The sequence below is a fragment of the Rana temporaria genome, chromosome 1, assembly GCF_905171775.1.
Source record: "Rana temporaria chromosome 1, aRanTem1.1, whole genome shotgun sequence".
In the NCBI taxonomy this organism is placed as follows: domain Eukaryota; kingdom Metazoa; phylum Chordata; class Amphibia; order Anura; family Ranidae; genus Rana; species Rana temporaria.
Genome location: NC_053489.1, coordinates 324,901,962 through 325,046,140, shown reverse-complemented (window position 1 = coordinate 325,046,140; position 144,179 = coordinate 324,901,962). Strand labels below are relative to the sequence as shown.

Genomic DNA, 144,179 nt, shown 5'->3' with positions numbered 1-144,179 from the left:
CCTGTATCTGTTTTCATTGACAATGCACTTGCACACACATCAACATCCTTGTCTTTTATGAGGAGAAGCAGACTACAGTAATGACAATGACATGTCATCAAAATCATGCCGTGGTAGCCCATGCTAATGCTGTTAATGTTTTTTGTGGTAGCATGCTCATCAAATCTGAGGTGTCAAATGTATTGCTTGAAAAAAAAATCATCCATAAATAATGACATATTGATGACTTATTTGATCTCTCTAACCTTTATAGTAAAAAGCATTTATTGCAATATGTACTCCGGAGAAGCCCAATCCATCCTCTTAAACCCCTGGAGGAGCACTCCAGAGTCACATATAAGCAATTAAGGTACATTGTACATGATGTCCACCTGTCCAGATAACTTAACTACATCCATTGCTGCTGTCAATTTTGGAATAAGGTACATTATCTAGAGCCCATCAAAAGAAATGAGAGTGGGGGAACAGCTACAAGCAGAATGCAAAGGGAGAAAAGTGGGTTTAGCTTAGGCCTTGTACACACGGTAGGATAGCCAGAGGACAACGGTCTGAAGGACCGTTGTCTTAGGTTAACCTATTAAGCTGATTGATGGTCCGTCGTGCGTACACACCATCAGTTAAAAAAACGATCGTGTCAGAACGCGGTGACGTAAAACACGACGACGTGCTGAAAAAAACAAAGTTCAATGCTTCCAAGCATGCGTCGACTTGATTCTGAGCATGCGTGGGTTTTTAACCGATGCTTTCGCATACAAACGATCGGTTTTGACCTATCGGTTACCAGTCCATAGGTTAAATTTTAGAGCAAGTTGTCATTTTTGTAACCTAAGGTTAAATAACCTATGGGGCCCACACACGATCGGTTTGGACTGAGGAAAACGGTCCTTCAGACCGTTGTCCTCTGGCTATCCTATCGTGTGTACAAGGCCTAACTGTGAGCAAGTGAGTGAAATAAGGGGGAGGGAGAATGAAATGAGCTGATGGGGGAAAAGTAAAGGGGTAGATGTAATATAAGTATAGATGCATAAAAGGGGGTCTAATGTTTCTCTTGCAATTAGACAAGAAACCTGAGTGGTCTTGGCAATAGTGGCTTGGATAATCTTGAAGAATGCAGATTATTGGAGAAAGATATAGAAGAGTAGTGTAGTGTGGATGAGAATTGAAGTGGAAAAAAGACAAAGCTCACATAAGGGAGTATTAATAAGCCAAACACTCCAGGGCTCAGGTTAAGTCGGGTGCCGAATCCGAACCCTTGTTGAAGTCAATGGTAGCCAAGTGATAACAAATAGTACCGGGGGTATACCAATGCAAAAAACATTTTAAAAACTCCTGTTTTTCTTCGGAGCAGCAATTGTAGTTATACTAAACACTACAGAAACTGTCAATTACAGAGAAAAAATCGTGTTCAAATTGCCATAAAAATTACAGAGGAACCCCACACAGAGGGTACCCCAATCAAAATAAGGAACATAAAAAAAAAAAACATAAAAAGGCCACATCCCCTGAAAAATCACCATGTCGCCATGATGATGAGAACATGGGCCTCTTCCCAAAACCCTCGTCCAGTGGCTGTGAAGGTCTGCCGGCTGGGTGGGAGCTTATGGGAAGCACCCTTTAACAATACAGGGGCCCCACTGATACTGCCCTCTCTTGTGAATGAATAAGGGTACATAGTAAAAAAAAAAATTGTAAACAAATATAAAAAAAAAAAAAAGTTTTTGACATTGCCCTTATTAAGTAAAAAACATTGTCAATCACATCATCCAGCTATGTATATCTATATCAATCATGATGCTTATCATATTTAGTCAAGGATGTTACTGTCATTCACAGCTGTCAGAATTGACGAACCAGTCAAGATCGTGTTGGCTAGCTTTTCTTCTTTCAGTGGGTGTCAGTCATTGTGATTGATGTGAATCTACATCACTGGATGACGTGATTGAGAGATAGATGTACAGTATATTGATGGACATTTTTTTATTTTTTTATTTTGCTTTTTTAATATTTATTAATAAAAGGAGTTACATTTTCTTTGTTACTGTTTACATTTTAGTAAAAGTACCTCTTATCCAATTACATGAGGAGAAAGTGGTATCAAGGAGGCCCCTTATTGTCAAAGGCTTCTAGATTCTGATAAGCCCCCTGCATGCAGACCCCCACAACCACCAGGTAAAAGTTGTGGGGAACAGGCCCTCATCCTCATCAACATAGGAACAAGGTGCTTTGCCAGGGCATGATACCCCCTATGTTGAGGGAATGTGGTCTGGTATGGTTTTCCACCAGCCAGAATGCACGCTCGGATAAGGGTGTGGTATGAATTCTATGTGGGGACCTCATGCTTGTTTTTTTTTGTTTTTTTTGTGGGGCCCCCATTAAAATTCATACCAGACCTGAAGAACCTGGTATAAATTATGGGAGAATCCCCATGGCATTTTTTTAACATCTATAACACACTTTTCTAGGGAGTAAGCACAGGAGGTGAACCTGGAAGGTGAATGGGTGTAGGGCCAGGAGATGGATTGCACTGTTCCTGGCTTGGTGATATGTCCATCTGTGCAAAAAAGTAGGCAAACAGTGAAGTTTGCTTATAGTGGCAGCAGCCAGGCAGGAGGAGAGGCACTACTGTTTGTCTGGGGCTGCATTGCCAACCAATTACCTCATAAAAATGGAAGCTTTACTGGTCAAAGCTGTAACATTTCTTCCTTGCTGATCATCACAGAATGACTTTATCATTGAGATCAATAGCACAATTATTAATCCCTCCACACACACCATGGTGTTATGTGTAATCCTAGACTCTGACCTCTCCTCTGAGCTCCACATGTAATCACTGGATAAATCCTGACGCCTTAACCTCCACATTTCCAGAAATAGCCCCTTCTTAACTAATGACACCACAAAATAACTTATTCACTCCCTGGTTATCTCCTACCCTACTACTGCAATGCCCACCTCACACCTCATTAACCAATCCATGGCAGCTGTCCCTCTATTCCAATTCTTTTACTGGTTTCCACTAGCCCAACATATAAAATTCTAAATATAAACCACAACATACAAAGCCATCCCACAACACTGCCCCCAGCTACATTACCAACCTCATCTGCAGATATTGCCCAACCCATCCTCTCTGCATTACCCAAGACATCTTATGCTCTATCTCCCTTGTTAGCTTCCAGGACCTCTCCCTTCCTCTGGATCTCCCTACCCAAGTATGTCTAGTTAGCTCCCACCCTGTCCGCCTTTTTAGCAATCCTTAAATTAATTTATTCAGGGAAGCCTATGCCACTTCCACCTAAAAACTGTACTTCGGTCATCTCGATCAGATTATCCCCCACAGCTATTACTTTTTGTGGCACCTAGTCCTTCCTTTAGATTGTAAACTTCATGAGCAGGGCCTCCCTATTCCTTCTGTATCGTAATTGTACTATCTCCCTTTATATTGTAAATTGCTGTGGAAACTCTATAGAACTTCTGTACAGTAATGTTTTTATACTGTATATACTGTGCGTGTGTATATATATATATAATATATATATATATATATATATATATATATATAATATATATATATATATATATATATATATATAGATAGATATGTCTATATATTTTATATATATTTATATATATATATATATATATATATATATATATATATATATATATATATATATATAGATATATATATAGATATATATATATATATATATAGATATATATAGATATATTGTGGAAAAAAACTGACCTTTGTAAGTGCTGTTCTTGGATGCCTAATCTTAAAACAGTATTTCCTATCTTCAGATCATTCCACAGCTCGGAATCCTACAGGAAGTACACTCCAAGCTGCCAGCGCCTCTAATGGCAGTTGTATCACTACACTGAGCTCCTGCACGGGGGCTGTCAGATGTACTTCGGTCATCTCGATCAGATTATCCCCCACAGCTATTACTTTTTGTGGCACCTAGTCCTTCCTTTAGATTGTAAACTTCATGAGCAGGGCCTCCCTATTCCTTCTGTATCGTAATTGTACTATCTCCCTTTATATTGTAAAATGCTGTGGAAACTCTATAGAACTTCTGTACAGTAATGTTTTTATACTGTATATACTGTGCGTGTGTATATATATATATATATATATATATATATATATATATATATAGATAGATATGTCTATATATATATATATATATATTTATATATATATATATATATATATATATATATATATATATATATATATATATATATATATATATATATATATATATATATATATATAGAGACATATATATATATATATATATATATATATAGATATATTGTGGAAAAAAACTGACCTTTGTAAGTGCTGTTCTTGGGATGCTAATCTTAAAACAGTATTTCCTATCTTCAGATCATTCCACAGCTCGGAATCCTACAGGAAGTACACTCCAAGCTGCCAGCGCCTCTAATGGCAGTTGTATCACTACACTGAGCTCCTGCACGGGGGCTGTCAGCACTTCCAGACATCAATTCTTCACCAAGACTGGCAGATAGTATGTCCTTATCAATCTTTTTTTTTTTTTTCTCTCCGGTTCTCTACAGAAATTCAACTGAAATGCCTTTCCTTCTTGCTCAGTTATTTGTCTTGTTAAATCTGATATACCTTTGTTTCCATACAGAATTATCCTGACGTTATTTGAATAAGTAATTTAAATGTAAATAATTGCATACAGCAAGGAAAAAAAATGGTTTGGCACATAGCAAGATAAAATTCACTGGATCAAATATGAATTTGGACTAGATGTATATAATTTAAAATGAGCTCAAATTTTACTTTGTTCTATTTCTTATTGCAGTATATATTAGTATCAATGCTACGCTTGTAATAATGAGTATGGCTTTTGTATTGCTCATTAGGTGTGTTTTAAGTAACCAGCATTTCGTTATCATTTATCTCCCCTAGCTCTGTTCAATACCCTAACTGACCTAGCTCTGTCCACTAAAATGATTATTTTAGGTCCTATATAATATACGTGATTTTAGCGCTGTTAGTGTTTATTTTTATCAGTGTAAGACATCATTGAGATTATAGACATATTTGATTAATTTGCTACTTTTTATATAATAGCTGCTTCACTGCTTATTACTTTTGATGCCTAGCGATTCATGCAGGTTTTATATCTTATAGTCAATTTCCATCCGTGCGCTGGGTTCAGTGTTAGTCACCTGACCTTAATTAGGTGCTTTGGTACTGATTCCCTTTCCAATATACGTGTATTATCATATGCTAGATTAAATGATCATGAACAAAACAAGTCTGAAGACCATGGCCCAGATTCACAGAGAGCGGCGCACATTACCCCGCCGTAGCGCAAATAAAATACGCCACGCCGACGTAGCGCAGAGAGGCAAGCAGGGAATTCACAAAGCCACTGCTCCCAAAAACTACGCTGGGTTTCGAAGGCGTAAGTTGGCGTAGGTGGAAGTGGGCCGCGAGCCACTGCAAATGAGGCGTGACCCCATGCAAATGACTGGGCCGAGCACCAGACAGATACGTATCACCAACTGCGCATGCATCGTGCCGTGGACGCATCCCCCTGCGCATGCTCACAACCACATCGGAACAACTGCCTAAGATACGCCGGATCACTGTTTACGCCATGAACATATCCTACGCCCAGCCAGACTCACGTCCAACGTAAACTACGATAAAATACGCGGCTTTGTATTCTTTGGTGCAGACCTTTGCATGTCTGCTGCTGGGTTACACCTCCTTAATGGGGCTTAACTTTACGCCAGACGTAGAACTTACGCGCACCAGTCGTAGCCTGCATCGGGCGCACTTACGTTCGTGAATCGCCGTATTTTCCTAATTTGCATATTTGAATGGCTGATCAATGGGAGCGCCACCATGCGTCCAGCCTAAATGTGCCCCCACGCTACGCCGGCGTAGGCAAATTACGTCAGCGGGATGAAGCCTATTTTTAGGCGTATATGTGAAAAGGGGAAAATACTGCGCTAATCTAGAAATATAAAGTGAGCAGCTACACAAGCAATATGACAAAAATTGGAATAGAAACAGTGAAAAAATATGCAGCGCTAGAAATTCTTTTACAAAATGCAAATTATGAGAACACAGTGACCTGTGAGTGAGTGTCCATTTGAAACAACAAACACAAAGGAAAACACAGAGACAAAAAGTCCATCAATAGGGGGTGTATGACCACATCCTCATCATTGGAAAAACTTTCTGCACGATAAAATCAGGAGTAGATGGAATACTCTTACCAGATGCCGTGGATCTGCTTGTCAGCGACAACAGATCATAAACGCATGGAACGACTCCACTCGACTCTGCTCGGCTGGACGATGGCACAATGGTAGACTCACCACGGGGTATCCTGATGGATGGCTGTGAGCCTGGACTGGAACCTCACCGTAGGTGTACTTGCTCCAACTCCAATTCGTGAACAGGGACAGAGGGTCAGCTTGTTGAAACGCCAACTGGTGATGTGAACAGTGGTGTCCACTGATGCAAGGTGCACACAGACATGGAGTTTGAAAAAACTTTGTATCCAAGCAAGTCATGCAGGGAAAAGAAAGAAAACAATGCCTCCGAATGGTGCAGGTAAAAGAGGATAGGTTTTATTGTAATAAAACCAAAAACATAAACAGTGATCACTTCAGTAAAAAAGAGAGTAAAAGCAATATTGGGGGTGCAGATATAGCAAGCCCAAGCTTGCTATACCTGCACCCTCTGTCCCTGTTCACGAATTGGAGTTGGAGCAAGTACACCTACGGCAGTGTTTCTCAATTCCAGTCCTCAGGCCCCCCCCAACAGGTCAGGTTTTCAGGATTTCCCTCAGATGAAAAGGCTGTGGTGATTACTAAGGCAGTGAAACTGATCAAATCACCTGTGCAAAATAATGGAAATCCTGAAAACCTGACCTGTTGGGGGGGCCTGAGGACTGGAATTGAGAAACACTGACCTACGGTGAGGTTCCAGTCCAGGCTCACAGCCATCCATCAGGATACCCCGTGGTGAGTCTACCATTGTGCCATCGTCCAGAGCCGAGCAGAGTCGAGTGGAGTCGTTCCATGCGTTTATGATTCTGTTGTCGCTGACAAGCAGATCCACGGCATCTGTAAGATTATTCCATCTACTCCTGATTTTATCGTCAGAAAGTTTTTCCAATGATGAGGATGTGGTCATACACCCCCTATTGATGGACTTTTGTCTCTGTGTTTTCCTTTGTGTTTGTTGTTTCAAATGGACACTCACTCACAGGTCACTGTGTTCTCATCACATTGACGCATAATTTGCATTTTGTAAAAGAATTTCTAGCGCTGCATATTTTTTCACTATTTTTTAGGCGTATCTTAGTTTGTGGGTCCGGCGCAGAGATACGATGGCGCATATTTGCACTTACGCGGCATATCTTGAGATACGTCGGCGCGAGTGCTTTGTGAATCCGGGCCTTATCTACATACCTTTTCTTCGCATCACTGACTGAAGGTATTGAAAGCAAGGAGGTCAGCGATATAGCCAGGAAGAACAAGCATCTGTTCTGTTTAGCTACAGATAGCAAACATTTTATAAGCTAAGGATGCTTTACAAAAGGTTAGGTATTAGTAAATGCACTGTATAGCGCCTTATACAAAACAACTTTTACCTTGCATCTGAAAAAAAGGTAATAAATTGAAATGTAGATCATTCACCATAACGATCATTTTGGGAGTATTATCCAAACTGCCATTTACTGTATATACCTATATGGAGATTCTTGTTTGCATTTCTAGTAGCAAATCTAATGTAGGATAGGAATGTATGCAGCTGAAAACTGAAGACGTGGTATTACTGAAGTATACGGTAGAGTGCAAGTACAGAAAGTCTGCAGAATTGATTTACTGCATGCCTCATACAATACATCACCACCTTCCACAGCTGACATGTTGTTCTACTGTTCACATGCCCTCTAAGCCATTCTTTATGTCAGTAGAATTATATAATAATATGATATCTCTGCACCTACTAACATCACCACCTCTCACTTCCGTTTATACCAAGTCATCATTCATTATTAAAAATCTGGCACAAGTACCATTGTTTAGCATGTAGGACTTGGTTCCAGCACACAAACCCATACAAAATACATATCTCTGAAATAACTGCTCATTGTTTTCATCCTTAACATTTTGTTTCACCTTCTTTTATCCTATACTGCCATGCCGAATACACAATAAAACGGGATTTAAATCAGCACAGAGAGAGTTGTCCAATTCCTTACAGACAATTATCTAGACGCAGGGGTCTCAAACTGGCAGCCCTCTAGCTGTTGCGAAAACTACAAGTCCCATAAGGCATTGCAAGGCTGACAGTTACAAGCTTAATTCCCACAGGCAAAGGCATAATGTGACTTGTAGTTCTGCAGCAGCTGGAGGGCCACCAGTTAGAGACCCCTAATTAGAGTGGCCGTGCTATAACTAACCCAGGTTATTGTGGTTCTGTCTTTCTTAGTCACTATATGGCATTTATTAAATAGAAACCTTTTACTAGTAGTCCCTAGTGTATGTTAGTTTATCTTAATTACTTAACCTGGAGTACATCTTGTCACTGGAACATGACATAAGGGTCCAATAGAGACACAAACTGTAATAAATCACGTTTTTAGTAGAGTGAGATGAGCGATCCTTTGTAAAGTTTTTACTAGTGTACATTTCTCTGTGTAGGGTAGATCGCCCCTACCTTATACCCTATGTGTATCTGGGGTAATTGGGCATTACAAGGACAGAAAGTCAAGGGAAATCTCCAACAGATACACAAACAGTTTCTAACCCTTTACTACTTCCTCCACCACTAAGAAGTTCAGGCTAGGTCTTTATAGTAGAGGTTATAAAGGCTGAAGTTTTTTTTACCTTTACGTATGAAAAAACCTCTAGTCTGCATCTCCCCCCGCAGCCCCTCTAATACCTACCTTCCCCCCCAAAATGTGCTTTTGTCAGCGGGGCAAACAAATGCAGTTTGCCCAGCTGACAAAATTAGGCAAGTCATCTGCTACGCATTATAGAATTTTTGGTGTGACTCTATTTTTAAATGGCTGTACCACCGTGTAGCGGCCTGCGAGTTAGTTAACTCATACTGTATGATTTTTCACAAAATTTGGACCTCTGTTCCAGCCATGGCTGTACTGTGAGTGACCACTATTGTTGTCTGGGGTGCCGTTACCACCCCAGGCCAAGGGTGGCAGCAGTCAGGTCAAGGTGTTTTGGGTGTTCCCCTTCGGCAGCCAATCAGTGAGTGTTGATCGTCCCGCTGTGCATGCTGGGGAGGAGTACTTAAGGGACAGACGCCATTGGTTCGGGGTCATCGATCCTGGGTCTGTCATTCCACCACCCCCCGTGGGTGGCCCTCCTGGCCGGGGGTGCTTGTTCAAGTGTTCCTGGCTCCGGGACCACGTTGGTCCGGACTTGTGATCTACTAAGTAGGCTCGGTAGCCAGACTGGGTCTACGTTTGCAGAGTGGTCCTGTGCTGTCCGTCCTGGAGGGAGGAAGCCACTCGATGAAGAACCTATCTTGGAGAGCACCGAGCACGAGGCTGGTATCTCAGGAGAGGCCTTGAACTTTGTCGAAGGACGCACCATTACTGAAAGGCTGAATGATGATGGCCTGTCAGTTCTAAGTTCACAAGAAGTTGATCGGGAGAGATCCATGTCTTCATTTTGAGAAGGTCTGTGGCAGAGACTTTACCAACATTTTCGTGCGCCATCACGACTACTAGGCTAGTTAGAGAGGCCTATCCGGGTGCGCAATACCCGCTCTGGCTAGAGTGGCGACGAAAGCTGTGTTGCTGGAAAGAGGGGTGTTTCCAGACAGAAGTTGTACACCTGAACCTAATATCTATTACCCTTCGACCTCTTCAGCTACTTCTTTTATTCTTTTACCAAGTTTAGCAAATAAATCAAAGAAAAGGAAGTATAAGTGTGGACATCTGATACCCAAAACAATTCAGCAGCTCCTCCGGGGGTAGTGCTACATTATTATAGAAGAAGTTGTTCTCTTTTACATGTACAGCATATCTAAAATTCATCACACGTACATTCATTTTAGGATCACTATTGTTTTATTACTGCTCACTTTCCATTCAATATCAGGTTAATGCAAGCTATTCTGAGATTGTTTGAAAAAGTGAAGTTTAATATAAAAATTACAGTATTAAAGGAACAATCTACTAGTATGAAGACAATGGGGCAGATCCACATACATACGCTGCGCCCGGCGCAGATGTCAGATACGCTACGCCGCTGTAACTTACTTTGACTTGGTTTGAATCATCAACGAATTTGCGCCGTAAGTTACGGCGGCATAGTGTATCTCTCGCGGCGTAAGGGCGCGGAATTCAAATTGGGCGGGTAGGGGGCGTGTTTCATTTAAATGAAGCGCGTCCCCGCGCCAAACGAACTGCGCATGCCCCGTTCGTCAAAACTCCCAGGTTGCATTGCTCCAAATGACGTCGCAAGGACGTCATTGTTTTCGACGTGAACATAAATGGCGTCAAGCCCCATTCACAGACGACTTATGCAAACGACGTAACATTTTCAAAATTATACGCGGGAACGACGGCCATACTTAACATTGAGTACGCCACCAGATAGCAGCTTTAACTATACGCCGGAAAAAGCCGAACGGAAACGACGTAAAAAAATGCGACGGCCGCTCGTACGTTCGTGGATCGTCGGAAATAGCTAATTTGCATACTCGACACGAATTACGACGGGAACGCCACCTAGCGGACGTCGAAAAATTGCATCTAAGATCCGAAAACGTACGAAGACGTACGCCTGTCGGATCTAACCCAGATGCCGTTGTATCTTGTTTTGAGGATTAATAGATACGCCGGCGTACTTTCTTTGTGGATCTACCCCAATAGATGTAAGTCTCTCAAAGCAATAACGCCTAAAGATGTATAAAGTACAACACCACTTTTGTTGAGAAAAAATAACCCCCCCTGCATAATGTATGTACAAGATTCTAAACAAATTTTGTAGAAGAGCCTTACCTTTTTCTGTTTTGAACAAAAAGCTATATGTTCTACTGTGTTCTTTTCAGACTATTGCACTTTCAGTGTACTAATGAGGGATGATAGCAGTGTCTGGTGCGTTTTGCAGAAATACATTACAGTCCATTTAATATGGTTTCCTATGGATGTAGTTCACATCTGGGCTTTTTGTGGCACTGCATTTATTGAAAATTATCAGGCACTTTTTTTCCCGCAGCAGATTCCGTTTTGCGTGTAATAGACTTCAATGAAGTCGCACCAAAAACGTAAGTGTTGCATTTTTTATGCGGATTTTGATAGTTTCTTTAACAACCGATGAGTCATGAGCTGTCAGAGGGGTTCCCTGGTGACAGCTGAATGTAAAAAAAAAAATGAATTCCAGACAGATCAGGAAAAGGGAGGGGACCAGGCTACATGATGTAAAAAAGAAAAAAATCCTAAAAGTTTTATTGTGTCTTAGTTCAGACATTTAACAATTAAAAAAAAATTTCAGCAGCTTCAGATTGAAGTGGAAAGGTAATTTATAATAACATTAGGCTTTACACGTGTGGTTGTACAGGGGCTGTACAGTGTGTCGAGCCTCCATCAGGACCACCACCAGGTTCCACTGCTACATGATGCCCTAAAATACAAAATTACTTGTGTAGAAATGTTATATTCATTATTATTTATTTGTTTTTAAACAAATGTTGGATTTCCCTTTAAATGATTTTTTTTTGTACAAAAATAGTTGCCTTTACAAGCTAGATAGGAGAGATGTAACATGAGAAGACTCATGGTAGTTTCACATTTTTAAAGGTATAAGCCTGTTAAAAAATAAATCATAATTCTCATTCTAAACTGTCCTACTTGCCATGCTACAGCAAAATGCTGATCAGTTGTAGTGATCATGCTATCAATTTCCAAAATTGCTGCATCAACCATGTTAGAATTTCTCAATTCCCCAGATTCTGTAAGTCCTTTAAGACAGTGGTCATCAATCCTGTCATCAGGGCCCACTAACAGGCCAGGTTTGCAAGATAACTGAAATAATTCACAGGTGATATGATTTGCTTCTCAGTGATTGCAGTATTCTAGTCTGCATCTCCCCAAGGTAATACAAAAAACCTGGCCTGTTAGTAGGCCCTGAGGACAGGGTTGATGACCACTGCTTTAGTACTCTTTCGCACTGGCGGCTGGAGGGTTTTAAAGACAAGCAGCTTAACCATAGTTTTACCTCCCCCTGGCCACCAACCTGAATTCTGCGATCCAACCAGGTCAGGGCCTCCTTGGCAGATTCAAAGAACTGGGCCTGGCCCCGCACCACTAATCGGAGCTTTGCAGGGTAAAACATTGCGTAGGGAAGTTGCATAAGACGCAAACGACCTTTCACATCAATAAATTTAGCCCTGCGGCTCTGGACCTCCGCCGAAAAATCTGGATAAAACGACACCCTAATGCAGTAGCACCACCTCTCTATCCCGGTAATGAAGTAGCCGTGCAAGGATGGATCTGGGAGGGCCCCCCTGCGGAGGCGGGTGGGAAGGCACTCTGTGCGCTCGTTCCACCGCAAAAAAATAGTGAGAATGCATTCTTGCAAAAGACTTTGACCTGCCAATTCTCCACAAATGTAGTAGGATCTCTACCCTCCACCCGCTCCGGTAGACCCACTATGCGTACGTTGTTTCATCTGAGACGGTTCTCCATATCCTCAGCATGATCGTATGCGTCTCTAGCCATCTGCAAAGCAGCTCTAGTGTCCTGGGCCATGGGCTTCATCTGATCCACCACCTTACTGACTCTGCTTTCCACGGCCGTGGTGCGTTCGCGGATCTTTTGCATATCTTGCCGCAGTAGACCAAACTGTTCTTTTAATGTATCCACAGAGGCCGTGCACTTGTTCACAGCCTTAAGGATGTCTGCTTGTGCTGCAGCTGCAGCCTGCGTGCCTGTGTCCTGGTTACCCTCCAACATGGGGTCCGCCTGGTCTCCCTCCTCCTCCTCCCCCCAGTGATCCGGGACAGTGTCTGCCTGCATGTCAGGCTGCTTGGGTTTTGGGTCCCCCGATTGGGATGGCAGCTCAGTCCCCACAGCCCCAGATAGCTTTTGGGCATAGTACATCATGTCTCTAGGGGGATCTTTGCCAGGGGGTTTAGGCAGCTTACTTTGTTTAGGCTTGTCCGGCCCACGAGGCGTCCCCTTCACAGCAAGCGTGGCGGCGCCATCTTGGAGCTCCGGCCCCGCGATCTCCGCCTGTCTTTTGTGGGTCATCCCTCTTGTGCAGAGAGCTGGTGGTGGTACCGCAGTGGTCCCTGGAGTGCTGGCTTTCAGCATATGGCGGTTCCGAATCGGAATAACGGCTGGGGGAGGATCGGTACCGGATTACTGCTGAGAGGTGTGGGAGATGCGTCCTCTCACATGCCTGTCTTGGCCACACCCCCACCAACCTGAATTCTAACGTTACTGCCTGACAGGGCTGTACAAATGGCATGGCAACTTTACCTCATGCTGCAGAGTTTGACAGGCTGCAGGACCCGTCAAACTTGCCCATTGAGGTCAGCGGTTTGGCACTGTAACCACAAGCCAAATTATTGGTTCACAGTTGCGGCATGGTCCTGAAACATAACATTTCCATTCAGGAATTTAAAAAAAAGGGAAAAAAAAACAAGTGTTTGGAGGCAGCAGTAGCACCTCCTGAACACCTGGCACCCTGGGTCGCATTTTAGAGGTTGGTAAGCATTACAGCCTGTCTGAAAGAGTCTTTAAGCTTTTCTTCAGCAACTACCCTAAATGTGTACACACTGGCCCAGATTCAAGTAGAATCGCGCAATATTTGCGTGGGCAAAGAGCAATTTTTTTTCTCTGCGCCCACGCAAATATTGCGCTTTGCCCGCGATTCACGGAGCAGTTGCTCCGTAAATTGCGCGGGCAATATGCTAAGCAGCCGGGCGCAAGGCTGCCTAATGTAAATGATCCCGCCGGGGGCGGGAATCATTTAAATTAGGCGCGCTCCCGCGCCGAGCGAACAGCGCATGCTCCGTCGGGAAACTTTCCCGACGTGCATTGCGGCAAATGACGTCGCAAGGACGTCATTTGCTTGTAAGTGAACGTGAATGGCGTCCAGCGCCATTCACGGTTCACTTACGTAAACGACGTTAAATTTGAACGTCGCGAGCGGGAGGCGCAGCTATACTTTAGCATTGGCTGCGCCTGCTATTAGCAGGAGCAACCTTATGCTAAAGGCGCCGTACGGAAACTCCGTACCTTGCGTAGGCAGGGCCCGCGCAACTTTTGTGAATCAGTGGTAGTATGCAATTTGCATACTACACGCCGATCACAAAGGCCGCGCCCCCTAGCGGCCAACGCAAGAATGCAGCCTGGGATGTGAAGGCATAAGGAGGCTTATGTTTATCACATCCTAGGCTGCATTCGGTGTAACGAGGTTCCTGAATCAGGAGCACTCGTTACACCGGAGCAAGTAAGCACTTGCGCCGCGCAACTATGGTTGCGCGGGCGCAAGTGCTTCTTGAATCTGGGCCACTAACTCAAATTAGGAGAAAAATCACATTAAACAAGAGAAAAGTAAGACATGGAGCGAAAGTGATGGGATATTATAAAGTGTATCATAGACACTCTTTGGAATTCCCTCACACCTCCACATCCTAATTGTTTGTTACAAATTTGTGTACCTGTCAGGTACAGACACATGAATCTTAGGAGGTGGCACTGGACATTCAGTCCCCAATGCAGCTCAGCATTACAGGGCACCATCCCTGGCCACTGCATCCGTCACACAGACCATAATGGCCAGGGAGTTTTATACTAGGGGTGGGTGGAGTCTGATGGGGAACTGATAGACTAGTTCCCCATCAGGTCCAAAGCTATGGAGCCCATTCCCATGCATTGTCAATCATAAGTAAGGCAAACCTGATGGGGAAGTTATCTTTCAGTTCCCCATTGGTGTCCGCCCACCCAATAGGTTCTGCAGCTGTATGGGGACTATTTCCATATCAGACCTCCCTCCCGTGTGACTCATCAATTCCCAAATATTGGCATTGCAATGTTTAGGTAATCACTAGTTTCCCTGGCCTCTTTGATTATATTTAGCTTTCGATCAGGGAATATCCTGGTTGACAGCTGAATGGGGCTGGAGATAGAGCCCTGTGCAGAAAGCTGCCACATTTATGACCGCTTTCCAACACAAACATGCTCCACTATGATTACTAGCCTCTCTCTGTATGCCAGTTTAGAGCTGGTCTTAGTTACTGCCATTTTCCTAAACTGCAAACTGGTGGTAAATCTGTAGCAGCCATAGTGACAGATTCTTAAAGTGGCAGTGGTAAGAAATAACAGAATTCTTTAGCATGTATTAGTATTATTACAGACACTGGTGCAAATGCCTGCTTGAAATAGGCGCAGGTAGATTTAAAGTGGTTGTAAACCCTTACATAAATTCAGTGAAGAGACTAGCCTCAGGTGATACACAGACATAAAACAAATCCTCCTAGATAAGTTGTACCTGTTTATCTGCAGTCTTAGCTTCTCTACATACATACAAATTTCAGAATTGTTAAGGCTGTCTAAGAGTTCAGGAACAAGGGGGTACAGAGCTGAAATTACACTCTGCAGAGTTCAGAAAGCAGAGCTATGCGAACTTGTTGTAGGGAAAGCACACAACCCCCTTCACACAGCACACAGGAACAGAGCTGAGGCTGTCAATCAGCTGGAGGTCCCTCTCCTGTCACCTTTTTTCTCTTGGTGTCAGAAAAACTTGTCTAAAGTGATTCATGCTGATTGCAGAGGAACAAAGCAGCAGACAGAAATGACACTTAGTGCTCTAATATTGAGACAAGCACACACTATAAAAGGATGTGTTCCTATTTCATGTCTGAGGTTTTCAGCCACTTTAATGGGGCCTACTGCCCAAAAAATTGTCATAAATACTTTATTAAATTTCTCAGCTGAAGTTGACAAAAAACACAGGGGAAGAACCTGGGTGCTGGTAATTAGAATGAAAATAAAGTAAGGGCTCTTTCACACTGAGCGGACCGTTTCCGGGTCCGCTCCGTGTGTCTCCGTCGGCTCAGCGGGGATCCCCGCTCAGCTGTCGGCGGATAGGGCGGTCCCCGCACACAGTGCAGGGACCGCCCTGTCTCTGCTCCGCTGTCCCCTATGGGGAACCTGATGCAGACGGACCGTCTGTCCGTCTGCATCAGTTCCGCTCCGCCGAACGGAAGAAAAATAGGGTTTCTTCCGTTCGGAAAAGCGGATCCCGACTGACGCGGACGCTAGCGGATGCTCCATCCGCTAACGGACACGTTCCCATAGGGATTCATTACAAGTCCGTTAACGGACTTGTAATGAGCGGACGAACGGTCCGCTAGTGTGAAAGGACCCTAAAGGCTGAACTGATTTACAGAATGGACAGGTGGAAAAATCAGAGAGAATAAACGGGACAACAATAAATAGAACCTGTGTTTTAGTGAATACTGTCACATATCTATGCTAAAGTATTACACATTTTCTAGGCTTTTATGTCTGAAAAATATACCTTTTTAACAAGTGAAAAAAAAAAAGTCTAAGCTTTTGAACAGGTCTTTCCCATTGGATGTCTGATAGTTAAAAGATAAGCACAAATCATCCTAACTTTATAAAGATAAAAGTAACATTTCTCTAGGTAATCTGATGGTAGACTGCGGTGAGATTGTTTGGCAGGTGCTACAAGAAATGTACTGCTGAGTGCTTGTATAACTGAAAAACTCAGTGAGAGGAAACAAAACAATGAAAAACACTATTCTCCTTTCTCTAGCGATGGCAGGATAGTGGCTATTAAGAAAATCCCAAAGAAGACATTTACCCTTTCCAAAACTATACGGAGGGAAGTAAAGCAAATTCGGTAAATGTATGCCGTGTTCCAGTGCTAGAATAGAAATAGTTTAGCTGTGTAATGTAATTATGTGTTTTGTGCGTGCAGATATTTTTTTCCTTATGGAACTTTAACATAATACTGAATGTAGCACCCTCCTGGGTAGGTGCTAGAAGAGAGTATCGTTTTTGGGCCTTTCTGCTTATCAGGAAGATTGGCAGGTAAATTTAGATGCTCTCTGCCTACCAGGGAGCAGGGATCCATTGATAGGGTCTACTCATGGTGTTCAGGTTCTGCTCGTGTTGTCTGAATGTTTCACACTGGTCCAATAGGGGGCATTTTGGACAGTAGGAGGAAACCTGACAAATGAGAGCACAGGCATAGTTACAACAATGGCAGAGGAAAGTGCATGCTGGGTAACTGTATATATATGCCAAGGGCACATGTGCTCAGTTTCTTCGGCTGGAGAGCGGGGTCCCGGAGGAAGGAGGCAGCTCTGTAGAAGCTATCATGTGGCCTTAGTTGGTAACCTAAGGGCCGGAATCTGAGAATAGTTGCAACCTAGATGTCCTGCAGAGCTGACTGGAAGGGAGAAATGCCAGGAAGGCTCCATTTCGGCTTACAGTGAGTACAGATCTGTGTCATGGGGCCTGTCCTGTGAGGGCCACCCCTTCAGCTAGTAGAGTCACTGGATGGGTGTTAGTCAAAGGGGATGCTACTGAGTTTCCTGAAGATAAACAGTTTCATCAAGTCTGCTGCCAGAGCAAGCAAGGGTCTTATTCTTCCCATACAAGTGTTGTAAGGTATAAAAGCAAGTCTTTTACCACATGTAACCTGTGAGGGTTGTCCTCTGTTGTAATTAGTTCCAGTGGGAGTATCCCACTATTCGCTTCTCCTATCCAAGTTCCAACAATATATAATAATAAAAAAAAAAACTTGATTATTGGAAACAAGCAGATGAGGTGAGAGGGGTGGTTGTGTGAAAATTCTTAGTAACTGTCTGCAAAATAAGAAGGGGAAAAGCCCAGGGAAGTCAACACACAGCAATCCCTATGGGGGAAGCGCTACACTGAAGATTGCCATTAAGTTAATAGAAGACCTTTTTATCGGGCTGGAGGAAACAGTCATTACAGTGGGTTTTCGTGCACTAAAAACATGTAAAAGTGAATATTGTCTGTGCTGCTTACAGTGGCCAATCACAGCTGGGATCTGGCAGAAAGCTATAAACAAAAAAGATCTTCAATACAAAAAGTCTAATATATAATATATATTCATATATCTAACATAACTCTGGCTTTTTTTTAATAGTTTATATTTCATCACCTCTCATCTTCTGTAGGGATCTTGATCATCCTAATCTTTGCAAGTTTATTGGTGGATGTGCTGAAGTTCCAAATGTGGCTATTATCACAGAATATTGCCCTAAAGGAAGTTTGCATGATGTACTTGAGAGTGAAGATGTTCCACTGAACTGGGGTTTCAGGTAATAACTTATAAGTAATGTGTGTCTATGCTGCCCCCCGCCACCCTTGCGTTAAATGACAGATTGTAAGCAAAAATTTCATTTTTAATGCCTCATGCACACTGGATGTCAAAAACTTTTGAAAGCGCGTTTGACTTTTTTTTCTCTAAATGCCTCTGTGTGTGCCCTCCTGATGATATACATTTGAGAGACGAAACCTGTACAAGTAGGGGTGAGCGGTTCTCGGTCTATACATAAACAGCATCAGCTTTTGCCTTCAGAGTGGCGACCAGCGGCAGTTATAATTACAGGCAGATGACCCCTGGGTGTCGGGAAAACACTTATCAATGTGCGTAGATTTTTATTATGTGTTGATGTGTAAAGATGTTTTTGCGTGATGATATCCTGTTGAGCTCCAACTGGTCTGTGTAAAAAGAAGCGCAGAGCTGTAGAAAGCCTTCTTTTGATCCCTTTTGGCCTGAGCCATAATAGGTCAACTACATTTGGTGAGTCTGGACCCATTGGGATTGGGGCACAGCACACATGGAGTGAATTTAACTGGAATTGCACTGCACTGTCACTTTATGAGCACTGGCATCGATTATTAGAGGATATGATTGATCTATACATCAATAAAAATTTGCCATGAAAATGTTGCACTTGTTTATCACAATGGAGAGAAGGGAAGGATCCCTGATGCCGCACATCCACTCAAGTAGTACTATAGTAGGAAAGACAACATCAGCCTGGGTTCCCGCCAGACCATGCCGCTAATGCATTTTGCTTCGACCCCCCTGGAGCTTAGTCATGGGGGCACTCCCACAGTAGCGGATGCATTTACTATCTACATTGCTCCCTGAACCAGCACACGAGCCTGAGCGGCACACTTATCACAATGGACTTTCTTGTTTGAATGTTTAATGAATATTATTTTTATGGAGTCACGGATTGAACTTTAATTCAGGCACTGGCACTTTTAGGCACATTATACTTGAATGATATTTGTATCAAACATTTTATTTATTTAATACATTCATTACTTATTTAGGTTCTTTTGTTTTTGGATATATCCAGCACGTAAAGATGAAAAAAAGAGTAGCACACTTAATACTATTGTTAGCTTGGGTGTCCATGAACTGATAGGAGTTTACAGGCATTTAAGGAACACTAATGTTGTTTAAATGTTACAAAGAATATAACAGGATATGCAAAAAGGAAATCAAGGATGCAAAAATTCAAAACGAACGACAGATTGCAAAAGATAGTAGGACAAACCCCAAAAAATTCTTTAAATATATTAATAGTAAAAAGGTGAAGTCTGAGCATGTAGGCCCCTTACAAAATAATCTAGAGTGGGTGACTGGGGACAAAGAGAAGGCAAATTTATTAAATGTTTTCTTCAGCTCTGTGTATACAATGGAGCATGGGGGAGCTCATGTCCAAAATGGGGGTGGGAGTGACACAGCCCCAAATCCACAATGGCTCAAAAGTGATATGGTCCAGAAATATTTAGACAGAATAAAGGTGGATAAAGCACCTGGACCTGATGGCATCCATCCACGGATCCTAGGTGAGTTGAGCTCTGTCATTTCAAAGCCACTGTATCTAATATTTAGGGACTCATTAAAGACAGGAATAGTACCACTGGATTGGCGCAGGGCCAATGTGGTGCCCATATTTAAAAAAGGGAACAAAGTCTTTACCAAGTAACTATAGACCTGTTAGTTTAACTTCTATAGTTGGGAAGATACTGGAACGTTTAATAAAAGACCACATGGATGAGTTCTTGCTGGAAAAAAACTATTTAAGCAGCAGACAACATGGATTCATGAAAGACAGAAGTTGTCAGACAAACCTGATTTCCTTTTATGAAGAGGTAAGTAAAACCCTGGACAGAGGCGTGGCTGTGGACGTGATATATTTGGATTTTGCAAAAGCGTTCCATACAGTTCCGCACACATGGCTCATGTGTAAGGTAAGGTCTACAGGATTGGATATATCAGTTTGTAAATGGATAGAAAACTGGCTGAAAGACAGAATTCAGAGAGTCGTGGTTAATGATTCTTACTCTGAATGGTCCAATGTTATGAGTGGTGTACCCCAAGGTTCAGTGCTGGGACCCTTACTTTTCAATATATTTATAAATGATATTGGGTCTGAGATCAAAAGTAACATTTCTGTCTTTGCAGATGACACCAAGCTATGCAGTGGAATAACGTCCTTGCAGGATGTCCCCAATTTACAAGCCGACCTCAATGCTCTGTCTGATTGGGCGACTGAGTGGCAGATGAGGTTTAATGTAGATAAATGTAAAGTTATGCACTTGGGGGCTAAGAATATGCATGCATCATACATACTAGGGGGAGTACAACTGGGGGGGTCTGTAGTGGAGAAGGATCTGGGGGTTTTAGTTGATCATAAGCTCAATAATGGCATGCAATGCCAAGCTGCGGTTTCCAAAGCGAGCAAAGTCCTTTCTTGTATTAAGAGAGGTATGGACTCCAGAGACAGAGATATAATTTTGCCCCTGTACAAATCATTAGTAAGACCTCATCTGGAATATGCATTTCAGTTTTGGGCACCAGTTCTCAAAAAGGATATAGGAGAACTGGAGAAAGTGCAGAGAAGAGCAACCAAACTGATAAGAGGCATGGAGGAGCTCAGCTATGAGGAAAGATTAGAGGAACTAAATTTATTCACTCTTGAGAAGAGGAGAATAAGGGGGGATATGATCAACATGTACAAATATATAAGAGGTCCATACAGTGAACTTGGTGTTGAGTTTTTCACTTTACGGTCATCACTGAGGACAAGGGGGCACTCTTTACGTCTAGAGGAAAAGAGATTTCACCTCCAAATACGGAAAGGTTTCTTCACAGTAAGAGCTGTGAAAATGTGGAACAGACTCCCTCCAGAGGTGGTTCTGGCCAGCTCAGTAGATTGCTTTAAGAAAGGTCTGGATTCTTTCCTAAATGTACAGAATATAACTGAGTACTAAGATTTGTAGGTATAGTTGATCCAGGGTAAATCCGATTGCCTCTCGGGGGATCAGGAAGGAATTTTTTCCCCTGCTGTAGCAAATTGGATCATGCTCCGCTGGGGTTTTTTGCCTTCCTCTGGATCAACTGTGGGTATGGAGTTGGGTGTATAGGATTTTACTGTGTTTTTTTATTTTGTTTTTTGTGGTTGAATTGGATGGACTTGTGTCTTTTTTCAACCTGACTAACTATGTAACTATGTAACTATGTAACTATGTAACTATGCATTTAGAGTCAGAAAAACATAAATCAGAAGAGGAGCGTTTTGCCGGAAAAAAAAACATGGACCTACATACGTAGCTTGCTTAAGCACTAGGAGCATTTAGTACTTGAGCGTTCATTCATTTCAGTGGTCAGAGTGAGTTAGTATTCTGGGCAATTAAATGAATGAACATCGTAACCTTTAACACACATAAACACATCTAAACACTTTGAAAACGTGTCTTTTTCCTGCCATTATAAAGGCATTTAGAAGAGTTGCAGTGTGAACGAGGCCTAAAGAAGTACATCTCTGAAACTTTCTATTCAGGTTTAAGACATTCCAAACTATGATATGTAACGAGTTAAAAACACTGGACGTCTAGTATGTCCTGTTCTTCCTTGCCTCTGTCGCTCCACCCTAAGCCGTATCCATCCCACTGGATATGAAACCATGTGATTAAAAAAACAATCAGTTTTATGAGATAAATACTGCATTCAGGTAGTCATCTTCTGTAAACGCATTCAAATCAAATCTAAAACTTTTTTTCTTTAGACAAGCTTTCACATAATTGTCCCTCTTTTCCTCTGTTTTACCCTGTGTATTTCTTGTGTTTCTGTTTCTCTTGTATTTGTAAAGCACTTTGAGAAACTTTCTTTAAAGGCCCTATATAAAAAAAAGCATATTTTTATTTTTCAGTACTACCACTTCCCGACCGAACCATAGACAAATGACGTCCTCGGTCAGAAGTGAAATACCAGGGTTATGGCTGCAGCAATATGCCATAACCCCCATATTGTTTTTTTCATCCGACAATTCTCTAATTGATAAAAGTGGTGCGAGTGGCAGATTCACTGGTGGATCACTTTAAAAACTGTGGGAGGGGTTGCCCCCCTGCAACTTTCTGATGGTTCTCGAGCTTACTTGGATGATAGGTAGAATCAATCCAGCGGTTGCAGTGGCTGGTAACAGAAATAAGTGCAGGAAAGATGACTTCTGCTCATCTCTATGGTCTAGGAGGACCGGAGTGACGTCACTTCGGGTTCCAGCCCAATGTAAACAAGGCAATTTTTTTTTTTAAAGCATTCAATCACTTTTTTTTATCTAATGCTTTACATTGTAGAGGAGAGATTTGGAGTCTTATTGACCCCAGATCTATCCATAAATAGGGCATGTCGCTGCTTATGTCTATCACAAGGGATGTTTACATTCATTATGGTAGGAATAAAAGTGATAAAAAAAAACTGTAATAAAATAATACTAAAATAAATGAAAGCGCTAAAGCACTAGATCTCTTCTGTAACTCTAGACTGGTAACCTGTAGACATTTTTAAAGTGTCGTCTTTGGAGATTTTTAAGTACTGTAGTTTAGCACCATACTACAAGCATGCGCAATTTTAAACCATGACATGTTGGGTATCTATTTACTCGGTGTAACATATCTTTTCATATTTTCCCAAAAAATTGGGTTATACATTGTTTTATTCTTATTAAAGTGTATTTTGTCCAAAAAAACTGCATTTGAAAAATACCGTGCGACATAAAAAATTGCAATGGCAGCTATTTTATTCTCTAGGGCCGCTGCTAAAAAAATATATATATACAATGTTTGGGGGTTCTATGTAATTTTCTAGCAAAAAAACACAGATTTTTACATATATGAGAGAAGTAGGGATGAGCCGAACACCCCCCCGTTCGGTTCACACCAGAACCTGCGAACAGACCAAAAGTTTGTGTGAACTTTAGAACCCCATTAAAGTCTATGAGACTCGAACGTTTGAAATCTAAAGTGCTAATTTTAAAGGCTAATATGCAAGTTATTGTCCTAAAAAGTGTTTGGGGACCCGGGTCAATGCAAAAAAAAGTTTTAAAAACTGATTTTTTTTCGGGAGCAGTGAATTTAATAATGCTTAAAGTGAAACAATAAAATATTCCTTTAAATTTTGTTCCGGGGGGGGGGTGTCTATAGTATGCCTGTGAAGTAGCGCTTGTCTCCCGTGCTTAGAGCTGTCCATGCATAAAGTGTAATTTCTGAAGGAAAAAAAGTAATTTAAAATCACTCACGGCTATAATGAATTGTCGGCTCCTGTCAATACAGAGAAAAGTCAATGATAAAAAAAATGTGTGGGGGTCCCCCCAAATTCAATTACCAGGCCCTTCAGGTCTGGTATGAATATTAAGGGGAACCCTGTGTCAAATTTTAAAAAAATTACGTGGGGTTCCCCCCAACTATCCATACCAGACCCCCTCAACATTGGGAGGATGCTTTGGGGGTCTGTGACCCCTCAAATCACCATGTCCCCATGTTGATGGGGACAAGGGCCTCATCCCCACAACCCTTACCCGGTGGTTGTGTGGGTCTGCGGGCGGGGGGCTTATCGCAATCTGGAAGACCCCTTTAACAAAGGGGACCCCCAGATCCCGCCCCCCATGTGAATTGTACCCCTACTATTTCACAAAGAAAGTGTAACAAATTGTAAAAAAAAACACAGACACCATTGGGAAAGTCCTTTATTAAAAAAATAAATAAAATAAAAATAAAAAATAAATCTAGCGGTGGTAATCCACTCTCTGTCTCCGCTCCAACGCTTTCGGTATCCTGCGATGGGTGATCTCCTCTCCGGGGTCCAGCGATGAGAAGATCTCCACTTCATCCACGTCCAGGATCCAGCAATGAGATGTCTGCAGCGCATCACCTGTCTCCACCGGAGACACCCTGGGAATGACGCGGCTTCAGCCAGTGACAGCTCTTATGTAGGTGAGGGCGGGGCCATCAACATGGCCATCACCAGGCAAGGGTGGAGGGGATGAGGCCCTTGTCCCCATCAACAAGGGGACATGGTGATTTGAGGGGACACAGACCCCCAAATCATCCTCCCAATGTTGAGGGCATGTGGCCTGGTAAGGTTCAGGGAGGGGCGCTCTCACGTCCCCCCCTCTTTTCCTGCAGCCTGCCAGGTTGTGTGCTGGTATGGATTTTTGAGGGGAACTCCATGCAATTTGTTTTTAAATTTGGGGTGGAGTTCCCCTTAAAATCCATACCAGACCTGAAGGGCCTGGTAATTGAATTTGGGGGAACCCCCACGCATTTTTATTTTTTTTCTCAAAAACTTCCAATGCCTTTTGTCTGTATTGCCGGGAGCCGACAAGTCGTTTTTAAATGACTTTTTTCCTTCAGAAATGACACTTTGTGCAGGGACAGTTCTAAGCACGGGAAACAAGTGCTACTTCACAGGCATACTATACACCCCCCATGGTACAAAATTTAAAGTAATATTTCACTTTTATTGTTTTACTTTTTTTTAATTTCAATGATTTTTTTATTGTTTGCGTATAAAAAAATACAAAAAAAGTGTTACATCATCATACATTTTATAAACAATACACAACCATACGTTTTTCCCTGTTTTCCCCTTATCCTTTCCTACCCTCGTTCTTTGTGACATTGTGAATAAATGAAGAAACACTTGTTTCTGAACTGTCATACCTCGCCTCGCCTCCCCTCCCCCACCCCGCAAACCCTCACCCACCCTCCCACCCTCCCATCACACCTTGAGCAGGTTTTTGAAGTTAATGTACTTCGTTAAGTACGTCTTCCCCATAAAGGAATGCCCGATAGCGGGTTAAGATATTTATTAAATTTGAATGGCGATTTCTATATAGAACATCCTGTTTCGTCTAGCCAGGGTTTCCACATCCTCACAAACTTACTATAATTCCCCTGTCGAGTAAGTGTCACTCTCTCACTCCAAATCATTGTGTTAATAGTTTCAACCCAAGATTTGACAGTGGGTGGCATCTGGGCTTGCCACCTTAACGCAATTAACTTCCTTGCCTGGAAGAGGCATCTCAGTACCACTTCAAGGGAACTGGCTGGCACTCTATTCTCCTCTATGCTGCCTAACAAGCATGTCTTAGACTCAGCTTCTAACTTAATTTTAAAAGTTTTATTTATTATGGTAACCACCTCCTCCCAGTATCTGAATAACTTTGGGCATTTCCACATCATGTGGATAAGATTGCCTGTCGCTCTGCACCTTGGGCATTCGTCAGTACTTCTCCACCCAAGATTGAACATTCTCCTGGGGGCAGGGTTGGACTGGCCATCGGGACTACCGGGAGTTTCCCGGTGGGCCGATGGCTCAGTGGGCCAGTTGTCACTCAGGGGCGTCGGTAGGGGATGGCTAGAGCCCTAAATGGGTCTCCAAAAAGCCTAGAGTCTCGCCCTGAGTGTAAACATCCAGTGATTGGTGGGCAAGCGGGGGTGTGCGGCCGCAGTGAGAGTGGAGCTGTCAAAACGAAGCACTGATGTCGGGGATGGGCGGGGCCAATATGCGGGCAGAGGCGGCTCTCTAATTAGGCAAATAAGGCGATCGCCTAATTGAAGAGCCGCCTCTGCTGACAACAATGTCGCGCGGCGTTAAGCTCCGGCCAGCAGCGGGTTAGCATGCCTGTAAACTCCACGGCCAGGCAGTGGAGAGAGGGGTCGGAGCGTGGCTGAGTGTTAAGGAGGAGGCGGGGCCAGCGCTGTGTAGTCCGGGGGAGAAGAAGGGGAGGAGATTCCAGCACAGAGCACAATTCCCGCTGCTCCGGAGATCGCGCCCCCCCCCCAGCCTTCACCCCCACCGCTGGAGTGCTCAGCGAATCGGTCCCCGCACACCAGGAGGAGGCATCTGGCATGCCGTGGCGAGGAGGGGGTAGAGAAAGGTACCGCGGAGGAGGCCCCATGAATGCTGTATGGAGCCGATGGTAGGAGAGAAGAAGTGTCCGCAGCCCGGGAGGTGAGATGAAAGAGCAGAGGTGAGTGCTGCTGCAAAAGACCTGCGAGCCCGAGGAGCCAGTGAAGCCTCATGCAAAACTGCAAGTAAGTTTTTAGAGGCTACAGACCTTTCACTGTCACAGTGACTTTGATTAACTCTTTGGGGGGGGGGGGGTTAATTTACAATGGTAATTTTAGTATGCAGCATGGAGGGGGTTAATGTACTGCCACTGGTGACTGAATGCTTTTCGAATTAGCCGCGAACACCCCAAATGGTTCGCTGTTCAGCAAACAGGCAATGTTCGAGTCGAACATGAGTTTGACTCGAACTCAAAGCTCATCCCTAGAAAGAAGTATTAGAATTGGGCCAGTAAGCAAGTGGTTAAAGCAGTATTAAACTGAAAAGTACACATTTATTATATTACAGCTTACCAATTCTTAGATGTGGAGGCTGCATTTGTTTTCTTTTTTTTCTTTATTTATTTTTACATGGTCTTGCTAGTAAGTCTGTTGTTTTTCAAAAGAACTAGCTGTTCTGCAGATGTAGTAGTTAAGAGTGTTGAGGCAAACCATTTAACTTTGAAAGGGGTGCTTACAATTATCAGCTTTTATTTATTTATGTGATAACTTTAACCCAAAAGAAAAAAAAACTGTTGTAACGGCTTATAAGTGGTATCTGGAGTTTGACTTCAATTTGTTTAGTGCATCTAAATCTGCTAGAATATCTTACAGACTGACAATGCTGCTGTCCAAAGGTGTCTCTATTGCTTCTATATCCAAGATTTATAAAATCCAGATGTTCTGTCATATTTGCTAAATGTTTTGACAAGCTTATTGTAGATATACTTGCCTACAGATTACATAATACAAAATTCCTTGGGTCAAAATGAACAAAGTGCATCACCTACTGATTTCTAAAATGTTTGGGGAATCCAATAATGAGATCATTACATGTCAGTTCTCAGATCCTTGTGAAGGGGGTACTGGGTTCTCCATTAATTTTTACATTGTGGAGAATGCAACAAAGTAGAGCGAGACTCTGTGGTAGAAAAAGAGGCAAATCCTGGAACTCAATGTATAATGAAAAGTTTAGATTTGGGTGGATTGCCCCTTTAAGACAAAAAAGTTCATATTTAGTGTGAGTCTTCAAATGGCAAATTTGTTTCAAGCTGGTTTCCATGCCCATAGGTGTGTACTATATATTATATAGCAGGGGTCTCTAAACTTTTCAAACAAAGGACCAGTTTTCTGTCCTTCAGGTTTTAAGGGGGCCGGATTGTGGCCATTGGGGGTAGAAAATGTCCTTGGCCCAACATCACTAAGGGTAAACATGGCCTTGATGTCAGTGTTCAATAGAAGGAGGAGTAGTGCCCCATCACTAGTATCAGTAAAATAAATTGTGCCCCATTGTTGGTGTCAGTGGAATAAATAATGCCCCATTGTTGGTGTCAGTGGGAAGAATAGTACCTCATATCATATGGCAGAATAGTGCCCCAAGGGCCGGATAAAGGCTAGCAAAGGGCCGCATCCGGCCCTTGGGCCGCAGTTTGGAGACCCCTGGTATATAGTAATACAATAGTTATCCGAGGTAATAATTTTCATTAACATTACTTTTTATGTTACCTATACCTAACACAAACTTTTGCAGGTCTCATCAAAATTTCTAAGTTATGAGCTGTATCAAATGAAATCAAGCAAAATGGCAGCCCCCCTGTGGCCTCCCTTCAGCAGGCTTGCTAATTGTAGCATAAAATTGCAACGGTGCAAAATAAGAAAACAATATCAAGTGATGGCAGGAAGCAAAAACTGTTTAAATACAATGTGGCATTTTAGTGTTCATAGTATCACTTTTATTGTAATGTAGGTTTAGCAAAATACTGTAATAAATAAGTTGCATGTGAATATCTGCCTGGTAAAATAAAAAATAAGTAGAAAATACTAAAGCAAGGTGAGCAAAATAAGTAATACATCAAGACATACTTGTCCTTGCACTTTGTGTTGACACATCACCCCACTGTCTCTACAGAGAGCCCGCAGTTGCTTACTTAGGGATCCATTAATGACCTGTGCTTCAAAGGGAGCCATACAGTAATGCTTTGCATAGCAAAAGGTGTGCAAATATTTACAGCTATATATTGTTAACTTTTTTTGCTTGTATATTTGTGTGGGTGAGCTTATACATGAATATATATAATAATGTATATGTGTGTGTATATATATATATATATATATATATATATATATATATATATATATATATATATATATATATATATAATATACATATATATATATATATATATATATATATATATACATATATTTTATATATACACACACATGCATACATACACTTTCTTTGTATTTAATGCCTCAAGATGACCACTTCTGTTTTATTGGTTATGCTGATTATTATGCCTATTCTTACATGTTGAACTACATAACATGGAAAGTATTTTTTGCTGTGTTCAGGTTTTCTTTCGCTAATGACATAGCAAATGGAATGGCATATCTACATCAGCATAAAATGTTTCATTCTCGGCTTAAATCTACAAACTGTGTCATTGATGATCGATGGGTTTGTAAAATTACAGGTGAGTAAAGCGTTTTGCTTTTTTTTTTTTTTTTTAGAAAGAATAAAATAAGGAAGCAATCACTTGTATTGAATGAAGATTTTTTTTTTTTAAATTGGTAAATGTTGGGTAGTTTTTGGACTCATTGCCTATATTTAGATATTTTCGAGCAGACTATGGAAATTGGCAGACAGTAGGTGTCATTAGCATTTAGCATGGGGCCCTCTAAGGCTAAAGGTACCTACAGACATAAGATAAACGTCACCCAATTATGATGACTGCTATTTCTAGCACTAATGCTGCATAAACACCATCACTTTATGTGATGAAAAAAAACGAAGTTTTTAAAAACGTCACTTTAAATGACCGTGTGTGGGGGAAAACGTCGTTTTATGTCTTGTGAAAAACGACAAAAAAAAATTGAAGCATGCTTCAATTTTATGTGTCGTTTTTCAAAACGTTTTTTACTTCACAGAAATTGACCGTGTGTAGCAAAAAACGACGGTTAAAACAACGTTTTTACACCCGCGCATGCCCAGAAGCTAGTTATGAAGCGAGCTTCAATGGAAAAACGTGGTGAACGTAACCTCGCTTTGCTAGAGCATTGTGAAAAAACGATGGTGTGTAGGCAACTTCGTCTTTGAAAATTGAAGTTTCAAAAACGTCGTTTTTTACTTCACAGAAAATTTCGTTTTTTTTCATCACATAAAGTGATGGTGTGTATGCGGCATAATACTCATTGAATGCTCAAATAGATCATCGAAAAAACTGAGTTGTCATCAGAACAGGAATAGAGTTGTCCTGGTAGAAACTGTCTAAGAGAAGATTACTCTCATTTTAGAGAGATTTCCTCTCACTTCCAGTTATGTCTACAGTATAGGAATGGAAGTGAAATCTTTCAAAAGTGACCCGGATGGCAAACTCTCTTACCATATTAAATATAAATAGGAATTTGGGACTAGATATTCTTTAACAAGTTGGTATGCCTAATGAAGTGGTCACAGAGTATATATTAGTCCTCAAGTATAATGGTAGTTTAAAAAGTTCTGTGGCTGACTGAAAAACTCTGAAGAGCTTGGAATTTTTATGCTTTCATTTAGGCTATTATATGACAGTCTAAGCAAGTACAAAATTAAGTAATTTTGTGATATACAAGACTCAATAATTAAAGCTTTTTTCATTTATGACTTGCATGCTTCCTTCCTAAAGCCTAGTACACACAAACCGAATGTTGGGCAAAATCGGCCAACATTCAGCCCGTGTGTACTGCAGCCGGTCTGACAAAAGCCGGCCGTTCGGCTGGCTTCTGTCAATGGGGCATGACTGAAAAAAGGTCTGCCGATTGGATTCTGATCAGTGCTCCCAGACAATGGCTGAGAGCACCTACTAGAGTGTTCTGGCAGAGGGCCGTCTCCCTGTCAGAACACAATAGCACAGCAGGGGAGATCGCTGTACTAATATTGGGTAGTTAGAATAGCGGCTCCTCCTGAGCTGTCAGTTTTTTTTTTCATTCAGCCATGCTGGGTTGAATAAAAAAAAACTACTTGTGTTTACTAGGCTTTAACAGATGTGCAGTCTATTGTGGGGGAGTTTCAGCAAAACTGGCAGTGTTGGCAATCTAGAAAGCAGTGGGCAGGAAGTATGAACATGTGTTGATTAATAACCTGCAGTCTTGTGGATCAGCAGTGACACATCCACTACAACATTTTTTCAGCCCACTGTAGTGCAAAGAGGCACAGCCTGCTTGAGAGTGACAGCTCTGCTCTGAATACTGGAGCAGTGCAGCATTGTTGCCCCATTATCACAGGATGTTGGTTTGGGTGGACTTAAAGTGCTACTAAACCCAGGAGCCTGCGTTCACTATATCTAGTCTCCTAAAGTGCACAGAACATGGAAATGTAATCATTTAAAGAGGGGTTTCACCCTATAAAAAACATTTTTTCTAGCATTAAATTAAGCATAGTAGCGCGAGCTACAGTATGCCTGTATTTATTTTTTTTGCCCCGTACTCACTGTGCAATCCTATAGTGAAGATTCCGACTCCCCACGGGGAATGGGCGTTCCTATCCAGAGGGAAGATGATTAACGGCCGGCTCTGGCGCGTCACGCTTCTCCGGAAATAGCCGAAAAATAGGACTTGGCTCTTCACGGCGCCTGCGCATAGTCTGTGCGCAGGTGCCGTATAGCGCCATGAAGAGCCGAGACCTACTCCGGCTATCTTCGGTGAGTGTGACGTGCCATAGCCGGCCGTCAATCATCTTCCCTCTGGATAGGAACGCCCATTCCCCGTGGGGAGTCGGAATCTTCACTATAGGATTGCACAGTGAGTACGGGGCAAAAAAAATAAATACAAGAATGCTGTAGCTCGTGCTACTATGCTTAATTTAATGCTAAAATGTTGTTATTGTGGGTGAACCACCGCTTTAAGTAACTATAAACCGCTAAATACCTTTTCTCATCAGCAGTATATAGCAGTCTTGTGACTTCTATTAGTGCCTGGTTAGAGTTTGTAGAAGGATTTTTCATAGTGCACTGGCTCTCCTATCAGGAAGTAGGACCCCTGACCCCCCTGTCTGGATAGTGCTAATTGGCTCTGTGCTGATCACATGCACTCTCCCAAGAAAAAAAACTCTTTAGCAATACACACCAAACTGATCATGTGCAGCCTGACTCCAGTAACTCTGTCTTAGGGATGAGCTTTATGTTTGAGTTGAACATGAGTTTGACTCAAACATTGGCTGTTCGCCCATGCGGCGAACAGCGAACAATTTGGGTGTTTGCGGCAAATTCGAAAAGCAACGGAACACCCTTTAAAAGTCTATGGGAGTAATCAAAAGTGTTAATTTTAAAGGCTAATATGCAAGTTATTGTCATAAAAAGTGTTTGGGGGCCTGGGTCCTGCCCCAGGGGAAATGTATCAATGCAACAAAAAGTTTTAAAAACTGCAGTTTTTTTGGGAGCAGTGATTTTAATAATGCTTAAAGTGAAACTATAAATGTGATTAAGATATTCCTTTGAATTTCGTACCTGGGGGGTGTTTAAAGTATACATGTAAAGTAGTGCTTGTTTCCCGTGTTTAGAACTGTCCCTTCACAAAATGTAATTTCTGAAGGAAAAAAAGTAATTTAAAACTACTTGCGGCTATTCATGAATTGTCGGTCCCGGTCAATGACAAAGGTCATTGAAAAAAATGACAGGGGCAATTTTTTTAATGACTTTTATCTGTATTGCCGGGACCCGACAATTCATTAATAGCGTGAGAAGTTTTAAATTACTTTTTTTCCTTCAAAAATGACATTTTGTGCAGGGAACCAAAATGAAAAAAGAAATGGCGTGGGGTTCCCCCAAAAATCCATACTAGACCCTTTATCCGATCACGCAACCTTGCAGTCCGCAGGAAAAGAGGGGGGGTGAGAGAGTGCCCCCCTCCTGAACCATACCAGGTCACATGCCCTCAACATGGGAAGGATGCTTTGAGGGTCTGTGACCCCCGAAAGCACCTTGTCCCCATGTTGATGGGGACAAGGGCCTCATCCCCACAACCCTTGCCAGGTGGTTGTGGGGGTCTGATCGTAATTTGGAAGCCCCCTTTAACAAAGAGGACTCCCAGATTCTAGCCCCCCCACCATGTGAATTGGTAACGGGGTACATTGTACCTCTACCATTTCACGAAAAAAGTGTCAAAAAGGTTAAAAAACACAGACAGCTTGGGAAAAGTCCTTAATTAAAAAAATAAATTCCAGCGATGTACAGTACGTCCTTCCATGTCCCGGACCTGCGCTACCCACCGCTAGGAACAATACAGCCTCCTCCATAGAAGGCTCCCGGGAAAATGACATGTGAGCCATGTGAAATTTCTTTTAAAACCAAGGGCGGGGCCACCCATGATGTGAATGAGTGACCCCGCCCCGTTCTGATGTAACAGGGGTTTCCGGCGGCTTCCCCGTGGTGTCACGGGTGACCCCGCCCCCTCTGGCACATCACTGGGTTTCCCATGACACGCAAGAGGGTCGGGGTCACCCGTGACACCACAGCGAAGCGGTCGGAAACCCCTGTTACGTCAGAACGGGCCGGGGTCACCAGTCCACGTCTCGGATGGCCCCGCCCTCAGTTTTAAAAGAAATGTCACACGGCTTACGCGTCATTCGCCCTGGAGCCTTCTATGGAGGAGGCTGTATCATTTGTAGTGATGGGTAGCGCGGGTCCGGGTCGTGGAAGGATGTACATCGCTGGAATATATTTTTTATTAAAGGACTTTTCCCAAGCTGTCTGTGTTTTTTTTACCTTTTTTGTCACCTTTTTTTGTGAAATGGTAGAGGTACAATGTACCCCATTACCAATTCACATAGGGGGCCTGAATCTGGAGGTCCCCTTTGCTAAAAGGGGCTTCCAGATTACGATAAGCCCCCCGCCCGCAGACCCCCACAACCACCGGGCAAGGGTTGTGGGGATGAGGCCCTTGTCCCCATTAACGTGGGGACAAGGTGCTTTGAAGGAAAAAAAAGTCATTTAAAACTACTTGCGCTATTAATGAATTGTCGGGTCCCGGTAATACAGATAAAAGTAATTAAAAAAAATGGCAGGGGTTCCCCTTAATATTCATACCAGAACCAAAGGGCCTGGTAATGGACTGGGGGGGGGGAGGACCGAAAACGACTTTTCTCTGTATTGCCGGGACAGACAATTCATGAATAGCCGCGAGTTTTAAATGACCTTTTTCCTTTAGAATTGACATTTTGTGCAGGGACAATTCTAAACACGGGAAACATGCGCTACTTTACATGCATACCTTAGACACCCCCCAGGTATGAAATTTAAAGGAATATTTCACTTTTATTGTTTCACTTTAAGCATTATTAAAATCACTGCTCCCGAAAAAACTTTTTTAAAACTTTTTTTTGCATTAATACATGTCCCCTGGGGCAGGACCCGGGTCCCCAAACACTTTTTACGACAATAACTTGCATATTAGCCTTTAAAATTTGCACTCTTTATTTCTCACGTTCGAGTCCCATAGACTTTAATGGCTTTCGAATGTTCGTGTGAACTTTTGGTCTGTTTGCATGTTCTGGATGTGAACCGAACCGGGGGGGTATTCGGCTCATCCCTACTCTGTCTTATCAGGATATGTTTTGGAGACAATCAAGAAGGGGAGTATCTGTACATACAGGATCAAACAGCCTTTTTATACAATGCAGGAATAACCCCTTAGGTTCCACAGTGAGTATAACAAGAATGCTTTACTACATATACAGACTGATTTTACTGTTGTGGGTTTAGTAAAATTCCAAGTAGGTACATTTATAATTAGGTGCTGCAGCACATTTAAATAAAAAAATAATACTGGCTAGTTATCAAAACTCTTGCATCACAAATTCTGAATTCACTCAGTTAATATGTTCTTATCCTTCTTTGCATTCTTTTAGATTATGGTTTGGACACTTTCCGCAAAGCAGTTTCTCCAGGTGAATTTGATACATTCCAAAACACTCCAGGTCAAGCATACATACCACTGGAAGTTCAGTCCATGTCCAGCCAGGGGAAATCTGCAGAAGCTGATATAAATAGGTACTAAATATATGCTTTTAATGTGCAAGCATTCGGTACATCTTTGTCTAGAGAACAAGTTTTCATGACACCAATGAAGGGGCACAGTTCCTCCCAATGACAGGGCACAATTCTTCCCAGTGACACAAACAATGGGGCATTATTCTTCCCACCCAATGACACCGATGATAGGGCACAAAACCTTTAACTGACACCAAAAACTAAGCATTGTTTACTCTCACTGATGGCAGGACTCTACTTCCAAAGGCCACAGCCTGGCCCCCATGAAGTCTGAAGGACAGTAAACTGGCCCTTTGCTTAGAAGGTTTGAAGATCCCTGGGCTAGAAGACAAAAAATCTCTTCAATATCAATACTGATGACTGATCTACCATTCTATGGCTGATCTATGGGCAAGGTGTTGCACCCAGGCACTGCTTGTCAGCCTTACTGAGTTAAATATTTAATTTTATATACTATTGTGTAGGTTTGCCATCCTTGTTTATGCAATGTAGACAACACATATAGGATTTACAACATGTCAGTTGAACATTCTTCAACATTTAACCTGATCTCGGGCTGCACACATACACACATTTAGTAGTATGATATGGCAAGAATAATAGTTTTGTGGTTAATAAAAAATAAAATGATTTATTATTTTAATTATAAATATATACAGTAATAAATTAAAATATATGTAATTCAATTAAAAATTAAATATAATACAAGATTTACATATAGTAATAATATTAATAATATATGTAATTCAATAAATATAATTAATAATTTTGAGGTTTGCTTTTAAAAAAACAGTAAAAAATTGTTGTTACATTAGTGCTAAGGAAGAATGCACAGTTTACAGTTTATTTTGTAAATAACTGTCCTGGACAATAAATTGTGCTTTTCAGCTACGCAGTTATTTTACTGGAGATAGCGATCAGAAATGACCCCGCTTCGGTAAGTTATTTATTTCTTTTATCTTCATAGATTCAAAGTTGTTTTTGCGTTTATGTTTAGTCAAACACAAGAAACATTTTCTTAATTGCATAGTACAGGACAAGGGAATTTAACCATGGGTTATATGCAGCTGTGATTGGGTAATTGGACACTGCCAAAAAAAGATGCAAGAACATTATTTTGTATTGAGCCTTGGGGGACTGTACCCAAATGATGCCTGGAATAAGATGCGGGGCCAACCTGTAACATCACTTCGGACACTGGATCTTGTGTGGGCACTCACCTTGGCATGCAGCTGATCGTGTTGAGTTAGCCATGGTTCATCAGCCAGTGGAGCCCTGTCCCTGAAGATACCTTCATGGGTATGCCCATCAAAGGCGAGTGAAGCCAGGATGGGGCTTGTCCTAACAGGATTCTCCAATCAACTAAGACATCTGCCGTGGAAGATTTGGGCTGAGTGCCTTTACCTGGTCCCAAGGCTGCCATTGCTGATTTGATTGGTGGTTTCACAGAATACAGCAAAAGCACCAGTTTTTTAAATCTGGCACCCTTTTTTCAGGCTTCTGTGTTGCAGGACTGTTGTATGGGTCTGCCATTGTGCTTGTGCAAGCTCAGTCTTGCATACACTATTTTTCTATCTCTTGGCATGATCTGTCCAGCTGGCAATGCTGCTTCTTTCTCACACAGTACAGCACAGCAATCCTTAAACATTTTCTGGTCCCCAACTGCCTTCAGTGCCTAAAGCAAAGGGCTTCACCCTTCCCTCCCCATATTAGTGATGGTTTTGAGTACCTCTTTGGAGACATCTAGCATTGCAAATCATAGACACAAAGTCAGGGAGTCAAGGGTCTTGTCAGCTCAGACTCAGATAACTTCTTGGGGGAGGCTGAGAGTTTGTCTCCCAAGCACTCATGTCTCCTCACTTCTGAACACTGCCCTCATTGCTCCCTCGGGAACACACACCTCCTTCTACAAGAGGAACTCTCATGCCACGTACACACGATCGGTTCATCCTATGAAAACAGACCGATGGATTTTTTCATCAGATATCCGATGAAGCTGACTTTCATCAGTCTTGCCTACACACCATCAGTTAAAAATCCATTTGTGTCAGAACGCGGTGACGTAAAACACTACGACGTGCTGAGAAAAATGAAGTTCAATGTTTCCGAGCATGCGTCGACTTGATTCTGAGCATGCCTGGATTTTTAACCGATGGACTTGCCCACAGACAATTATTTTTTTCTACCGTTTTTTTAACCATCAGATAATTTTAAAACAGGTTCTAAGTTTTTTCACCGATGGGAAAAAAAAACGATGGGGACCACACACGATCGGTTTGTCCGATGAAAACGTCGGATCGTTTTCATCAGACGAACCGATCGTGTGTACAGGGCATGAGTCTCCATGTCTGACTTAGGGGTAGAATCTCAACTTTATTGCAGGTCGTAGATTGCAGGAGCAGAAAAGAGCAATTCAGCCTCTCCTCCAAGGTGGCTGTCACAGATACAGCTCTACCTGATGATGAGGTTGATAAGGAAGATCCGCCCTCTGCTTCTGAGGAATAGGATCAGGATTGGATGCTTGCTGCTGAGATATAGATGAAGATATCATTGCTACTCCTATTTATGTGTGCACTCAAGCCAGGCGTTACAGCATCCTGAGTCTGCCTACCCTAAAGCTCCTGCCTAAAATCTGCAAAGATCTTCCCAGTTTACTTGCTCTTATAACCCGTCTTGTATGGTGACTGGCCTCATCCTGAAAGGCTTTTTTTTATGTTTTGCTCAAAAATGCCCCATCAAGGAGGGTTTCATTAAGAAATAAATAGAAATAGACTCTGTGCTTGACCCAGCCATTTATTGCCTTGATAAAACCTTGAGGCTCTTGTGGAAGATGTTATTTACATTTGCTGTATACATTTTGCCTGTAACATTTACTACATACAATTAACCAGATATCCAAGATTAGCCTTCTTTGGCTCAAATGCTGGTTGATAGACCTCCCAAACATAAGAAGTGTGTCAGGTACGTACTCACCGAGACCGAGATGCTGAGGGCGGCTCACCTTTGCGACCTGGCGCACTCCGCCCCCTGGAGTTGAGACAGGGGGGAAAGCCGTAAGGAGGCACCAGTACCAGCGAGGAAGCTGAACTTGATAGCAGGTGCTGGACGGAAGACTTATCCGGTGGAACTTTACTAGAGGCAGGCTGTAGGTCAGGCAGCAGGACAGCTTCAGGTACACGTTTCAAGCGGCAAAGGCTGAAAGCGGGTCCGGGGTGCAAGCCGAGGGCAGGAGAAGGTAGCAAGTCCAGAGATACAGGCCAGAGGTCAGAGGTTGGAGACAACAGCAAATCCAGGGACGTAAGCCAGAGGTCAGGCTCAGGAGAGAGAGCAGAGTCGTGCGGAAGTCCGGGTCAAAACAAGGCAGGTACAGCAACAGAAAGTTCAAGCAGGAGCTGATGACAAACCAGCAACCTGTCATGAGGGGACGCAGGACAGCCCAAACGTTCCAAAACGTAGAAGGTAGAGGGATTTTTAATTTGAGTTCCAGAACATTGACAGACTCTGAGAGGGTGATATTGGATAAAGGTCTTAAGTTTGCACCCCCCCAGAGTCTCAACAAATTTGGAACATACATGGATATCCACAAATTTGTCAGAAAGATCAACATTAAGAGATACATGGTGGGTATCCATTCTAGCAACCAAACTTCTGGAAATGGCTACGTTCATTCGGGCCTTTCCAACGCCTCGTTGTTCAACCCCCCGGGAGGACTGGCACCTTCCCTGAAAGTTTTCAGGGATGTTCTACTGAGGGATTTTTAGGCGATGGATATTAAGAAAGCCAAACTTAATAAAACCCTACAGGAAGGATTGGATTCTTTGTGCACTAACAAAGATTTAATCATAAGACCTGCAGATAAGGGGGGGGCATAGTTGTGTTAGACAAGGTGGATTATTTGAAGGTAATGCACAATATTGTAGATGACACCAGCACGTACTCCATCTTACCTGGTGACCCCAGAAGTAAATACAAAAGGGATTTGGAGATTTTGGTGGAAAGGGGTGTGTTTGAGGGGATACTTACATTAAAAGAAAAACTTTTCCTCATACCCAAAGCCCCCCGTACTCCGACGATATATTACCTTCCTAAACTTCATAAGGACCCTGTCTGCCCCCCGGGATGTCCTATAGTGAGTGGTATAGATTCCATCACGTCCCGGGTGGGCAGATATATTGATTTTTATTTACAGCCTCTGGTTAAAAAAATCCCTTCCTATGTTAGGGATTCGAAACATATTATGAATGTTTTATCTGGTATTCCACCTACTGCAGATATGTGGATGGTTACCATTGACGTCAAGTCCCTTTATACCATTATTCCCCACACATTGGGACTGGAAGCAGTCCAGCATTTCCTCGTAAGAGATTCAGGGTTACCGATCAGACAGGTGGACTATATTATGGCACTATTAAAATTTGCTGCCGATTCCAACTATTTTTGGTTTGAAAACAAATTCTACAAACAGGTTACCGGTGTAGCCATGGGGGCCAAATACGCCCCCAGCTTGGCCAATTTATTCATGGCCAAGTGGGAGGAGGATGTCATCCATGTGCGGGATTTTTCCCAGATTGCCCTTTGGGCGAGATACATCGATGACATCCTCCTCCTATGGACTGGTGCGTATGAGGACCTTACTGGCTTTATTTCTATACTCAATTCCAATCAGAGAGGAATAGAGCTAAAATACGAGGCAAGCCAGACCAGTGTCCACTATTTGGATTTAAATATTGGAATCAAGGAAGGCAGTTTTGTTACGTCCACTTTTTTCAAGGATACAGATCGTAACGCCTTCATTCCAACTGACAGTTGTCATCATGCCCCCTGGATTAAAGGTGTTCCTAAAAGCCAGTACTTGAGGTTGAGACGGAATTGTACTGATCCACAGGACTTTTCCGTTCAAGCAAGAGTACTGACTGACCACTTCCTGGAGAAGGGTTATACTCATGAAGAACTAGAGGGAACCCTGGATCAAGTCCTTGCTATAGATAGAAAAGACTTGTTGGTAGACAAGAAAAAAGATGAGGGTGCCGATTTTTTGAATTGTGCACCCTTCATTACAAATTACTCTGTCCAACACCGGTCTGTTTCCCATTTGATTTGGAAACATTGGCATATTGCAACTAACGATCCTATACTGAAAGGTATTTTGCCAGATAGGCCTAAAGTAATTTTTAGGGGAGTTCAGTCCCTGAGGAATAAAATTTCACTTAATGTGGTAGACCCCCCGACTGGGAGCAGAGGTTTTTTTGACCAACTTAAGGGGTATTACAAATGTAAAAGATGTAGAGTCTGCTCTCTGACTACCAACACTAGGAGGTGTGTTACAATGTTCACTTCTACGGTTACTAACAAAGAATTCAAAATTGTTCCATGCATAACTTGTGTATCTACGGGGGTGGTTTACTTGGTCCAATGTCCGTGTGGCCTACAATATGTAGGCCGGACAAAGAGGTCCTTTCAAGCAAGAGTAAACGAGCATATCACCAACATATTGGGAGGTTTCAAGGACCATTCAGTATCTAACCATTATAGACTCAAACACAACCGAGACCCTTCTAACACCTTATTCCTAGGGATCGATAAATTTAAACCAACCCCACCGGAGGGGGAGTAACCTAGTGAGGGATATATCCCAGATGGAGATGGGCTGGATACACCGATTAAAATCATACACTCCGTTTGGTTTAAACATTGATACGGATGTTAATGCTTTTATCAACAATGCATAACTATGTATTCTTTATGAAAGGCACTCTTGGAAGTGGAAAAATTTTTTTTCTATAAAATAAGAATTTTTGAATTTTTCTCACATTTTTTTCACAATTTTTTCCATAATTTTTATGCGCATTTTTGCTCTTTATTATATAAGAGAAAAATTAGACATAAAATAGATGTTTAGGCAGGGGAAGGGTTAAATACATTTAAATTAAGATTTTTTGCTATTTACTTATGTTAAAATGACTTTTATGGTCATAAATAGAATTTTTTTCACTATTAATGTTTTTTTTACACTAATATCATTATTAATTATGTTTATTGGGGTTTGGATTACCCAAAGTTCCATTTGCATATCATACTCTAATAAATCACATTTAGTTATTAATTAATTTTTTGTATTTTAGTTTTGGAGTTAGTTTTGGAGTTCCAGCGAGGGTCACACTGGTTCTCTATGCACAGTACTCCAGTTTAGGGAGACACTAATTGACATAACCTTTTATGAGGTTATATTTGGTTAAAATCACAGATCAAATCAATTTCTATTTTGGGATGCCTTATTTTATTATAACATCCATCACCTCTATGTGGTTTGGAGCGTTCTTGAAACTCTATTAGTTATATAGGCTTATTACCTCTCATTAACATTTATATTACTTAAACCCCGTTTTGATTTCCTGTAGGATGGTTGCACTTCCAATGGAAGTTTTTTAGATGACTCTTATTTACCTTGGTGAATTAGAGTATAGAAGGCCTAGGGGAGGGAGGAGTCCAGTGCCAGGGAGATCTCCGCCCCACGTTCGAGTTTTTATCCGAGGATACATTTTATTTTGTTTGTTACATTTTTAATGAGCCCGTTACATTGGGCAGGAGAAAATGAGTGTAATAAATTTGTTTTCATAAATTTATGACTGTAGTAGTTACATCGTCCTGGTTGCGTGGCGCCGCGCTCCTCAATATGGGCATGTAACCTCACTTAAGATGGCGCTGTCTACATCCACTGGGCTGCCTTTCATAACGAGTGGGTATGTGACCTTACTTAAGATGGCGCGGTCTACATCAACTGGGCTGCCTCTCATAACGAGCGGTGGCTATTTAATGGTGCCTCACTGTCGAGAGCCCCACCCCCATTGATTACGTCAGCTTGTGACGAAACGCGTCTGGGAGGCTGCATCAGTGACGTCACCACGCTCGGGAGGAAGGGCTCCTGTTTGCCGGCCGGCTTTTTCAACTTTTAAACTTATTGGCTGTTTTTATCTACTGCTGCTGTAAGTAGACTACCTTTTAATAAATTTGGTACTGTACTGTATTACGCTATATGCGTCCTCTTTTTTATATACACTCCCTCCATTGGAGCGACTGTGGTCTATCGTGGTCTATCGATTGTGACGCTGCGGACTCCTGATTTGAGATCCCTGGGGGCACTAAAGGCCGAGGCTGGGTTATAGCCATCCGCTTTGATTCCTTACCTTCTGATAAGAGGCTTTGATTTCCAGGTGGAGGAATTTCACATACTGCATGCATGTCACCGGGTGTTGGAGGAATTTTCATCCATCGGTACATCATAGTGCCACATTATATGGAACTTGTGTCCTTGTACTACTATAGTGCATCCTTGGCCTCTGCAAAAGAGCTCATAGACTTTTTCCATTGCTATTACTTCTACCTTCAGTAGGGGACTTGTTTAACCATTTCTTGGCGCAGCTTTTTGTTTTTTATGTCATGAGACGGGCTGGTTTAAATAGGCCGATCAGGCCTCTGATTGGTTCTGGAGGGGGTGCGCGACCGTGCGCGCCCGTGCACGCGCTGTGCCACCTGGACCGCGCGTGCGCCGTTCACGTACGGGCATGCGCTGGAGCGCTGTTCCACCGCGCATGTGCGCCATTCAGTGGCTGGCAAAGCTGGTTCCCTGACAAAGAGTCTCAAAAAATACCTTTCAATGCCTATTTTACAAAACAGAAATTCGCCCTGGGACTTTGGGTGAGGTGAGCACAGTTTGACCAATGAGCATGACAGCAGTAAAAATAGTACATGCATGGATATCATCAACAAATGGCAATCCATAAAAGATACATATATACAATGACAATCATATAAAAATCATGCATCTAGTATACCCAACACGTTTCGTGAGACATAGCTTGCTTCTTCAGGGATGGATGTGTGTAAAACGTACCTAGGATGCCTATTTTGAACCCTTAGGACACATATAGTACATCAAGGAATTTTCTAGTGGTAAGAGTTTTCTCTTGCCAAAGAAAAGAAGGCTATTGCTTCAGCTGGATCTTCAATCCCAGGAAGTCATCAATTCATGCTTGCATGAGGGTTCTTGATCTGACGGTATTGTACATCCAATTTCACTCCAGACCATTGCAACTCAACATTCTGGCAGTGTGAGACAACCATAATTTGTTTGTAGACCACCCCATGCATCTGACCTGCAAGGCCACATTTTCCCTAATGTGGTGGATTTTCAAACTGGCACCATGGACTCTATAAAACTCTTTCTCCCCAAAGACATGAAAAGTTCTCACAATGGATGCAAGCCTGTAAGGCTCGGGAGGAGTCCTGGGTGGTCTCTCAGTACAGGGGACTTGGTCATTGAAGGAAACTCAACTTCCCATCAATATTCTAGAATCCAGGACATTTCAGTTGTCCCTTTAATGCTGCACCTCTCAGCTAAGAGGATACCTAACCAAAATCCAGTTGGACAGTGCCCTGACAGTTGTCTACATCAACCATCAGGAGGCACCAGTAATCAGGGCAAGAAGTGGACCTGATTATGACTTGGGTGAAACTGCTTGTTCTGGCATTGTCTGCCATTCATATTGCAGGCAAGAACAATTGGCAAGTTTATTTTATCAGTGTCTGGATCCTGGGGACTGGTCTCTCCACCCAGGGATGTTCCAAGTACTTTGTCAAAACTGGGGGATGCTAGAAGTGGAACTTCTGACACCCAAGTCCAGCAACAAATTGAACAGATTTTTAATCAGGCCCAGAGACTCTCAGGCCTCTGCAGTAGATTCTCTGGTGACTCAGTTCTACACGATCCTCTGATTCTGATCGAGATAGAGGGCATTCTGGTGATCCTTATTGCACTGAAATGGACAAGGAGGATATGGTATTTGGACATACTCAAACTCCTGGCAGATTCTCTGTGGTCCCTTTTGGATTGTTCGGACCCTCTGTTCTACCATCATGCTTTTTTCCAAGTTCTAAGGGACATGGGCCTATCAGATTCAATCATCCCTACACTTCAAAAAGCTAGGAAGTTGACTTCTTGCAAAGTCTACCACTACAGCGGCTTTTTAGTAGCAGACATTTGTTTCTTAGATTTGCCACCTGGTTTCTGTTTGAAAAGTTTTACAAGATGAATGTTCAGGATTCATCTGATGCAAGTTTTAGGTGCAAGATTCTTCAAGTTGCTCTTAGGGTTTTATTAAGCTCTTCCTTTTCTGTGGACCTGTTGGCATTTTCTTTTGTGTTAGACTGCCCTAGTTAAGACTAAAGTATCTGTGTCCTGTTCGGTACAGTTAAGGAAATAGGAATTAGATTTCTAAAATTTAAATGCATACCAGTTAAAATATATATTTTCCTAACTTGTTTATATACTTTGACTACATAGAAAAATTGTTAGCCAGGCAAAAGAAAGACATGTCTTTTACATCAATAAGTTCATAAAGTATAGAGAAATTTTCCACATTTTGTAATTTTTCAACCAAAAACATAAATATTATATTGGGATTTTATGTGATAGACCACCACAAAGTGCCACATAATTGTGAAGTGGAAGGAAAATGATAAATGGATTTCAATTTTTTTTACAAATACATTTGTGAAAAATGTGGCGTGCATTTGTATTTAGCCCCCCTGAGTAAATTCTTTGTAGAACCACTTTTCGCTGCAATTACAGCTGCAAGTTTTTTCCAGGATGTCTCTACCAGCTTTGCACATCTAGAGAGTGACAATTTTTGCCCATTCTTCTGTGCAAAATAGCTCTGTCAGATTGGATAGAGAGCATCTGTGAACAGCAACTTTCAAGTCTTGCCACAGATTCTAAATCGGCTTTAGTTCTGGACTTTGACTGGACCAGAATATTTTGATCTAAATCATTCCATTGTAGCTCTGACAGTATGTTCAGGGTTGTTGTCCTGCTGGAAGGTGAACCTCCGCCCCAGTCTCAAGTCTTTTGCAGTCTCTAACAGGTTTTCTTCTAAGATTGACATTTATTTGTCTCTATCCATCTTCCCATCAACTCTAAGCAGCTTCTCTGTAACTGCTGAAGTGTGATGGTGTGTTCAGGGTGATGTGCAGTGTTAGTTTTCTTCCACACAAAGCATTTTGCTTTTGGGCCAAAAAGTTAAATTTTGGTTCTTATCTGACCAAAGCACCTTCTTCCACATGTTTGCAGTGTCCCCAATATAGCTTCTCTCAAACTGCAAACTGAACTTTTTTTGGCTTTCTTTCAACAATAGCTTTCTTCTTCACACTCTTTCATAAAGGTCAGATTTGGGGAGTGCAGAACTAATAGTCGTCCTGTGGACCGATTCTCCCACCTGAACTGTGGATCTCTGCAGCTTCTCCAGAGTTACCATGGGCCTCTTTGCTGCTTCTCTGATTGCTTTCCTAGGCTGGGTTCATGCCCGTGCGAATTGGATGCGGTTTGTGACCAGCTCTCTATGGAACCGTTTCCCACATCTCCGCATCGGCACTGGTAAGAATTGTACCGGAGTCCTGTGCGTCTTTTGGTCCATTTCAGGTCCGAATTCGACCAAATATTCAGTCTGAAATCAGACCTGAACCGGTGAATGGGGACACACCGGACTCCTGCCGTGAGCCGGAGCGCGCTGCGGTGTGAACCCAGCCTTAAACATCTCCACAACTTTATCCCTGACCTGTCTGGTGTGTTCCTTTGCCAACATGATGCTGTTTGTTCACTAAGGTTCTCTAACAAACCTACAGTATGAGGGCTTCACAGGACAGCTGTATTTATACTGAGATTAAATTACAAGTAGGTGAACTCTATTTACTAATTGGGTGACTTCTGAAGGCAATTGGTTCCACTAGATTTTAGTTAGGGGTATCAGAGTAAAGGCGGCTAAATACAAATGCACGCCACACTTTTCACATATTTATTTGTCAAAAATATGAAAACCATTTATTATTTACTTCCACTTCACAATTATGTGCCACTTTATGTTGGTCTATCAAATAAAATCCCAATAAAATACATTTACATTTTTGGTTGTAACATGACAAAATTTGGAAAATTTCAAGGGGTATGAATATTTTTTCAAGCACTGTAACTGGTTGTGTTGGCAGGGGGTAACATTTCTCTATTAAAACTTTTATGCCCTCCTTGCATTGCATTGTTTGCATTGTTTGTCCTAAAAAAATACAGATGTACTTTAACTAAACGGGAGGGCATTAAAACAATTTCCAGTGTAGGGCCTCATGCACACTATACATTTTTAACATGGCTCTTAGGGGCATCTGGCATTTTTTTTTGTGCACCTAAATGTCCCTGCATTTTAGCCCATGTGTGTATGCACACATAGGCATTTAGAGTTTAGGAGTTTAGAAGCAGAAAAAAAACACTGCCAGGAGCAGCGGCATTTTGGCAGAAAAAATACTTGACGCGTGTCAACACATCTAAATGTGCGCTAACACTAGGTGCGATTAGCCCTTGAGCCTTAATTAATTTCGGTGGTCATAATACGTTATTATTCTGGCCACTGAAATTAATTAATGCCCAAGCGTTTGACATCCCGAAACCCATTAACTGCATTTACAAATATCAAAAGTTTTATTCTAGCTAAGACACCTCTGCAAGGAGGAAAAGACAAAAATATTCAGTGTGCATTATGCCTAAAGGATGAAAAGGGTGCACACAACTTGAGCCAGGGAATAATCTACTATGTGTTAGAGATGAAAGAGAATGACTATCTGCATGGAAGGTTGCATAATAAAGATCAGATAGTTGAGACTGGATGAGGACACTCAACAGAACAAGGGAAATACAAAGATAAACAGAGCTTGCAACACAAATATGAATAATTTTAATTATTTGTCCTGACATATGGTCTCCAGGAAGCATTTGAAGCGGCAGGATTAAGAGGATTTAATGAGATGCTTAGGTAACATTCAGGATGCAAAGATGAAACCGCATATACATAATGCGTAATCATGATCACTCAGCGTTCAGAAGAGGATAAACTATTGACAAGCTTTCAGGGAAAATAAAGCATACCACAGTGGACCACACAGAAGGCGTATAGTATTTTACAGTATTTTCCCTGGGGATTCCGGTCTTTGGAATTGAATTGGAATTTGTTCACTTTTGTTTATTGGCTCATAAATAATATGTTGGATTTTTTTTTAAGTTGTTCACTTCTGTCTTTATTGCTTAGAAAGGAGACACAAATTCAGCAGAGTACTGCTGCCTTCCATTACCAGAGTTAATAAAGGTCAAATCTGATAATGCCTGTCCATGCCCAGCAGAATATGTGGAGGTGAGTCACTGCAACACTAAGCAAAATAAGTAATCTTTGCAGGGTCATGTATGCATTTTTATTTGTGGTTGCTATTTAAAGTGTAAGTAAACCCCCCTATCATTTTCAGCCAAGGAAGCTGCCATTTTTGCCTCTATTTAATCTACAACTGCCATGATGCTGCACATGTGATCAGTTATGACACCAGCCATTGGATGGTTTGACAGTTTGGTTGAGAGCACAACCAATTGGGAATGTTACATTTCCGGCATGTGCCGTAAATAAAACTGGTTTTATGGATAGGTTAACTTCCGCTTTAACGAAGATATAAAAGCCACCATTAAAGATTAAGTAAAGTTAATCTATGCATTCTTCATTTCTACATTCTGTATTTCATAAGCATTTTGGAGAAATACATCTTCAAACTTTGCAACAGGTGCACACAAATCTAGTCATCAGCTTGTTAAGAATAAGTTATTGTTGAAAGTCCGGGTACAGGTACAATTTAAGATTTAAAAAAGTGTTATACAGAGCAAGCATAAGTACTGGAAACTGTCTCCTGAAATCACCTAGTGAGCTGCTGTATAAAAAAAATCTGTATACCTAAACCGGCCATAGAGGGTGCAAATCTCCGCTGGTTCAGCAGGGACCATTCGAGATTCGAACCATGTATCTGCAGAATGATTGTTTCCAAGTCGATTAATCTATCAACTTGGGTACAACCAGCATGTATAGATTTTTCATGTGATTATTGCCAGCAGCTATAGCCACTAGCAATAATTACTGTGTGTTTCCTGGAAGGTATGGCTCCCTGTGGCTGTAGAACACATTAGCTCCACGGTAGGCATTCCCCCATCAACACTGACTATGCTGATAAAGAGAATCAAGCCTGGACTGTATATGGCCTTGGCCATATTTAGGTATTGCTGTAACCAACTCTAGCCCATTAATTGCGCAGCTTGAGATTCCCAACCATGTAAGCAAATGGACCGGGTACTGGTTGTTAAGCATCCGCTGTTTCCATAGCAACGCTTGGCAGCTGAGCAATGAGCTCATCGTTACAGTACCACTTGTGTTCTGCATTCATTTGCTGAACTATACCAAATTCCTCATAACTGTAATGGAAGAAAACAATATCCTCTTTTCAAGAACATAACATTAAAGGGGTTGTAAAGGAAAACATTTTTTTCCTTAAATAGCTTCCTTTACCTCAGTGCAGTCCTCCTTCACTCACCTCATCCTTCGATTTTGCTTTTAAATGCTTTTGCTTTTAAATGTCCTTATTTCTTCTGAGAAATCCTCACTTCCTGTTCTTCTGTCTGTAACTCCACACAGTAATGCAAGCATTTCTCCTGACACTCCTGCTCGCCCCTCCCCCCTTAAGAGGCTTTCTCTGCACCAGGGAGAAAGCCTCGCATTACTGTGTGTAGTTACAGACAGAAGAACAGGAAGTGAGGATTTCTCAGAAGAAATAAGGACATTTAAAAGCAAAATCGAAGGATGAGGTAAGTGAAGGAGGATTGCACTAAGGTAAAGGAAGCTATTTAGGGAAAAACATTTTTTTCCTTTACAACCCCTTTAAGGCCTCATTCCACCTGTAAGTATTTTGTAGCTCAAAGCTTAAAGCTTCAAAACGTTCAACATCTCAAAGTTTTCAGTTGTGCCTGTTCACACCTAATGCTGCGTACACACAATCGGTTAAACTGATGAGAACCGATCGTGTGTGGGCGCCATCGGTTATTTAACCATCGGTTAAAAAAAGCCAACTTGTTTTAAATTTAACCGATGGATTCCTAACCTGTAGGACAAAACCGATCGTTAGTAGGCACGACCATCGGTTAAAAATCCACGCATGCTCAGAATCAAGTCGACGCATGCTTGGAAGCATTGAACTTCGTTTTTTTCAGCACGTCGTTGTGTTTTACGTCACCGCGTTCTGACACGATCGGGTTTCTTAACCGATGGTGTGTAGGCGTGACGGACCATCAGTCAGCTTCATCGGTTAACCGATGAAAACGGTCCATCGGTCCGTTCTCATCGGATGGACTGATCTTGTGTATGCCGCATAAGTGTAGTGTCTCTTGAAGCTTCTATATCAAGAAAGTACTTCTTTTGAGCTACAAGCTTCAAGTGTCAAAAAATGTTGCCCCAAAAGACTGCAATGTAAATGTCCAAAAATTCTTGCAAAAACATGTGCATCATGCATTTTTCCCCCTTTATAACTACCTTTCCATTGGTAGAAATAATTAAAATAAGAAGTGCTTAAACAAAAACATCTGCAAAAAAAGTGCTAAAAAAATCCCGAAAGATCGACCAAAGACGCTGTGCCGTTTTAAAAACAAGAACAGTTGATTCAAATCAGTTTTACAAAAATGTGAAATTACATGCCTCGATAAAGCAAGCAAAAGACTGCTGTTATCCATTGAGAAGCACTTGTGCTGTGTCTAATACCTAGATCACTTTATGCCAGTGTATTAAGTTAATCCAAGGTGACCTGTCTCAGTGATATCGCAGCAGAGGCTTTTCACTACACATGAAGACTGCAATGTATCTACCGTATGTGCTACTGCGACTGATCCAGGTCTGACATGAAAAATACCCTGGATTTCCTCTTTCTCTAATTTCTACTGCAGCTGATCAGGAGGTGTAGAAGCCAAAACCTTGCACAGAGGCCTACATTTGAGCAAATAAAGAAACTGCTCTATAAGATGAATCCGAACAAAGTCAGTCCCGTGGATATGATGATGACACTGGTAAGTATATATTTCAATATCATATTTTATCATATATCATATACATTGTTACAGAGCTAAAAAAATAAAATAAAATTCTATACAGAGCTAAGACATATTTCTATTCTGTAGCTTTAGAAAACATATATTTAACAGATTATGTTTATCAAATTCCTGTAATAACTGCTGTGCATTGTTTAGTACAGTAGAAATGTTCCTATTGTGCATTATCCAGTGCTTTAAATCAAAGCTTTACAGTAACTTTACAATGGCATGTGTATGCATCCTAAGTTATGTGTACAGTATGTAACACATACAGATATTTATAACCTATTGCAGTACTTCCCCTACCATTCCCTTCATCGGATTGTATCTCTAGAAAGAGTTTAAGGGCCACCCTCTACTTCCTGGACTGGCATGCTGGCTCAGACCCACTCCTGTAATCCTGGTGCCTAAGCAGCTCTTGGCTGTGTTCACAAATTTCAGACACAGACCTGTTAATCTAATGAGTTTAAAAGTTGAAGTCTTGTCATTGCGGGAGACTGTGGAAATGCTTTCTCCTGCCTGCAGCATGTCAATGTCATCATCACTGACTGGTGTCATCATCATTGCTTTTTAATGATAAATGGTATAGCTTTTTAAAATAATGTTAGGAATTTAATCATGCAGACTTGTAAAGTTAGTTAAAGGTCCACATTAAGCAGAACAAAATAAGCCTTAAAGGATCACTAAAGGAATTTTTCGCTAAATAGCTTCCTTTACCTTACTGCAGTACTGGTTTCATGTCCTCATTGTTCGTTTTTGCTTTGAAGTTGCTGTAATTCTGCTGTGATCTCCACACTTCCTGCTTGTCTGGCTCCTTATGAAAAATCTCATGGCAGATTTTCACTGTGGTCCAAGCTGTGTGTCTAAAACTCCTCAGAACCAATCAGATTCATTTTAAAAACAAAACACTGCCCTGGATTTGTTTGTTTTTTTTCTGTGGGTCTCTTTACTTCACATAAACATGAAACCAGTTTAAGAAAATAAAGTGAAACTACAGGCACATTATATGATTGAATTTAATCTATTTTTTCCTTTAGTGATCCTTTAAGCTACATGGGCACTTTTTAGCTCAGTTGCGATACCAACACTGCTAGTAATGAATTGCTATGATGAGTGGTCCCCTAGCCTTTGGTAATTTATAAATAGCTGTCATCAGCAGCTGACAAGATGTCATTCATAAAACAAAAAGTGTGATTGCTCCTTGTCCGTCTCCTGCACTACTGTTCTTCCCTAGCCCCTGTGTGTCCTCTTCCTTTAGTGCTGATGCCCCCCCCCCCCCACCACCTAATCCTCAAAGGTGATGAGATCAAGGTCCTGGCTCATGTTCAGGATAATAAGTGGGGAAGTCAGTAAACATGCCACTCATTTTTGAGGATCTCTTCATTTTGTGAATGAACATGGCAGAGCTCAATATGGAGCAAATCCATATTCAGTGTTAATGAGTGCCGAACAGCAGAGGAGAAGATTGAGAAGGCAAGAAACAAGAGAAAGGAAGAAGTGTCCCATATGACAACCAATGATGTGAGATATGTGCTATTCTGAGAAGACGCTCCCCCAAATGAGAGGGTATTTGCCGTAACCAAAACTACTAGTCAAAATACAAAAAGAATCTGGGTGAAAGCCCTAGAAAACTAGGCTAACCCCAGAAAAGAGGTTACTATAGGCAAATGAAGGACTATACTCAGTTGATACAAATGTATAAATGATTTATTAGTATCTACAAAACATCAATAAAAATTAAAAATTAGTCTGCGGTGTATGCTAAACCGCGTGGCAGAACAAGTACTTTGAATGGTATGCTGCCGCGTGAGCGGTATAGCTAATATGACTCACAAACATAAAGACAACTAACAAACATATAACATAAACCCAGGCAATCCGGATGCTGTGGTGTGACTTCTGTGGTAGTTCACTAGGGGCAGGAACCCCGATCTATGCGATCTGTAAACATGTGTTAGTAGTAGACCTGATATTAGTGAAAAAACCACAGGAGTGACACTGCGGGGAGGGGGAAGCAGGTTGTGCTGAAAAGGCCCTGAACCTGGAGTTCACAACTTATATGTGTATGAATTCCTATTTTGTCTGATCGACATAATTAAAGTCCAGCAATCTGGTGGATTCTATCCTGTATGGGGAAATGTCAGTCCACCAAAAAGAAAAGTTCAGGGTTTCGAGGAAAGAGAGGCAGTAACTTCTGCTATTTTTTCAACAAAGTGTTTGCATCAGACTGATAATGTCCATGATAATGTCCATTGGAGATCCTGCTCTCATAATTAGTCAGACAAAATAGGAATTCATACACATATAAGTTGTGAACTCCAGGTTCAGGGCCTTTTCAGCACAACCTGCTTCCCCCTCCCCGCAGTGTCACTCCTGTGGTTTTTTCACTAATATCAGGTCTACTACTAACACATGTTTACAGATCGCATAGATCGGGGTTCCTGCCCCTAGTGAACTACCACAGAAGTCACACCACAGCATCCGGATTGCCTGGGTTTATGTTATATGTTTGTTAGTTGTCTTTATGTTTGTGAGAAGATTGAGAACACTGTGTCATAAAAAAAATTCTGTCACAAAGGAGAAACATCAGGGGTTTGACCCCTGATATTTCTCTCAAAAAGTATCTGTCACAATTGTTATATACTGTCCACAAGGCCCTTATCATTCCCTGGTGACAGCACTAAAGTAAAAAAGTAAGCAAATGAAATAAAAACAATAACCTGTTGCCGCCCTTGTAACACATAAGGAACTTTAACGCTCACACATGGAAAACATGTGCGTCGGAGCTGCGGTGGCTCAACGCGATTGGCACTGCGCTGACAAGCCATTCACCTCTGCAGCTAGAGGTTCGGATCCCGGTCTCGGCTTCATGTGAATTGAGTTTGGTGGTCTCAGCCCGGCTCCCGGTGGGTGTGCTATGCAAGGTAAGCCTGTGCTTAGTACGCCCACCCCCCTCCCACAAAAACCACCACACCTACACACGCACTCTAAATTGGGTTAACACACGCACATTGACCATGCGGTCTCTAAAGAGAGGCGAAGGACTAATGGGGCTGGTTGAGCGGGCTAATCCTCTCACTCCCTTATAGGGAGTCCCTCTGCCCCGTTGGGCTTCAAAGCGGAGCAGGTAGGGCGGGCTGTGTGGGAGGACCCCCTCACACACCCGCCATTGCCACCCGGGGCATGGAGAAAGGTGGCAGATTGCCTCTGGGGGAGGCCTGCCTACTCCTAACTCCTGCAGTCCAGCTCCTCTCTCGAGCACACGCACAAAATACACTTTAAAAAAAAAAAAAAAAAAAAAGAAAAAAAAAAAAAAAAAAAAAGAAAACATGTGCGTCACTGGGCGGCTGATGTTCCTTTGCTAAGAACGCGCTCACTTCATGCTCCCAGCACAGAGACTGAGCTATTAAAGACAGTTCTCCAATTTTACTAATGATCTGTAGCCAGTGGGACCAGCACCTGATCATGTGACCACTGTGACAGTCAATCACAGTGGTCACCATCACTGAATTCAACCTACCCTATAACCAGGAGTAATGTACAAGGTTGTGGAGCAACCTCTTTTACTTGAATGGGTATAATTCTTGCCATAGCATGCGTACAACCCCATCTGACTGCCTTTGCAGCTTAAGGAGGGTGGTCAGGGGGCAGCAAACCCATAAAACTGTGGCTAAAGTACCTATTTTTACCATATCTCTCCTCTCTGCTTGTGTATAAAAGCCCTATGCTAAGTAAACATACATTTTGCAAAATTAAAATGTTTTGTCCCATAAGAAAATCAACCTCAAAAAAGTTCTCATTCTTTAAGGGCCCATTCAAACGTGTGCATTATGGCAATGCATGCTAAATAATGCATGTTGACATGCATTACCTCATGCATTACCATAACGTACTGTATGACAGCCCAACCCTAAACATAGTACCAAACCCTATCGGATGGACTCTATGGAAGGCAAATTTTGTAAAAAAAAATTCTAGCCTTTTTAAGGCAATATTGCAAGCACAATTGTTAAAGAAATGCATGTTTAGGGCACTGCACTAGGGCCCCTTTCACACTGGGGCGAGGGCGGCGTTTTTTTAGTGGCGCATTACCGCCAATTTCTCGGCGCTATTCGGCCGCAAACGGGCGGTTTTTCCCCCGCTAGCGGCCGAGAAAGGGTTAAAAACCACTACAAAGCGACTCTGCTCTTAGTCCTGCCCCACACTATAAACATATTCTCCCCCATAGCGGTCATTTGCAGTGTGATATTGGCGTGGAGAGAGATAGAACAGGGCTCTGTTCAGTGCTGCTAGCCAGTTAGTGTGCTATAGTGTGCTATTGTGCTTCTTTTGTCAGTGTAGAATATCAGTTTAGTGTGCATGTATTGTGAGCATTCATTTTTACGTCAGTGTATTTTTTGTGTGTGTAGTGTGACCATAAATTTTTACTTTAGTGTCAGTCTTGTGAGTGTAGTGTGACCATTAATTTTTACTTCAGTGTCAATTTAATTTGTCAGGGCAGTTTTCCTGCAGTATATATCAGTGAATTAATGTTTAACACAGTATATATTAGTGCGTTACTGCACGTTTAGCACAGTATATATTGGTGCTTTACTGTAAATTTAAATCAGTCTATAGCAGTACATTACTGCACGTTTAACGCAGTATATATTGGTGCATTACTGTATCTTTAAAGCAGTCTATATACAATAAATTACTGCATGTTTAACGCAGTACATAACTGTGCGTTACTGCACGCAGTGTATTTGAGTAAATTACTGCACGTTTAACACAGTATATTTGAGTGCATTACTGCATGTTTAACACAGTAAATATCAGTGTGTTACTGATGGCAGTTCCAGATACTGTAATCCTCAGAGTTTTTCCACCTCAGCTCCCGGGGGGCTGAGTACCCTTTCATGGCCGGCCTCCAGCCCTCCACGCTTGTGCTCAGTCTCACTAGCATGTCTGTAAGTGGCATTTGATAATATTCTCCTTCTCTCCCTATAGACATATCCATTATATTACACAATTTCAACCCTTAGTAATATTAACAATTTTTGTAGACACCTACCCTACATCTGCTCCTGAAGAGTGGCATAAGCCACAAAACACATTGAGCTATTAGATGCCCCCCTGTGTTTACAATCGCAAGATTTTTCACCATTTACCCTTCATGTCAATTTGGATTGTACCAATTAATAAAGGATATGTTCATTATTTTGTGGAGAAACGCAACAATGAGTTTGGTTTTTACAATGTCTACAATATGAACTAATATGTTCTATACTATTATGTTACTATATATTTTGTATATAATGCATTTTATTGATTGCATATTATTGTTGCGCATCATGCTTTCATGCAATGTTTATAGTTCTAAATGTATTATGTACCTGGCAGACACATTTTTGTTGTGATATCTCCCTGGTTGCATGCTTCACACAAAGTCCCAACTTTTCCACCTATTTCCAATAAATAGGGATGGAAGCACTGGGCTTGAGACTCCCTGTGTCTTCATATAAAGTCCCAACCTTGTTTTTAAGTTTTCTTAAACCTTCAAGATATTTACTTTTGATTTTCCAGTTCAGGTCCCATAGACTTCGTTATTCGGTTCCGAACTTTTGTGATACTTGAAAGTTCTGCCGCATACCGAACATGGGGTCATTCGGCCCATCTCTACATTACATATATTTTGCATTCACATCAGTCCTAAGGTCCCCAACTCACATTCATACACATACTAGGGCAAGTTTAGTTGGGGAGGAATTAACCTTTCAACTTATCTTTGGAGTGTGGGAGGAAACCCAAGCAAACACGGGGTGAACATGAAACTCAGGCAGGTAGTGTCGTATTCATGGTATTTGATGATGAGATTTGTTATTTTTTGAGGGTTATGGTCACTGCACCCTGTGCTTTTGGTTTGTATATGACATACACCTGAGCACTGCACTTTAAGTACATTTTATATGCCTGGACAGTGCACTATTTACATTGTACAACAGTTGCTGGTTGCTAAGTAGTTACTGGACTGATGTTAATTGAAGTTCAAGCTTGAAGCTTGTATATTTTTTTTTAGCTTTTCTTCATTACTATTACAAGGGTAAGGCCCCTACGTGAATGCATAGCGGAGGCTTTCTTTAAGGAGACAACATTAGACTCCTAAGACACCTCTGCACACTCTGCTGAAGCCAATCAAGCACAAACTGGTTTTAAATTGATCCTTCCCCAGCCAGGGTTTGAAATCTTTAAACTTTTAGTCCTGAGGGGTGAACCGGAGCTGCACCATCCCACCGCTGAGGTGAAACCACTTTTCCTCACAAAGAGACACATCCAAATAACCATTTACATAAACATTTACTAAGATTGGAATTGAAACTGCAATTGAAATTTCCCTTCCTCTCAAAGAGACATCAATAAGTGCTGAGGCATATAAAACCACACTAATAAATTGTTTTTCTTTCTCTGCTGCAAGGCTAAAGAAGAAAACATGGTTATGTACAATAGTTCTCTGCGCTAGTAGAAGTCACAGAGCACTGCTCCTAGTGGTCAGTGCGCTGGTACTACCAGGATAAGGCAGTCCATTGCTCACTTAGAACAATTAGTAGAAAAAGGGAGCTATAAAAACTGTTTCTTCTCCTTCCTTCTTTCTGCTGGTACTGGTGAAGAAGCCGGCAAAGATCCTATCCTTACCTAACTGATCAAACCCCCCGAAGTTCTGCACAAACATCAAAGTGTGGATCCAGTGAAATGAACAACAAAAACTGGAAAGGGGCAACAAATTCTTGTCCGTAACTTCTGTAAAGCGAAAAATAAAGGTGACAACGTAGGCATTGGGCCTACTTATAGAACCTTGGATCCGGCAGAGTGACAATGTCCCCTTGGCAATTTGTAGTGGTAACAGAGAAAACTTGATCCACGGGACATTTATGAACCACTCTATCGCTGAAAATGTACCGGCCAGGGCTCCATTCTCACAAACAATCTTCAAACTTGTAACTCAAGTGAATGAAGGTATAGTCTGTGTCACGGGCAACCCTGGGCACATTCAAACGCTCCCAAACTGCATCTTGATACCAGTCCTCTCTCTTTTGCTCAATCACGGACATGAGGGCTGGTGACACATATTTTTTTTTCCCACCCGTACTCGGTGGCCACCTTTCTCATAAAAATGCGCTGTAGGCGGGCCAGTTTTGGCAAGGTACGGGGGTCTCCACGGCCTTGTAGGATGATAGCGTTTGGAGCTCTCTTCTGTACAGGTAGAAGAGCAGGCATAGGGTTAACGACACTAGTGCTTGGCACTTCAACTTCCAATGTTAACTGGGGAAGCCCTGCAAGTGGTGCAGCATTGGCAGGAGCGCTTCTTGCGTCTACGGGACTTGTTGGTTCGGGAGCTTTTACCCCACTGCGACTCGGGAAACTCTGGTTCGAACCATCGGTCATCCCCATCGTCAGACAAAGTCCAATGAATCACATTCCTCAGCGGGCAGGCATGTGCGCCCCCCAACAAGGATGTTGGTTGCATAATTTTTGCTCACATGCAGGCCTCGACTACAGCCGTGGGAAGCCTGCGCGGGGCCCATCTGAGCGATAGCGTGCCACACAGAGATCACATTGGTTGATGTTGTCTCCGGTACAGCATCTGCTTCCACATTAGACACGCACACTTTTTCATCCACATCTCTTACCTCCGGTGATATGGTTGGTTTAGCAGCCAATGGCAGGGATAAGCCTGGATGAGACGGTCACCACCTCCAGATCAACGACTACTGTATTTAGGGAGGTTTCCTGCCATGGGGCCTCCTCCTCCACGGTCCCACGGTCCCAGTCCCAGTGATCCAGTCCACCTTGTACTCCCGGGGACTCAGTTGGTGGTTCCACTTGGAATAGGTAACTCCGGCATCTCTTGTATCTGGCAAAAGGCAAAAGGCGGACGGCCAGCTCCGAACATGGGGGCAGGACAGTGGAAAACAAGACGAACTTCCCCTGGATCCGCATTCGAATTCCGGTATCTGTCAGGGGGACTCCAGGCAGCAGACATCGCGTTGACTCCCGGCACAGACATCGGGGGTCGCAGCTTTCCTAATGGTGTTGATGGCACAGACCATGTTCGCACGACCTTCTCTTGTGGCGGGCAATCACTCTGTCCTTTGGCGCCAAACTCAGTCTGCGTCTCACGCAGGGGTGGGTGGCTCCTCCCACCTGAGTTCTTTTCTTCACACATGGCAGGCGCACATGGCTTCGGCGCACGTGCGCCCAGCTTTAATGGCAACGTTAACTCCTTCCTCACCAGGCACATTTTAACACACGACAATTCCTTGAATCAATTGTAGATTAAACTTCTGAATTCCGGTATGTTGAGGTAACAGCCAATCCCGGACGAGCCCCCACATGTAGCACTACCCCCGGAGGAGCTGCTGGATTTTTGGGCGGTGTATTACCTCTTGGCTCCTCCGAATTCCTAGGGGTGAATGATGCGTATTGCATATAGTAGAAGTAAAGGAATGTCCACGACAGGTGCTCTTTGCTGTGCTCTTTATTACCCAGCCGGGTAAAAACAGTAAACTGATGGTGAAGAAAGTAAAGTTGATGAAGAATGGAGAATAGCAGATTCAGGCGTGATAATAGGAAACAGTCCTGCTCCCAAGCTTAACACTTCTTTGCGCCACTCCCGCCGGAGTGGGTTTAGCATTCCCGGACAGGCGCCTCTCTCACTGACCTGGCAGCCGGAGTATCACTCGGACAATTTCAGGATAAAGTCTCTGCCACAGACCCTCATTGGTGAACTTGAACTTGAGGAGAAAGTCTCTGCCACAGACTCTCCTCGGTGAGCCTCAGAAAGGTACTTCTGCCACAAGCCCCCTTCTGGATTGAATTGTCGGAGGTATCCCTCTTTGGATGAGTTACATCTGGATCTCCTTCAACTTGTCGCCCAGGTACCGACTGACAGGTGATCAATCCCCCAGTGTCCGGCCACCTCAATCCCCGGTGGTTTGTCCAGGCCCTTTTGGACCGCCAGCCTCTCAATGGCGCTCCTCAGACTGACTCCCCATCGAACAGCAGTACAGCTTGGGATCCTCAAAGGTGGGAACCCAGTCACTCACTGGATTCCCATCGCTGTTCAGATGCTCCGGGCCAACATGGTCCCGGAAACCAGGAACACCGCGTGGCACGCACCCCCCGGCCAGGTAGGCCATAACGCCGGGGGGACCGTGGTGTGGCCACCCTAAAGGTGGGTGCTACACTGGACGAAGAAGACCCAGAACCAATGGCGTCTGCCTCATAAATACCCCTCCCCAGCATGCACAGCGAGGACAAACCCTCCTGATTGGCTGCTGGGAAAGAGCACCTTAACCTTGACTCCACTGCTGCCACCTGCAGCACCGGGGCTGGAAGAACACCCCGACACAACAGAATAAGCCTACAGCACAGCCAAGCTGAGACAGAGACCCTGTTTTGCACTTAACAATCTTGATCAGAGTTTAACTACACTCTGATCTACCTTTAAATTTAACTAGCACCAGTACCATAAAGTACACAGGTGCTACACTTGAAATCCTCAAAAAAAAAATCCAATCCCAAAGAAGTCTAGTATTTCTTGCCTTAGCGATTATTGTCAGGTGGCTTTGACTTCCAATGTAGTCAAATGTTTTAAGAAATTAATCTTTAATCTTAAATCATACTAAACAGTGGAGTTCCCCAGAGCTGAATAGCTACCAATTTGCTTTTCGATAACATACAGTAGATCTACAGAGGATGTTATTGCTCTGGCCTTACATTCTGTATTGTCTCACTTGTAAAACAATAATAATTATATCTGCATGTTTTTTTATTGATTTTAGGTTTTTTGAATATCCATGGTAGCAAAAAATTTGGGACTGAGCCCAACACTTTTTAAACAGGGTTTTGGATTTCCCGGCCCTTTATTACAAAGATCCCACAGCCCTTTTTCGTTTATTTTATACACTCGTGATTGTGTCCTCTTGCTTAGAGGTGGACTCTGTGTAAAATGTGCACCACGGTAGTGAGAAAATAAGGGACGGCAACGGTCCTGCATATCATCAGGTTATTAAAGGCCTAGTTGGTTGGTGCAGATAGAACTAACTTAAAAATCAAATGTAGCTATCAATTGATTTTAGGAAAGTAAAGGACATTATCTACAAGTGGTGGATGGAGATTGAGAGAGTACAGGGGTTTTCTGGGAACAATAATTAGGGACCTGTCATGGACAAGGTACATATCCCTGGTGCCCGCCATAATCTGGTGGGCTGGGCTCACCATGCAGGTCCTCATTGACTTTTTATAAAGTTGCAATTGAAAGTGTGTTAACTTTTCACATTTCTCTATGGCAAGGATTCTATATGGGGCATGACAGAAATGCCTCACAGAAGCTAATAAAAACAGCACATAAAATTATTGAAGCTTACCAAGCATTGAGTAATTGGGGGAGGGGAGGTGACTTCAGAGAGCAATTATTATTTTAGAGACTATTTCTCATCCTGGTAATGTTCTGTATACATTGCAACCTTGTGGTAGACGGTATAAAGGTTTTTTCTCCGGCACTACCAGGTTGTGGAATAGCTTCTCTCCTCGATCCATATGGCTTTTGAAAGCTAGAAGTGTTTTGGAATATATTGATTGGGGGGTTATGTATTTATTATAGTATGAGTATTGTGTTCTGTTTTAATGTTAGGTATGGAATTCTTATTGGCTCCATTCACACTAGCGTGACTCCATAGTCGCACAATTTCCAGTGCGACTTTGATCCGACTTTACACTCAATGGATCTAAGTCACAGCAAAAGTTGCACCAAAGTAGTGCAGTCACCTTTTTAAAGTCGCTACGACGGGTGCAATGAAAAGAATGGGCTGCGATGTGTCATGCGACTTTGATGTTCAAAGCCGCATGACAAGTCGCACAAGTGTGAATGCAGATATATTCACCAGCACACCGAGGATCATTTAGAAAAACGTCCAAAAATTTTAATGCATAAAAACGATCACAAAAAAAGCAACGTTTCAAAGTCGCACAGGACCTCTTCGTCAGGCAAGTGATGAATGGCGCCTTATTGTAAGAGAGATAAAAAGTGTTTACTTTTATGAATGTTGATGTAAAATGATAATACATTTTCTGATTCTAATTCTGATTCTATGTCTATGGGACAGTAATTGAAAGTATATCTCTCTATTGGGACACAAAAAACAACTTGGAGGGGTTTTAATTCAAAGCTTTAAAAAAGGCTTTAGCTGTAGATATACTTTAATGGCAACTTTAATGGCATTTAATGGCATTTAATTACATTGGAAATATTTCTTTATGCACTTGTATATGAAAATATAGGTAAGTTTTGGATATACTATTACCTATAGTTAAGATAAAACTGAGCTGATATTCAATTCAAACAGTTTAAAGCATAATATCTTAACTGTGTAATTTAATGGCTAATTTGGGCTTTGAGTTTTCTCTCAAGTAATATATTTTCAGTGGCAATTTGAAAGACGTCCTATACAATATTTACAGAGAATGTTACAGCACAGATGGTGTTGATTGTTTTGTGGCATTTATATACCAGAAATAATGTAGTATTTATGACACTGATGAAATGTGGGAAAACAGATGGTAGGGTATAAATTGCGTAGGCTTCATTTTTTTAAGACTCTGTGTTAGAGACACAAGGCCCAAAAACGTCTACTAATATATCTCTGTCCTCCATCTATGCTCTGTTATAGCAAAAAATGGCATGCTCATTAATTGAAAGAAATACTTTAGTCCAAATACCACTACTGGGCACATTATAGCCACTGCTGTATGCTAGCTAATTGCCAATTGATAATGCTTTATTGCATTGGCAGCCTTTAGAATATGTACAGTCTACCAGATTTAATGCAAGTGCTGCTATGTTTGTAGCTAATTTTCTCCACACTGATTGCTTTCTCTTATATTGGGAAATGTATTCTGTTGGTTTGAAGGGGAAACACAAGTATGGCATGCCACGTTGCGCTGACGATGCTTGTAATAAGTCAGTATTTAACCACTTGCCTACTGGGCACTTTTGCCCCTTTCCTGCCCAGGCCAATTTTCAATTTTCAGTGCTTTCACACTTTGAAGGACAATTAGTCAGTCGTGCAACACTGTACCCAAACAACATTTTTAGCATTAGACAGATAAAGCTTTCTTTTGGTGGTATTTAATCATCACTGAGTTTTTTATTTGTTGCTAAACAAACGAAAAGAGACCAACATTTTGGTAAACAATTACTTTTTCTTCTTCACTGATGTGCACTAATGAGGCTGCACTGATGGACACTGATAGGCTACACTGATTGCCACTAATGATGCGGCACTGATGGCCACTAATGAGGTGGAACTAATTAGACAGCACTGATGAGGCAGCACTGATGGGCACTGAAGAAGCTGCATTATGAGGTGGCACTGATGGCCACTGATAAGCTGCACTGATGGACACTGATGGGGCTGCACTGATCATCAAGGCACTTATGATCAGTGCCCTGATTATCAGTGTAAATGATGTGCTGACAGGCTTGCTGGTTAACAGCTCTCCTTTCCTGCCACAGACACAGCGTGGGAGGAAAGGACTGCCGATAACCGACAAGTCTGTGTACATGTGATCAGCTGTGATTGGCCCTTTATCCCGAAATGTGATTAGCTGTATCTGAAGAAGGCACGTAGGGGGCAGGGTTTTGGGAGGATATCTATTGACACCCTCTCAGAACTGAACAACCACGCTGTAGGTGTTTTTCTGCTATAGTGCGGTCGGCAAGTAGTTACACTAATATTTCCGTTTTTGTTAGATGCTGGAGAGTTAAACAATTTAACAATTTACAATATGTCTTGAGGACTTCATTGGAAAAATATGTACATTGTTTCTGGACCTATGCATGTGATTTGGCAATTATAAGGTGTTCTCACTGTCCCTGTTAGATTTTTTATGTATTTTATATTATGGAGATTAACCAAAACACATAAGAAGTCAGGTGCTTCAGATTACAGAAAAGTGAAATTGAACTAATCCTTTTTAAAAAAGAGTTCAAGCAAGGAGACCTGGATAGGGGTTTTGGGCATAGAACACTGCCCCCTAAGGTGATTTTCCACCTACTCTGACCTGTATATAAAGTGCACCTAAAATAGGCTTCTATATGTAATCATGTCTATTAAAGATAGCGTGTAAATCCCTTCCCCTTTTGTTGAAGATTTTTGTATTAAAAAATGTATTAAAGGGAGAAAAATGCTAGGAGATTGTACTGTAGGTATTTTCTGCACATGTGTCCAAGTTCAGGTGTACCCCAGTATCAGCAAGTGGCTTAGTGATTAGTGCTTCTGCAATGCAACACTAAGGTCCTCAGTTCAATGTTCGTACTGTGCTTGCAAGGCTTTACCCCGGAATCCTCCCACACTCCAAGACACACATCCAAGACAGCTGCCTGATCATCTTCCACAATAACAGATAACACTTTCTGAAATCCCAAGGAGGAAAGTGCTATATAAATAAGGCCTTGTACACACAACCGGTTTCCTCGCAGAATCCATCAAGAAACTGGTGGAGATTTTTTTTGCAGAGGAAAACGGTCGTGTGTACATTTTTCAGCAAGGAAACTGTCGAGGAACTCGACAAGCCAAAAAAGAGAGCATGTTCTCTTTTTCCTCGACGGGAATGGAGAAAATTGGTTTGTCGAGTTCCTCGACAAGCCTAACAAGAACTCGACGAGGAAAACGATGTGTTTCGCCTGCCGAGTTCCTCGGCCATGTGTACGAGGCCTGAGATACTGGGAGTGCAGTTGGGTGCCGGAGATGATCTCCAGTGGTTATAAACAAAGGAGAGAAGGATATGGGAATCCCACCTATTTATCAAATATGTAGTACTCACCGATATTGTCGGGGGGTGCAATCAAAAATATAATGTACCAAGAGAGAAAAAAACAAAAAAAAGAAAAATTACTGCTGCACACCCTTAAGAGTTATTACTACATTTATTAAATATCAGAAAATAGAGCATAAAAGGCATTAAAAACACACTACCTGTAGTTACAGGGAGCCACCGCAATGGTGTGGAAATCTTTAGGATTATTGATAGCAGTGGGGGTTATATATGTGCTTGGGGTGGGGTCTCTTGTGTTGTGTGGAGGTGAAATGGGTGAGTTATGGACTTAGATCTCCTTATTGGATGATCAAGCTCCAGTTTTCAATTTGTCACTGATTTCTGCCGTCTCGTTTTTGTGAGTGTATTCTCAGGTCACTTCTAGGGTACTATACCATTATTGGTTACCTGTGTGTTTTTAATGCCTTTTATGCTCTATTTTCTGATATTTAATAAAACGTAGTAATAACTCTTAAGGGTGTGCAGCAGTCATTTTTCTTTTTTTTCTTTTTTTCTCTCTTGGTACATCTCCAGTGGTTACATCAGAAATGGTAAACCAATGGAAGAGGAGGAGAGCTAAGACTATGGTAAAGCAGCACAGAATATGTTGGGTAAAAGGGTAGGCAGTTCCACTATAACTAGCTATACTTGAGATAGAATTGTGGCCAGGCTATAGGTAGTTTATATATTTACATTTTATTAAAAATATATACATGAGCTTTAAAACAAATGCTCAATGACCTATGTAGCTGCCAACCTTTTAATATTTTAATAATATGTAAACACAGGTGCACAGAAAAAAGGGGAGAACAGGGGACCAAGGTTCACATCTGATTGGGTACGGAAAGGTGTAGTCGCACATCTTCTTGTGCCTGCAGTAAAAACTGCACTTCTGTTTAGCAGATGCGTGAAGGTGCCAATAATCCTAATAGCACCCCCATGAACTGGAAACCACAGCGTAGGTTTCCGTGCTGGGAAACACAAAGCACTGTGTGGTTTCCCTGCTACTGTGTTTTTGGAAGAGGTGTAGGGACCTTTCACCTGCATTTTGTACAGATGCAGCTGCCCATTCAAATGAATGGGCTGCTGTGCCCGTGCAAATGTGGCCCCTGGGAAACCGGCACAGTAAACCTAGCCTTACTTGGACAAATTCCCTGCATTTTGTGAACTCTTGTGAGAATAAATTGCTCTACAATATGTACAGCTACAGAGAGCAGCGAGGACTTGTTTAACCCCTGGACTACTGAGCACTTTTACCCCATTCCTGACTAGGTACATTTTCATCTTTCATTTTCATCTTTCAGCGCTGTCACATTTTGAATGACATTTGCCTGGTCATGCAACACTGCACCCATTCAAAATTTTTAGAACTTTTTTTCACACAAATAGAGCTTTCTTTTAGATATAAATAAATAGTGCTTTTTATTTTGGCAAAAAAAACAAAAACATTTTTAATAGTTTGTTATAAAATGTTGCAAACAGGTAGTTTTTCGCCTCCACTAATGTGCACTGGGGAGGCTGCACTGATGGACACTGATGGGCATTGATAGGTGGCACTGATGGGCACTGGTAGGAGGCACTGAAGGGCACTGATAGGCAGCACCGATAAGTGACACTGATGAGGAGGCACCAATGGGCACTGATTGGCACTGATTGGCGGCACTGATTGGCAGCACTGGTGGGCTCTGTGGGGACTGTGACGCAGGGGGTACGTGGGCAGCTATAGCGTGGACAGGAAGGGGTTGAAGCAGTTTTAAAGCCAAAAGCAAACATTTAGTATATTGCAGCATACCATTCCTTAGGTGTGACGGCTGTATTAGTTTCCTTTTTAGGCTTTATTTCTTCTATTTTCATCTGGTAATCCAGCCAGCAAGTCTATTGTCTTTCAAAAGCACAAGCTCTCCAGCTCTCCAGCAGAATGTATCAGTTTACATGTGTAGCAAACCCCAGAGGGAGCTGCTTTTGTTTGTTCAGTCCGTTACTCTGCCTTTCAACCCCAATGAACTGTCCCAGACCCTCTGGCACACCTAGCAATGTGATTAATGGAATAACTCAGCAGGAATACACAACACATTTCTGTTTGTAGTTTACTTGAAGAAAAGTACGCCGTTCTGTTGAGCTATCAGCTCTCTTTATTATTTTACAAATCTTAGTAATATCTGCTCGATGAGAGAAAATTCCTTTTCTTTTCCTCCAGCCTTTCCTTCTTCTTACCCCCTCCCTATACTGAATTGTATGTGATCCTACTGTCAGAACTTAACGTTTTTTTATTATGCAACTCAGTTATTTTACCAATATGGCCCCCTTAAACATTTTGACCCTAAATGTCCAAAGTCTTAATATACCACAAAAACGCACTAAAGCATTCTGTTAATTTGCCGCAGCTAAAATCCAAATGTTTTGCCTACAAGAGACCCATTTTACTGAATATTTCAGCTCCTCGTACCCCAGGTATATACAGCCTCGTCAGCCACTAAATAACAAGGTGTTCCTAAAGCTATTCACCGTACAACCCCATTTGTACTTTTATCTGAAATTAAAGATCCTGAAGACCGCTACCTCATTCTTATTGGGCACATTTCTGATGTTGCTGTAACCATTGTATCATATTATGCTCCTAATAAACATCCATTATCATTTATTTCCTATCTTTTTCATGTAATTCATTCACACAAGTTAGGTACAGTGATATTATGTGGAGACTCCAACCAAGTTCTTTTTCTTTTCTTGGATAAATCTCCCCCTTCGCCCTCCTCCTGTTACCCTAAGCTTTCGTTTCAGCAACTTATCTCTAAGCATAACATGTTAGACTCTTGGTGTGAGCTCAATCCAGCTCATAAACGCTTTACATATTACTCCCATCCACCCAAATTTTCTAGGATTGATCATATCTTCCTAAGTGTTGGCCTGGTCCCAGAGATCCTATCATCAGTTCTTACGCCCTTTACTTGGTCCGATCATAGTGCAGTTTGTACTACCACCTCCTCCCCTATCCCAGGATTTGTCTTGGTACATTAATGATTCCGTTCTAACTCACACATCCCATAGATATTAAGCATTCTCTTAATGACTTCATTAACCTCCCTGGCGGTATGATTCTGTCAGAAAAAAGGTGCTGAAAGCGGTACCATTATTTGCAAGGAAATTTGGTGTTTTATATTGTAGGTCTGTAATTTTTAGAAATAACTCACTTAAATCTGACCAAACAAGATTCTAATAGGCATCCCGGGTATGACATTTTTTTAAAAACAAAATTATAAATTATAATATAATAAATAATTATAAATAATTATAACAAATAATAATATAATTATAATAAAAATTATTCAATAATGTAATCAAATTAAAATCACTGAAATTTGCTCAGTTGCAGAATTGTTGCTGTCATTATTTTTTTTTTTTTATGACGAATTTCCCCACAAATCGCTATCGCACAATTCTGCAAGTGATTATAATTTATTATCGCTGTTTTTTAGCTGATCTAAAACTATTTTTGACATAAAGGGACACTTTTGGTTGCTATGGACAATCTACAGTTTGCAGGGAGAAAGAAACGTTTTTATTATATAAAATGACATGCATGACACAGGACAGACCACTAGGGACAAGGGGGGTGTGTTTTTTTTACATACAGTACTGTAATCTATAAGATTACAGTATACTGTATGTAAAGTGTTTGTTTACGTTTTTAAATTTGGCGCCGTTCTCCGTCCCCGTGCGTCGTAACGTCGCAGGGAACGGAGATCGGCGTCACACGGAAGCACTATGTGAATCGAGCGAGGTCCCGCTCGCTCACACAGCGCGGTGGCAACGCTGGATCCAGGGACAAGGTAAGTAAAAAGTGCCTGTGGATTCAGCGAGGCGAGCCCGAGACTGACTCGGGGTTACCGATCGGAGCAGGAAAATCAAACCCCGAGTCAGTCTCGGGAAGACCGCCAGGGAGGTTAATAACACTTCTGCAGATATTTCCCTCTCACTCTTTGAGAAGCCCATAAATCTTTAATTTGAGGTACCTTTATCCGACAAGCATCATTTCTCAAACACAAGCGTGAGCTCCTTCACCAAATATTTGAAAATTACTTAAAATCTGTGTCACAATGCATTTCAAAATTCTCCCTCCCCTTCTACTAAAGCTAAGCTTGCTAGAGCCTGGTTAGAATTCGACCTGTTTCTCACTGACTGTGCAGACAAATTAATATGTAAATCACAACACCTTTATTACCTCAAACAAACCAGATACCCTATTAGCTCGACCACCTACACTCACTGCAAAACCTACAACATCTGTGTGACTCAAATTAAGCTGTGATTCATACACAAGAAACCCTATCAAAAATGTTCACAAGTGCTAAATTATATATTCGCCCAACCATCATTTTGACCATGCTGCTGCTGATTTCCTTTTTTCACAAATTACCCTCCCAACACTCTCACAAACCCACCGTGAACGACTCGAGTGTCCCATCTCTGCAACAGAAGTCATCGCGGCTATAAAAGCTTTGTAATAAACATCCTGGCCCAGATGGATTTTCTGCTTCCTACTACAATAAATTCTCTGATATATAGCACTGATCGCTATAAAAATGCCACTGGTCCCAAAAATGTGTCAAAAGTGTCCGAAGTGTCCGCCATAATGTCGCAGTACCGAAAAAAAAATCGCCGATCGCCGCCATTACTAGTAAAAAAAATATATTAATAAAAATGACATAAAAATACCCCCTATTTTGTAAACGCTATAACTTTTGCGCAAACCAATCAATAAACGCTTATTGCGATTTTTTTTATGAAAAATACGTACAAGAATACGTCTCGACCTAAACTGAGGAAAAAAAATGTTTTTTTATATATTTTTGGGGATATTTATTACAGCAAAAAGTAAAAAATATTCATTTTTTTCAAAATTGTCGCTCTATTTTTGTTTATAGCGCAAAAAATAAAAACCTCAGAGGTGATCAAATACCACCAAAAGAAAGCTCTATTTGTGGGAAAAAAAGGACGCCAATTTTGTTTGGGAGCCACGTCGCACGACCGCGCAATTGTCAGTTAAAGCGACAAAGTCCCGAATCGCAAAAAGTGCTCTGGTCTTTGACCAGCAATATGGTCCGGGGGGTAAGTGGTTAAGGTGCTAACCCGTTGGTATTTGGTCCCCACTATAATATCGAAATATGCTTCTGATTACCCTGGAGCTTGTTTTCACGGGTGTTCAGAGTCTAGGACTCAATTTCATATTTGGTGGGATTGCTCAATTGCCCAAAAATTCTGGAAGGCAGTTGTTAACTATCTTTCATACACCTATACAGCCCAATCCTGCTACAGCCCTATTAAACCTGAAGCCTGATGGAATCACACAGAATCAATTTCGCCTTCTTTTACAGCCACAAAAGAAACCATTGCTAAGGCATGGAAAATTCAATATTTAATTCTAGCTGAAACCATGCACACTAATAAAGCTCTTATTCATGCTTAAATGGAAGCAATCCAAAAAGAGATAGAATCGGTCAATTTGAGAAACTCTGGCTTCCTTGGGTTAAGTATTTTTTACCTCCAGACTGATGACCAATTTTACTCTATTTGCCTTGACTATACTTTTTAGTAATTTGGGATCACCACTTGTAGCCCCACCCCCTCATTCCCTTTCCTCCTTTTTATTACCCTCTTCTCTCTATCTACTCCTATATTTTGTTTTCTACCTTTCTTTTCATATTGTGTGGTACTTAAACACAGGTTTATCTTTTCTGTTAGATCTATCTATTAGATTAATCTCCTTATTACTGCATTTGCAAAATGAACCAATAGTCGCTAGCTTACTTTTTTCCTTCTGAGGGAATTTGTTAATGCTTTTGATGTACAGTAATACTGTATTTGTTTATTTGTTGCTCTACTTGTTACATTTTTGCATTGTTATGTACTCATCCTGTTCATAAATTGATATGTTTAGCTGTATTGCTATTTGAATATTGTACCACCATCCTTATATGCACTCAATTTGTCAATCTTTGTTATATTTAAAAAATAATAAACAAATTTGACAATAAAACTATGTAAATCCTGAATGAATGCTATGTGAATCTTTTGTGATTTTTTTTTTAAATAGATCCCTTTCAGTTATTAGTGAAAAAATATATTTACTTTTGGCTATAAAGCCCATCAGTAGGAAGCAATATTTTGACTACTGAAACAACCTCTTTTTTATTATTTTTTTACAAATTATGCTTATACGGTGTTCAATCTTAAGTGAATATAACTGAATGAGGACTTATAGTAACAGAAATACATTAGGACATTTTTTTGCAATATTGCTTAAGTCATCTTAACTGCGGTATATTAGATATTCATGAGCATCTAATAACATGCAGAACTATGTATAGAAGTATAAACACTATAAACCGAAAATGAGATATTTGGCATTTATGTAACTTTGCTGTGTAGGCTATTGCTCAATATAATATGCCACTGCATTACACTTGGTAGTTTTTCTTGAAAGCAAGAAGCAAGTCAGCTTCATACTGGAAGCTCTCCTGCTATACCCCATTTGTTTAAAAGAAAATCAGTAACCTATTTACAATTTAAAGTTATAGGCCCAGATTCACAAAGCACTTATGCCGACGTATACCAAGATACGCCGACGTAAGTACAATTGTGCGCCGTCGTATCTGTGCGCCGGACCCACAAACTAAGATGTGCCTAAAAACAGGCTTCACCCCGCCGACGTAACTTGCTTACACCGGCGTAGGATGGGCGCACATTTAGACTGGACGCATGTTGGCGCTCCCATTGATTAGCCATTCAAATATGCAAATTAAGGAAATACGGCGATTCACGAACATAGGTGCGCCAGACGCAGTGCGCGTAAGTTGTACGTCCGTCGTAAAGTTATTCCCCATAAAGGAGGTGTAACCCAGCAGCAGACATGCAAAGGTCTGCACCAGGGAACACAAGCCGGCGTATTTTACGTTGAACGTGTCTGGCTGGGCGTAGGTTACGTTCACGCAGTACGCAGTGATCCGGCGTAGTTTAGGCAGTTGTTCCAATGTGGTTGTGAGCATGCGCAGGGGGATGCGTCCACGTCTCGGTGCATGCGCAGTTCATGATACGTATCTGTCTGGCGCTCGGCCCATCATTTGCATGATGTCACGCCCACTTCCACCTACGTCGGCGTATGCCTTCGAAACCCAGCGCAGTGTTGGGAGCACTGGCTTGGTGAATTCCATGCTTGCCTCTCTGCACTGCGTTGGCGTAGCATACATTGTTTGCGCTACGGCGGCGTAATGTGCGCCCGCTCTCTGTGAATCTGGGCCATACTGTATATGTGAATATGGTCAGCTTATCCGGTGTGTGTCAATTTGAATGTTTAAATTAGTAATTTTTATGTCTGGGTTACTTACATCAAACACCAATTCACACACGTACATCTCTGTATTGCTTAGTCATGTGATTGTGTAAACAAAGATTAAACCGTGCTGCACCACTAATGTGAGATGTTATCACAAACAAACAAGTTAAAATAAAATGTGTTGCGCTGACGTCCAATTAATAAACAATAAGTCCAAGCGTATATTAGATAACACAAATGAAGAGTCACTAAATAGTGGGACAAAAAATAAGCTCTATCTTGTATCCAAGATCAAATAAACTCCCTCCACCTTGAAACCATGTGTAGATTAATCGCCACCACAAGAATAGATGTGCTCTTACCAGAGAGCATAAACCACCTATTACGGGAAATCAAAGCAGGCTTGTGTGTGTCATCCACTGATTTATCCTGCTAGTAGAAAGCTGTACGGATCCCTTGGGTCATCGATAGACACGGCAACAAAACCTCCTGCCTCAGGTCGTTATCCCCGGGGCCATAACTAGCAGCAATGAAGGTTGAAAGGCATAGAAGTAGAAAACCCCAATGGTTTCTTACAATGTTCTTCCGAGTAAACATGATGATGATGACGACGACAATTCACAAACTTTATCCAAGATACTACAGATCGTTTACACACATGTTTCTCCGCCTTCCACCCAGCACAGCTGTCACCGAGCTCCTCTACTCACAGCGATCATCAGCCACTCCCCTGACATCTCATTGTCACACAACTCCAACCATGTGATTGTGCACAGTAGTACCAAAATGGGTGTTAGGCGGGCCATAGATGAATCGAAATCCAGCTGATTCAGTAAAGACTGGTTAAATTTCGATCCATGTGTGGCCACTTCAGCTCGATTAAAGTCAAAATGGCTTGTCGAAAAATCTTTCTCAATCAGCAGCTACAGCCAAAGGGCTGCAGCCACTGATCAGTGTATTCTGACACTAGAGAGTCCCTGCTGTCAGAATACAATGTCTCAGAGGAGGATTCCACTATCCAGCTCAATTGTGTACGAAAAACAATCCATCAATGGTAAGCCTTAAGCCCCATACACACTATCAGTTTTCCTGCAGGTTTTTCTCTTCAGGTTTACCAAAACCATCTAATATGAGATCAAACCTTAAGAGTTTCAGGCAGGCCCTAAGGCCTCGTACAGACGAGAGGATATCCGCTGGAAACGGTCCGCCGGACCGTTTCCAGCGGATAAATCCTCTGGTGGATTTGGATCTGATGGCTGTACACACCATCAGATCGAAATCCCCGCGGAATGCATCTGAGGTGACGTGGCCGCGCCGTCACCGCGACGTTGACGCGGTGACGTGCGCGACCCTGAAAGGTAAATACTTCCACGCATGTGTCGAATCATTACGACGCATGCGAGGGATGGGAGCGGACGGACTGATCCGGTGAGTCTGTACAGACGACCGGATCAGTCCGCTGGACTGGATTCCAGCGGATAGATTTCTTAGCATGCTAAGAAATTTTTATCCGCTGGGAATCCGTCGGCTGGATTTTAATCCGCTGGGAAATGTCCGCTCGGACGTACACACGACCGGATCTATCTGCTGTAACTGATCCGCGGATAAATCCCAGCGGATAGATCCGGTCGTGTGTACGGGGCCTAACACTACATGGTTTTGGTAAACCTGAAGAGAAAAACCTGCAGGAAAACCGATAGTGTGTATGGGGCTTTAGGCTTTCATTGATTGATGTGCGTTTGGACAGAGTGGTGATGGATTAGAACACCTGCCATGTTTTTATTGTTACCTCTGCCCCTGTTAGGGAGAATCACCCTCTCTATATGCCCTGTTTACTATTATCATTAAAAGTGAAAGTAAAAGAAAATCGCAAATTTTGGGGTTTCCCTAGGACAGTAAAAGGGGAAATCTTCCAATTAGTATTCTGGTTCTGGTGACCTGGGAGACTCCAAGAGTTTCCCTTAATTTGTGGGGATTGCTTCTCACTCCCTATTTTGGCTATGGGACAGAAAGTGAAGGGAAATCCCCCCAAACAGACACATGCCACGTACACACGATCAGAATTTCCGACACAAAATCATTGAACTTCATTTTTCTCAGCTCGTCGTAGTGTTGTACGTGACCGCGTTCTTGACGTTCGGAATTTCCGACAACATTTGTGTGACCGTGTGTATGCAACACAAGTTTGAGCCAACATTACGTCGGAAAAAAAATCCACGGTTTTCTTGTCAGAAATTCCGATCGGGTGTACGCGGCAAAATAAAGAAAAAGAAAAACATAAAAGAAGGGGTTATAACCTTGTCATAATCTATCCATAATGAGAAAAAAAAGTGTTGCTATAGTTCCACTTTAAAAACTTAGGAAGAAAAGGTGTCAGTTATTAGTGGAGATTAATGGGGCTAGATGTATTCAAACTTGAGTAGAGAAGCTAAAGGCCAAATTTACAGTGCCTTGCAAAAGTATTCACCCCCTTGGCATTTTTCGTTTTTTGTTGCCTCACAACCTGGAATTAACATGGATTGTTTGAGGATTTGCATCATTTAAATTACAGAACATGCCCACAACTTTAAAGATGTTTTTTTTTATTATTGCGAAGCAAACCACAAATAGGACAAAATAACAGAAAAAGTCAATGTGCATAACTATTCACCCCCCTAAAGCCAATACTTTGTAGAGCCACCTTTTGCGGCTATCACAGCTTCATGTCGCTTTGGATAAGTCTCTATGAGCTTGCCACATCTTACCACTGGGATTTTTGCCCATTCCTCCTTGCAAAACTGTTCCAGCTCCTTGAAGTTGGATGGTTTGCAATTGTGAACAGCAATCTTTAAGTCTGACCACAGATTTTCTATTGGATTGAGGTCAGGACTTTGACTAGGCCATTCCAACACATTTACAGGTTTACCCTTAAACCATTACAGTGTTGCTTTAGCAGTGTGTTTGGGGTCATTGTCCTGCTGGAAGGTGAACCTCCATCCTAGCCTCAAATCACACACAGAGTGGTGCAGGTTTTGCTTAAGAACATCCCTGTATTTAGCACCATCCATCTTTTCCTCAACTCTGACCCATTTCCCAGTCCAGACTACTGAAAAACATCCCCACAGGATGATGCTGCCACCACCATGTTTCACTGTGGGGTATGCTGTTCTTTGGGTGATGTGATGTGTTGGGCTTGCGCAATATATAGCGTTTTCTTTGATGGACAAAAAGTAAAATTTTAGTCTCATCAGACCAGAGCACATTCCTCCATACATTTTGGGAGTCTCTCACATGCCTTTTCGCAAACTCAAAACGTTCCATTTTGTTTTTTGCTGAAAATAATGGTTTTCTTCTGACCACTCTGCCATAAAGCCCAACTCTACGGAGCATACGGCTTATTGTCGTCCTATGTACAGACACTCCAGTCTCTGCTGTGGAACTCTGCTCCTCCAGGGTTACCTGCGCTGCCTCTCTGATTAATGCCCTCCTTGTCCGGTCCATGAGTTTTGTTGTGTGACCGTCTCTTTCAGGTTTGCTGCTGTGCCATGTTCTTTCTATTTGGTTATGATAGATTTGTTGGTGCTCCTAGGGATCATCAAAGATTTGGATATTTTTTTTACAACCTAACTCTAACTTGTACTTCTCAACAACATTGTCTCTTACTTTTTTGGAGAGTTCCTTGGTCTTCATGGTAGTGTTTGGTTAGTGGTGCCTCTTGCTCAGGTGTTGTAGCTTCTGGGGCCTTTCAAAAAGGTGTGTATATGTAATGACAGATCATGTGACACTTAGATTGCACACAGGTGTACATTATTTCACTAATTATGTGACTTCTGAAGGTAATTGGTTGCACCAGAGCTTTTTATGGGCTTCATAACAAAGTGGGTAAATACATACGCACATGCCAATTATAATTTTTTTTTTCCTGAAAAATTGTTTTATGTATATATTTTTCAAATTTTACTTAACCAACTTAAACTATTGTGTTCTGATCCATCACATATAATTTAGATTTAAAAAACATTGAACTAAAGGTTGTAATGTAACAAAATAGGTAAAAAGCCAAGGTGGGTGAATACTTTTGCAAGGCACTGTAACTGCAACATATAAATGGTGCTGTGCATTAATATGTGTGTATAGGATCTGAGTGGTTGTGCTTGCTAGAAACACTTCCATCGTCACATAAAACTGCCTTGCAGACAGTGTCATAGTAAATTGTCCTTTCATCCTGCTATGGTCAATGGAAATTGAAATAATGACATGCTCTGTACCTGCCCATCCAGTACCTGTACAGTTACAGTATGGTTGACATCAGGGGCGGACTGACAACTCATGGGGCCCCTGGGCAATAGAAGATTATGGGGCCCCCGGGCTTACAGATGGCCACCATGACAGAAGGCATTGCATAGGCAGGGCAGCTAAAAATCTCAGGATTTTAACATCAAAAGCATGTCGGTTTTGAACATATCAGAGACAGATGTAAAAAAAAAACATAGATTTTTACATACTGGTCCTGGTTTTATTGAGCCTGGCAACCCTGATGGGGCACCCTAGTGGCATGGGGCCCTCGGGCAGTGCCCGAAAGTCCCAATGGCCAGTCCGCCCCTGGTTGACATGGAGCTGGAGGCTCCAGTTTTGATACTGCCAAGATGTCATAAAAAGATCACCAATGGCAGAGCCTACTCTTATAGTGGTGTGGATGAAAAGTTGACTTTTATGTTTTGAGAACAGCAAGTATTAAAAAGTATTAAAGTATTAAATTAATTAGTATTGGTTTTCATTAGTGATAACCAAATCTGCTTAGGTCCAGCATTAGGTGAACTGGTAAGGTGGTGTTTTAGGATCTTTAACCACTTAACCCCCCAGCTCACTTTTTGCGATTCGGCACTGCGTTACTTTAACTGACAATTGCGCGGTCATGCGATGTGGCTCACAAACAAAATTGACATCCTTTTTTACCACAAATAGAGCTTTCTTTTGGTGGTATTTGATCACCTCTGCGGTTTTTATTTTTTGCGCCATAAACAAAAATAGAGTGACAATTTTGAAAAAAATGCAATATTTTTTACTTTTTGCTATAATAAATATCCCCAAAAAATATATAAAAAAAAGGTGTTTTTCCTCAGTTTAGGCCGATACGTATTCTTCTAGATATTTTTGGTTAAAAAAATTGCAATAAGCGTATATTGATTGATTTGCGCAAAAGTTATAGCGTCTACAAAATAGGGGATATAATTATGGCATTTTTATTATTATTGTTTTTTTTTACTTGTAATGGTGGCAATCTGCAATTTTTATCATGACTGCTACTTAATGGCGGACACATCGGACATAATCAGTCTCATTTCTGCATCTCAATCAGCTTCCAGAATTTATTGCCAAAGCTTAATTCAACAAGCTGAGGTTAGAAGTTGATTGGTTCTCTGCAGTCTGCAAGTAAGACTGATTTTGCAGTCTCCAGTTTTAGTAAATAAACCCCAATTTCTGTATCCAGCACTGTACCTTACAATCTGCAGTTTAGACAAGTGTGAACCACTTGTCCTCAGTGACCCCTGGTCAGTAAGTAAATGAGCCAATAGGTGAACACATATATTATAATGATGATATGGTTGACAATGATTCTATTTTAATAATGTGAAAAGTATGTCCAATGGATGTCACATTGATATGCGCTTAGCTGTTAGCTTCAGCAAAGGAGGATGCACATGGGGTCCCAGTCTTGAAAGGACAGAGTTGGTCGCTAAAACGAAGAAGTGAAGGGACTGATACTCCGAAATGTAGCAATCCCCTGCAAACATCAGGTTGTCCCAGATCATCTTAATACATTACAATTTCCAAATTGGGTAAGTTGGTGAAATGATCAGACAAAGAGTAACTGTCATTTTCAGTTTACTAAACAAGTGCAAATCTAGAAAAAATAATGCAAAACAGGTACATGATGGCAAAGAAAATGCATACACTGCAGAATAATACAAAACTTAATATTGGAAGTTGCACAAACATAGACTCTTCACAGCAACGTCTCAACGTCTCAATCAGGTGACATCTGGCTGCAAAGCATTGAACTGGTGCAACATCCTGGGAGTAATGAAAATGGCTTACACCTTGGTGACAAGGATCTGGCAATACCCATAGCGAGATTAAGCGTGGAGAGCAATTTGGTCTGTTCTAGGGCAGCATGGAATCCATAGATGAGGATAGGCATCCCTTATGGTAAAAGTATTTAGATGTCTATGGTCTGCACAAAAGCAGAGCGCTGTTCGTCCTCATAAAGATGATTGAAGCCACACTTGGGCCCTGCTCTTCTGACTTTCTTTGATCGTCCCCTGGTTGCATCATCTGTTCTAGCATCAGCTTAACTTCCTTGCTTGATGAGAAGACTCCCTCATGTGAGTATCTTGTGTTCAATCACACTGCCACAGCCCAAGTCATAGTCCTCCTGTGAGAACACCACTTTTTCATTAGAAGCCTTACTGCTTCTGAGTATCTTTTAGTTCCGAAGTGCAGAGGGGGGCAGAGATACAGGAAAGGTTAGACAAGTGCTGGTAGTGGGGGACTCAATCATTAGGAGGACAGAGAGGGCAATCTGTCAGAAAGACCATGGTCGCCGAGCAGTATGCTGTTTACCGGGCGCTCAGGTTTAGCACATCGCGGATCGGGTGGACAGATTATTGGGCGGGGCTGGGGAGGACCCAGCGGTCATGGTACACATTGGTACCAATGACAAAGTGAGAGGAAGGTGGAGAGTCCTAAAAAATGATTTCATCATAATGGGGGACTTCAATAATCCAGATTTTGACTGGGCAGAGGGGACAGCTCACTCATTAGGTCTGTCATTTCATTAATGTCTTACAGGACAACTTCATGTCCCAATTTGTGGATTCCTCTAACAGAAAGAATGCCCTGCTAGATCTATTAATCATAAATGATCCAAGTCTGATCTCAGATGTGGCAATACGGGACAACTTGGAATCTAGTGATCATAGGATGATTGCATTTAGCGTAAATCGTAGAAAAAGGAGGCACAAGGATAGCACAAGAGCACTAAATTTCAAACAAGACAATTTTTCTGAACTGCAGTCATTACTACATGACATCAATTGGGAACAAATCCTAAAAACACTGAACACAGAAGAAAAATAGGAATGCTTTAGGGGCATATTAAACAAAGGTTTCACACAGTGCATTCCAATGGGCAATACATATAGAAGAGCGAATCTTAAACCTGGGTGGCTAAACCATAATGTAAAAAGCCTCATTAAAGAGAAAAAAATGGCCTTTAAAAAATATTAAGGGGATGGGTCACTGTCAACATCCCAACACTACAAGGAATCTAATAAGATTTATAAGAATGCAATCAGGGCGGCCAAAAAAAAACAACAAGAAACACATAGCGAAAGAGAGTAAAACAAATCCAAATAAATGTTTCTAGATATATCAGAGCACATTGCCCACATAAAAGACCAGGATGGGAGGATGGTTACAGATGACACAGAAAAGGCAACTGTACTAAATGCCTTCTTCTCCTCAGTTTTTACACAGGAAAAGGAGGGGTATACCGACCGCAACAGTACTGTTAGTGACACGTCACAGGGAATACTGTTGTAGCTAATAGGCCAGAGTAGAAAATGCTTAATAAACTTAATACAAATAAATCACCAAGACCAGATGGCTTACACCGAGAGTCCTCAGAGAAATCAGTCAGGTTATAGCCAGACCATTGTTCCTAATCTTAGCAGACAGCATACTGACAGGAATTGTACCAGATGATTAGAGAGAATCCCAATGTGGTACCAATATTCAAAAAAAGGGCAGAGACAAATCCCTGAAAACTACAGGCCAGTCAGCCTAACATCAATAGTTGGTAAATTATTGGAGGGGATGATAAGGGACTATATCCAAGAATTTACTGAAGAAAAAAATATCATTAGTAGTAATCAGCATGGGTTTATGAAAGGTCAGTCTTACCTGACCAATCTGCTAACATAATAATAACTTCACACCAGGATATAGAAATTTTACAGAAAGACCTGAACAAAATAATGGAGTAGACAACTACATGGCAAAAGAGGTTTAATGTGGAGAAATGTAAAGTAATCACTTGGGGGCAAAAAACATAAATGCAAACTACTCACTAGGGGGAGAACTGCTGGGGGAATCAAGGATGGAGAAAGATCTGGGGGTCCTAGTAGACAGATTGAGCAATAGTGTGCAATGTCAATCTGCAGCTACCAAAGCTGGCAGAAAAATTGCATGCATAAAAAAAGGGATATACTCCACAGATAAAACGATAATCCTGCCACCATATAAAACTCTGGTTAGACCACATCTGGAGTACTCTGTCCAGTTCTGGTCACCAGTTCTCAGAATGTGCTGGAACTGGAGAAGGTCCAAAGAAGGGCAACAAAACTAATAAGGGGTCTGGACCCCCTTAATTACAAGGAACACCTGCAAGCACTAGATTTTTTCTCGCTGGAAAAGAGACACTTGAGAGGGGACATGATAGCAATTTACAAATATCTCAATGGTGATCCCAGCATAGGTAAAAAAAACTATTCAGTTTCAAGGAGTGTCAGAGGACACAGGGCCACACAATGAGATTGTCGGATAAGCAGTTTAACCTTAAACTGCACAGGGGGGGTTTCTCTGTCAGGTCAATAAGGATGTGGAACTCTCTTTCACAATTGGTGGTGTCAGCACGGAGTATGGGTATTTTTTAACAGGCTCTTGGATGTGCATCTTAAAGAACACAACATACAGGGATATGGGAAATAATTATAAACACTGACACACGTCCACCAACACAGGCTGAACTCGATGGACTATTGTCTTTATTCAACCTTACCCAATATGTAACTGGTTGTGGTTGTAGATGTTGTAGTTTTTGCTCTCCTGCCCATTCTTGGTTCATTCCTGCCAACCATTGAGTCTTATTCACTTTTACCATGCAAGGACAATGAAGAAACTCTGGAGCTCTATGTTGCCCACCTTGGGGCAATCACATTTATGATTAGGGTCACTTATATCCCAAGGAGCAGTCAGAGTGGAAAAGCCTTGGTATTATGCATGCTAGCCAGCAAAATATCTTGCCAGACTACTGTGAAGGTCTTGGCAACACATGAAACAACTCCTGAGGGCAAGGGTTTTTATGAGAACAGTGAAGCATTGAAATCATTGGCAAGCACCTAAACAGGTGCAATGTTAGAAGCAATTAAGCAAAAACAGTTTAGATAGCAAAGAACATGCATATCTTGCAGAGAATGTCTATCAGAAAATCCCTACAGTAGAACAGTACAAGACCCAAACAGCTACTTGTGATTATCCTTATCAACAGCATACCTTTCAGGGAAGTCCAGAGTAGCTCTGGTAAAACAGGTAAACAGCTGGAGGGATCAAATGCCCAAGGATTAAGGTGATCCCACTAGAACTGGAGTACTGTGGTAGCAATTGATCAGGGGGGGGGGGGGGCTCCCCACAGCAGCTGGGTCTTTTGGAGAAGCTGAGTTCTTTTAGGCTCTGGCCCACAAACTAGTTCTGAAAGTAAAAAGTCCAAGTGTTTGTAAATATTATTGCAGTGATAAAAGTTGCAGTTATTCATGGTTATTATTGTGAATAGGACATTATGATTGCTATTAGAGATGTTATACTGTCATTATGATGTGTATGAAGATGTGTAAAGTTGCTAAAGTGAACATATGCACTGTGCATATGTATTTATATTGATTTATTGGTAATATGAACATGTGGATATTTATTTGTGTGTAATATAGTCTATATTGCTATAATAAGAGCCGGTTCACACTGGGGGGGCTCGACTTCGAGGGCGACTCGGCAAGGCGTCCTGAAGACGACTTCAGAGGCGACTTGCAAAATGACTTCTGTATAGAAGTCAATGCAAGTCGCCCTGAGTCGCCCCCGAAGTCGTGCAAGAACCTTTTTCTAAGTCGGAGCGACTTGCGTCGCTCCTATTAGAACGGTTCTATTGAATACAATGGGACGCGACTTGTCAGGCGGCTGAGTCACCTGACGAGTCGCCTCAGTATGAACCGGCTCTAATAAATCCATGTTTACATTAACATTAAATAAATATAAACACACACACACATTCATAGAGCATATGGTCACTTTAGCAACTTTTCACATCTTCATACACATTATGATAGGAGGTCTTCTATCCCTTCAAGTGTAGGTGTGGGTTGCCACCATCCCTAATATCAACATTTAATATTTACACTTTCTTGGGGATTTTGTCGGAAACCATATAAACACAGACACTTCATTTAAAAAGTACAAATATAGATTTCTTTATTCATTTTACATCATAAAATATTCACCACTTAAATCTGTGGCTTATTAAAAACAGTAATTCTTTACAAAAGATAACAGAGGGTCTACATATACAGGAATATACTTGTCAGATAGTGGTACGACCAGTTGCGCTCTAGCTGCGATGTAATGATTTAAGTGGTAAATATTTTATGAAATAAAATGAATAATGAAATCTATATTTGTACATTTAAAATGAAGTGTCTGTATTTAAAAGGTTGCCAACAAAATCCCAAAAAAGGTGTAAAAATTCAATGCATATACATTATGATAAAATCTCCAATAGCAACCTAATGTCCTAATGACAATAATGATAGATAGATAGATACATACAGTAGCATGCCCTGAATCCCTGGAGATTTCTCCAGGTCACTAGTGCTGCAGTCACCAACACCACAGCAGCATCTCACCCCGCTGCTTGCCACCTGTCTCGACAGGCCCCTTCCACATGTGGTGGAATCCATTTGCTGAGTAGGAGATCTATCCACTGATCGAAGCAGAGTGGGCAGATGGCAGGTCTGTGTCCACTCAGTTTATGCATAGTGGACACGGAGACAGCACGCTCTGCTCTATGGGAAGACCAGCTGTCTGTTTACACCTAACTGCCCTCCAATCCCATCAGCATAGATGGAGGGGTACAGATCCCCCACCATTTTTTTTAGCAGACTGGTTTGGTTTGTAGATAGGCGGGTCTAAAAGGACACAAGTTAATTTACACAGACCGGTCCATAGGGGTGAATCAAATCAGTTGAATCCAATCAGAAAATTTCAGAACCAAGGGAAGCTACCCCCATACTTGCCAAGTGTCCCAGAACTGCTGGGACAGTCCCATTTTCTAGACATATACATAGTATAGTTCCAGCTCAGACCAATGTAACTATGTATATACCCCAGATGAGGTCTTCTGAGACAAAATGCATCGGTACGCTCTGCTGAAGCCACTGCTTTTTATTTCAATCACTTTTTATCTACTAAAATGTGTGTTTTATTCCTTCTTTTATAATAAATATTTCCTGTTTTCAAACGGAATTACACTATGTGCCTCCCTTCTTCTTTTCCTAATTACATTACTTACCAGATTATTTACCCATCTGGTTTTCCGATTAAAAACAAATCCCATTGAGGTCCACTGTCCGAATCTACCATATATACCGGGAGGTCCTATCTGCAGAGGCAGCCTTCCCATGGGGCCCTTTTTCATCCATCCGTTTGCGGATGAATAAGGGACATACATTGGTCCCTATGTGATTGCGTGTGTCAGCGGATAAACATCCGCTGACACCCGTAATCACCCGCCTCCGCAAAGATCCGATTTTGCAGACGGAAGAATGTCCTATTTTTTCTTCCGTCTGCGGATCGGATCGGATGAACACGGACACACGGTCCGTGTTCATCCGATCCCCCCATAGGGGAGAGCGGAGAAAAGACAGGGCGGTCTCTGCACAGTGTGCGGGGACCGCCCTGTCAGTCGCCGGCTCAGCGGGGATATACTGAGCGATCCCCGCTGAGCTTACGGACACACGTAGGCGGATCATTACTGATCTGCCCCGTGTAAAAGGGCCCATGGTGTATTGCAGCATAAAGCTAGATTAGGCGTGCACCTACTTGAGTTCAATCTCTCTGGTAAGCCTTTGGTTTTTCTGGTGGTGGATCTACTATCAATTTGTTTTCTGGCACATCTTTTTGTCTTCAAAATACATGCATGTTCAGCCCATTTTTTTGATTATTTGAATCACGTTTTGGACACTTTCACCAATATATTGTTTGTTTGATGAAACACCTTCATTGACTGTTACATCTATCCATGTTATGTTTTTTGGAATATTATTATTATTATTACTGTTCATAGTAATTTTTGTGTAAATATTCCAGTTCACTTTAAATTATGCATTTATATTTACATATATTCTCTTGTCTCTGTTCTTTAGAGACTTTTCACTAGTGCTGCACATATATACTTGTTTTTACATTTTACATTATGTATATACCGTAGCTGAAAGGAAAGGAACTGGAGAATCTGTCCTCAAAAGTGAGGCATAAGAGGTCTTTTTAGACCCCTGATATTTCATCAAAGCCTCCAAACGGGCTCCTAAAAAATAAAAAAAATTATTGTAAAAAATGATATTGTAAAAAATAATGAAAGTTGTAAAAAATAATAAAGAAATAATAAAAATAAAAAGGTATTGACACTGTTCACTGCCCTACTATCACCAATCTCTGCCCTACTGACACCACCCTCTTCTTGGGGGCAAACTAAGTCTTTGCCCCAAGTAAAAAAAATGGGAATGGAGTTAAAGGGGCCTGCACCCGCATCTTGCTGCTTTCTTTTTGAAAAAATGCCCACTGGAGTTTGCTTTAGCTAGTGGCTACATCAAAAAGCTTCTGACCTCTACATTATAGTTATATTAAAGCTTTTAGATATTTAAATGGTTACATATTTTGAAAGTCTGACCATCATATTACTCTAAATAATAATGATATAAATTCCATTTGTTTACATTGCAAAACAAATTACTTATATGCTGAATAATACATTTCTGCCAACGTCGTGTTCTCATCACAAGCTTACCTGAGCTGAAGTCTTTCTTTTAATGCACTTTATATCTGCAATCCTACTTACTGTGCAGTTTTAAGATATGTCTAATTTGCTTCCTTAGTTTGTGTTATGTAGCTTAGTTCAAGGTGTACAGTGATCGATAGCCAGGTTCTAGACCTCTATGCTTACTAGAACTGCTTAAATAAGCTTTATGTTTCCATTTCAAATGCTAAATGCCATAATATGATATTGCTTTCTTGCCACCATAATGAATGTGATATTATGCACATATAAATAAGTCTACATTTAAAGGGCTTTCCACTTTCCCCACGAATACCGTATTTCAAATCAGTTTCTTTCACTGATGGTTCTAATGTGAGTGTATAGGCAATCATCTTCAGGAAGTTTTACTTACAAATTTAAATCAGAACTTGAACCAAACAACTAAACTATGCAGTAGGAATACATATATGTGAACTGCTTTACAATTGAAAAAGCAAACATTTATTCTTTTTAGACAGTATTGTGATTCACACATTTCTACCATACTGTATAGTTGAAACATATTGAGCTAATGCTAACGCATGATTAATCATTTACATTTATTTTTGCGTGTAGATGGAAAAATATAGTAAACATCTGGAGCTGTTAGTTGCTGAACGTACCCAAGATCTAATGCATGAAAAGCAAAAAACAGACAGATTACTGTACAGTAAGTTAATGTATTTCTTCTCGTCTTACCCAGTTGTTGTTTTTTTGGCTGCACTGGTGATTAATAGCATTCATCTGCTGTTTTAGTAAGACTTTATTTGTAAACTATAATGAAAATGTAGAGGTAAAAAACATATATTTTCTTGGAGCTGGTAAGACATATATAGAAAATGCATAGATATTGTACAAAATATTAATGTATAGTATCCTTGTTTACTCATTATAAAAATATACATTACATAATAAGGGGAGTTTATAACTTGTATCAGTTTTTTCTTCTGCTATCAAGTGCTCCATTGTAGCTTCTGATGTCAATGTTTTACCAGAGAATGTGGTAATTTTTCAAAAGTGATGGGCTAATAGGTCAATCTTGTCAAAATTTGGCTTGATGTTAAAGTGAGTCAGTGGCCACGCTATGGGCTATCAAATTATTATAAATTCTTCACAAGCTGTAAATGAGCTGTAAACCAAGGTCTTTAGCTGCAGGCAGTGGTGGCTGGTGCTCAAAATTTTTTGGGGGGCGCAAACGAAAAAAAAAAAGAAAGAAATTGCAGCCTCACTGTGCCCATCCAACGCAGCCACTGTGCCATCAATTCACACCACTGTGCCATGCCATCAAACGCAGCCACTGTACCATGCCATCAAATGCAGCCACTGTGCCATCAATTGTCACCACTGTTCCATGCCATAAAATGCAGTCACTATGCCATGCCATCAAATGCAGCCACTGTGCCATCAATTCGCACCACTGTGCCATGCCAACAAACGCAGTCACTATGCCATGCCATCAAACGCAGCCACTGTGCCATGCCATCAAACGCAGCCGCTGTGCCATCAATTGTCACCACTGTGCCATGCCATCAAACACAGTCACTGTGCCATGCCATCAAACGCAGTCACTGTGCCATGCCATCAAACACAGCCACTGTGCCATCAATTGTCACCACTGTGCCATGCCATCAAACGCAGCCACTGTGCCCATCAATTGTCGCCACTGTGCCAATTGTCACCACTGTGCCCTTTAATTGTCGCCACTATGCCCATTGTCGCCACTGTGCCCATTGATGTCACTGTGCCCTTTAATTGTCACCACTGTGCCCATTGATGCCACTGTGCCAATTGTCCCCACTGTGCCCTTTAATTGTCACCACTGTACCCATTGTTGCCACTGTGCCCATTGATGTCACTGTGCCCTTTAATTGTCGCCACTTTGTCAATTGTCGCCACTGTGCCCATTGTCGCCGCTGTGCCCTGTAAAATGCCCCTTCCCCCCCCCCCGCCCGGCACTTACCTTTCTGGGAGTCAGCCATCCTCCTTCCACGTCCCTCGATGTCTTCTCCCGCCCTCGATGACGCTTCAGCCAACCAGGTTAATGGTAACCAGAACCGGTGAACCTGATTGGCTGAGACTCCTGTCAGTCTTATCCAAGGAAGGCACCCCCCGTACGTCCCCTGGATAAGCATCCGGAAGGCTGAGGGCTGTACTCGTAAAGCCTATCAGAGCCGCTGGCTCTGATAGGCACTTCCGCACAGCCAACCAGCTGCCGTTATTCAGGTGGCCGGCGCTCAAGGTCCGGCCATCTGAATAGACCAGCGGCCGGCAGCAATGCATGAATCTATGTTATTTCAGTGGCCACTGGCTGCAGGTACTGTGGAGCAATTTATTCTCAAAGAGATGCAGTGATGTAATTCAAGTAAGGTCTGAGTACTCGGTTCTCCACTCATTTTGTGCCCCTGCTCTGTGATTATCTTGGAGATACGAAGACTGGAAGGTTTCAAAGTCATTACTAGGAGGGAGTTGCAAGGAAGGAAAGGTGAGCTACTACGAGAAGGACTTAGTCCTTCTCACACGAGCATAACAAAATCCTGGTGTTTTAAGCATTTTGGGTGTTCTTAAAGTATTCTGTGCAACATTTTTTGCATGTGCTTCAAGCTTCAGGCATTTGTTTCCTTGGCTGTTCAAGGCGAAGATAGAGGAGGAGAAGAGTTTTTCAGGAGGAGAACCCTTATATGTATTTTGAAAGAAGAGGCTCCAGACAGCTGCACTTCCAAAAATCCACATTATTTGTATGAAAAGCCCAAAATGACAGGTGGTTAACAGATGGAGCAGGGGACAAACAGGTAGACGCAATTCACGCTATTGCCGGCGCATAGTCATCACACCACAGGTGCTTCCATTAAAGTCAATGTGGCCAAAAATGCCTGATTAGCCAACAAAAAAAATGCTCATATTCTTTTTTGAGCATAGGGCATTGAACATAGAAATGACTGAGCGTTGAAATGGGAACAGGCAAAAATACCAACATTAGGATTCTGCATGTTAGGTATAGTCAGGTATTGTCAAGTATAAAGAAACACACTGCTGTAGCGCACCCCACGTAGAAGTCGCTGATGAATAGGGATCACCCACCCTGTACTGCCAGGCACACGTAATTTCCACAGACATAATTGAGTCAGTGAGCAGTCCAGTACTTTGTTTTTGGATTTTTATTTGAGGGGATAAAACTTGGATAGGGAACAAGGATATTATGGGATGCCCAGTTGACTTAGAACAACTCTTCAGGGATAACTTTCCTATGTACAGTCTATATATACTCCACTGCTTCCTCCAGCACACTTGCTTGCAGAAACCCTAGCTGGCACACTGATAGTTAATCTGACAAAGAAGGCAACAGTCAGATCTTGAAGCAAAGGCCCTTTACAGGCAGGGACCCCGGGCCCCTTGGGTTGTTTAGCAAAGTACAGTGTCCAGCTTACATCCCTGTGGCTACTGATCCCAGCACCACCTCTTCAGGCACTACCAGACAGCCTGGCTGCAGCTGCCCCTTTCACTATCCCACCTGGCTACTTCTCCACCACAGTTCTCACAGACTGCAAACTCATCAGCCTACCTGGCTGACTTCTTTCAGTGCACTTTCAAGTGCACTTGACTTCTTTCAGTGCACTTGTAGTGCAAAGTGGATTTTCCTTTCGTAAATAACCCCCATAGACTCAAAGTTAAAACAACAGTGAATTCCTATGAATTTCTACATATAAAATCCCTACGCGTTTCGACCAAAATTTCTGGTTAACAGTCTTCTTCAGGCAGTAAATACATAATTATTTTGATATGTTTCATTAGTGTGTGATTGAGTGTGTTTACCAGTTCCTTGATGAGAAAGTTGTATTTCATGGCCGACCAAATTGCTGCTCATCTAAAAGTGCACCAAACCCTGATGACTCCGGGGTGTCTCCGCATGCCTCAGATCTCCCACAAATGTGACACTCTGAATTGCAATTTAATTATCCTGTTCTTTGTGGTGTTCATGTCAGGCGAAAAGCAAAATGAAACTTTTGCCTACAAAATAAGAATATAAGAATATGGGGGTATTAGACCCCAACAAATTAAATGGATGCATATACAGTATAAGCTTGTTAAACAATTTGTAATGTTGCTATCTATTTTTTGTCCAAAGGTATGCTACCAAGACAGGTTGCAGATGATCTGAGACAAGGAAAACACACACAAGCTCAAAGCTATACCAGCGCAACTGTATTTTTTAGGTAGGTACAAGTCAACCGAGATTTTACTTGAATTAGTATGTACAGTATTATATGTTTCTGTAAATGGGTGTCATGAATTAGGTTTAATTTTTTATTGTATCGGAAAATAAAACAAGGAATCAAACTGGTCACTATGGCAAACATTCCTACTTTTCCTTGTCTTTGGTTTTTAGAAATAGACTCCAAAACGTTGATGCCTGTAATTTTGTACTGGAAATATTAATACACATTTCAAAGCATTGAAATGCATTTCATCCTTCCATTTATTGATAGAAGACATTCTTACCATGCTGGGAAATACATTTCCACTGAGATAGCACCCAGCAAGAGTATGCTGAGAAATTATTTCCCACTGTGATATCACCCAGCAAGAGTATGGCTAGGTGTACTTGGACTTCTGAGGATCATCCAAGCCCTACCTGTCTCTGTGTGTGCACAAGGGTTATGGCTATCCTACCACCCATATTTTTTTATAGTTAATTGAATCATACAAACACCAGCATACACCTGCCCTTGAGTATTTTTCTAAGCATAGCCGTAGCAGAGTTAGGTGGAACTTGTGCAGTTCCTAAGAGCCCAATGTACACAGTACACATAGTAAGGGATTGATTTACTAAAACTGGAGAGTGCAAAATCTGGTGCAGCTGTGTATGGTAGCGAATCAGCTTCTAACTTCAGCTTGTTCAATAAGGGTTTGACAAAAATAAAAACCTGGAATCTGATTGGTTTCTATGCAGAGTTGCACCAGATTTTGCACTCTCCAGTTTTAGTAAATCAACCCCTATGTGTTAATAAGAGGCATATTGTGGGTTTGTTTGAATGTGAATTAATAGGGTGCTAAACAGTGAAACAAAGCATTTTCAGAAAAAATAATCCATGCAATTTTCATAGAATATCATTCCTTTTAGGTTCTGTATATGTTGAATGCATGGACAAACAAACAAAACAAACTGGTTATGTTGAAAATTTTCAGCTGGTACCCCACAACAATGCTCTCCTATAAATTTCCTAAATGTGCATCCATTATTAGGCCTCATGCACACTGGACGTTATATTAACGTTATAAAACCGCCAGTAGCTTTGTACTGAGTTGTTCAATGTTTTCAGCATTTTTGCGTTTTTGAGCCTTAGCGTTATAAAGCTTCTTTTTTTTTTCAATGCATCAAAAATGTTAAAAAAAACACTGTAAAATTGTCCAAACACGTCCAGTGTGCATGAAGCCTTAGGATTGGAAAATTCCATCATGTAACTAACATTTAAAATACTGGTTTAAATTAATCTATGAACAAAATGTACCTATTTCCAAAACACAGATTACAATATTATTTTTTTGGAGCCAAGTTGTATGGCTGTTGAGGGTACAAGGATTACTACACTTCTAATTGCCTGTGGTTTGATTGTGTCACCAATGTGTTGTTGACACATTTAAATGCATACTGTATCTAGAATGTCAAAATTAATCTATTAAAAAACAAACAGACAAAGGGGCTGTCAAATTCTAACCACACGGTATTGTCACCAGTTGATAATTCTGAATGTTGACAATTCCCTTTTGGAAATACTTTGCATATTATAATGTATCATCTCCTAACTATAAAGACTTTTTAAGAAACTGGGGATATTCCTCTAGACAGAAGCAGACAAAGTTGTTTTTTGGTTGCAAAATGTACCCAGTGGTTATTCTAGAAATATTTTGTTCTTGGCATTATTGTGCTGGGTATGTTACTCTTGGGTAGAGATAGGCTGAACACCAGAGATCGCGAACAGAAAAAAAGTTCTGACCCGAACAGCAAAACCCTTTGAAGTCTATGAAAAATCAAAAGTTCCTATTTTGAAGGCTTAGATGCAGGTAACTGGCCATAAAAAGTGTGTGGGGGTCTGGGTGCTGCCTTGGGGCACATGTATCAATGCAATTTTTTTTTAAAAGATTGTTTTTATAGGAGCAGTGATTTACATGATGCTTAAAGTGAAACAATACAAATTTAAAATTTGTTTAACCACCTCAATACCAGGCACTTTCACCCCCTTCCTGCCCAGGGCATTTTTCAGCTTTCAGCGCTGTCGCACTTTGCATGATAATTGCACGGTCATGCAACACTGTACCAAAATGATTTTTTAACCATTTTCTTCACATAAACAGAGCTTTTTTTTGGTGGTATTTAATCACTGCTGTTTTTTTTATTCTTTACCAAAAAAAAAGAAAAAACACCAAAAATTTGGAGGAAGAAAAAAACGTTTTTCTTAGTTTCTGTCAGTAAATTTAGTAAATAAGTATTTTTTCTCCTTCACTGATATGCGCTGATGAGGCGGCACTGATGAGCACTGATAGGCGGCGCTGATGAGCACTTATAGGCATTGATGGGCAGCACTGATGAGGAGGCACTGATGGGCATCAAAAGACAACACTGACTGGCACAAGTAATGGGCACAGATTTGTGTCACTAATGGGCACGCATGAGCACTGATTGGTGGCACTCATGGGTGCATTGATTGGTGGCACTTCTGGGGCTTTCCTGTAAACGGGGCACTGATAATCAGCGCCCTGATTACATGCCCTGTTCTCCCCTGCGAGGAAATGCCACTGATTGGCTCTCCTCGCCGCACACTCTGTCAGTGTTAGGTGATTAAGGTCGATTCCTGGCACTTCCTGTATTTATATGTGATCAGCTGTGATTGGACACAGAGATTGGGGTCATGCCGTGTCCTAGAAACACGGGGCGAAGACTTGCCGAATACCCTGCAAATTCGGGTGTTCCCCCGAATGGGACAAACAGCCAATGTTCAGCCCAAACTTGTGCTCAGGCCGAAATGTTCACCCAAAACTACTCTTGGGTATTATCTGCAGTTATATTTAGGCTATATGCATTTTGAATGGTAAAATAAACAATTTCTGTTGCCATAAACAGGGCACCATCACGTGCCAGTCCTGTTTTACTGAGACAAGGCTTATCCATATAGCCACCTAAAGGTGAAACCTGGTATCACAGCCTATCTGACCATAACGACCAGGGCTACCAATAGGGGTAGAGCAATCCCTCCTGTACTGGGCCTGGACCCCATCAATTTGCAATGGTTCCTGTGGCAGGGACTGAAATGGTTAAGTGCCCTTGGCCACATGTGGAGTAATTCTGGAGTTCCCAGCAATTAAAAAAACAGTGGGTTGCCTCTTTCTTCTCCTTTGGGTGCCTGGTTGGTTGGGGGTTAAGGAACTGTCAGGTAGGCTGTATAAGGTAATGGTGGGCCTAATAATTATTGATCTATGGTGGTGACCATTCCAATGTATCACACAGAGTAGTGGTCAGCAACCTTTTTCCACATAAGGGATGTATGTAAATGCATGGAGGGCTCAGGGCTGCATTCAACTGCTAATAAATTAAGATAATAATAATAATCCTAACACAGTGATCGATATCCGAGGGCTGGATGGGGGTGGGAACTGTTGGTTAACTTTTCACATTAACAGGCTGGTAATTGGTTGCTAGGATTGCCTGGTAACCAATGACCTGCTAAGTAATATGTAAAAAGTTAACTCCAGCTGTTTCCATCCCCAACCAGCCCTTTGATACCCCCCCCCCCTCCCAGCTCTGTGATAACGCTGCTTGCTGCTGTCCAATGAAGCCTAAAAAATTATCTCTTTCACTTTATTTCATATAGGCAGTAGTTGAAAACATAATAACTCAAAAGCATTCAAAGTGATGTTTCAAATCACCATATATCCAGGTTTTATATCAAGGTAGGATCAACTAGCAGTAGTTTCTTCTAGCTTGATAAAAAGCTGGACATGGCTTGAAATGTTGCTTTTAAATGACAGGAGCTACAGTGGAACCTCGGATTGCGAGTAACGTGGTTAACGAGTGTTTTCCGCAATACGAGCACTGTATTTTTAAAAATCGTGACTCAGTTTGCGAGTGTTACCTCGCAAACCGAGCATGATTCAGGCCAAAGCGGTGTGCAGTACTACTTTTGGCCTGAGGTGGGGGGGTGCCAGAGCCGAGCAGAGCTGAACGTTGCCGATCGCAGCTGATCTGCACTGTTCGGAAATGCACAGAAAGGCCCGAGGACAGCACGGCTGACCTTGGCAAATCTCGGGTGGGAAATCTTTCAGAGGTTTGTTGATGTCAGCCGAAGTGTCCTCGGGCCTTTTCGGCCGTTTTCAAGGCTCTCCGGTGCCCTCCTGCCTCTGCCCGCATGCGGTGTTGCATCCCATTGAAGTCAATGCGGAACAAATTATTTTCGTTTTGATTGACTTCAATGGGGAAACTCGCTTTGATATGCGAGTACTTTGATTTACGAGCATTCTCCTGCAACGGATTATGCTCGTAATCCGAGGTTACACTGTATTATGTTTTGCACTACTCTCTATGTGAAATAAGGTGAAAAAGCTATTATTTAAGCAAAAGACCTGGGTGTGGATGTGGAATATATTTACATCCAACACATTTTGGGAGATCCTCTGGCCAAAGGAGGTTTCATCCTGGCATCAGGCATTGGCTAAAGTGTGCACTTCAGAATTGCAAGTACATAGTGTTAAAGCGGTAGCCTGCTTTGGTATTTTTACCTACAGGTAAGCTTATAATAAGGCTTTCGTGTAGGTAAAATTAACATCTTCTAAACGTGCACCGTTCAGGATATATTTACCCTGGATGGAGCCAGTGACAACACCAGCACATGTGAAAGTTTGGCATACCATGCCGGACCTTCAGAACTTCATGCCGGAAACGAGGGCTCCCACGCATGCGACTTCGGACACTTACACCAATGGAGCCCGCGATTGGTTTACAGGTGTTTTTTTTTTGTAAACTCTGATGCAGTTTATTAACACTTTAAACATAATGTATAGAAAACAGTGTATTTAGGTTTGTAACTACTTTGAATTAGGAGATATATCCTAAAATGATCATGGTAATGTGCCTGTTGGAAAGCATTAGGGTTGTTCAGCAAATAAGCCCAGAGAGCAACGCAAACAACTGTAACCCTTAGTGAATAATCATATCAATTAAAAGATACATTCTGACTGGTTTCTATGAGATCTCACACTTTGTGTGCTTCAATTAATTATGTATAATTTTATGGACAATACAGCATTTACTTTAAAGAAAACAAATATATACTTTTAAATAACAGAACTATGATAAAATCATATATACCAATGTTAAAGCTGAAATTTAATCTGCTTATGCAGTATATTACATATCCTATTTTTTCTTCCTCCCCCTATCAACATGCTAATTAACATGCTTTCTGTTTTCCTTACATATGGTATTTTAGACCCAGTGATTACACTGGGTCTTTGTGCTTCCCAATGAAATGCAAGCAGATCATTACTGGTGGAAGGGGCCAGCAGGGTTCTGTATATAGCTTCAGGGCCGTCTTTGATATTGACTGGACCCTGGGCAAACATTTTCTTGCAAATTCTGAATCATGTAGAGCAAAGCAGGAAATCTTTGGCAAGTACATAGTGGGGGATTCTACACTGACTGGCAATGTAATGGGGAATTTACAATGAGCACCAATGTGAGGGGGGATTTACACTGACCATCAATGTAAGGGGGGATTTACACTGACCATCAATGTAAGGGGGAATTTACACTGACCATCAATGTAAGGGGGGATTTACACTGACCATCAATGTAAGGGGGAATTTACACTGACCATCAATGTAAGGGGGAATTTACACTGACCATCAATGTAAGGGGGAATTTACAATGGCCATCATGTAACGGGGGATTTAAAGCCGCCCATTAATATAGGGAGTCCAACACTGGGCTGACTCCTGGGAGGAGTTATATCAATACAAAAATGCCAATCAAAAATGGGTGGATGTCGGTCAAGAGGAACTGGCATTCTTAGGTAGAATGTATCTCCACGTAGACTCCCCTTAGTATCAATCAAATGTAATTCTGAACCTCAGTGATTGAAAGATTTGAAATCCAGTGAATGAAAGGAGAGGGCCAGGGATATCAGGATGGGGAGAAGGACAGCAATGATTTTAGACATCCTGCTCTCTATGCACACCTTGAAAAGCTCACAGTATGTGGGAAAGATCAGCGTAAGCATTTTTTTGATACAGTAGAGGAGTCTGTACAACTGCACAAGACTGAAGGTAAACCTAGATTTGACCTTTAATTGATAGTAACCTAGTGATATACGATAGTAATATTTTCCTAATTTCCCCCATAGGTGAAACACTATGGATCTTTTCCCCATTCAAAATGTAATGTATGCTGGCGTTTGATAAATCTAGTGTATTTGTTTCCCTTCTTAGTGACATTGTGGGGTTCACCCATTTGTCCAGCACCAGTACACCGTACCAGGTGGTAGATTTCCTCAACAAACTCTACACAACCTTTGATGACATCATTGACAACTATGACGTCTATAAAGTGGAGACGATAGGCGATGCCTGTAAGTGCTGGAATGCCCTAATATTTTTGTAGCCATCCTATGTGATCATTTTCTGTTTAGTTGCTGCATCAAAAACCATTTTAAAGTTATTTTTACCTGTGCCACAGTTCAGAAGGTACTGAACTGCATGTATAAAACATGTTGGATGTGCCTACATCACCCACAGAAACTATATACATTCTTTCTATAACATCCTATTTCTTACAAACAATTCTAATTTACAATCCAATTGGTCAAGAAACATATATTTATGAGGCCTTTTAAAAACATAATTTATTGAAACAGGGATAAAAAAAAAGAAGGCACAACACAAATATTCCTATTAAGGATTAGCTCAGGCATGTTTGCAAGCCGCACGTGCAGAGCCCGCCAGGAAGTCGGCACTGCACAGCTCTAATCACAAGCAGTGAGACATTGTCCTGATGTGTGGCTGCAGAGATCAGGAAATGTCTCACTGCTTGTGATTAGCATTGTGCAGTGCCGACTTCCTGACGGCCTCTGTACGTGCGGCTTGCAAACATGCCTGAGCTCATCCTTCAATTCCTATATAATAGGTGTGTAAGATCTTATTTCCTTGCAGTACTCTTGTCCTGCCAATTGACTTTAATGTGCTATACCATTAGAGAGCACATTACAGTTATGCTTACTGTATACTACTATTATTCTTTCTAGAATGCCATCTTTTTGTTTTTTAACATATACAATTTATATGTTTTCTTTTAAGACATGGTTGTTTCTGGAGTGCCTCAAGAGAATGGTATTTACCACGCCGGTGAAATTGCAAGCATGGCTCTAGACCTAGTTGCTGTGTGCAAGACATTTCAAATTCCTCATAAGCCAAACACTCAGCTCAGGATCCGTGCTGGAATTCACTCTGGTATGTTATGTCACTCCACAAAAACGTATTGAATACTAGTATACTGAATTTAAACTTACTAATAACAATTAAAGTGGGACACTAAGGAGTAATACTAATACCGTTGGGCCTTTATTTAGCAATGTATATAAGAGAAACAGACGAAGGGTCAAGTGTCACAATTATTGTCATGTCGTATTTTATTGCAACAGAAATATCATGGTTTTACATTCCTTGTCTGTTATTTTCAAAATTAATAATCCAATAGATTAACAGATGTATGTTTAGGAGGTGGATAAACATTAACATGTTTCCATTTAAAAATATAAGGGACGATTCAAGCCCTGAGCCTAAAACAGAACTTAACATGTTAAATGATAACTGTTAAAGATCCTAGCATTGGCTCTCAACTGAACTCTCAAATGGTTGGTATTATAACTGATGTGCACCATAGCAACTATAGATCAAACAGAGGCTGAGATAGCAGCTTCCTTTGCTATAATGGATAGGAGGGTTTAGTTCCACTTAGTGGTGAGGACAATAATAACGTGTGCCTCTGTAATAAATGAAAGGTGTATTAAAGTGGTTGTAAACCCCTACAGACCACTTTTACATAAAGGTAAGCCTAGATTAAGGCTTACCTGTAGGTACAAGAAATATCTCCTAAATCTACACGGTTTAGGAGATATTTGCAGAAAAGGCTGCACCGATGTCACTAACGGCTCCCGTGCGCATGCGCAGGAGTGACATCATCGCGGCTCCGGCCAGAGTCATGATACCCGGAAGTCACTCCAGGAGTAATGGCGGCGACGAATGAGGCAAATGAGGGCCGCTGCGGGGGCTTCGATCTCAGGTAAGTACCTCATAATGAGCTAGTATGCTATGCATACTAGCTCATTATGCCTTTGTCTTGCAGGGTTTATTTTATTTTTATTTTTTCAGGAGGCTTTACTTCTGCTTTAAGGGTGTTATCTTTGGGGCTGGAAGATTTGAACTTAAAGACTAAGTTTGGTGTCACTAAACTGCATTAGCCATTGAAACATTGTACGATTCGGCCTCAGACCAAAAGAAATGTTAGAAAAACTAGAGAGAAGGGAATAGTCATTTTATAACATCAGTTGTGTCAAGGCCTGGATTTGAACCCAGGACCTTTGCTGTGTCTGGCCGTAGCTCTTCTGACTGAACTTCCTGGTTTAAGCCTTGTCTCTGCACTACCTGTTTGCCAGATTATTGTGCTATCTCCAGCCAGAATGTCACTATTGTCTTCTTTGCTGCTGTCCTTATTTGCTACCACTCGTTATTGACCCTTGGTTTGGTCCTTAACTACGCTTCTGCCTAATCCCAACCTGCAGCTACTCATTACTGACCTTTTGGCTTGTTTACTGACTACGCTTCTGTTTGATCCCTACCTGCTTATCTGCTTCTGGACGACAAACAAGGAGAGAGGCGCCTCTGGGTGCAGTACTTAAGACAGTTTTTACATTATTAAAAAACACAAGTAAAGAAGCCACTCACATTTTGGTGGTCAATCAAAAAACGTGTGGATGCAGTTTTCCAGGAGGGTAGGTAGGTATCATCTGGTGGAGTCTTTTCCCTTTGTCCCTGGTACAGCGCTGTGGGATGCAGGGGATCTGTCCTTCTGCCGCTGGTGTGATCTATAATTTTCGGCGGTGGGCAGGGGGATCCTGTGCGGCGCTGCAAGCCGTGTGTGCCAATGGACGAGCAGGGATGACGTCACCAGAGCTTGAGAAAGGAATGCGGCAGCCTTGTTACTCGCGGCCAGCATTCAGAAACGCGTCGCTTTCCTGGTGACGTCATCCCTGCTCGTCCATCGGCACACACGGCTTGCAGCGCCGCACAGGATCCCCCTGCCCACCGCCGAAAATTAAAGATCACACCAGCGGCAGAAGGACAGATCCCCTGCATCCCACAGCGCTGTACCAGGGACAAAGGGAAAAGACTCCACCAGATGATACCTACCTACCCTCCTGGAAAACTGCATCCACACGTTTTTGATTGACCACCAAAATGTGAGTGGCTTCTTTACTTGTGTTTTTTAATAATGTAAAAACTGTCTTAAGTACTGCACCCAGAGGCGCCTCTCTCCTTGTTTGTCTCCCAGATTGGAACATGGTCTCTGTTCCTTATTGACGGCAGCCCTGTGTACATACTCCCATTCAAACATACCTGCACATCCCCCATCACCACCCCAAACAGCCGGAACTTTCATTGATTTCAGCTTTTTTTTTTTTTTTTTTACTGACTATGCTGCCTTCAATAACAATGCTCTGATAAACTTCTTGCGCATAATTTACTTGCAATATCTGCTTCTGGACCCTGGCTTGCTCACCTCCTGGTGGGGCAATCCTGAGGAACGCGACCTAGTACGTATAATGCTCCTGGAAAGTGTTCACTTCACTTTTTCCACATTTTCTTATTTTACAGCCTTATTCCAAAATGGATTGCATTCATTATTTCCTCAAACAATACCCAATAATGACAATAAGAAGTTTGTTTGAAATTTTTGCAAATTTATTAAAAATAAAAAAAACGAAAAAAATAAATCACATGTACATATGTATTTACAGCCTTTGCCATGACACTTGAAACTAAGCTCATGCACACCCTGTTTCCACTGATCATCCTTGAGATGTTTCTACAACTTGATTGGAGTCCACCTGTGGTAAATTCAGTGGATTGGGCATGATTTAGAAAGGCACATACCTGTCTATATAGGGTCCTACAGTTAACAGTGCATGTCAGAGCACAAATCAAGCCATGACGATCAAGGAATTGTCTGCAAACCTCCGAGACAGGATTGTTTTGAGGCACAGGTCTGGGGAAGGGTACAAAAACATTTCTCCATCATCCATGAATGGAAGAAGTTTGGAACCACCAGGACTCTTCCTAGAGCCGACCGCCTGGCCAAACTGAGCGATCAGGGGAAAAGGGCCTTAGTCAGAGAGGTGACTAAGAACTGAATGGTCACTCTGACAGAGCTCCAGGCTTTCTCTGTGGAGAGAGAAGAACCTTCCAGAAGAACAACCATCTCTACAACCCTCCACCAATCAGGTCTGTATGGTAGAGTGGCCAGACAGAAGCCATTCCTCAGTAGAAGGCACATGACAGCCTACCTGGAGTTTGCCAAAAGGCACCTGAAGGACTCTCAGACCATGAGACACAAAATTCTCTGATCTGAAAGATTGAACTTTTTGGCCTGAATGGCAAGCGGCATGTCTGGAGGAAAGGAGGCACCGCTCATCACCTGGCCAATACCATCCCTACAGTGAATCATGGTGGTGGCAGCATCATGCTGTGGGGATGTTTTTCAGTGGCAGGAGCTGGGAGTATAGTCAGGATTGAGGGACAGAGGAATACAGCAATGTACAGAGACATCCTTGATATAAATCTGCTCCAGAGCGCTTTGGACCTCAGACTGGGCAAAGGTTCATCTTCCAAAAGGACAGCAACACCAGGCACACAGCCAAGATAACAAAAGAGTGGCTATGGGACAACTCTGAATCTTTGGAGAGATCTAAAAAATGTCTGTGCACTGATGCTCCCTATCCAATCTGATAAGGCTTGAGAGGTTCTGCAAAGAAGAGAAGGAGAAACTGCCCAAAAATAGGTGTGCCAAGCTTGTAGCATCATACTCAAAAAGACTATAGGCTGTAATTGGTGCAGAAGGTGCTTCAACAAAGTTTTAAGCAAAGGCTGGGAATACATATATACTTTTTTTTTTTTTTTTTAATACATTTGCAAAGATTTAAAACAAACTTGTCATTATGGGGTATTGTTTGTAGAATTTTGAGGAAAATAGTGAATGCAATCCATTTTGGAATAAGGCTGTAACATAACAAAATGTGGAAAAAGTGAAGTGCTGTGAATTATTTTCTGGATGCACTGTAGACTCCACACCTCAGATGAGCCTGTGGCCTCGTACACACGACCGAGGAACTCGTCGGAAAAGACACATCGTTTTTCTCGACGAGTTCATTGTTAGGCTTGTCGAGGAACTCGACAAGCTTGCTTTGCGTACACACTGTCAAGACAAAATCTCCTCGTTCTCAAACGCGGTGACATACAACACATACAACGGCAGGGGAAGTTCGATTCCACTGGCACAACTCTTGGGGCTGGTTTTGCTAATCTCATGTGTTTGCGTGTTAAATAAAAGTTTGTTAAGAGACGATTTGCACTTTTCAGTCTGTTACAGCTTGAAAAATGTGTTATCTCCATTACAAATGCTACTTTTACTCCCGTCTCATACTTTATTCTGAGCAAGCGCGGGTTTCTTAGCATACACACGCTCGAGTTTGTCATCGAAAACCAGCCCGACGAGGAACACGAAGAGCAAATTGAGACTCCCGTAGAGGAAAAAGAGAACTTGCTCTCTTTTTTGCTCGTCGAGTTCCTCGACAGTTTCCTCGATGAAAAATGAACACACAACCGGTTTCCTCAGCAAAAAAGCTCTCCCACCAATCTTGATGGATTCTGTTGAGTTAGGCCTCGTACACACGACCGAGTTTCTCGGCAAAAACCAGCAAGAAACTTGCTGGGAGATATTTTTTTTGCCGAGGAAACCGGTCATGTGTACATTTTCATTGAGGAAACTGTCGAGAAACTCGACGAGCCAAAAAGAGAGCATGTTCTCTATTTCCTTGACTGGAATGGAGAAAATTGGCTTGTCGAGTTCCTCGACAGCCTAACAAGGAACTCGATGAGGAAAACAATGTGTTTCGCCCGTCGAGTTCCTCGGTCGTGTGTACGAGGCCTGTGTCTTCAGCAAGAGTGACCTGCCTGTGTACCTATGTCGCTGGTTCCTGTGTGCGCCTCTCACTGCTATAGCAACTGGTCTTTGAGCCTGACCCCTGATTGGGACAAGTTGATTACTGCAGATGATGACATAACACAGTGGGCGTAGTTTATATTCCACCCTTATATATTATTATTAATATTTCTGGACATTGCAATAGTAAGCTGTTTCGATTGACTGTCCAACAGTCGCATGGTAAACTGAATAAATCGTGTGGGTAATGCCTCACACAACCCTATGTAGGATAAAATAGGGAAAACTCAGCACTGCTGAATGAATATGCACAGATTCAGTATTACCAACAAAATGTGTATAATCATGCTAATGGGGAACTTCAGATTATAAGTAGAGAGGTTGAAAAAGAATTTCAGCTAATTCACAATTTTGTACCAATACCTAGGTGGAAATGTAATGTGTCTTTATAATTGTATTTGAAATTATTCATCACCCCTGTGAAAGAAGCCTATTTTTATTCAAGTCTACAATCAACTCATTATAGAACTTTCAAAAGATTTCACTACAACCCACTTAAGCGTTGATGAGTGTATCAGAACTTCCCTTTTTAAAAAATCTGTGTATTCCACATTAACTCTCAATGTGGACAGTGGATCTCATATTCAATACAGTAGCATGTCAGATGAAGACAACATGTTTTGAAATCTTGATAAGTCTATAGCATGGATCTCAAACTGGTAGCCCTCCAGCTGTTGCGGAACTACAAGTCCAATCATGCTTCTGTTTATGGGAGCCATGCTTGTAACTGTCAGCCTTTCAGTGCCTCATGGGAATCGTAGTTCTGCAACAGCTGGAGGGCCACTGGTTTGAGACCTCTGGTCTATAAAATTAGCCAATAATATGTCAACTGAGACATTATTTACTTATGGCTGCTCTTTCTTTTTGGAAGAAAAAAATATGTTGCATAAAGATTTTGGCCTGTGTAAGTGGTTAGCTCGGTAGCGGGGTGTGTGACCCCTTGGGTGGGTTCTCTACACACTGAATTTATACAGACAGGCAGTCGAAGACGGTTGAAAACAAAGATTTTGGTTTATTCTTCCATCTTGCTGGAAACAAGTGCAAGCATCCAAACAGCATAAACAAAATCAAACATAAAATAAACCCTAGCCACTTGGGGCATCTATCATCACCACACAGGAAACTATCTATGAAGTCTGATACAGCCTAGTGCTGGGCAGACACTGCTGGTCATACAGCAGAAAAACAACTTTTGATTTTTATCACACAGAAAAATCTATTTCCTCCTCACCTCCTCAGAAGACTTTCAGCTACTGCTCTTTCACTCAGAAAGCCTCAGCATCCAGCAATTCAGTGGTAATCCTCTGGATTACTTATATAGGCCTTAATTGCCTCATTCTGAACAGCTGAAGTCTTCCAACGCCCTCAAACCTTTCCTGGCTACATTTGCAGCCGACGCCTAATAACAATTGGTGTATTGTCTAAACAAGGCAGAAATGTATGTCCCGTCTGTGACAACACCCACAGATTTACCTGACTTCCTGTCACACCTGTAACAGGAAAAATCAAGTCCCAGTCACTGAAGGTACCAGACATGTGCCCTTTAACTCATCATTGAGTCCCGCCAAGCACCTTTTTGATTCGAGAAAAGGTTTGAAATGCTGAGAAGCGATTTTCCACCAGTTATTGCAGGTGTTGTTGCAGCTTACGATCATAAAAAGATTAGGGACATGCAGCCTAATCTTTAGTAAGTTTAATGGTGATTTGTTATCCTGACAGGACTGACAGGACTCCCTTTTCTTTTATTTTCATGTCCCTTTACAAAACAATAAATTATCCACAATGTAATGTAAATGTTTCCTTTAGGACCTGTAGTTGCTGGAGTTGTTGGGACAAAAATGCCACGGTACTGCTTGTTTGGAGACACAGTGAACACAGCGTCAAGGATGGAGTCGACAAGCGAAGGTAAATTTGGCTACAAGCCATCCATTTTATATCGTATCCCGCTGTAGGCATTACTTATTTTCTCAAATTAAACAATCTGATTATTTAAAATGATAACTTTTGTAATATCATAGACAGTTTAATGTTGTGTAAATGGTTAATTGTTCCCAATAGTCAGACTGTAAGCCATATCCTCCTATTACAAGTTACCCAGGAATCCAGTCATACACCCTCAGTAGGGAAGATGGTCGGAAAACCCCAGTACACATTCTTATCTCCCATTCTTTCTTGCCTGAATATGATGTTAATGAATGTTACTATGTTTGTAGTGAATGACAGAAGAATTACAAATCCTGTCCTGTAATACAGTAAAATATCAGTATTATATTGGGCTGCCACTTTAAGACCAGTACTGGGTCACACTGGGGGTTATTTATGAAAGGCAAATCCACTTTGCACTACAAGTGCAAAGTGCACTTGAAATTGCACTGAAAGCTCTGCAGATTTTATCATCCAATCATGTGCAAGCTAAAATGCTGTTTTTTATTTTCCTTGCATGTTCCCCTCGGATCTACAGCGACTGCACTTCCAAGTGCACTTTGCACTTGTGGTGCAAAGTGGATTTGCCTTTTGTAAATAACCACCATTGCATGCATTTACTACAATGGTGTTTGAACAGTATGTTTTTGTGTTTTATTCCGTTAGCAATATACCCTGTGCAAATGCTTGTTCACACCAGCAGGCACAATTTACCACAGTTACTGATATGCACTGTGAAATAAGTCATCCTGATACATTGTAATGACACATTATAGTGTTTTTTTTTTCAACTTTATTGAAGTGTCACAAAATGACATTTTATTAATCTTTATGCACTGCAGGGTGTTACAGTGTGTTGTAACAAGTCTCAGTACATGCCCTGTTTTTAAAGTATACATTACTACAACACTGTGGTATAACCTGAACTTATAGGAGGGGGATTTACTAAAACTGGAGGGTGCAAACTCCCCAGTGCCATGGTGCATAGAAAACAATTAGCTTCCAGTCTTATTGACAAAGCTTCAAGTGTTTGTTAACCCTTGTGGTTTTTAATCTCAATGCATTCTATGCATTGAGGTGAAAACCCTCTTGTAGTGCACCAGCCCCCCAGAGCCCCCCTTTTACTTACCTGAGCCCGATCGTGCCTGCGCCAAGGGTGAGCACACCCGCTCTAGCCAGTGTCTAAGGTCCTGGCGCAGAAATAATTGGGCTCAGGTAAGTAAAAGGGGGGCTCTGAGGGGCTGGTGCACTACAAGAGGCAATTGGTTTCAGCTGCTGTCAATCAAAACCAATGACGCGGGAGCCCTGCTGTCTGTCAGTGGACGCAGCAGCAGGACACTAAAGCACTCCCTCACGGGTGTCCCGAGGGAGAGTGCTTTTCCTACGGGGCACTCGAGAAGATGAGGAGCCAGGAGCGCCGCTGAGGGACCCCAGAAGAGGAGGATCGGGCCACTCTGTGCAAAACCAACTGCACAGAGGAGGTAAGTATGACATGTTTGATTTTTGTTTTTTAAACTGAAACTAAATGTTTACAGGCTGTTTTTACACTGGGGCGGCGGGTCCGATAGCAGTAAAGCCCTGCTAGTTTTAGCAGCGCTTTTCGGCTGCTAGCGGCTGAAGAAAGGGTTAAAACCACCCACGTTGCAGCGCTTCCGAAGGGCCTAGCGCTGCCCATTCATTCCAATGGACAGGGGCAGTGTAGGAGCACTGTATATACCGCCCCAAAGATGCTGCTTGCAGGACTTTTTTTGCAGTCCCGCAAGCGTACCTGAAAACTGCGTGAAAGCTACCTCAGTGTGAAAGGAGTCTAATTGAACAAGCTGAAGTTAGATGTTTGGTTACTATGCACAGCTGCACCCAATTCTGAGTTCTCCCCAATAGATTTTAAGGCAAATTGCCTTGTCATTGCATTGGGACTTTGCTGGGCATGGCTGCCTAATGCAGTGCAATGCATATGGTGTGAATAAGCTCCAAAGACTGTCAGAGTGTCATTTAACAATACTACCAGGGTCTCATCCTGCCATGGCTTACCAAACCTCATATTCCATAGCTCCTGTATTAGTATAAGAATATGGAAACAACATATGGCATGAGCAGTAAAATCTAAGTATTAGCAGTTTAGACCTCCTAATCCTTTAATAATATCACTTATCTAATATATCTCTGGGAAAGCATTGAGGAACACAAAAAGAGTTACTGTGGGTTTAGACACTGAGAATCTTGTCTTAAGAAATCAAAATCTATTTAGCATTATAACCCCTGCTTTAAAAGAAAAGCCATTATCTGATCTTAACATATTATAGACAAAGGTGTATCTGTAATCAAATTCAATAGATTGTTAAAGCACAAGCTGAAGATATAGTGTTAGCATAAACCAGTGATGGCGAACCCGTGGGCCGCGTGCCGCTACCGGCACGCCATGAAATGAGGAAAGCACACAGTGAAAAATCGAATCGTTCACACACCGCACCGCAAACTACATCTCCCATGGTTCTGTAGGCTAGCAGTGAAGTGCCCAAGTGGGAGTGACAAAGAATAAGCACCCGGGGGTGATCTGTGCACGTTAATCCAATCATAGAAGCCGTCTCATCCACTCCACACCCACCATCAAACAAATCAGCGGTGACGTGCTGGGCATGACTGGGAGAACACGCGGCTGGGATCAGAGGAGACATGCGGGCGGGAATGAGCTGCCAGAGAGACTGGAGACAGGTCAGATCAATGTGTACAGTACAGTGACAGATTTGACTCAATTTTGCACAATAAAGGTGTTAATTCGGTGAGTGCATGTGTCAGGTAGGTGATTGCATGTGTCAGGTAGGTAAATGTATGTGTCAGGTAGGTGAGTGCATGTGTCAGGTAGGTGCAAATTTATTTCCTGCAACCACGAGTTGCAGGACAAAAATTAGCACAATTTCCTCATCAGCACAGACTGTGCTGACAGGGAATAAGCAATTAGAAAACTAATCCAGCAAGCTGGTTGTACCCAAGTTTATCGATCAATCAACTTGGTACATTTCGAACCGTGTATGGCCGGCCTAAGTCAAAACAAAGTGGAAACACACGCTAACCAAAATCATGTTAAAAAATAATAAGCAAACCATGAAAAAATAATAGGGCAAAGCAAAGAAATATAGATTCTTTGCTTATTCATGTTTTGAAGGCAACAGGAGGCACAAAATAAGCAAATTGGATAATGCTAAACAGATGTAACAAATGTAAGGACTGTATTAATGTTTAGGGCCAGTTCACACCACATGCAGTCCAGTGCGTTTTTTTCTGCATCCTAAATACTTGGAAAGTACATTATATGGTTTTCAAAGGCATAGTTCACACCAGTGCTTGCAGTTCCAGTGTGTTCCAGTTCCAGAAAAAAAAATTGATTATGCTGCATTTTTCCTGCACTGAACTGTCCTGGATAGCTGTCAACTGTATCAAAAACGCACTGGGATGCACCTAAACATACTGGAACACACATATCATTATTTAAGATTAGGAAAAAAGAGGAGGAAGAATGCACTGGACTGCATCAAAAACGCACCAAAAATGAAAAAAAAAAACGCACTGGAACACATCAAAAATGCGCATGCAGAAAAGCATCTGCAATGCATCCGGACTGCGTATGATGTGAACTGGCTTTATAGGATTATATAACTGAACTTAGGATTTATATAGCGCCAACAGTTTACGCAGTGCTTTACAACTTGAGGGTAGACAGTACAAATACAATACACTTTAATACAGTAAAAATCAGAGAGCCCTCTTTTTTTCTCGTCGAGATTTTTGTCGGCCTGTTTCCCGACGAGAAACCCAAGAGTTTGTATACTTACCTGTCACCGTGGAAACCTGCGCATGCTCGAAATGACTTTGACGCATGTGCAGTAGCTTCCACAGCATAGATAGGGTGAAGCAAGATGGCGGCGACGGCATCGAATGTGATGAGCGCATGCTCGTCGTACGCGATGACATCACCATGTTCTTGCCTTTCAAGAGAACCGCGGTTCTTTTGAAAGGTCAGTGTGTACACTCAGGCGGCAAGAGATTCTTGCCAAGAATCTCATCAGGGAAAACTACAGTTTTTTCCTGACAGGATTTTTGTCCGTGTATACAGGGCCTAAGAGGGAGGGTCAAGAGATACAAGAGGCAATAACTGTGGGGGATGAATGGATGGAGAAAATAAATGTACAGTTGTTAGGTGGGGGCCAGATATGCTTCTCTGAAGAGATGAGTTTTCAGGGATCGTCTGAAAGTAGACAAAGTAGGAGCTAGTTGGGCAGATTCGGGCAGAGCATTCCAGAGGATGCGAGAGGCTCGGAAGAAGTCCTGGGGGCGAGCATGGGATGAGGTGACAAGAGAGGTCTTGGGAGGAGCAAAGAGGACTATTTGTTTTTTTAGGAGGAGGGGGTGGTCCACTGTATCAATGGCAGCAGAGAGGTCCAGGAGAAGTAGTACAGAATAGTGTCCATTGGTTTTAGCCATTAGTAGGTCGTTGGTAAGGAGAGCAGTTTGTGTGGATGTGACCCAAGTTTAATCCTCTACTATTTGGAAACAAAGATCTTGGGTAAATGGTTATAAAAGAAAAAATCGAAAGCACTTGAAAACCCTACAGACATTAAAATAATAGAAGATAATGTGATCATAACTACCTTGACCAAACGGGAGCACAATGATTCTGACAGGTCATTATGTGGTAAAATAAATAAAAAACATAGGGCACACCATAACTTTTAAGCCCCATACACACTATCAGTTTTCCTGCAGGTTTTTCTCTTCAGGTTTACCAAAACCATGTAGTGCAAGGGCCTGCCTGATTGCATACAAATTGAAACTCTTGAGGTTTGACCTCATTTTAGATGGTTTTGGTAAACCTGAAGAGAAAAACCTGCAGGAAAACTGATAGTGTGTATTGGGGCTTTAGGAGTATAAAGTCTGGTGATAACAACATTAAAGTGATCTGAACAACATTCTCCACATGAAAACAAGTGACTAATGGGCCTATTAGGCATGACAAATGACTTAGAACGATATATTCTCCATGAAGCATCTTCAACTGCACCTTCGAGAATGTTGCATAATAAAAAAAACATTCCATGACTTTGGGAGCTAGAGTAGCAAAAAGCCCAGAGTCAGCTGAAAAGCAGTCTGAGAGAAACACTTGTTCTGAGCTTTATTTTCTTAACAACTGGAAATAAAACTTGATACATACAAAGATGGATTTGAAGAACAAAGAAGTAAAAACATGTCCTTTCCAAGGGCATTATAATGTGCAAAATAAAGTTAAGCAGAGGTTTAAATTGAACTGTTAGCAATTTATGTACAACAAAAAAATCCCGCCAGTACATTTATGGAGCCAGCGTGAAGACACACTGACTAGAAACCGCTGAAAATGGTTCTGTAAAGACGCTTTAGTGAGACTCCTGGAAGACTACAGAGAATGTTGCTGGAAGTACAGAAATATGATTCTGCTGTGATATACTCCCCAGGAAAGCTGATGGTTATGACCTTCCAGAACAGGAGACACAAAAAAAAGTAAATAGAAACTTTCAAATGAGAATTTTTTTTCAGTCAATGCAGTACAGAATCTGTAAATCTTGACCTGGAACAACCAATGCCCACATTTTGGACATCTAAATTGTTTTAGAGAATACATGGGGTTTATAAAAGCAGTCAGTACTCCAATGCAAGGGCAAAGCAAGGGTAAGAACAATAATGTGTTGTCTTGGTGTATTTGAAGACAAGTGGTGAAAAGAAAATTGCAAAGTCCACCACGAAAATAGACCACACCAGAAAAAATATGTATTCGTTATATGATATTCTGGAGATACCAGAAAATGTACTGTATAAACTCGAGTATAAGCCGAGTTTTTCAGCCCTTCTTTTTGGGATGAAAATTACCTCCTCAGGTTATACTCGAGTCAGTACCTTGCTCATTGCAGAATCCGATCTGTGTACCTGAGTCTGTGACATAGACGGCAGCCTGCAGTTTTAAAAAATCGCGCTCCTCCTTGTGCTGTTCCGTGATAGGCGGAACACTCGGTTTCCCAGATAACACTGTGTACAGTGTTCCGCCTATCATGATCGCCCTCTCGTTCATGATAGATGAGAGGATGAGAGGGCGATCGTGATAGGCGGAACACTGAACACAGTGTTTTCTGGGAAACCGAGTGTTCCGCCTATCACGGAACAGCACAAGGAGGAGCACAATTTTTTTAAAACTGCAGAGCCGCCGTCTATGTCACAGACTCGGGTACACAGATCAGATTCTGCAATGGGCACAGTGAGGTCAGGCTGCAATGGGCACAGTGAGGTCAGGCTGCAAATGGGCACAGTGAGATCAGGTTGCAATGGGCACAGTGAGGTCAGGCTGCAATGGGCACAGTGGGGACAGGCTGCAAATGGGCACAGTGCGGTCAGGCTGCAAATGGGCATTGTTGATCCTTATTTCCGCTTACAGTAGCTGCTGCATTCTCACCCTTGGCTTATACTCAAGTCAATAAGTAAGTGGTAAAATTGGCTTATACTCGGGTCGGCTTATACTCGAGTATATACAGTAGCTTGATGTCTTTGCTTTTGAAGATGCACATTATTCTCAGTTGTTGACTAGGTTTAAATCATCGTATAAAGTTATCATAAATTTACAAACTACTAAATTCCTCCAACCATCATTGCCAAACTCATGACTGCATTTTCAAGGCATGGTATGGGAGAGAGTTTCAGATAGCACGCCTAACTCCAGCAGAGTGAGGTATAATTTTACTATCAAGTTGAGATTTCACCTAGGTCACTCTAGTCCGAGATGCTCTCCAGAGAAATGAGGAAGTAATGCAGACCACAAAAGTTCTCTGCTAAAAGTCACAATTGGTGTAAAAGAAACTGTGGGGGGTGAGGGCACCTGTCCCCTGTGCCCCGTTGGCTATACACAGGCCAGCTCTTCCTCTCACACAGCCAAAACACCAGCGGACACCTTTACAGCCACCACTGTTAAGAACATGTGCTCTACCACTGTGTATCTAACCTTTTCTACAGCTTATTTCCATGATATCCCAGATGCAAATGTTACATCTGTTCGTCTATTGAAGGATATAAGGTTGCAAATATCCTAACACAAGCAACATATATAAAATCGAATGCCCTGTACACACGATCGGTCCATCCGATGAAAACGGTCTGATGGACCGTTTTCATCAGTTAACCGATGAAGCATACACACCATCGGTTAAAAAAACGATTGTGTCAGAACGCGGTGACGTAAAACACAACGACGTGCTGAAAAAAATGACGTTCAATGCTTCCAAGCATGCGTCGACTGGATTCTGAGCATGCATGGATTTTTAACCGATGGACGTGCCTACAAACGATCGTTTTTTTTTTCTATCGGTTAGGTATTCATCGGTTAAATTTAAAACAAGATTGCTTTTTTTTAACCTATGGATAAATAACCGATGGGGCCTAAACACGATCGGTTTGGTCCGATGAAAACGGTCCATCAGACCGTTCTCATCGGTTTGACCGATCGTGTGTACGTGGCATTAGGCAAAGCCCAGATCTTTTCATATACCATCCAGGAAAGAGAATAAAAAGAATTACTAGTCATCCTACACCAAACAAGCACGTCTCTTTCCCAGCCCTTGTATACTACATACTCAGTTCTAAGGAATCTGTCATCATGGTCAAGCATTGTTACATGCAAAGGTATTCCAAGCCTAGATCTTTAGAGGCTCCATAAGTGCACTGGGGAGGTGGCCAATGCTGTGACATAGTGTGACATAGTAACGTAAAAGTCTACTGTCTAGTTCCATCTTTTCAGAAGTCATTACAGGTTTATTTTAAATAAACCCATACCTTTTTTCATTATCTATTTTAAAATGTATATTGTCAATATAATTAGTATACTGTTAATAATAATTAACTATAAAACAGAATGGCTGCATATTACAAAATTCAAATTTGATGTTTATGCGACTATTTGATTTAATGCTGGAATTTCTGTGTAAGCATAAACTGTTATGTATAACAAAGGTGAGAAGATAAAGTGCTCTTATTCTTCTCTGACAATTTTTTTTTATACCATCTGTCCAAACATAACTTCAAAGCTATCAATGGTGGAGAAAAAAAGTGACAAGTGTCTGTTGACAGTCTGTTTTGAAAGCTGAGTCTCCAACACCAGTCACGCCAACACATTCTAGAAACAACTACATCATTCTGTGGATTCTTCTGCATTGAAATAGGCTTCTTCACTATTGTTGCACAATTGTAGTCTTCAAGGAAAGCCTACAGGTCAGAGTATAGTAAACAAGTAAAAAAGGCGCAAAGCACAGGTACCTCAAGTAGTGGTACCCAATAGTCCAAGGGCAAAGGTAAGAAGGTGTGTTTATACACATTTATATGCACACATAGAACTATATGGCAGGGTATCAGTCAGGGCAGCCACCATGAAAACCAAAAGCCTGTTCCGGTATACTAGGAAAAAAACAAGAAGAGGGGCGCCTCTGAGTATGTATCATAAGAATAATTTAATAATTAGGTCAGAATATAGGAAAATGCTCTTAATTAAAGGAACACTAAAGTCACAATTTTTTTTTTTTTAAATAACAAACATGTTATACTTACCTCCACTGTGCAGATCGTTTTGCACAGAGTGACCCGGATCCGTGTCTTCTGGGGTCCCTCGGCGGCTGTCTCTGCTCCTCCTTGCAAAAGCTTTCCACGTTCATGCGAGTTCCCTCGCATGGTGGAAAGCTTTTGCGAGCACGCTCCCGTGATACAGCAGCGGCCATAGCCGCCAACTGTATCACTCGGGCCCGGCCCCCGGCGCGCCGCGTCATCCGCTGTGATTGACAGCAGCGCCAGCCAATGGCTGCGCTGCTATCAATCTGCCCAGCCTAGCCAATCAACGGCCAGGCTGGGAACCAAGCAAGATGACAAGCACGCGCCCGGGAAATTCGAACGGTGAGGTAAGTAAAACGGGGGCTCAGGGGGCAGTGCTGTCAGATGTTTTTTTACCTTAATGCATAGGATGCATTACGGTAAAAAAACATTTACCTTTACAACCCCTTTAAGTTGGCCATAGATGGGTAGAATTTCAAACAAAAAAAATGTTCTAAGAAAGTTTGTTTTTCTAATCATTAACCACTTCCATACCAGGCACTTACGCACCTTCCTGCCTAGGCCAATTTTCAGCTTTCAGCGCTGTCGCAATTTGAATGACAATTGCGCAGTCATGCTACACTGTACCCAAACAATTTTTTTATTATTTTGATCCCACAAATAGAGATTTCTTTTGGTGGTATTTGATCACCTCTGCGATTTTTAATTTTTGCGCAACAACTAAAAAAAGTTTTAATTTTTTTCTGTAATTTTTTTGTAAATAAGTTAATGTTCTTTGATCAATTATGGGCACTGATATTGCTGCACTGATGGGCACTGATAAGGCGGCACTGATGGGCACCGATAAGGTGGAACCAATGAGGTGGCACTGATAAAGGTGGCACTGATGATGGTCACTGATGGGCACTGATAGGCGGCGCTGGTATGTGGCATGGATGGGCACTCGTAGGCGGCACTGATGGGCACTCATAGACGGCACTGATGGGCACTCATAGGCAGCACTGATGGGTACTTATGGGTGGCACTGATAAGTGGCACAGATGGGCACTGATAGGTGGGCACTGATGGGCATGGATGGTCACTGAGGGGTGGCACTGATGGACACTGAGGGGTGGCACTGATGGACACTGAGGGGTGGCACTGATGGTGGCATTGCTGGGCAATTTTCCAAATGTTTCATATGTTGGGCCCATGTTGCCAGTCAGTGCCATTTGTGGGCACTGATTGGCATCTATTGCAAAAAATGTTTTAACATGTGGATGGCCATGTGGTACATACCTGGCCATCCACGTTGCCCCCTTCCCTGGTGGTCCTGGTGGCTTCCCTGGTGGTCCAGTGTGGGCATCAGCGAGGGGCTACGCTGATAAACAATCAGTGTATACCCCCCCCTGTCAGGAGATCCACCGATTGGCTCTCCTCTACTCGCGTCTGTCAGACGCGAGTGAGGAAGAGCCGATCAACGTCTCTTCCTGTTTACATCGTGATCAGCCGTGATTGGACACGGCTGATCACGTAGTAAAGAGCCCCTGCCGGATAATCAATAGACGTCCAGTCAGGAATACAGAATCACTTCCCGGACGTCAATTGTCTATTGGCCGGGCGGGAAGTGGTTAATGGTTCAAATCAACGTTCATTTTCGACCGCAGTGATGAGAAAATTCGAAGGAGCGGAATGGAAATTTTTTCTAGAAAGAATACATGTCTAACAAGTATATGTGGTTTTCATTCTGTAAAGACCATTTATTCCAAAATCAAATGTTAAAAGCAAACAAATTATTTTTAAATATATTGGAATGTTTTAAGACTGTTCTGGGAATTTTCTTGCAAATTTTAGTAAGACCCTTCCTAAGAACTTTTGTTTTAAATTCTATCCATCTATAGCAAGCTTTAGTTAGAAAAAACTAAATTAGTGCCTACTAGGGATTCTGACAATGTTCGAGTCGAACGTAAGTGCGACTCGAACATCGGGTGTTCGTTTGTTCGCAAATTTGAGAGCCACGGAGCACCCCATAATGCACTGCGGTAGCAGTGCATTGACGGCTGCTGATTGGCCAATGTATGCACCTGACCTGCATGCTTTGGCCTATCACAGCGCATTGTGCTGTGAGAGCTATGATTGGCCAAAGGCAGGGTGCCTTTGGCCAATCATATCTCAGGGTCTAAGTCCACGCCCCACACTATATAAGGCTGCTTACGCGGTGGTCGTATGTATTATGTTGTGGAGAATTAGGCAGGTCAGTTAGTGTGTGAAGTCAGTGCAGTATATATTTGAGTGCAGGCAGGGTACAGTATACAGTATATTACAGTTCATGCAGGTTACAGTATATAATACAGTGCAGGCAGTGTATAGTATATAATACAGCGCAGGCAGTGTACAATATATAATACATTGCAGTCAGTGTACAGTATATCATACAGTGCAGGTGGTGTACAGTATATCATACAGTGCAGGCGATGTATAGTATATAATACAGTGCAGGCAGGATACAGTATATATTACAGTGCAGGTGGTGTATAGAATATAATATAGTGAAGGCAGTGTACAGTATAAATAATACAGTGCAGGCAGTGTATAGTATATAATACAGTGCCGGCGGAGTACACAATAGATAATACAGTGTGTACAGTATATACCGTATTTATCGCGGTATAACGCGCTCCCGCGTATACCGCGCACCCCTAAAGTGGTCCCCAATCCTGTGGAAAAATTTTTTTTTGTTGTTTTGTACTTACAGTTTTGGTGTCTTGCGCGGCGTCCATTGGCGGCCTCGTCGGGTCCGGCGTCCTTCTGCGGCTTCGGGTGTCCTCTTCGGCGGGTCCGGCGTCCGTCTTCGGCGGGTCGGGTGTCCTCTTCGGCGGGTCGGGTGTCCTCTTCGGCGGGTCTGGTGTCCTCTTCGGCGGGTCCGGCATCCTTCTGCGGCGTCCTCGCGGCGTCCTCGCGTCCTCCCCGCTCGTTTCCCGCGCCGAGTTTGAATACTGCGCCGACAGATACCAAGCGCAGTACACTCGTGTATCGTCGGGCAGGCTCGGAAACTGTCGCGCTGACGTCCTGTACGCTCAGGACGTCAGTGCGAGAGGCGCCGAGACTGCCCGAAGATATACGAGTGTACTGCGCTCGGTATATGCCGGCGCAGTATTCAAACTCGTGGCGGGAAAGCGGGTATCGGCGTATATCGCGCACCCACGATTTTGCCCTGATTTTCAGGGAAAAATAGTGCGCGGTATACGCCGATAAATACGGTAATACATTGCAGTCAGTGTATAGTATATAATACAGTGCAGGCAGTGTACAGTATATAATGCAGTCAGTGTACAGTATATAATACAGTGCAGGCAGTGTACAGTATATAATACAGTACATATACAGTGTATAATACAGTGCAGGCGATGTACAGTGTAGTGCGGTGTGAAAAAAAATCCCCATCATGACCGCAAGGCCACCAAGGAGAAGTAGATGCTCACAGGCCACTAAAAGAGGTCACGGAGATGATGCATCCTCTGCAGGCGTGTTATTGGGCTACAACATGCAGAAGAGTTGGTGGAGTGGATAACAAAAACGTCCTTGTCCTCCTCATCCTCTGTCCCCCAGGCTCATACTAGTTTGCCTTCCAATGCAGCTGACAAAGTAGACTATTCTACCAGATCCTTGTCCACAGTTACTCCTTCCATAGCCCCACCATCATGCAGGGAGGAGTCACCAGAATTATTCAACCATGGTGTCGGGTACATGCTGCTGGAGGATGCGCAGCAATTTGAATGCTCCGATGTTGGTTCCCAGTTTAAGGAAGGGAGTAATGTGAACCTAGAGAGAGGGGGTGCCATAGAAGGACAAGAAACTAGCAGTCATGTTCCCGCAGCTGCAGCATACTGCCAAGTTTTCTCCAGTGATGAGGAGGGAGGGAATAATGAGGTCACTGACTGTACTTGGATGCCTGAGAGAAGAGAGGAGGAAAGTGAGGCAGGATGTCCTCCAGGGGTCAGCTTAAGGACAGCTATCCTATTGCATCACACCACAGAGCTCCACGGGTGCAGGGTGCTGATGAATCCCTGCTGACTTCCAAAATTTCATTGGTGTGGGCTTTTTTCAACACGTGCAGTAGATTGCACCGTTGCTGTTTGTAATCTCTGTCTGAAGCTGATCAAGCATGGCCAGAAACCCACCCGCTTGGGCACCACATGCTTGACAAGACATTTGATGACCTGCCATGCAGTCTGTTGGTAACAGCACCTGAAAGACCCACATCATAAAAAAAGCAGACTTTTCCTTGTTCCTCATCTGGGATCTCAACCCTACTATACGTCAAGTTCTCTCAGAAACCTGCACTGAAAGAAATGAAGGTATAGCAATAGGTGCCACAAGTACTTGCAGCCAATCTGCTAGCAGTACACCACCTTTTGATTTCAGCAGGCACATTTCGCTACCCCAGTTGCTGAACCGTAAAAAAATACTGTCCCAGCCATCCACATGCTCAGTGTCTAAATGCTAGCTTAAAAAATAAGACACATTTTCTGAGAAAATCAGTGAGCCAGTCACACAAGCAGGAAATGTTTCAGGGGGTGTTCTGTACACATGTTGTGTACAGAACACCTCCCAGATAATCATATTGCATTGCATTTTACAGAAAATTACATCCCTCAGATTGAAAAGAAAAGTGGTGTAGTGGAGTAAATAAGCCCTTCTGGAAGAAGTGAAGAGACAAGGTGGTAACAGATTTGTAAGAGCTGAAATTGGTGGCAAGTGTGTCAGTAGACGTCAATTGATGTTTTTCAAGAGCGGTGTTCCCCATGGTAAGAGGAGCATTTCTGGCTGAAGCCATGGTTGGCAGATCCCACCTTAAAAAAAATAAAAATAAAACTGGTGTAAAATACCAGACAACGGATCCAATCTATTTGGGAGTAGACAGGATACAGCCATCTCAAGGGTGACCACTAGCAGATCAGGGCGAATAACGTCTGACAAAAAAACTGAAAATTCAGAAAGGTCGAGCATACCGGTGAAAAATCCCAAGTGGATACAAGGAGGCAAAATCCTACGGACCGGGAAAAAGATTAGTAAAGGAACTGGAGAAGTACCTTAAAAATCTATGGCAGAAACATTTACCCACACAGGGGTGTGATTCAGTGAGCATAACGACAAAATATATATAATGTTTGGAGGTTCTAAGTACTGTATTTATTGGCATATAACACTAACTTTTTAACCAGAAAATTAGTTGCAAACAGCGTCTCTGTTTTATACACCGATACTGCAATTTGGGCTGCCTCGGAGAGAACGGGGAGGGGGGCGTGACGACCCCCTGTCAGATTACATACAGTGAGAATCTCCTTTTTACTCAGCGGCCTCTGTAATAGGAAGTCCCGCCTCCTGGGCCAGCATTGGACCAGTGTTCTATCTATCATAAAAGCTGGTCCAGGAGGCGGGACTATATTAAAGAGGCCGCAGAGCAAACAGGAGATTCTCGCTGTATGTAATCTGATGGCGCTCATCTGATGGCGCTCATACCTCCATGTCCCCTCTGAGTCAGCAGTAATCTGAGGTGAAATGGGTATTGATCAGGGAGATGGGTATTGATCAGTCTGCATTCATGGCAATGGTGAGGCTGCAAATGGGCATTGATCAAGCTGCAATGATGGGAAATTATGAGACTACAGATGGGCATTGATCAAGCTGCATTTATGGGCAATTGTGAGGCTGCAGATAGGCATTGATCAGGCTGCATTGATGTGCAATGGTGAGGCTGCAGATGGGCATTAATCAGGCTGCATTGCTGGGCACTGACCTTTATTTTGCTTCAATGTTCTTTATTTAAAACTAAAATGTAACTTTTTCCTGAAGCTTCCCTCTTAAAATTAAGGTGCGTGTTATACACCTGTGCGTGTTATATGTAGAAACATACGGTAATTTTCTAGCAAAAAAAAAGATTTTAACTTGTAAACGCTCCTTAAGTGGTTAAAATTGTGCACACTTGTGGAATGGCTCCAAACTTTGGTACTTATATATCTCAACCAGAGACGCTTTAATTTTTTTTTTACGTTTAGAGTTACAGAGGAGGTCTAGTGCTAGAACTACTGCTCTCGCTCCAACAATCGTGGTGTATGTAGCCTGTGTGTATCTGGTTCTGATACTGGCCAGTGCCTCACCTGCCGCTTCACCTCACGTCCCTGGTCTGTTCCTTGATATAGCACTATCATTGGGTGCCAAGTATTACTTTGTGTCCTATGTACCCTCTGTAACGCTGGTGTGCCAGAGGGGCTGAACTTTCTTGATAAGCTTGAGGTGAAGAACAGAGGACCCATCCAATCCAGTGGCTCCTATGAGGGTAGTGCTACACTTGTGACTACAGCAATGCTCCTGATCAATGGTTCACAACCATGTTATAGTATGTGCTTGTCATGTCTTTTGTTATATCATTTAATAAACAATTGATAACACATTTATTTAAAATTCAATTGATGTGCTGCTTTTAACTTAGTGTTTGTTACCCCAACATTTAATATTCCTGTTCTACCACGCACTTGTGTTAAAAGTAGGGATGCACTGATACCGATACTGGTATCGGTATCGGCGCGAATACTAGCCATTTTCACGAGTATCGGTACTCGTGAAAATGCTCGCCGACAACGAGTCAGCAAAGCATGGATATCCAGATTGGTGAGTCTCCCAAACGATCAAAGGAGCCCTGGAACTTCGAAAGTATCTCAAAGGGATCTCGTAGGTGACAACAAGACTGAAAAGCTGGTGACCAGATTGGAAAACCCAAAAAGACTCACATCTGAGAGGGGTATGTAGAGAAAAAGCTTCCAATAGTGTAGGTCAAAAAAGTGGGTTTATTTTAAAAACCAACATGCATAAAATAAAATGTAGATGTCCAAGTAGGACGAAACACGCCAGGCTTGGTTCATCGCTCCCCACATTTCACAGACCTACACTATTGGAAGCTACCCCTCTCGGATGTGAGTCTTTTTGGCTATCACCAGCTTTCCAGTCCTGTTGTCACCTACGAGATCCCTCTGAGATACTTTCGGAGTTCCGGGGGCTCCTTTTAATTGTTTGGGCGACTCACCGATCTGGAAATCCATGCTTTGATGACTCGTTGTCGCTGACACTAGGGTCCACCAGTTCCGGTAAGAGTATATATTCTTATCAATGACTGGATGATTTATTACCTTGGATGTCCCATATACCTGCTTATAACATCAATTTCTACTTGAAGACCATCACTTGTCCGTTGTGGACTCTACTTGTTCCTTTCCAGGATCGATTTACATCATTGGACTAGTTTTGTTTTATACATTCACTAAGCGGAACTAAATTTGTATTTGAATATTCATCTTCTTTGTACACTTCCACAACATTTTTAGAGCTACATTTCACCCATTTTATACTTTAAACTAGCCTGACTCAAAATTTGTGGGTGTCCCTGTCAGCACCAACTGGATCGACAAAAGTCAATTTAAAATCGACTGAGCTAGGGTGAAAATTATCAGAGGAACAGTGACTATATCAAATCATATGCAGACACTTTTTGGTTATTCAGACAGCTGCGTCTTGCTGTGGCTATCTGAATTCCAGAACAGTGAAGGCATCGGATTCAATTTAGTTACGGTTCATCTGATTAAATAAAGCAATGCAGATTCCTTCTTCCATGCTGCTTAGGATCAATGGAGGAATCTTTAAAAGGTAACTCCACTTTAGTGGGGGGGAAAAATAGCAAACAAAGAAAAAAATAATATAGTGTATACAATTGCGACACAAGTCATATTGTAAAGGGATACAGGCCCAGCAGCTTTCCTCATCAGGCCCCGTACACACGACAGAGGAACTCGACGTGCTTGGCACGTCGAGTTCCTCGTCGAGTTTTGGGATGAAGCCGCCGAGGAGCTCGGCGGGCCGCCTTCTCCCATAGAACAACGAGAAAATAGAGAACATGTTCTCTATTTTCTCGTCGAGCTCCTCGGCGGCTCCATCGATCCAAAACTGTACAGACGACAGAGTTTCTCGGCAGAATCCGGGTTTTGACCGAGTTTCTCGGTGAATTCTGCCGAGAAACTCTGTCGTGTGTACGGGGCCTCAGAGCCCTGCAGGTGCACAACTGATAGATAATTATGAAAGCACTTCCATTAGACTCAATCAGCAAAGAGGAACAAGCTGGTTTCTTCAGAATAACAAAATGTAGGAATTAGCAACAAAGGTGGTTAAAATGCTTGTAATGTACATACCCTGTTTCCTTGAAAATAAGCCCTACACCAAAAATAAGACCTAGCATGAGTTTCTGAAATGACTCTACCCCAAAAATAAGCCCTAGTTAAAGTCCTTATAAAATCATGTAATCCGTTCTGTACAAAGATTATATAATGTGCAGTGTGTCTCCTTCTGTAATTTTATTGTGGAAAACACCTTATTCACAGCAGCCGCGGGCGCTCACGTGACCTGCTGGAGCTCTTGTCTTCTCCTCCAAGCTGATATCAGCAGCCCCTCCCTCTGCAGCACTCTGGCTGATGTCAGCGGCCTCTCCCTCTGCAGTATTTAAGTATTTACAGCGGAAAAGAAGAGCTCCGGTGAGTCACGTGAGAACCCAGCAGTGCTGTAAATAAGGTATTTTCCACAATAAAATTACACAAGGAGACACACTGCACATTATATATTTTTACAGAACGAATTACATGATTTTAGGAGGTCTTTAACTAAGGTTTATTTTTGGGATTACAGAATTTCACAATGATGACTCCTAAGCTGATGAGGGGAGGAACTTTTTTGTGCATACCTTAAATAAATAGGACATCCCCTGAAAATAAGCCCTAGTGTGTTATTTGTAGCCTAAATTAATATAAGACATATATATATATATATATATATATATATATATATTTCCGGGGGAAACAAGATCACCCAGAGGGGAATGTTTTTCTATCAACAAAAGTTAAAAACAGTTTAAACAGGAGAAATCTAACACTGTATGGTTTTATCCCAGTATATAACTCAGGGATAATGCAGTTGTGATTTCTGCTTTCTCATCAACTTTATGTGTACTGTTGGAGCTATAAAGATGTATGTGGATAAATGCTATTATTGTATAGAAATGCTCACCTGTCACTGCCCCAAATCCCTAGCTTGTGGATATTGTTGATGTGCTTTCATTCCATTAGATTAGCTCGACATATGGCAGTGTCTAGCCTTTAGTAGACTTTACTGTGAAAATGCTTACACTATATGTTTTGAACCAAAATGGTCTTCGATAATGACAAAATTGCTTCAATTCTAGGGAGTGCAGTGTAACCAGAACTGCCAAGCCAGACAGGTCAGGACTCCCTTAGGTAGATGGCCTTGTTGAGATATGCATAGTTTGATTCCTATAGGACACAATATGGTGAAAACCTCTCTCGGTAGACTTATTCCTTTTTTGTTTTTCTCAGCACTCAAAATTCAGTGCAGCCCCAGTGCATATGATCTACTGAAACAAATTGGAGGTTATGTTCTGGTGTGTCGTGGGACATTATCTATTAAGGTATTTGTATAAAATGTGTTTATTTCTAAATATTATTATCTTTAGAGGTAGGCTGTAAGGTTTTAATCACAAATGCCATAACACATTTACATTTTTTCAGTTTATACAAGAGTGTTACAATCCTAAAATGAAAATTGCACAGGCATTACTGACCTTCTTTTGAAAATACCAGATGTTTGACAGTCATGCTGATACTCTAATCATAAAATATTCTTAAAATGGATCCCTTACCTTTTTGATTTCTGCAAATTTTTGGGCTGATCACCGCCCAGATACAGTATTGAGAATGGTTGGATTATAGGACCTGGACAGGTCCAAAGCCCTCTTTGGTCTGCTTGAAACATGGATGATGATGTACTTTATTTTCTCAGTTGATGGGTCAATTTAGTTGGATTATGGATTACCACTGAGGGCTTCCTTTACCCTTTGCATATATCTGATCGTATGAGAGCCTTCTAGCCCTTCCCTCCCCCTGCATGGGAAAGAGACAACACACATTTTATAGTTCCAGTGAATACGATCATAATGAGTATTATGGGTTTAACCACTTGCTGCCCGCCATATAGCAGAATGACGGCGGCAAAGTGGTTGTGACGTCATATGACGTGATCAGGATGTCATAGCCGGCGCGCACCCATGGGGGCACACAGCGTGGCGATCAGAGGTGCTGTGTGTCAGTCTGACACACAGCACCTCCGATCGAGGTATGAAACCTTTGACAGCGGCTTCTTACCACGTGATCAGCTGTGACCAATCACAGCTGATCATCAGCCGAAAAAGTGACAGTAAACGGCTTTCCTCGGTTCACGCTGACAGGGGCTGCCTCCAACAGCTGCTCACCGGGACCTCCAGCTGGGGTTCTTGCATTTACAGTACATGTTGTTGGACCAAAACGCAGGTGTGAATGTGGCCTTAAAGCGGTTGTATAGTAAAAAAATTTACCTACAGGTAAGCCTATAATAAGGCTTACCTGTAGGTCAAAAGAATAACTCCTAAACCTGTATGGTTTAGGAGACATTCCCCTTGCAATGAGCCGCTGACTTCAGCGACGCATGCACACAAGGTATTCTCGGCTGAAAGCCCGGCAGACGCTGGACCTTGCCGGAAAGAAGTCTCCCGTGCGCATGCCGTAACGATATCACGGCTCCAGCCACTCACAGCGCTGGAGCCGCGATACCCGGAAGACACGCCGAGGCAACGTGTCAGCTCCCTCGGCATAGACCAGGTGAGATACTGACGCCTCATTCTAAGGTAAGTATTTCATAATGAGCTAGTATGCAGTGCATACTAGCTCATTATGCCTTTTGCTTTACAGGTTTATTAAAAAAAGTGTCAGTGGGTATACAACTGCTTTAAGCTATTTTTTATAAAGTTTTTTTTTCTATTTAACCTCCTTATTGACCACTGATTTTCCCTCATTAAACCTAAATAAAGTGTATGTAAACTCATTTGAACCACTTCATGCATATAAGCAGTGTAAAAGACTACTAAACTACTAAAACAATTGTCCATAGATTGCATCATTACAGTATGCTCTGTAGTGTAGCCATGTTATCTTACTCATGCTCATTCACACCCTACACTCTGATAGGTGGGCTGGGCTAAGTTTCACAATATGACAAACCCTGCAGACGTCACAGTAGGACATTTACTCCTTTGTTCTGGCCTATCAAACGACTGACTTCACAGGCAACACGTGCGGCTGAGCACACAGCATAGGATCACTCCACCCCTCCTAAACAATAACCCACCCAATTGGTGGGTAGTGGCTCTAAAGCCCAAACTTACCACAACATGTGATTGGTGGTAGTAGATGTAGGTTGGGTGCATACCACTGAAAGCAAATGAATGGACTTACACAATTGTGCATATTGTACAGTTCAGTAATATGAATACTGCACAATTACAGCTTTAGATGTGTAGCACCCTCTACTGTAGGTAGGTGCTAGCATAGGATTTTTGCTAGGGAAACTGTCAGTACAGGTAAATTGCTTATTTTGGGGGCAGGGACTGATTAGTGTAGCAGTGGGTGTGACCACCTTGCTCTAGTTCTGAGGCACCTCCCCTGCTTCCAGGGAGATTGTTCTGGAAGAGGGGCAGGGCCTAGGACTGGAGTGGCAGGCAGCTCAAGTCACATGCGAGGTCACATGCCACTGGAGAGAGTTGTCAGCTGGGAGAAGTGGAGAATGGAGTACTAGGCAGCAGCAGAAGGCCATCCCCATCTGGGGGGGGTCCGATCGCAGAGGAGCTCGGGAGAGCTGGGAGGGAGCTTCATCTTTACACGGTCATAGATGAGGAGTCCTGGAAAAGGAGGGCCTGGAGAAGCTGTCAGAACATATGTCCAGTTAAAGTTCTCCATTATGGACTCGGGGCAGGAAAAGCTTGGTGAGTGGAACACAGTGGATTTCTGGATGAGGCATGCCAGGGGAACTGGGTGCGAGGCCAGAGGAGAGACTGTGGGAAATGTGTCAAATCGATGCGGCCTGAGGGCACAGGATTTGTGGATTGGACTTGCAGATAACAGTAGTCTGCCAAGTTACATGTGCTACTAAATTACATGGCAGCCGGAAGAGGTACTGCAGACCTCTGGCCTAGTAACAGCACCCAATTACAGCCAGCAAGCCAGGATTATTCAGAGTGGTTCCCTTTTGTCATAATGAAGATGGGACGGGATCTAATAGTTTTACAGTGGATCTAGTGGTTTTACAGTGGAAGTCTGTGCAGGAGGAGAGAAGTCCTGAGAGTAACAGCCTGCAGGAGTTAATACAGAGGAGGAGGAGCAATAGGCTGCATGGTGATATGCAGGGGAAGAGACTGTAAATATTAGAAGTACATCAGTGGTAAACCAATTTACCATTGTTCACTAAATATGATGGCAAAGTAACATGTTCTACAGTATGGGCATCCCATATACCCCTTTTCCCAACCAAGTTATATCCCCCAATAAACAAAAACAAAACAACGCAAATGACTGTTCATTGTCTCTGAAGTGATAGATAGAGGTCTGGCAGGGGGGTGATATGTTGGATGTTAGTAACTAGCAACCACCCGCTACAGATGTTTATGTGGCAAAATGGAATTCAGACAGCATGAATTCTCTTCAGCTCTTTTGCCACTTATCAGTGTGGAATGATACTGCCTTATGTCCTCTTTCAGACACCCAAATTATGGGAGAATGCTGCAACTGTCTGATTTGGAAGCAGGAAATAAAAGTAGTACATTTGCAGATATTTTTCAGATATTAGATATGTAGATATTTGTCCAAATGGGGAAGGGTGTAAAAAAGCGATAGCAATGTCACCAAAACATGTGGCTTCCCAGCTTAGCCTGACTTAAACCTGGTCTGTGCTCAAATGGGCGACTGGGTGGATTAGGGCCTAATTATTGGTGGAAGAGTGGAAGAGTGGAAGATGTACTGTGATGTCAACACTGCTGAAGCTCTATGAGTCTGCAGACTGTTATCACCAAGAAGAAGGAAGTCCGAGTGACTGTCAGGATCAACCGGTAGTTTCTCCAAAAGGAAAGGAAAAACAATCTATTTAAAAAAAGGAAATGAAAGATTATAAAATGTATTCGTAAGGTTGTATTATTGTTGTTGTTGTAATATTTTTTTTTCTAACATTTATAACCACATTTACTTTCATGCCCTTCTTCCCATTTCTTCTGTTTTATTTTTTTGCTAATTGTACTTAAACTTTTTATGTCTCCCTTATATCTCTCAGTATGGGTTTCCTTTAACTAGAATAAAACAGAAGAAAAGTGAATACCCTGCGCTGCCAATAGTGCGATAATGGTAGCTGCTAACACAGCTTATTCAAAAAAGCAAAAGTGACAAAAAGATATATAAGTGTAGCGCTTATAGTGATATGTTAAATATCAAAATACCATAGTATATGTAATAAAAATTACACAGAAACAAATAAATGTAAAACGTAAATAAACGGTATGTACAACCCTTTAGGAAAAGAGAAGTGCCAATAAATGAATAATATAGTGTACTTGATATAATATCCAGTGAAAAACAAAGTCCGACAAAACATAGGGCCAGATCCACAAAAACCTGGCGTAACTTAAAAAATCCCATTTAAGTTACACTGCCTTAAAGTTTCTACCTAAGTGCCCGATCCACAAAGCACTTATCTAGAAATTTCAGGCTGTGTAACTAAAATTCCGCCGGCGCAAGGCGTTCCTATTCAAATGGGGCGAGTCCCATTTAAATGAGGCGCGCTCCCGCGCCGGCCGTACTGCGCATGCGCGAATTTACGTTACGCCGAGTTTTGAGGATCGCGACGGCTTAAAAAAGTTGCGTCAGGAAAAAAAAAAAAAAATGACAGCGTCGCTCGGCATGCATTCCTGAGGGAGAACTCCATGCCAATTTTCAAATAAAAAACCGGCATGGGTTCCCCCCCCAGGAGCATACCAGGCCCTTAGGTCTGGTATGGGTTGTAAGGAGACCCCCCTACGCCGAAAAATCGACGTAGGGGGTCCCCCTACAATCCATACCAGACCCGTATCCAAAGCACGCTACCCGGCCGGTCAGGAAGGGAGTGGGGACGAGCGAGCGCCCCCCCCCCCTCCTGAGCCGTGCCAGGCCGCATGCCCTCAACATGGGGGGGTTGGAGTGCTCTGGGGCAGGGGGGCGCACTGCGGGCCCCCCCACCCCAGAGCACCCTGTCCCCATGTTGATGAGGACAGGACCTCTTCCCGACAACCCTTGCCATTGGTTGTCGGGGTCTGCGGGCGGGGGCTTATCGGAATCTGGGAGTCCCCTCAAATAAGGGGGCCCCCAGATACCGGCCCCCCACCCTAAGTGAATGGATATGGGGTACATCGTACCCCTATCCATTCACCTGTAGGCAAAAAGTTAGTTAGTAAACACACAACACAAGGCTTTTTAAAATATTTTATTATTCTGCTCCGGATGCCCCCCCTGTCTTCGTTATTAGCTTAATTAGCAGGGGGGCTTCTTCTTCCACTCTCCGGGGGTCTTCCACTCTCCGGGGGTCTTCTCCGCTCTCCGGGGGGGGGGGCTTCTCCGGACTCCGGGGGGCTTCTTCCATCTTCTCCCCTCTTCCGCTGTTGACTCGGCGAACCCCGGTTCTTCTGCAGATGTCCGGTGCCTTCTTCTTCAGCGCTGGCTGCCTGCTATCTTCGTGTGTTAGCTCGATTTCAAACAGGCAGCCGGCGCGGTCTTCTGTGACGTCAGGGTCTTCTGTTCTTCTCCCCTCTTCCGATGTTGACTCGTCGCCTGTTGTCGCTGTAATGATGGAAGCGCGCCTTGCATCCCATTTATATAGGCATCACCGTCCCATCATGCTCCGGCAGGTACCCACGTGGTGGGTGCACGTGGGTAGGCACCCACCACGTGGGTACCTACCGGAGCATGATGGGACGGTGATGCCTATATAAATGGGATGCAAGGCGCGCTTCCATCATTACAGCGACAACAGGCGACGAGTCAACATCGGAAGAGGGGAGAAGAACAGAAGAGAAGACCCTGACGTCACAGAAGACCGCGCCGGCTGCCTGTTTGAAATCGAGCTAACACACAAACATAGCAGGCAGCCAGCGCTGAAGAAGAAGGCATCGGACATCTGCAGAAGAACCGGGGTTCGCCGAGTCAACAGCGGAAGAGGGGAGAAGATGGAAGAAGCCCCCCGGAGTCCGGAGAAGCCCCCCCGGAGAGCGGAGAAGACCCCCGGAGAGTGGAAGACCCCCGGAGAGCGGAAGAAGAAGCCCCCCCTGCTAATTGAGCTAATAACGAAGACATGGGGGCATCGGGAGCAGAATAATAAAATATTTTAAAAAGCCTTGTGTTGTGTGTTTACTAACTAACTTTTTGCCTACAGGTGAATGGATAGGGGTACGATGTACCCCATATCCATTCACTTAGGGTGGGGGGCCGGTATCTGGGGGCCCCCTTATTTGAGGGGACTCCCAGATTCCGATAAGCCCCCGCCCGCAGACCCCGACAACCAATGGCAAGGGTTGTCGGGAAGAGGTCCTGTCCTCATCAACATGGGGACAGGGTGCTCTGGGGTGGGGAGGCCCGTAGTGCGCCCCCCTGCCCCAGAGCACCCAACCCCCCCATGTTGAGGGCATGCGGCCTGTCACGGCTCAGGAGGGGGGGGGGCGCTCGCTCGTCCCCACTCCTTTCCTGACCGGCCGGGTAGCGTGCTTTGGATACGGGTCTGGTATGGATTGTAGGGGGACCCCCTACGTCGATTTTTCGGCGTAGGGGGGTCCCCTTACAACCCATACCAGACCTAAGGGCCTGGTATGCTCCTGGGGGGGAACCCATGCCGGTTTTGTCTTTACAAATTGCCGTGGAGTTCTCCCTCGGGAATGCATACCAAATGCCGTCGCTGGAATGGGCTTTTACATGGTGTGACTAGTTTACACTTTGTAACATCAGCCCTAGTTTTACACTTGCAAAATAACACTTACGGCGAAAAAACGAAGCTGGAAAGCTTTGTGGATCGCCTTAAGTGCTAATTTGCATACTAGCAACGGCATTTCGACTCGAAATGCCCCCAGCGGCGGATGTGGTACTGCATCCTAAGATTCGGCAGTGTAATTCAATTACACATGCCTGATCTTCTGCCTAACTTTGGAAAAAGCCTTTTGAGGATCGTTTCCAAAGTTAGACACAGACTGAACAGCAGTTAAGTCTGCGTATCTCTTTTGAGGATCTGGCCCATAGTGTTCAAAATAATTGATAATGTTGAAGTTCATATTTTCCACATGTCATTCAAGTGAGTGAATAAGATGAAAAGATGCGTGACTTCTAAAACGATATAATCCCACCACCGATAAAAGTGCAGGCTTACCGGAACTTATTGACCACTAGTGGCATATGCCAAGAGAGGTCAATCAAGGCTTATTATGACGGATGTCAGAAAACGATCCTTGGCCGGGAATTGTAGACCCAATTCGATGATGTATCCGTAGATGGAATAGGTCCCCAGGGACAGACTGGAAACTGTACTGGTGTAGGACTCCCAAAACCAATTGGTTCAGTGAAATAATGGTGCATAAGAGGGAGAAAAGAGAGGTGGCCACATAGCGTAACTCCGTATGATAAAAAATTGCGTGTTTATTCACAGCTGACAAACTTACATTTGGCTGATGTAAAGATTTCTTGCATGCAAAAATGGGGCGACAGTGGAGTCCTCCCGACGCGTTTCGTGGTCAAAAGCACATCGTCTGGGGCCTCAGACGATGTGCTTTTGACCACGAAACGCGTCGGGAGGACTCCACTGTCGCCCCATTTTTGCATGCAAGAAATCTTTACATCAGCCAAATGTAAGTTTGTCAGCTGTGAATAAACACGCAATTTTTTATCATACGGAGTTACGCTATGTGGCCACCTCTCTTTTCTCCCTCTTATGCACCATTATTTCACTGAACCAATTGGTTTTGGGAGTCCTACACCAGTACAGTTTCCAGTCTGTCCCTGGGGACCTATTCCATCTACGGATACATTGATGAGGAAGAACCAGGGTTATCCATACTGCCGGATGATTTCAAAAACTATGGGTGAAACAAATGCATCTAGACACAGAATGATTTCACATCCTCACCTCTCCATCGTCCAAGGGCCAACAGGAAGAACAAACCCTGCTGGTTCTTTTATTTAAAACACAGAGAATATCACAACATACGTACACGCCCATCAATCCCTCCCCATCACCCTTGTGAGTCTTTTATTGGTCAATTCATATAGAAGGGTGGTTTCTCCTCACAAGTTCATTTCATGTTCTTCCAAAAGTCAGACAGGCTCCTTCTGGGGTCTGTAAAAGTCAGGATGTGGGGGATGGGCAAAGTCAGTTTCCTATAGAGAATCCACAATTGCTTATCCAAAGTGAAATTTCCAGGAATGCAGGGGGGAGGGAAATGGATTAGCTTCCTTTGAAAAGTCCTCTGCTTCTTAATTTGGAAAACAGTTCTGCTTTTCACAAAACATCAAATCCCTTTAAAACAATCTCTGATAGAACTTATCAAGGAAAATAAGCAATATACTAAAGAAATATTAACCGAAATACACTTTAATATTTCTAATCATAACATAAAATTTTCATTTTAGTTTCACGTCTATCACAGCCCCCCCTTGAAATGAATATTTTATCAGTTTATTCTCTTTGTTATTTCTTAACAGACAAGGACGGTAATGGAGGACACGGTCCATATAACAAAACATTATCATAACCAATATAAACAGAATTGCTATACCTATTTGAGTACAAATGTGTTATCACCCAAAATATTGTCCGCAGGTGACATTCTAAATGCCCCCCCTTGTTCACCTAATATCCTGTATAAGGCCATAATTTTATACAAAGTCATTTGTGAAGTGGCCTCTAGGTGTTCAGTAATATACTGGAATGCATCCTTGTTTATAGTTAACAAACCTCTATTGACCATAGCAACCAGAATTTATCCAATCTACATTTACATTACTAAGTTAAATTTCATAAAAGCATCCGTTCCCACCAAATTACTATATTTCCCTTCATTAGCATTTTAATTTTATATTGGGCTCTGTCCTAAATATTTTATTTCCTAAAGAAACTTTATTACATTACACTAGTTTTCAGGACTGATCATGCAGCATGAATATTCTTGTCGCATGTCTGTTTAAACAAACATAGCAGCCTTCAGCATAAACGAACATACAGAAGTTTCATTGTTCCCCTACATGGATCCAAATATAAGAGATCAATTATTCTTCCATTAATACATTCGTCAATCTGAAGCCTAGAAAGTGACATTTTAATCCATAAATCATCATCATCTGCATCATCTATCCATGTATTTTATTTTTAAACTATTTTAACTGACTTTAATTAAGCTATGCAGATTAACACCATTATCATTCTCTTTAAAATGACACCCTCAAAGTAAGGTATTCTTCAAACCAAATGGTGCAAAAAACCCACAGTTTAGTAACATATGAGAGAAAGAAAGAATGAGAGAGAAAGAAAGAAAGAAAGAAAGAGCAAAAGAAAGAGAGAGAGAGAAAAAGAAAGAAAGGAAAAGAAAGAGAAAAATAATACTTTATTAATAAGGGCTTTCTTTCAGATCTTCTAATGATTGTGTACAAATTACCTTTTATTATTAAAGAAAGATTTACCCTCATAATACGCTTCCATAGTTTACTTAACATAAACTCTGATATTTATTTATTTTTCCCTTCAAACTAGGCAAAGTTGAGGATGTTTACACTGGGAGTCGGATTTCAAGCTAGCACTCACTCCTGTAAACCACCACAGCCTGTAACCTGATCTGCTGTTAATGACCTCTAAGGGAAAACATCTGTCCCCCCCCATGCTTGGAGCAGATTGTACAAGTTTTAGACCATATACAATCCAATCGAATTGCATCGTTTTTCTCATTTTTAACTCTTTTTCAAAAATTTTAAAACATATTTGGTTTGTACATCTGCCAAAAATCATGTACACCACATTATAACATGACATTCCTTAACTTCCAATAGCGACAAAAGATCGCTTAGAGGACAAATCTCATGAAATCCACTGACCAGTCCCTGCGCATGAACCGACCATTGTTTTCTACTGATAAAGTCACTCATAATTACTCACAATCTATATTTTATCAGAAATGTCATTTTATAATAACTTTTAACACTTGTTTATTTTTTAATTTTATTTTTACAATTTTTATAATAATATTTTTTATAAAGTTTTTTAGATTGAACATAACTTTCATATTTTAATATTTTTCTCTGGGGAACCTTATAATAAACCAAACCCAAGTTTAGAATCTGTTGTAAACATTGCTCAAACCTCAACTTATTAATTCTTACAACCAGATCTGTAGGATTTCAGTTAAACATAAAATACCATGTTGTTTACCATTTACTGAATTGTATACAATTCTTCACACAATCTCAATCAACAATTTTCCCATTAAACCTTTGTTCTAATCCCATGTTTATGCTTTGACATGTCATAATACATCTTCAGTTGTTGGGGATAACATATTCATAAACATTTACAGGCAGAAGTAAACTTAATTATCTCATTAAAGAACTTCTTTACACTCTGACATTATTTAACTAATTACCCCATGTAACCGGGACCCCCCCTTTGAGATATTCCAACCCACAAACCCCAGTGGTCACAATCCCATGTATTTGAAAAAAGATATATAATTTCATTCAGATTTGGGCGGCACAATCCATAATATCACTCATCTTCCAGAGAATATTTTCGAAGGAACCTCTTAATCATCACCCAGGGGATATTGGTAATTATCGGTACCTACATCAGGAATGCGAGAAAAAACTCGTACACGAATATTAGTTACCTATTTTCAAAAGCGGTCACATAATCATAGCTCATAACAATCTAATCTAGAGACTGTCTCAAACAAGATTTCAGAAAGGGATAATGTATTGAATGCTCCCCCCTTGGGGCCACTTACCCACTTAACCCTGAGGATGGCATGGCACAGCATGTGGAATAAAACCATTTAAATGTACTATGTAAAATGTTCTACTGTTCCAATGTGATACCCAGAATCTCCTCATCCCTCATTTGTGACTTGTGAACACAGCTTCTGTAGTCATGAACGCCAGGATTTACACACTCTCTCTACCGCTTTTGGGCACCCCATGAGGTCAAGGCATTGAGGTCTGGGCACACGTGACAGCATATGAGCGGATTCTACCTTCAGGTAGGTCTGCCACTCCCATCTACATCATTCTCCTCCCTTACGTGTCTGTCCAGCGAAGTGGCATTGTAGTTACCCCCCCCTGGACAGACTAAGGAGAGAATGAAGAAGAAGGCCCGTGGGCCGGAGGGCACAGAATCCAGTAAGGGCAGCGGGCAGGAGGCGACACCATATGCGTTCAGAACGAGGCAAAGCCTTCAGCAGGAAAGAGCATCCGGGCAGGCCCATGCTTCCTCCAGCGGGGCATACAGTTGGGCAGAACGTGAGGGGAAAGAAGGGGCACGGCCTCAAGCAGTCGGGCGGAGCCCATGCTTCCAGCAGGCATCGTGGGCAGAACATGAGGGAAACGAAAAGACAATAACAGGCCCTGGGTATCACATTATAAATTTCAAAACTGGCAAAAAGCCCTCTATGTATCAAGTCAAAATACAGTGCATGGCATCGTCAGTGTAAGTGTAAGTGGGCAACCCAGATGGGACAGGTCCCCACAGAACACGCATTCAATCTATCCGATTAAAAGGATAAAAAAAAAAACGGGACGAAATAATTCACCTAAATTAATTCTCTGTAGAAGATTTTAACTGTAAAATAAAGACTTAACAATTGCTTATTATGTGCATCAAATGTCTGTTCCATATTTTTTAAACCTCAGGAGAAATATCCCATTATTTACTGATTACCGTTTATTAATTGCGACAAAGCAACTGAAATCGTAGACTCTAACGGACATAGACAGTGCAATATCCCAAGGCAACCTTTTGTTAAAAAAAACTCTGTGTTACAAAAAAAACTGTCTCCTAGGTTGTCGTCCCTGGGGGGGGGGGGAAGAGGGGGGCTATCCTCCAACTTGCAAATGTGGCAGAGCTCAGGGCGGGCAGGATACGGGGGGTCTGGACCTCCCACATTCCTCACACACCCAGTTCTATCCCCCCACCAGGGAGGGGGCAGGAGTATATATTATATCAGGGAGGCATCCCAGAAATATATTAAAAAAAAAAAAAAACAGCAAAAATAACAATAAGCCCCATTGTACACATAGATTCGGATATAAAAATAGTCTGCGTTATCCCAAAAACCTCAAAGTTCTGTGAATCAAAAAGATACATCTGCAGCTGCTGAGAACACCAGACCCATGTGTTTTAAAAAAAAAAACTATTTAACTATGTTTTTCTGAAATCAATAAAGGCAAGTTACCGTTATCTATCAAAGAAACAGAAACACAAAAAAAAACACATAGCCAGCTTACGCTGCAAAAGGGGGGGGGGGGAGAGGGTAGGGGCCATCACTGCCTGCGTTACTCCAGCAGAGAAATCTGAAACTCCAAAAAAAAAAAGTCTGCTGATAGAACTCCACACAGCCTGGAGAGGGGGGGGGGAGAGAGGAATGGAAATGAAAAAGAAAAAAATTGGCTGCAGCACGTGCTTGTCTGCCATTTATAGTGGGCTGCTAACAGCCCTCAGAACAAGAATGCATGCAAAAAAATAAATAAATAAATAAATAAAACGCACGGACAACACAGAACAACACAAAACACACAAAATACACGGCTCTTTCAGCCCCTAATTCTTAACCCCTAACCCCAAAAATGTAACCCCAATTTAGCTTAATCCCATAAAGTTTAACCACTAACCCCAAAAATGTAAAACCCTCAGTGCCCCCCCAAAAGAAGGCAAAACGAACCCCAATCTTCTAATTTCGACTAGAGAGATTTGGTACACATATGGCACAAGCCATATGCATAGCAAACCCATAAAGATCCAACTTCCTTAGTGGCTATCTTTATTCCGTTTTGACTAAAGAGATTTGGTATACATATGGCACAAGCCATATGTATAGCAAACCCATAAAGATCCAACTTCCTTAGTGGCTATCTTTATTCCGTTTCGACTACCCAAGCCACCACAAAAACTCAGTCCGCTCGACTTAGCGACTATCGAACCCCCAAATCCTCTTCTTTCAGACCAGACATATTGACATGTGCATACTACCTCACTAAACCAAACACCAGTAAATCACTGATGCTTATAATAGGAAGGAGCCCGGGACAGACATGCACACATAAACATCTCCACCCCAAGACACGCTTACCATGCGTCACCGGCTCAGGACCCCTGAAAGAAAAATACTGTCCGCCACCGCCTACAGACATAGACCCCTGAAACAGTCACATTCAAACTAACACAACACTTAAACATAAAAACACAGGTATCAACCGGCAGACGGGACAAAGGGTTACAAGCGTTGCTCAAGAAATCTCGTCTTTGATTGGGTGAGGCGCAGCACGACCAAAAGAATGAAGTGCGTCTGCACGGAAGTAGACCGCTGCAAAAAAAAACGCAGCCATGGAGGTGATCAGTCACCATCCGTACAGACGTACCCCACCACATCCCGGGGTGCTGCATCTTCCCAATAGAGCAAAACAAACGTTGGGCGGCCAACTGATGAGGAAGAACCAGGGTTATCCATACTGCCGGATGATTTCAAAAACTATGGGTGAAACAAATGCATCTAGACACAGAATGATTTCACATCCTCACCTCTCCATCGTCCAAGGGCCAACAGGAAGAACAAACCCTGCTGGTTCTTTTATTTAAAACACAGAGAATATCACAACATACGTACACGCCCATCAATCCCTCCCCATCACCCTTGTGAGTCTTTTATTGGTCAATTCATATAGAAGGGTGGTTTCTCCTCACAAGTTCATTTCATGTTCTTCCAAAAGTCAGACAGGCTCCTTCTGGGGTCTGTAAAAGTCAGGATGTGGGGGATGGGCAAAGTCAGTTTCCTATAGAGAATCCACAATTGCTTATCCAAAGTGAAATTTCCAGGAATGCAGGGGGGAGGGAAATGGATTAGCTTCCTTTGAAAAGTCCTCTGCTTCTTAATTTGGAAAACAGTTCTGCTTTTCACAAAACATCAAATCCCTTTAAAACAATCTCTGATAGAACTTATCAAGGAAAATAAGCAATATACTAAAGAAATATTAACCGAAATACACTTTAATATTTCTAATCATAACATAAAATTTTCATTTTAGTTTCACGTCTATCACAGCATCATCCAATTGGGTCTACAATTCCCGGCCAAGGATCGTTTTCTGACATCCGTCATAATAAGCCTTGATTGACCTCTCTTGGCATATGCCACTAGTGGTCAATAAGTTCCGGTAAGCCTGCACTTTTATCGGTGGTGGGATTATATCGTTTTAGAAGTCACGCATTTTTTCATCTTATTCACTCACTTGAATGACATGTGGAAAATATGAACTTCAACATTATCAATTATTTTGAACACTAAGTTTTGTCGGACTTTGTTTTTCACTGGATATTATATCAAGTACACTATATTATTCATTTGTTGGCACTTCTCTTTTCCTAAAGGGTTGTACATACCGTTTATTTACGTTTTACATTTATTTGTTTCTGTGTAATTTTTATTACATATACTATGGTATTTTGATATTTAACATATCACTATAAGCGCTACACTTATATATCTTTTTAACTAGAATAAAACAGAAAACAATATAAATCAATGTAAGATGGCAGCATGCATTGGCAGGTGTCATGATAAGAGAACCACATTTTTTGTATTGCTAAAGGAACATTGATCAGTCATGGGAAATAATGGAATACGTAGGATCTAAACTGGTCCTCTAATTTGGTTGTGCATGAACCTCTGAACTCTACAACAGCAGGTGCATTAAATGTACAGTTACTTTGAATTTATTTAACTTACTTCTGTTTTCCATAAGGGCAAAGGAGACATGACAACTTACTGGCTCGAGGGTAAGACTGGAGCATCGACAAAGAATATCAACCCAAACGCCTCTGGAGTTTTTAAGGAAGTTGAAAGAGAGGCCTATGATCTGATACCAGGAGTACTATCCACTGAAGCACTGTCAACTTCATTCTGAATGGTGTTATCGTGCTCTCTTTTAAATTAGTATAAACTCTATGTGAGTCCTATTATGGATGAGTAAGCTGGTGTATCTGATCTGATCTGCAGGAAATCACAATGGCTCAGAGACTAGCACGGTACTGGATGACATTCTTTATAGCAGCTAAAAACTTGATGGCTTAAAGGTACTGTCAAGGAGAGGAGAAGGTGCAATAATCAAGAGTATACGCTTTTGGACTTGTTCTGGCTGAACAACAGAAGTGCATTATTTGGTGGGTTATGTTTGTCAAGTCCCATGTTAGTATGGTTGAGAAGGCTCATCACGTGGGGGGTCTTAAATGTTTCTTTCTCACTATTACTTCTGTAGCAAATGTGACACTATTACATACTGTTGACTATTACTTGAATGTTAAGGATTAAAAGGTCAGTCTATCCAAAACTATTATAGCTCCCTTTATCTCTCATGGCTTCCAGTGGCTGGACTTGCTGCACCTAAGTCTGTTATTAAAAAAGGGCCTCACCGATTAGCATTTTTTTCTTTGCAGAGAATGCAACAGGAAGAATTCATGGCAGCAATGGGACAGATCTGGCAATTCCAATTGTATAAAACATTGCTGGATTATTTAAGAGATAAAAGATGTTCATCTGAAAAATGACCATTTTGGTTTCCCATCTGGTGTCACATTTATGTAATAACAAGCCAAGCATATACATTAAAAGGCATGGTCTGACACAGAAGTATGTCAGTGCTTCCATAACCGGCTCAGTCCATAGTTCTCTGCATGATTTCATGCACATGCTTTTGCATGCCTTCTCACCAACAGCCTTACAAAGTCCACAACCTAGTGAAATGGTGAGGCCACAAGACTGCTTATTTTTGTAGGTTTTGGGCACTAAAATGCCTTTAAAGCCTTTTGGACTAGAAACTCATCCGACCTAAAGTCACGCTGATGCCTGTTTCACAGAGACCACTCATCTTCCAGGATGCAACAACTTTCCTTGCGTGCTGATGCAACTGGATAGAATATAGAATAACTGAAAATAATTGCAGCTACAAAGAGGACAGAGAAATTGTAGTGAAGAGTCTTCAGTAATTACATTTGGAAGTTTTAAAATTGCCAAGCTAGGGCTGGAGATGTGGACTTCAGGGTGTGCTAAAAAAAACAAACCTCTGTGATAGGCATCTTCTTTGTCAAATTGGAGGAAGGCCTCCTGGATCCCCCAGGACACAGGACCTCTAGAAATAAGCCCTCTATACAGCGCCGACCCTGTTTTGAGGCTGCCTGAAAGGAAGCCATCAGAAGACCAACAAATGTTAAAAAGATAAACTTCCCGGGACAGAAAGGCACTGAAGAAATGAATTGAGGCAGAGATTTTTTTTACCAATTTTTTGCTCTAAAATGATAGGCAAAGAATGTCTCATAGTTAATATTTAGTGCCACTTGGAAGGATGAAAATTAAAAAACACATGGTATTATCTGCAATAAACTCTACCTTATGTGCAGTTTTAATATTGAAACAATTTTTTTTAAATACAGTATATTGCATGTTGCACATGATGACTAGATTGGTCTTCTATGATTAAAAGAACCACTGCTTCCAGTAGGAAAAAACATATCTGTATGTATTTGTAGCCTCTGCATTGCTTAGGCCAGGGGTCTCCAAACTGTGGCCCTTTGTTAGCCTTTATCCAGCCCTTGGGCACTATTCGTTCCACTGATATGAGGCACTATTCCTCCCACTGACACCAACAAGGGGCACTGTCTCTTTCACTTATACCAATGGTGGGATACTATTCCTCCTACTGATAGGGGCACTACTCCTCCTCCACCAACCATGAGGACAGATTTATTCTGACTGATGCTGGGCCCAGGACATTTTCTGCACCCACCGTCCCTCCTAAATTCTGAAGGACAAGAAACTGGCCCTTTGTTTGAAAAGTTTGGAGACCCCTGGCTTAGGCATTACCCACTAGAGTCCAAGTAGTGGTCTCTTCTTTTAAGCTTCGTTACTACTGCTAATTATGTAATCATACTCAAAAGTACTGGGTATTTCATGGGTAGGTATGCAGCAAATTAAGGTAGTGTGTGGGCAAAGAAAATTATAGGCTTTGTATATTCTGTACAGTAAATTAAACCTATTTTCCAATATGGATAAAGTACAGGTTAATTTTAAATTACAGATTTCGCTTTGTGAGCGAACAGCCTTGATAAATTTAAAGAGGAGGTCCGGGAAAAAAAAATGAAAAGTCAGAAGCTACACATATTGCAGCTGCTGGCTTTTAATAAATAGACACTTACCTGTCCTGGATTCCAGCGATGTCGGCAGTAGGGTTCCCGGCGTGAAGCAGAAAGGCTACACTGCCGCCGCTATTGCGGGGAACCCTACTGCACATACACAAGGTCCCGCTCCTCTCTCCTATTAGCCCGGCGGCCAGGGGAGGAGGGAGCCCGGCGGTGACGTCACTGCCGCGTCACAGCTGTGGCCGGACTCCCGGAAGTGGGAAAGGATACCTGTCAAAGACAGGTATCTTGTCCCCCCTCCCCCCCCGAAAGGTGCCAATTGTGGCACCGGAGGGGGGGAGGAATCCAATGAGCAGAAGTTCCACTTGTGAGCAAGAATGGATATCACTTGTCCTTTTGCACTTGAAGTGATTGTAAAGGCAGAAGGTTTTTTATCTTAATGCAGTCTATGCAACATTTCAGTCCAGCGGAGTCTGGGGATGAGGGGCCAGGAGCACCAAAAAGGGACCCGAGAAGAGGAGTATCGGGGCTGCTCTGTGCAAAGTATGACGACATGTTTATTTTTACCTAGAAAAAAATTAGACTTTACAATCACTTTAACAATCATCTTGTACTAACATCTTTGCATTTATGCAATCACTTGTCTAATTAAACTAATCTTAAAGAGAACCTGTTACAAACTTAAAAAACTGTAAATCAAGTATTTTTATGTATTATTTTTTCCATAATTATTTATTTTTACAGTTTTTTTTTTCACCTGTTTCTGCGAGGGCACAATAATCAATTGTGTGCCTGTTTACACTACAACACTGGACTCATGTGCAGACTTTTTCTGTGTGGAAATTGCCAACGTGTATGCAGTTTTCTGTGCAGAAAATACTTACAACCCATCAGCATTGTGGTGTGAACTGGGCACATAGAGAACAATTGTTTTCTTTGTGCCCTTGCAGAGAATTTATGCACAGAAATAAACTCACATGCAAGTGATGTTATGGTGAAAGCAATAATTGTCTTTGTGTCCTTGCGGAGGCCTACATTAGACATATGCACATGGTGTGAAACAAAATATTATATGCAAGTCAAATCCGTGCATTTTTCCATCAGTTTTTATGCACATATGTTCTGAACGGGGCCTAAATCAGTGGTATAGTACTGACTGTTTATCTGTCGTTTGCCAAAAATATAGGTACAAGGTATGAGCACCCAGATACACCAACAGGTCTGCAGGAGACCTGTATGGCATCAGCGATCTGCTGATTGCTTGCGTAATGCGTTACAGGCTCCCAAAATAAAAAATAGTAGTTTGAATAGAATGAATCAGCGATTCCCTATATCGGGATTAACCTCACAGCTTCAATAGACAAGCTACAGTATATACCACTAATTTCCCCCCAATCTATCGTAAACTGGGAGAGGATCTCTCGCACTGGGATAAACTGGGCCTGTCCTGGCTAGGCAGAGTCGGATCAGTAAGTTTGCCTTTACTACTGGTTTGATGGCTGTTTTATTGATATAGCACCACTATTGGGTACTAAGTATTACTTTCAGTGAATACCTGTGATATTTTATGTTTTCACACTAAACCTGGTGTTTCAGAGGGGCTGAGATTCTTGAGAAGGTCAAGGAAAAGAACAGAGAGCCCATCCTAACCAGAAACTCCTACAGAGGTAACGCTATAATATGTTGCATCAGGAGAGACTTTAGGAACAAACATACTTGGGACAAACATAGATCTATACTCAGACAAAAAAAAAAAAAGGGGACAGACTTATTGAACCACTTTTTTTTTTTGGCATCACTCTTCTGTGTTTCTAACAGAATGTTTGTTAATCACTTCCCTACCGCCCGCCTAGTCATATGATGTCCACAGATGGGATCTCCCATCCTGGGTGGACGTCATATGACGTCCTGGGCTTCCTGGGCATCTAGGGGGAGCATGCACACCGCACCGTGCGGAACCCGGTGCGCGTGCCTGGCGCAATCACGGCAGGACTGTGGATCTGTGTGTAAACACACAGATCCACGGTCCTGTCGGGTGAGACTGATGTGTGTTCCTAGTACAGAGGAACACACAACAGTCTCCTCCCCTTGTGAGTCCCCTCCCCCTACAGTTAGAATCACACATTAGGGAACATTTTTAACCCCATCAGCGCCCACTAGTTTTAACCCCTTCCCTCCTAGTAACATTTATACAGTAATCAGTGCAGTTTATTAGCACTAATCGCTGTATAAATGTGAAGGGTCCCAAAAACGTGTCAAAAGTGTCTTATATGTCCGTCGCAATGTCACAGTCACAATAAAAATCGCAGATCGCCGACATTACTAGTAAAAAAAAAAAAATGCAATAAAACTATCCCCTATTTGTAGACGCTATAACTTTTGCGCAAACCAATCAGTGTATGCTTATTGCGATTTTTTTTACCAAAAATATGTAGACGAATACATATCGGCCTAAACTGAGGAAAAACATTATTTTTTATAGATTTTTGGGGGATATTTATTATAGCAAAAAGTAAAAAATATAGGGCCAAATCCTCAGCCAGGCGGCGTAACTTAACTTTTAGCAGTTAAGTTACACTGACTTAAAGTTTCTACCTAAGTGCCTGATCCACAAAGCACTTACCTAGAAATTTCAGGCCGTGTAACTTAAGTGCCGCCGTCGCAAGGCGGTCCTCCTCTCCGGGGGGCGTTTAAAATTTAAATGAGGCGCGCTCCCGCGCCGGCCGTACTGCGCATGCGTGTGACGTAATTTTCCCGACGTGCAGCGCGCGAACGTAATTGACGGCGGGGCGGCTTTGTGGATTGCGACGGGACACTAAAGTTGCGACGGGTGAAAAAAATATACGCGCCGGGAAAACAAATAATTATAAAAAAAAATGACAGCGTCACTCAGCATGCATTCCTGAGAGGGAGAACTCCATGCCAATTTTCAAAGAAAAAACCGGCATGGGTTCCCCCCCCCAGGAGCATACCAGGCCCTTAGGTCTGGTATGGGTTGTAAGGAGACCCCCCCACGCCGAAAAATCGACGTAGGGGGTCCCCCTACAATCCATACCAGACCCGTATCCAAAGCACGCTACCCGGCCGGTCAGGAAGGGAGTGGGGACGAGCGAGCGCCCCCCCCCTCCTGAGCCGTGCCAGGCCGCATGCCCTCAACATGGGGGGGTTGGGTGCTCTGGGGCAGGGGGGCGCACTGCAGGCCCCCCCACCCCAGAGCACCCTGTCTCCATGTTGATGAGGACAGGACCTCTTCCCGACAACCCTTGCCGTTGGTTGTCGGGGTCTGCGGGCGGGGGCTTATCGGAATCTGGGAGTCCCCTCAAATAAGGGGGCCCCCAGATACCGGCCCCCCACCCTAAGTGAATGGATATGGGGTACATCGTACCCCTACCCATTCACCTGTAGGCAAAAAGTAAAAGTTAGTAAACACACAACACAAGGGTTTTTAAAATAATTTATTATTCTGCTCCGGAGGCCCCCCCCTGTCTTCTTTATTAGCTCTATTACCAGGGGGGGCTTCTTCTTCCACTCTCCGGGGGTCTTCTTCCACTCTCCGGGGGTCTTCTTCCACTCTCCGGGGGGGGTTTCTTCTTCCGCTCTCCGGGGGGGAGCTTCTCCGCTCTCCGGGGGTCTTCTTCTCTCTTCGCCGCTCTCCGCTGTTGACTCGGCGAACCCCGGTTCTTCTCCAGCTGTCCGGTGCCTTCTTCTTCAGCGCTGGCTGCCTACTATCTTTTTGTGTTAGCTCAATTAGTAACAGGCAGCCAGCGCGGTCTTCTGTGACGTCAGGTTCTTCTTCTCCCCTCTTCCGATGTTGCCTCGTCGCCTCTTGTCACTGTAATGATGGAAGCGCGCCTTGCATCCCATTTATATAGGCATCACCGTCCCATCATGCTCCGGTAGGTACCCACGCGGTGGGTGCACGTGGGTAGGCACCCACCACGTGGGTACCTGCCGGAGCATGATGGGACGGTGATGCCTATATAAATGGGATGCAAGGCGCGCTTCCATCATTACAGCGACAAGAGGCGACGAGTCAACATCGGAAGAAGGGAAGAGAAGAACCTGACGTCACAGAAGACCGCGCCGGCTGCCTGTTACTAATTGAGCTAACACACAAAGATAGCAGGCAGCCAGCGCTGAAGAAGAAGGCACCGGACAGCTGCAGAAGAACCGGGGTTCGCCGAGTCAACAGCGGAGAGCGGCGAAGATAGAAGAAGACCCCCGGAGAGAGAAGAAGACCCCCGGAGAGCGGAGAAGACTCCCGGAGAGCGGAAGAAGAAGCCCCCCCTGGTATTAGAGCTAATAAAGAAGACAGGGGGGGCCTCCGGAGCAGAATAATAAATTATTTAAAAAACCCTTGTGTTGTGTGTTTAATAACTTTTACCCCATATCCATTCACTTAGGGTGGGGGGCCGGTATCTGGGGGCCCCCTTATTTGAGGGGACTCCCAGATTCCGATAAGCCCCCCGCCCGCAGACCCCGACAACCAACGGCAAGGGTTGTTGGGAAGAGGTCCTGTCCTCATCAACATGGGGACAGGGTGCTCTGGGGTGGGGGGGCCCGCAGTGCGCCCCCCTGCCCCAGAGCACCCAACCCCCCCATGTTGAGGGCATGCGGCCTGGCACGGCTCAGGAGGGGGGGGGGCGCTCGCTTGTCCCCACTCCCTTCCTGACCGGCCGGGTAGCGTGCTTTGGATACGGGTCTGGTATGGATTGTAGGGGGACCCCCTACGTCGATTTTTCGGCGTGGGGGGGTCTCCTTACAACCCATACCAGACCTAAGGGCCTGGTATGCTCCTGGGGGGGAACCCATGCCGGTTTGGATTTTACAAATTGCCGTGGAGTTCTCCCTCGGGAATGCATACCAAATGCCGTCGCTTGAATGTGCTTTTACATGGTGTTACTAACTTTACACTTTGTAAAAGCAGCCCTAGTTTTACACTTGGCAAACTAAAACGTACGGCGAAAAAACGAAGCAGAAAAGCTTTGTGGATCGCCCTAAGTGCTAATTTGCATACCAGAAGAGGCATTTCGACTCGAAATGTCCCCAGTGGCGGATGCGGTACTGCATCCTAAGATCCGGCAGTGTAAGTCCCTTACAGATGTCGGATCTTCTGCCTAACTTTGGAAAACTGCTTCTGAGGATCAGTTCCAAAGTTAGAACCAGAGATACGACGGCTTACGCCGGAGTATCTCTTTTGTGGATTTGGCCCATAGATTTTTTTTTCAAAATTGACACTATTTTTGTTTATAGCGCATAAAATAAAAAACGCAGAGGTGATCAAATACCACAAAAAGAAAGCTTTATTTGTGGGAAAAAAGGACGTAAATTTGGTTTGGGTGCCACGTCGCACGACCGTGCAATTGTCAGTTAAAGCGAAGCAAGTGCCGAATCGCAAAAAGTGCTCTGGTAAGGAAGGGGGTCAATTCTTCCAGGGCTGAAGTGGTTAAGGTGGTTCACTTTTGTGCCAATTGTGGGCAGAGACCAACTAGCAATAAATTCCCTTTTTAAAGGGAAAAAGCTCAATTTCATTCTCAAGAAAGAACCAGGATCCTACAGGTTTTTTCCAGTTCTCATTGAGAAATAGACTACAAACTAGATAAAGTGGGAAGGTTTTGCAGCTGTGGGAACTCTAAAAGACTCTAGACAGGGCCGTTGCTAGGTGCCAAAAAGACCAGGGGCTTCAGCCCCGAAGCCAAGCCGGCACCAGGGGGGGGGGGTGCATACACTGACCTGACTGCATTGCATACACTGACCTGATCTGCATACACTGACCTGACCTACATACACAATCACTGACCTGACCTGACATGCATACACTGACCTGACCTGCATACACTGACCTGACTACACTGACCTGATTTGACCACACTGACCTGACTACACTGACCTGACTACACTGACCTGACCTGCATACACTACACTGACCTGATTACACTGACCTGACTACACTGACCTGACCTGACCACACTGACCTGACCTGACCACACTGATCTGACCTGACCACACTGATCTGACCTGACCACACTGACCTGACCTGACTACACTGACCTCACTACACTGACCTGACCTCACTACACTGACCTGACCACACTGACCAGACTACACTGAACTGACTACACTGACCTGACCTGCATACACTACACTGACCTGACTACACTGACCTGACCTGCAAACACTACACTGACCTGACCTGCATTGCATACACTGACCTGACCTGCATTGCATACACTGACCTGACCTACATACACAATCACTGACCTGACTACACTGACCTGACCTGACTACACTGACCTGACCTGACTATGCTGACCTGACCTGACTACGCTGACCTGACCTGACCACACTGACCTGACTACACTGACACTGATTGCATACACTGACCTGACTACACTGACACTGATTGCATACACTGACCTGACTACACTGATCTGACTACACTGACCTGCATTGCATACACTGACCTGACCTGCATTGCATACACTGACCTGACCTACATACACAATCACTGACCTGACCTGCATACACTGACCTGACCTGCATACACTGACCTGACTACACTGACCTGACCTGCATACACTGACCTGACTACACTGACCTGACCTGACTACACTGACCTGACCTGCATACACTACACTGACCTGACTACACTGACCTGACCTGACTACACTGACCTGACCTGACTACACTGACCTGACTTGACTACACTGACCTGACCACACTAACCTGACTACACTGACCTGACCTGACTACATTGACCTGACCTGACTACACTGACCTGACCACACTGACCTTACCTGACTACACTGACCTGACCTGCATACACTGACCTGACCTGACTACACTGACCTGACTACACTGACCTGACCTGCATACACTGGCCTGACCTGCATACACTGACCTGACTACACTGACCTGACCACACTGACCTGACTACACTGACCTGACCTGACTACACTGACCTAACCTGACTACACTGACCTGACCTGCATACACTGACCTGACTACACTGACCTGACTACACTGACCTGACCTGACTACACTGACCTGACCTGACAACACTGACCTGACCTGACCACACTGACCTGACCTGACTACACTGACCTGACTACACTGACCTGACCTGACCACACTGACCTGACCTGCATACACTGACCTGACTACACTGACCTGACCTGTATACACTGGCCTGACCACACTGACCTGACTACACTGACCTGACCTGCATACACTGACCTGACCTGACCTGACCTGACTACACTGACCTGACCTGCATACACTGACCTGACCACACTGACCTGACCTGACTACACTGACCTGACCTGCATACACTGACCTGACCTGACTACACTGAACTGACCTGACCTGACTACACTGACCTGCATACACTGACCTGACTACACTGACCTGACCTACATACATACACAATCACCGACATCACCTACC

At 42.4% G+C, this 144,179-nt stretch overlaps 1 protein-coding gene across 1 annotated transcript; it reads left to right on the top strand.

Annotated features, from left to right (window-relative positions):
- Positions 1–48,845: 48,845 nt before the first annotated feature.
- Positions 48,846–134,929, top strand: LOC120945882 (atrial natriuretic peptide receptor 1-like). The gene is made up of 8 exons (XM_040360431.1): positions 48,846–49,445; positions 84,113–84,206; positions 87,660–87,747; positions 94,013–94,152; positions 94,877–95,029; positions 101,664–101,762; positions 119,801–119,892; positions 134,345–134,929. The coding sequence occupies exons 1-8, from the start codon at positions 49,401–49,403 to the stop codon at positions 134,504–134,506; spliced, it is 873 nt and encodes a 290-aa protein (XP_040216365.1). The 5' UTR covers positions 48,846–49,400; the 3' UTR covers positions 134,507–134,929.
- Positions 134,930–144,179: the final 9,250 nt, after the last annotated feature.

What these genes read in the sequence shown, in the direction of transcription:
- LOC120945882 (XM_040360431.1), top strand. Translation starts at nt 49,401, where the DNA reads ATGAATCCGAACAAAGTCAGTCCCGTGGATATGATGATGACACTG. An exon ending in TGGATATGATGATGACACTG is followed by an intron (nt 49,446 to 84,112) that starts GTAAGTATATAT and finishes TTTTGCGTGTAG; the next exon opens with ATGGAAAAATATAGTAAACA. An exon ending in GGAGACGATAGGCGATGCCT is followed by an intron (nt 94,153 to 94,876) that starts GTAAGTGCTGGA and finishes TTTTCTTTTAAG; the next exon opens with ACATGGTTGTTTCTGGAGTG.